Source organism: Melopsittacus undulatus, chromosome 1 (assembly GCF_012275295.1).
Source record: "Melopsittacus undulatus isolate bMelUnd1 chromosome 1, bMelUnd1.mat.Z, whole genome shotgun sequence".
Lineage (NCBI taxonomy): Eukaryota > Metazoa > Chordata > Aves > Psittaciformes > Psittaculidae > Melopsittacus > Melopsittacus undulatus.
Genome location: NC_047527.1, coordinates 26,127,710 through 26,271,888, shown reverse-complemented (window position 1 = coordinate 26,271,888; position 144,179 = coordinate 26,127,710). Strand labels below are relative to the sequence as shown.

General features: G+C 38.5%; 6 protein-coding genes across 11 annotated transcripts in view; 4 read left to right on the top strand and 2 right to left on the bottom strand.

The window, feature by feature from the left end:
• The window catches only part of RIPK2 (receptor interacting serine/threonine kinase 2), an 18,499-nt gene extending 11,647 nt beyond the window's left edge, over positions 1-6,852 (top strand). For both annotated transcript variants that reach the window (XM_005150848.3, XM_031050583.2), the window contains 5 exons: positions 2,129-2,214; positions 2,397-2,486; positions 3,080-3,185; positions 4,858-5,037; positions 6,250-6,852. In XM_005150848.3, the coding sequence (XP_005150905.1) occupies positions 2,129-2,214; positions 2,397-2,486; positions 3,080-3,185; positions 4,858-5,037; positions 6,250-6,575 (788 nt within the window). In that variant the 3' untranslated portion in view covers positions 6,576-6,852. The remainder of the gene's footprint in view (positions 1-2,128; positions 2,215-2,396; positions 2,487-3,079; positions 3,186-4,857; positions 5,038-6,249) is intronic.
• Positions 6,853-9,299: 2,447 nt separating this feature from the next.
• On the top strand, positions 9,300-34,925 carry LOC101868206 (Y+L amino acid transporter 2-like). The gene is made up of 10 exons (XM_005150849.3): positions 9,300-10,110; positions 20,768-21,285; positions 22,287-22,412; positions 25,053-25,197; positions 26,120-26,243; positions 26,986-27,089; positions 27,378-27,474; positions 28,516-28,665; positions 30,451-30,634; positions 32,419-34,925. Exons 2-10 carry the CDS (start codon positions 20,784-20,786, stop codon positions 32,502-32,504), a joined length of 1,518 nt encoding a protein of 505 aa, XP_005150906.1. The 5' UTR covers positions 9,300-10,110; positions 20,768-20,783; the 3' UTR covers positions 32,505-34,925.
• Positions 34,926-66,961: 32,036 nt separating this feature from the next.
• Positions 66,962-83,071, top strand: OSGIN2 (oxidative stress induced growth inhibitor family member 2). The gene is made up of 6 exons (XM_005150850.4): positions 66,962-67,124; positions 69,908-70,062; positions 74,646-74,782; positions 77,030-77,221; positions 77,857-77,948; positions 79,885-83,071. The coding sequence occupies exons 1-6, from the start codon at positions 67,081-67,083 to the stop codon at positions 80,930-80,932; spliced, it is 1,668 nt and encodes a 555-aa protein (XP_005150907.1). The 5' UTR covers positions 66,962-67,080; the 3' UTR covers positions 80,933-83,071.
• Positions 83,072-89,245: 6,174 nt separating this feature from the next.
• On the bottom strand, positions 89,246-115,573 carry NBN (nibrin). Of its 5 annotated transcripts, none has more exons than XM_034065940.1 (16): positions 115,296-115,573; positions 113,503-113,636; positions 111,888-112,033; positions 110,591-110,750; positions 110,064-110,167; positions 105,382-105,499; positions 104,896-105,086; positions 103,739-103,839; positions 101,360-101,501; positions 100,670-100,936; positions 99,935-100,400; positions 98,360-98,431; positions 96,153-96,308; positions 95,032-95,145; positions 94,061-94,110; positions 89,246-89,456 (listed from the first exon to the last, which is right to left on the bottom strand). In XM_034065940.1, the coding sequence occupies exons 1-16, from the start codon at positions 115,324-115,326 to the stop codon at positions 89,426-89,428; spliced, it is 2,283 nt and encodes a 760-aa protein (XP_033921831.1). In that variant the 5' UTR covers positions 115,327-115,573; the 3' UTR covers positions 89,246-89,425. The 5 variants fall into 5 exon arrangements, with proteins under 5 accessions (XP_033921831.1, XP_033921833.1, XP_030906438.1 ...); XM_034065942.1 differs by having other exon boundaries at positions 100,670-100,933; XM_031050578.2 differs by lacking the exon at positions 115,296-115,573 and adding an exon at positions 114,624-114,730.
• A 4,285-nt stretch (positions 115,574-119,858) lies between these two features.
• On the top strand, positions 119,859-133,730 carry DECR1 (2,4-dienoyl-CoA reductase 1). Its single transcript, XM_005150965.3, has 10 exons — positions 119,859-119,946; positions 123,378-123,580; positions 124,275-124,332; positions 124,474-124,560; positions 126,047-126,194; positions 129,366-129,465; positions 130,750-130,822; positions 132,927-133,073; positions 133,391-133,453; positions 133,539-133,730. Exons 1-10 carry the CDS (start codon positions 119,872-119,874, stop codon positions 133,596-133,598), a joined length of 1,014 nt encoding a protein of 337 aa, XP_005151022.2. The 5' UTR covers positions 119,859-119,871; the 3' UTR covers positions 133,599-133,730.
• A 7,625-nt stretch (positions 133,731-141,355) lies between these two features.
• Positions 141,356-144,179, bottom strand: part of CALB1 (calbindin 1) — a 16,168-nt gene continuing 13,344 nt past the window's right edge. Inside the window, exons 7-11 of the mRNA XM_034064653.1 lie at positions 142,347-142,402; positions 142,213-142,252; positions 142,072-142,125; positions 141,873-141,944; positions 141,356-141,469 (exon numbers count right to left, since the gene is read on the bottom strand). Of these exons, the coding sequence (XP_033920544.1) occupies positions 141,356-141,469; positions 141,873-141,944; positions 142,072-142,125; positions 142,213-142,252; positions 142,347-142,402 (336 nt within the window). The remainder of the gene's footprint in view (positions 141,470-141,872; positions 141,945-142,071; positions 142,126-142,212; positions 142,253-142,346; positions 142,403-144,179) is intronic.

Sequence of the window (144,179 nt, the reverse complement as noted above, 5' to 3'; positions counted from 1 at the left end):
GGCAAAAACATAGAATAAGAGAGTGACTGAATGTATGAAAAGGTAGAACAGTACAAACAGCTGTGGCTTAAACAATTCTATACTTTAAGTTTCTCAGTGCTTAAACTGAAAGTGCAATGACTCAGACCTCAAGTACATGGGGCTTTTTAGGTTTTTCTGGTGCTTTTGGGTTTTGTTTTGGTTTCCTGGGGAGTTTTGTAATGTTACAAATAGAGAGGTCCACAGTCTTAAATGTTTCATTGGTGAACAGACGTTCGTTTACTTGAAAGCCTTTATAGGCATACTTTGAGTTGGAAAGTGTTAGAAAATTGCTGTTCAGATAGCTTAGAAGGAAATGTTCATAACTTCAGCTTTTCACATCAGTTTGGGAAAGGACAAAAAGGGAGACATCCAAGTGCATGGAGTATCTTCATGTTCAACTCAGTCCAAAATTACGTGACCTTTTTTGAGAATTTTTATTAAGAATAATTTTTTATTAAGAATATTTTGAAATGTCAGTTTATGTTGGCTTGAGTCTGGTTTGTGTGATTTTAAATTGTGGATTTATTTCTTTATTTTCCCAAGCAAGGAAATACAGCAATTTATAATATTTCCTAAACTCAAAAAGAGCAGAGCGTGGTATTTCTTTATGTATTCTTATTTTCCTATGCCAGTTAAACAAAACAAAATAGCAATCAAAGTCTGCAGTCACAATGAAGGGATAATTGTCTGGGGTATGCTCTACATCATGAGCTAACTTTGGTTCTTTTATTAGTGCCAAATGTGTGTAAGATAGTCTTTGAAGAAAAAATGCTTTGCTTTTTCCTCTACCTTACTATTATGAAAAGAAAGTAGAAGTAGCAGAATTGTTGCAAAATTAAGGGAAGTAAAGCTCGCCGATTGGGAAATTTTGCAATTACCATAGCACAGGGGGGTGGGGAGGGAGGAGGGAGGGGGAAGAACAAAACAACCAAGCCCCATTTTTGTTAAGTAAACTTTAAACAGAAAATCTTGGTTCTGTTAACCTTGGTTCTGTTAAGGGGAACCTGTCCGCATTATAAATAAGGGATAAAGACTACTTATCACTATGTTTCTGCATGTACTTGGAATGTATGCTAACATTATTGATTATAATTGACAATGATCAACAGTGCTAATATTTCATTGTGGACAATGGAGTGACAAACCTTTAAAACTGTTTTAGCTGATGCAAGAACAATAAGAAACCCAGCATTGAGCATATGTCTTGAAGATGTTAGTGGAAAAAAGTTAATACGGAAGAACGGTGATAAAATTATAGTAAAAACTAGAAATATGTTAATAAGGATGTAGTGTGATAGATTTCTAATATGGTTAATGGACTTTGCTGAATCGGTGGAGTTCATAGAAATGCAGTGGAATTGTGGCATGCCATCATCCTTTCCAGAGGTTTTGCTGTATTTCGGCACAGTTTCAAAGAAACATTTTTACAATACATTCATCCGAAAATTTGAAATATTTAGTTTTGTAAAACTTTAAGCATTGGAAAGAAAAGATGCATAGCACAGGTTGACAGCTGATCTTTGAGCTGTCATGTCCCTCCCTATCTGAGCAGATGATTTTAGCTTCTCTTGATTTGCTGCCTATGCTGGGAATGAGAACAACATCGTTTGGATTTACTGGATGTGATAGGTCAGTGACTTGACTATCTCATCTTCTCTGGCCCTGCCTCACGGCATCTATTTTTGATATTGCTCTGATGGGAGGTTGTTGTTATTTTTCTCATATGAATCTTTAGCACATCTGCTGGAATTAAAGGACAGCTGTTTGGTCCCATTTAGCTAATCAATTAGGCTTGTTGGATCTATCTGGTAACATACTAAACTCACACATCTGTCCATTCCAGGAATGTGAGACTTGCAGTCTGCTACAGTCCTGGGTCTTTTTTGATACAGGGTTCCAAGGTGGCCAGATCAGGACAGGGTTTCTTCTGGTGATGTGAAAATGTTGCGACAGGTAAAAGGAAGAAACTTCTCTTTAGCAGCATAAGTGGTTTGATATGTATCAATAGACAAATTACATTTGTAAATATAAAAAAAAGTAGCTTTATCAAATTAAAAGCTTAATTTCCACTTTGAACCATTCATGAAAGTATTCTTTCTTTGTTTAGAATGTTTAATAGACCTTGAGCCAGTGCTTCGAACATTTGATGAAATAGCTATGCTGGAAGCAGTAATTCTATTGAAGAGATCAAAAGTAAGTGACTGTTGGTACAGTTATGATTTGGTCAGATAAGTCAGTAACTTCTGCTTGGTAAAAGAAATGTAACCTCCTTTGTCATTTATCTAGTCTTGTATCTGGCTGAAGCATATGTTTATACAGAGCTGTCATCTTGACTTATAGCAGAAATTTAATACAGGTAAATATGTCTTTTCCAGTCACTATATGAATCACAGTGTATTTACAAGAGTGGAAAGCAAGCAGATGCGGAGCAGATGTCACTAAATATACCTCTGAATCCCCACGAGGTAAATATTTTACATATTACATTTGGTATGTTGGCATCATTAAAGATCCTGAGAGCTTAAAATGGGGGTCAACTTAGGGAATTGTTCTGCAGTTTACTTTCCTGTGCAGTTAGGAAAGGCATAAAATGCATTAGTAGAGCTGGGTTGTAACAAATGCGTAGCCATATAGGTAAAGATAGCAAAGAAATAAGAAAGGCATGTTTGGTATGTCCTCTGAATGTGGGATAGCCATCCCCTTGAAGAGAAACGCAGTACACAAAGAATGCAACTTGAAAGAGATTGTCTTCTGCTCCCTTACACCCCTACACAGCTTGCTTATATAGGCTTATACAGATTTGCTTTTATATTTTGATTCTTAATGCTGCTGCTTTTGGTTCTTACTGATAGTTAAACTTGCATACAAAATTGCTGTCACCTTTGGAAAAACACAAATATTAGGATTACATAATTTCTTCTGGTTTACTGCATTTTATTTGTGCTGTCTGTTGATCACTTAGCACAGAAAACGCAGTGGTGAGAAAGTACTCTGTAAAAAATTGCAACTTTGTATTTATTTAATGTGCCTTTTCAATATACAACTGGAATCATTTCAGGAAACATATTCTGGCTCCATTCAATGTGATGCACTTCCCCTTCGAAGCATCTCTCCAGATATATCAAGACTCAAGTCTGTTCCCATGTGTAATATCCTCTCATCAGGTAGAGATACTCATTACTCTGTGTAAATTTAAGTTGCCATTGCAGCTTTACACTCCCACTGTGACGTTACATTTGCACAGTAGAAAGTTGGATCTCTGTTTATGTCAGAAAAGACATGTTTTGTAAACTTAGTGCTCTGGGTAAAAAACTAGAATATCTGAGCTCTGATTTTCTGTTCTTGTCACTTGAGAAAACCCCCCAGCTTCCAGCTTCAGTTTTCGTCTTCAGGGTTGTGAGTGCAAAGATAGCATTTACTTGCCCCTTCAAACTCTTTGACAGTTTAGTTAATAATTTGTGAACTACTTCTAAAGATAAAAAGGACCAAACATTTTGAGGCACTCTTAAAGCCAAGTAAACTGAAAGTTTCTAATGCAGCCAAACCTATCAATCTATCATTTTTAATTCACTAAACAAAACAGCTTTAATAAATAGATTGCCTTGCAAAAATATCTGCACAGACTTTTTGTAGCTGTCACCTTTTCTGATTAAAATTTGGAAAAATTCCAAGACAGAATTCAATTTTGAGGTTGTGACATCAGAAGCCAGAAAGAAGTGATGGGACCCAGGTGGAATAGCCATACATTGTGAAACTAAAACTGCATTTAAGTTTCTTCTTTCAAAAGAATGCAAACATATATTTCAAAAGAATGGAGTATCCTTTGGCTTCACAAAGGACCAGTGATGTGAAAGCAGACAAGACAATTGAGTTCTCTACTATAGAGTGGGGCATCAAAAAGCATGCTGAGGTGCTGCAAAAACTGGTGATAGTCTGGTAGAGGTAGGAGGGCACAGGCAATTTCTCTTCCAGTTCCTTTTTGAACACATCCACAATTCTGGGCTTGTATTCAGTGTACTAGAAAGATATAAATACAGCAGGAATTCCAGGGAAAATAAATTACAGGAGGCTTAAGGAATTTCAGTTAATGGAAAAATGGCAGAAAGCAAGTGTAATGTAGTTTGGCTGTACCTCAAACCAAGCATTTGTCTATACACATAGTATAAAATCTTAAAGGTTAAGAAAAACTTGAGGTGACCAAGCTTAATAGGAATGTTGTGATGAATTTGAGAAAATTCAATATTAGCTTGAATATGAGCATGGACTGTAGGTGTAATCAGATAAGATAATTATAAGCATCAGCCCTTCTTGCTCCTGGTTCCTGTTAAAGATTGTCATACCTGCCTGTGGAGGTTATTGGAGGTTATTAGTGAGACTGTGGTGGTACAATTAATCTGACTGATCAGTTGGTGGTCCTTTTATAGAGTCACTGCTTAGGCTTTGTTATATGTATGCATAGATACTGTAAAGCTTCTGAAAATATTCTACAAAACCCTACAACACCCAAAGTGTTTACAGCAGAAGTAAACTTTAAAAATATGAGGAATATCAGTCTTGCTTTCCATTGTAAAGCTACCTGATGCAGATATTGGCATCGGGTCTTTTAAAATAACACAAAACCTCCCAACCCATGGTCAAGCCCTAGCAAAAGATAAGGGACATAAATATACTGAGAACCTGAGTGTAAGGAATTTTTAAGTGAATTTGGGTTGTTTATGACTTGGTTTATGGAATTATTCTAAGTATTATTCTAAGTAGTCTCCAGTGGCTGTATTTTATTTGAACATAAAAGTAATACAGCTGGCTCTTTGGTTGTTTCTTATTTCCTTTTTTTAGGTGGAAGTTCTGGGGATCTACAGTCTCTCAGCAGTCAGAGCACGGATGAAAATATCTCTGTAACTCAGAGTGCCAAACTTCTTGTGCATCCATACAGTTATTCTCCTTCATCTGACAAGAGTATTTCAGATGCCAGAAATCCTGCATCATGTATGCTGCGGTCATCACCAGTTCCTTCAGGTACAGCAAACACTGATTTAATTCCAAATCCCACAATAACTGTCCTAGTATCAGATATATATGTGTATGAAATGGGAACTTTTAACTATAGTTCATCTGTAAAATGAAAACAAAGCATTCTACAAATTAACAATGCAAGTAATTCTGTCCTTTAGCCTTACATTACAAAGTAAAACCAATGTAAAATGTGACCAAGTACATGTACCTGTAGCTACTACCTTTTTTCATTCCTTTTAAGCAAATTTAATTCATGTTGCCATCAGTCTTCCTTATCACATTCCATTTCCTCATATTATTTCTCCTCTCTCCTACTACTGTAGCAATGATGCAGTCCAGCAGAACAGGAAAAAAAAAGTTAGTTTGAGCTTAAGTCATCTTGTTTCTTGTCACTTCTCATTTTTTAATCTTGTCAATCCTCCTCTTGATAATTATGGGGCAAAGAGAAACGAGAGCTGTGTCAGCATCATTCCTTTAATGATTTTCTGTTAGCTGACAGCCCATTGCATTATATTCCTATGCATCAAATAACTGTTAAAAGTGTGCTTCCAAAAAAAAATAACAAAAAGAAACTTTAGTGCATGATGAATTATTCAGAGATTAATTTTTTTAATGGGCCACACAACAGCATGCAACTTTATATATAAAGATTTGCCACATCATCTCTCTTCTAGAAACAACAGAACCTGATACCTTTTCACTATGTGAATGCTCAGCTTGAGGAAAATACACAGGAACTAAAAGGATGTTTTCAGTAAACTTCCATAAAAATCCCACTGCAAAGTGAAGTTTCCACCTTTCTCTTTTTAGTATCAGGCTGGGTTGAATATTGGAACAGGTTCCTACAGGGTGTGTAGAAGTCCCATCACTTGGGACTGGACAAAATTCAGCTGGACAAGGCACTGAGTAATCCTTGAAGTTATCCCCACTTTGATCAGGCCATTAGACCAGAAGACCTCCTTAAGGGTTCCTTCTGACCTAAGTTATTCTGTGATTCAGATAAAATAAATACTTCAACCACCAAATTTGAAAAAAAAATAACATTTTAAATGTGGATTATAATAGTCAAATGTTAAAAGCATGTTTAATAGGCTAGTGTATTTCTGACCAAAACCACAAGTGTTAAACAGTTTTTTCTCAGCTTTGTCTTGTTCTATGGCACTATTTATTGACAGACAGTTACAATATTTCTTTTTTAATCCTCTCCAATCTCAGCTTTTGTTTTGGAAACCATACAACAGAATGTAGCTCATCAATGGATCCAAAGTAAAAGAGAAGAAATTATTGATCAGATGACTGAAGCATGTTTGAATCAGTCGCTTGATGCTCTTCTAGCAAGATTTTTACTCATGAAAGAAGACTATGAACTTATAAGCACCAAACCTACAAGGACATCAAAAGTACGACAACTGCTTGATACCTCAGATAGCCAAGGAGAGGAATTTGCCAGAATTATAATACAAAAGTTGAAAGATAACAAACAGCTAGGACTTCAACCTTATCCAGATATTGTTCCCAATTCTCTAAGACTGCATCTTTAAATTTATTTTCTATATGAAACCATGTGAATATTTCTTACAACATTATTCTTGTTTCTATATAGTAGTTTTATATATGTACTGCTTTGTCTTTACTATGCCTTTGTAGAGTCTCAGAAATGACACTGAGTTCATCTAGACTGCATTTGATGGGTTACCAATTCATTAGTTGGAGTGCAGCCATAATGACAAACACTAGACACTTGTTGACTCAGTTCATAAAAGTATTTTGTTTACACATGACACAGGAAAAAAAACATTAAATTTTCCCTGGTTTACATATTTTCTGTTTATAGATATCCTTTCCTTTCATCTCGCAGCATTGAGATGACCCAACTCAACCTGGAGTATAGTTTTTTCTCCCTGCACCTTGTCTTTCCAATAGAGGAGGAAAAAAAACTGAGCTGCTGTGTTTCAGGGCTTGTATGCTGTGTGTAGAGTAAATTTTGTTTCAGCTGTATCAATTAGTCCTTCTGAGATACCAGAGCTGAGAGGAAGGTGGGAAGAAGATTACATTGCATTTTTACAGGTTTTTTTTATTGGTTTGGTTTGGTTTTCCCATTTTGTTGCCAGGGCAAGTGCTTCACACCACTGCCTCAGAAGGCCAGTCCGAAGAGGAGCCCAAGGGCATTGTGTTGATCATCTTTGTTCTGCTATGAACTGATATATTAGCAAGAATGCAGCTGTAACCTTTTACATTATCTGGTTATAATCACTTCAGTTCTTCTTGAAGACACAGTAGGATGAGATCCACATACATCTTATACAAAAGCACCCTTAGTTCATACCTCTTTTACATTTTCTTAGTTAATGCCTCCCTTATCTTTGTAAATATTTCTCATCTCATGTTGCTGAATCAAACTTCTAATTCAATTTTACTTTTAGGTTAATTATTTTAGGTAAATTATTTTAGGGAAATTACCCGTTCATTTGGGTATGTACAAAGATCAAGCATGCACTGCCCTGCCAGGCTGGAAGTGATGTGAATGGGTCTAACCTGCCTAACCTCTGGACAACATCTCTACCACCCATTTTTGCCTGAAAAATGGTGTTAACATGTTGATGCAGAAATGGGGCCACCTGAGAGGAAAAGGTAGGTGCTATTTATTCCAGGTCATTTCAGAAAGCTTTAGTGTCCTTTACCCAGGTGGCTTCAAAATAAGTTAAAAAAAAAAAAAGGAAAAAATCAAAAATGGGTTTTAGTTTGTCAGAACACAGCATAGGCAAAATATTTCTAGCCAAAGCCCACTCCTCCAAGGAAACCCTGAGGCCACTCAATAGAAGAACTCAGTCCAATCTCCTTCTTCTTTCCTTGGACCCTGAACCTCTCTCCACAGAGGAGCAGAATCCATAAACCTGACTTCTACAACATGTTAGGCACACGCATTTCTTCAGGAGTGAAATGGAGGAGGGGACAGCCATACTCAGGACTTGAAGAAGAGCACACACTCAGGCACAGAAGAAGAGGGGCAAGGAGGAAGCTTTGGGGTAGCCATGGGGTGAGGGCAGTGGAAACTGTGTGCCTGATCCACACAGGGTGTGTGAAGGGTGTGTGGAGCTGGCAGACATTTGAGCCAACACGTCAAAGTCTGATGCTTCTTCTGTTGTTTAACTCCAGTGCTATGAAAGAGGAACAGAGTTTCTGTGTAACTGGAACACTCAGCACTGGTTTTGACTGTGGCAGCAAGTCCAGGGTGAGCAAGGACAGTCAGGCACAGTCATGCAGTTCATGCACAACTCTGACAGGATGCCCAAACCTGGCATGTCTGCTGAAGTCATGCCAGTTCTGTGGATGTGGCAGATGGGACCCTGGTCTGTGAGAGGAAGGGTTGCAAGCACTTGGGAAGGCTAATCTTTGAAAAGCTGGTTGGTTTCACACACACACCTTCCAACACAAACAGTATTTTGTGCACTTGGGATTAATTGTAAGCGCATCTGTTATAGATGAGGACTGCAGGATCCTGTGCTGGCTGAGCTGTAAGATGCAGCCAGCAGTGGTAAGGAACAGGAGGCAGTGGAGGACTTGGCAGACATGCAGCTGAACTGTTTGCTGCATATGGAAAATGGTATGAATGAAGAGGGCTCTGGAAATAATTCAGGTACTCTCGTTTCCAGTGCAGAGTATTAGAAAAAACCTTCCTGAGCAGTTATGAAAGTATAAGCAATAAACCAGAAAATGTCACACGCTCATTCAGGCAAGCATACCTCAATTTGATGTTCCATAAGCAAATAAATTCCTGTTTGTGTAGCTGTAACACACTGAAGGATTGCTATGAGGAGTAAGCTGGCACAGGAGAATCTTCACTGCAGAAGTGCTAGCCAAGTTCTGCAAGACTAAAAATGAATGAGAAGCATATGTTATAAAGGAAGTCATATTCACTTCTTTACAGTATCCATCCTACATACGTAAAATGCAAGATAGATGTAATCAAGAAAGTTTTCATGCAGTCTGCATGCTTTGTGATTGCTCAGTGCTGAGTTATGTGCTCTTCTTGTAAATCTGTGGGAAATGTCAAGCAGGATATAACCACCAGGGTCAGACCAAAGTAGTATTAATGAAGAAAACATTTTGTTTCACCTTCCAACATGCAGCCTTTACAGAATTAAACAAAGGGCTGAGGCTGGCTCTGTAGAAGGGTATATCAAAAATATAAAAGTGCACTAAAGCTCTAAGAGGGAGCAAATGCCTGAGGACAGAATCAGCACAGAATAGCACACCATCAAAAAGCCCATTTCATGACCCAAGTTGGAAACAGCACAAATTCAAGTTTGAATTTCAGAGTGAAGGTAGTTTTACTTCCTTGAAAATATGCATTCTAGTTTTTAGAATATAGTTTCTTAACACTGCCCTGACCAAAGAAAAAAGGTTTTAAAATGGCAGAGTTCCTGATTAAGGAACATTGTTCTCAGCCTCTCTGTTCTTCCAGCAGAGACCAGCATCCCTGCAAAACAATTCTGTTGCCAAAATGTTCTTGATATATTATAAAGTATGTAACCACAGACTTGCTGGCAGCTGGAATTGTGCAGTCTTTATAGGCAGACTTAAAGAGCTCTCAGGAATAAATGACCATCTGTTACAGATAAAACTAAAGCAACTTGAAGCTAATTATTCAGAATAGTTGTCATACCTGTCTTTGAATAGTGTTTTTAAAAAGGGCAGCCATTTCTGTGTAAACATTAATTGCAGACCTGTCTCATTCTATGAAGGAAAGCGTGTTTTTACAAGATGTTACTTTAAAAGGAAGAAATAGGAGGAGCACTGACTTTCAGTAGAAAGACTTGGGCTGTTTCTATTATTCATTTGGGTCACTGAGGGTTACAGTATGGAACGCACAATATGATGCAACTTTCCTGCTTGTTTTCAAGTTGGATTACTGAGGCTGACTGGAGGGACATTTGTGCTTAATTCAGTTAGTTCACTTTCCTACGTGGATTAGTAGCCCATTCTAATGAAGTCCTGTTATCTGGTGCTTCTACTCAGTCCCGTGACTTAAGACTTGACTTGCTGGATCAGCAACTTCCAGATGCCCTTTGGCATGTAAGTACAAATTTTTGCCTTACTATTTAGCCTTGTCATTCATGGAAAATAAAAATCCCAGGTTAGTGCTCTTGAATTCATTAACTTTTTGCTCTGCCGAGAAAGCTTTATTTTCTGGAGGTTTACTTGTTTTGGAAATACTGTGCTGTATACCATACTGGCTTTCCAAAAGTACTTCATAGTAAGGGCAACACATTGTTTCAGAAGGCAAAGCTGATTGCGCTGAGTAAGTAATTTCTTTCTTTGTTTATTTTGATCATAAATATTATTTTGAAGTTTATTTATTTAAAATAAGATTTTTAACACCTGTTTTGTCTATTATTATGTCATAAATTAGAAAAGCCACAGATACATAATTCTCCAGTTCAGAAAAATAACTGAGTTGATAAATATTTAACAATAAGTAGATTAAATTTAAAAGAAAATGTATATTTTTTTAAAAGTAAACAAAAATATTTGGTTGTTTGAAATTAAATAGTACCTATGATTTTCAGTTAACTACTACTCTTTATTAGTCTCCCCACGTGAAAATCTTTTTGTTTTGTCCAATTGCACCACGAGAATAGACGTCTCTTTCTGTACAGTGTTAATAAGAAGTCTCGTGACTTTTTAAATTAATAAGGAATTAGACTGCATTTGTTTCACATTAACATCTAGGAAAATGCTCTAGGTTTCAGTGATGCATGGATGAAAGATATTTTTAAAAAAAATTCCTTTTGTCTTATTTCTATCACAACTTTCTAAGGAAGAGAGAGCAGCGGATATTTAAGCTGATGCTTCTGCCTGCTAATGACCTCAGTTGAGGCTGTTTGGAGAAATCACATTCCAGGAGAGTCTGGGATCTTCTTTCTTGAAAGCTCTCATTGATTTTAGTATTCATCCTACTGCAAGAAAAACAGCAACTAAAGGCAAGGCTAAACTGAAAGCGAGAGAAGAGGCTATTCATGTTAGTGTTAATCCACCCACCCACCCTGGTGAAACAAATGTGTGCTTATTTAGAGCAGCAGCTAGAGAGTCACTATTCAATTACAGTAGCCTTCCTGCTAAAGGAAGCAAGCATATCACCTACCCTCTGGTAAGCTGCTACCTTCTCTTTAAAATACTTTTCTTATATTTGGACTGCAGTAGCTTTTCTCTCAAATATCCTCTGTTTCTCCTAGGGGAAATCCATCCTCTGAGTGCAGTATTAAAATTGGAGCATGTGAAGCATTAATTCACTGAAAATTATTATAAACATAAAATTCAAAAACCAAAAGGAAATATGCTTGTTTCTTATTTAGTGGGATATGTTTTCTTCAGAGGAGATCAAAGTGGATTTTTTGGTGGTTTTATTATTGTTATTGCTAACAATTTATTATGCTGTTCCTTCATAAGGTATAATTTGATTTGTTTGCTTTATCTCTCTTATCACTGGAAAATGTTCAGCAGTATGATCTGCCACTTTAAGACTTGTTGGTGTTCATGCTCAGCATGTTTTGAAGACTACACATCATCTACACATTTTTGATAAACATAAATGTCCATGGTTGGAGAAGATTTTATTTTAAGTTAATCTGTTACATGTGGAGAGAATTACCCAGAGTGTACATAGAGAAAATAAGAGATTGCTCATGACTTTCAAAATAGCTCTCTACACATATATTGCTTTTTAATATACATAATTAAAATATGCCAGATTTTGGTTTTAAATGTCATCCTTATTGTCATTAATTTTCTAACTGAAACAAGAAAATATTGGGGCTCTACAGAATCACAGAATCAAATACTGGTTTGGGTTGGAAAGGACGTTAAGGTCATCAAGTTCCACCCCACTGCCATGGGCAGGGACACCTCACACTAAACCATGCCACCCAAGGCTCTGTCCAATCTGGCCTTGAACACTGCCAGGGATGGAGCATTCACAACTTAATCTTTTTGGGGGATCAGGGCTTGGCCTTTCTGCTGCATCAAGCAAACCTAGGGTTTTCTCAGCATCTGATCTCCCTGCACATCCCCTTTGCTTACCTGCAATCATGGCCTCCAGTTAGCACTTTTATTGTCTGTTTTGATTTGCTGTGTTCGTTGATGGCATAGCAGACTTTCATTAATAAACATTGTGTGGCAGTAGGCAATAATCACCTAAAGAAAAAGCCATGAAATTTTCTGAAATAATATTAAGGAGTACACTTGATGTCCAGCATGTTCCAAAAGAAGCGTGACCAGCAGGTCAAAGGAGGTGATCCTGCCCCTCTACTCTGCTCTCGTGAGAACTCACTTGGAGTATTGTGTGCAGTTCTGGTGTCCTCAACATCAAAAGGACATGGAACTGTTAGAACAAGTCCAGAGGAGGGCCACGAGGATGATCAGGGGACTGGAGCACCTCCCATATGAAGACAGGCTGAGAAAGTTGGGGCTGTTCAACCTGGAGAAGAGAAGGCTGCGTGGAGACCTCATAGCAGCCTTCCAGTATCTGAAGGGGACCTATGGGGATGCTGGTGAGGGACTCTTCATTAGGGACTGTAGTGATAGGACAAGGGGTACCTGGTTAAAACTTAAACAGCAGAGGTTTAGATTGGATATAAGGAAGAAGTTCTTTACTGTAAGGGTGGTGAGGTACTGGAATGGGTTGCCCAGGGAGGTAGTGAATGCTCCATCCCTGGCAGTGTTCAAGGCCAGGTTGGATGAAGCCTTGGGTGACATGGTTTAGTGTGAGGTGTCCCTGCCCATGGCAGGGCGGTTGGAACTAGATGATCTTAAGTCCTTTCCAACCCTAACTATTTTATGATACTATGATTCTATGACTTTTGAATGTCCTTGGTTTAGAAGGGAATCTGCTGAATGGAACAATATGTGGTATCTAAGAGAGATCCTCTGATTTATGTATCAGTTTTCTTGAATTAAAAGCTGAGAATATCACACTTCTGTAACTCCTGGCCAAGCCTTGTAGAAACATTTAGCAAAGGTTAATTGCCTCCTAAAGAAGGAGGCAAGCACTCATAAAGCTGTAAGTCCCTGAAGGATGGAAAGTGTCTGAATAATCCTGCCCTGACAAACCAGTCCTACACTAATTTATGGAAGAACTGGTTTTTGTTTCGGCTCTGGTTTTCAACTACTATTAAGCTGTCTCTATTCACTTTTATGTGTGATTTCTGGCAGTGGCTTGACTAAAAAATTAGTTATTGAGAATTACCTGTGCTTGGAGCAATTGTTTTCTTTAACTTCTCAGGTATCGGTCTGCAAGTTCCTTTCTGATGCTCTTTGTGCATACAGCTAAGAAGTAAACATAAGACTGCAAAGGATTTAGAGCCATTATGGCTGTTTGTGCTCTCAAGTCATTCTGTTTTCTCTCTAAACACTTTCCTGCATTAGTAAAAGGAATCCCTAAGGAAGTGCAGGACCTGAATGAAAACAAGGCTCTGAAGTTCTGTAGTAGAGAGCACTGGCTGACACAAGGCACAGGCAAGTGTTTGCAGCTGTTTTGTTTAGACTGCTGCAGGCTCTGAGGCACATCAGCATGATGATGCCCATCTGAATCCCTTATTTCCAGAAAGCAGTAGCTCTTTCTGCTTGCCTCAGGCTATGGAGACCAACAGAGCAGGGACCTTCCTTCATGTATGAAGCTTTTATGTCATTATCCTCAGACTTCATTCAGAAGAGCTACAAAATACCTGTACTTAATATTTTTGCTGCCATAAATTTTTCTTATTGCAGTAGAATTAGCCTCAAGGTACTCAAACACGCTAAAGCAGAATGCCAGGATGCAACAAACCTCCCTTTTTTAATTACTGCATGAATTAAGTTTTTCCATTCTCAGGAAGCCATTCTGCATTCCAGTCTGATAGAGGATTCACTGTAGGGATTTTTTACCTATCATAATACAGGATTTTCTAACTGAAAATGGCAACTCCCCTTTAAGAAGTGAATTTGTTACAGCTCTGATGGTTGTCCCAGCACATAAGCCTTCCCAGACCTTAGCTCATACTGGCTCTCATTTGGATTATGTGCACCCTCAAAATGTGACCTACAGAGATGTCCAAGTGACAGAAACAGAGTCATGCTTGAACAGCTAGGCTTCTTAGCTTAAGTTTTTTGGCAAACAAGCTCAAAGCAGAAGCAGCATTGATGGCCCCAGAAAGGGGAGGTGGTAGTATGAGGATGAAGTGACAGTGATGGCAGTAGGGCAGGACTATGGCCCAGGTTCAGTAGAACCAAAACAGCAAAATGAGGGAACCATAGTGACAGAGATTAGTCATATCCTCAAATTGTTTTCATCACTGCCTGGATTGTAACAGCAGTAAATTTCTTACACCTCACACAAAAAAATTCTCCTTTTGCTATTATACGGGAAGATCTGTAGAGGAGACTGTTTAATCATAGAATCATAAAATGGTTTGGGTTGGAAGGGACTTTTAAAGATCATCTTGTTCCAACACACCTGCCATGGGCAGGGACACCTTCCACTACACCAGGTTGCTCAAAGCCTAGTCCAACCTGGCCTTGAACACTGCCACAGATGGGACAGCCACAGCTTCTCTGGGCAACCTGTACCAGTGCCTCAATACCCCCATAGTAAAGAATTCCTTCCTAATATCCAATCTAAATCTCACCACTTCCAGTTTAAAGCCATTCCCCCATGTCTTGTCATTACATGCCCTTGTAAAAAGCCTCTCTCCAGCACTCTTTAGATAGACCTGTTTTAGGTAATGGAAGTTCCTATAAAGTTTCCCTGAAGCCTCTTCTCCAGTCTGAACATGCCCAAATCTCTCAGCCTGTTTTCACAGGAGAGGTACTCCAGTCCTCTGATTATTGCATGAAAACTTTGCTGAGAACTAGCATGATTCGTGCCTCAATCAAATCTTATTTATTTAAAGAAGACATAGTCCTGAATGAGGAAATTAATAAAAGCTTCAACATTGTGACTCCACTGAACAAAATCAGTTCATTGTCGAATCTAATGGGAATATTGCTATTAGCTTGGTGGAGGGAGGGGGGAAGGGGGCAGCGAAGGGACAGGCAGAAGCTGTTTGAAAGATTTTGTTCTCGGGTTGCTACTTTCTTGCATATTTTCAGCAGGTGTAAACTGGGATAACAAAACTACAGTAAGTTACACATCTTGGTTCTGAAAACTGAATCTCTTATACTTTGATTCTTAGGCTGTACCTATTCATTGACTTAATTCAGAGTTTGGTTAAAAGTTTTGCTAATGTGACATCTCTTTAAGTACAGAAGTTTTAACTGTTTTTTCTGCTACTTCTTTTTCTTTTTAAATGGTCTCATCCAGAGTCACTTATTTGTGAAAAACATTTCCTATGAAAGATCTGAAATAGAGAATAAAAAAATATGCAAAAGATGGTGTTACTTGAGAAAATAATTTGAACTTTATCTTTGTACTCTTACGAAAACTACAGACTGTGAAAGTTCTACTAGTCGTAAGTAGCATTGCCACTTTAAATGCTCAAATTCCCTTTAGCTACCAGGTTATCCATATTAGACATCAAAGTTCAGGTTGGATATCATGTATGTAAGTTACCTCTACAAGTTACAACCTGTCAATTGAGTTATATATTTTATGTATCCTACTTTACAGGAACATATATTTATCTCATTTGTCATTGAGACTCCATCTGAGGAAAAATGGTAGCCATTGGTTTTGATCATTACTGGCATAGCTTCGCATTCACGTTCCCTCCAGAACTGCTGCATTTTAAATTCTCACTCCCTTTGAGCAGTACCAACCTAAGTATTTGTGCATCCTGGCTCAGAGACAGAGCTCTGAATACCCACATTAAAAAGAGAATCATAGAATAGTTAGCGTTCGAAAGGACCATAAAGATCATCTAGTTCCAACCCCCCTGCCATGGGCAGGGACACCTCACACTAAACCATATCACCCAAGGATTCACCCAACCTAGCCTTGAACACTGCCAGGGATGGAGCATTCACAACCTCCCTGGCAACCCATGCCAGTGCCTCAACACCCTAACAGTAAAGAACTTCTTCCTTATATCCAATCTAAACCTCTGCTGTTTAAGTTTTAACCAGGTACCCCTTGTCCTATCACTACAGTCCCTAATGAAGAGTCCCTCACCAGCATCCCCATAGGTCCCCTTCAGATACTGGAAGGCTGCTACGAGGTCTCCATGCAGCCTTCTCTTCTCCAGGCTGAACAGCCCCAACATTCTCAGTCTGTCTTCATACAGGAGGTGCTCCAGGCCCCTGATCATCCTCGTGGCCTCCTCTGGAGTTGTTCCAACTGTTCCATGTCCTTTTGATGTTGAGGACACCAGAACTGCACACAATACTCCAAGTGAGTTCTCACGAGAGCAGAGTAGAGGGGCAGGATCACCTCCTTTGACCTTCTGGTCATGCTCCTTTTATGCTGCCCCTCATACAGTTGGCTTTCTGGGCTGCAAGAGCACACTGAAGCCAGCTCATGTTCATTTTCTCATTGACCCCCAAGTCCTTCTCTGCAGGGCTGCTCTGAATCTCTTCTCTGCCCAACCTGTAGCGTGCCTGGAATTGCTCTGACCCAGGTGTAGGACCTTGCACTTGTCATGGTTAAACTTCATGAGGTTGGCATCAGCCCACCTCACAAGCGTGTCAAGGTCCCTCTGGATGGCATTCCTTCCTTCCAGCATATCAACCGAACCACACAGCTTGGTGTCATTGGCAAACTTGCTGAGGGCATACTCAATCCCACTGTCCATGTCACTGACAAAGATGTTGAACAAGACCGGTCCCAACACCGATCCCTGAGGGACACCACTCATTACTGGTCTCCAGCCAAATACTGAGCCATTGACCACAACTCTTTTTTGCAGCCATCCAGCCAGTTTTTTATCCACTGAGTGGTCCACTTATCAAACTGATGTCTCTCCAATTTAGAGACAAGGATGTTGTGTAGGACAGTGTCGAAGGCTTTGCAAAAGTCGAGGTAAATTACATCACCTGCTAAAACAACTAAAACAACAACTAAATAAAAAATTTAAATATTGCAGATGAGGCACAAAAAGCATGAGTTAATTTTCAACTAGCCCTACTGCACAAGGAGTATTAATACAGAGTTCTGCCCAGGTTTCCAGCATGCTGCTGTCCTGATAGGCTCTCTGAACACCTAGAATCCCCAAAAGGTGTTTCTGCCAATATTTCACATAGCCATGAAAAGCAGAAACAGAGCCAGGAGGTTCTGAAAGTAGTAGCTCCTATAATTCCTTCCTCCCAGACCAAGGTGACATATTTTTTCTTTAAGGGACAAAGTGAGATGTAAAGGGAGCCACCTGTGTGTGGCATCCATCAGCAAACCATGGGGGACTCAGTAATCACGCTTGAACACCTATGGCAAATTAATATTTAACTTTAATACAATGTTCCCACAGTGCTCCTGTGGTTAGAGAAAGTGCCACTGGAATGAAAAAAGTGTTTAATCTTTAAAGATAGTTTGACATCTTTTAATCTTTAATCCTCATCACGCTTCCTTAGTTATTTGATCAACTAGGAAACTGAGTTGCCCCTAAAAAAGCTGGAAAAGAACACATGTAATTATAAATTATTCGGGATTGCTGAACCAGACTTGCTTTACAAAGGAAAGCAAACCTTTCAGAAAGTCTGGGGAGGGCAGGTTGTTCATTTCAAACTCACCATTGACGCATGTTTTAACAACATAAATTTGTGACCAGATGTTTTTTGATCAGTGTTGCGTGGAGGAGCTTTGATCTACTCAGAGAACTTGGCTTTAATTCATAGGATTTTGAGGGAGTTTTTTTGGAAGCATTTGGAGTGTATGTGGAGTTAGAGAAGGAAAGGAGAAATAAATTTCCTTTGAGATAGGCACTAGAAAAATTCACTGGTCTGAGTAAGCACCATTATGAGTCAGCAGGACCCAAGAGCCGAGACAGTCACTACAGTTGCGGCAGTCACATTTCCCTTCCCCATTCCTGAGCACCTCAGCCCCACAGACATGTCATGTGTGCACACTGCTGATTTATCCATGCAGCTAGGCAGTTACATTGTTTTTCCCAGCTCCAGCATATTTGGATCCTGCCATGCAAGCACCAGAGTGGGAAGCTTTTACGGTTGTGTTTGCAGGACTCTTACACAAAAGTGTTCCAAGGACAAGGTGTTCAAAACTCAATCCCTATGCATGCTAGTGGCTCCTACCCAGAGGTCAAGTGAGATTAATAATCAACATGCATCATTCACTGCAGCAGCAATCTCCTTTCTAGGAAAAGCTAAAGCTCTTTTCCTCATAGAGTCACAGAACTATAGCCCTAAAGGGCAGGGGAGCCCAAGACTGTTGGTTGATATTCAAGCATCGCTTGCTCCAAGCTCAGGAGTGTTGTGTCCCTGCTAGAAGGAACTGCAGCAGGAGGGCCAGGAGACCTCCTTGGATGGATGAGTTACTGAGGAAACTCAGAGGGAAAAAAAAGAGGCTTATAAAAGGTGGAAGCAAGGACAGGCGGCCTGGGAAGAATACAGGGATGTTGTCTGGGAAGTTAGGGACCAGGTTAGGAAAGCTAAGGCCCAGTTAGAATTAAACTTGACTAGGGATGTGAAATATAATGGGAAGGGATTCTATAGGTACATTGCAAATAAAAGACAGACTAGGGACATGAGTCCTCTACAGAAGCTATCAGGAGAACTGTCTGCCCTGGATTTGGGGAAGGCTGAGGTTCTTAATGACTTCTTTGTTAGCTGGATGGCCACATGCAAAGAGTTGTGGTTAATGGCTCAATGTCCAGCTGGAGACAAGTAACGAGTGGTGTCCCTCAGGGATCGGTGTTGGGACCAGTCTTTTTCAACATCTTTGTCAGTGACATGGACAGTGGGATTGAGTGCGCCCTCAGCAAGTTTGCCAATGACACCAAGCTGTGTGGTTCGGTTGATATGCTGGAAGGAAGGAATGCCATCCAGAGGGACCTTGACACGCTTGTGAGGTGGGCTGATGCCAACCTCATGAAGTTTAACCATGCCAAGTGCAAGGTTCTACACCTGGGTCAGAGCAGTTCCAGGCACAGCTACAGGTTGGGCAGAGAAGAGATTCAGAGCAGCCCTGCAGAGAAGGACTTGGGGGTGTTGGCTGATGAGAAAATGAACATGAGATGGCAGTGGACACTCCCAGCCCAGAAAGCCTGGGCTGCATCAAAAGGAGCGTGACTAGCAGGTCAAAGGAGGTGATCCTGCCCCTCTACTCTGCTCTCGTGAGACCTCACTTGGAGTATTGTGTGCAGTTCTGGTGTCCTCAACATCAAAAGGACATGGAACTGTTAGAACAAGTCCAGAGGAGGGCCACGAGAATGATCAGGGGCCTGGAGCACCTCCTGTATGAAGACAGGCTGAGAAAGTTGAGGCTGTTCAGCCTGGAGAAGAGAAGGCTGCGTGGAGACCTCATAGCAGCCTTCCATTATCTGAAGGGGGCCTATGGGGATGTTGAAGACAAACTATTCATTAGGGACTGCAGGGATAGTATAAGGGGTATCTGGTTAAAACTTAAACAGCAGAGGTTTAGATTGGATATAAGGAAGAAGTTCTTTACTGTAAGGGTGGTGAGGCACTGGCATGGGTTGCCCAGGGAGGTTGTGAATGCTCCATCCCTGGCAGTGTTCAAGGCCAGGTTGGATGAAGCCTTGGGTGACATGGTTTAGTGTGAGGTGTCCCTGCCTATGGCAGGGGGGTTGGAACTAGATGATCTTCAGGTCCTTTCCAATCCTAACTCTTCTATGATTCTACAGTTTGGGTTGGAAAGGACCTTACGATCACCAAGTTCCAACCCTCTGCCATGGGCAGGGATACCTCACAGTAGATGAGGTTGACCAAGGCTGTGTCCAAACTGGCCTTGAACACTGCCAGGGACGGAGCATTCTCCACTTCTTTGGGCAGCCTGTTCCAGTGCCTCACCACCCTCACAGTAAAGAACTTTTTCCTTACATTTCACCTGAACTTCCCTTGTTTAAGTTTAAACCCATTGCCCCTTGTTCTATCACTACAGTTCCTGTTGAAGAGCCCTCTCTGGCATCCCTGTAGGCTCCCTTCAGATACTGGAAGGCAGTGTATCAAGTGACCCACACAGCTTGACATTGGGAATTTCACCTGACTGCCATGATTTTTCAAATATGATAGACAGTGGCTCAGGAACTTCACCTGCCAGCTCCCTCAGGACCCGCAAATCGATTTCATCATTTTATCCTCATATTAACACTAACCTCCTGAGGCTAGAGCTCTTTAATACCTTTTTCTCTCTTTTCTCTTGTGTTCCTCAGCAGATAATTTTCAGATGGGTGTGGTTTGATGAAACAGATAATAATAAAATAAAGTTCTTCCTTGGATGAGAGGATGCCTGTAGGGGACACTCCAGCTGTATTAGAACACACTTCCAGGGGTACAGTGTCTCCTTATTCCCCAAGATAAAACTTCAGTGATGTAAGGTAGACTTACAATTCAAGGTAAACAGTGAAAGTGAACTTAGAGCTCATGAAAGCTTTAGGATCTATAATCAAGGACAATGGCCTCACATAAGCCTTTCAAAAGGTACAGAACAATGAAAGTTAAGTAAATTCACTAGTATGTGGTTCCTGGACTGCAAAATAAAAGCAGGTCAAACAGTTATTCTTTGTACTGTTTCTGCCTTGCAGGCTAATTATCTCATTCATGTGCACTACAAAAGATGTTTTCTCCTTTTCAGGTAATGATAGTTGAGGATGCCAGCCCCTTGGCAAATATGCTGCAATAAGAAATCCAAAACTAAGCATGGAGGAGCTGAAATGGACAGTATGGAAGAGACAAGTGAAAAAATGCAGATGAAAAAAGAAATCACATTGCTTAATGGAGTTTCTTTAATTGTAGGGAACATGATTGGCTCTGGGATATTTGTATCACCCAGAGGTGTTCTAATGTACAGTGCTTCCTATGGACTCTCTCTAGTCATCTGGGCGCTTGGTGGGATGTTTTCACTGTTCGGAGCTTTGTGTTACGCTGAATTGGGAACATCCATCATTAAATCTGGAGCCAGTTATGCCTATATTTTGGAAGCATTTGGTAGCTTTGTGGCCTTCATCAGACTCTGGTCTTCCTTACTAATTATTGAACCAACAACTCAGGCAGTGATAGCAATCACGTTTGCCAACTATATTGTTCAACCAATTTTCCCTCATTGTGAGCCACCATATGATGCAGTCAGGTTGATTGCAGCTGCTTGTATATGTAAGTAAAGTTATGATTCCTGCAAGTTAAGAGCTATAATTGTAGATATTCAGAGATATGGAGATTTTTCTGAATTTCTTTTCCTTCACCTGCTATTATGGAAAACAATTACTGCCTCTCTAAAACATGTTCCTAGGAACTAATAATCTTTTATTCAGACAGATTGTATTTGGGGCTATGATCACTAGAAGAGAGAGGAGAACTGCAACAATTTGGCTGGGTAAAACTATGACTGCTGATTAAAGATACATATATCTCTATGGATCACTGGCCTAATTGGCAGCCCACATTTGGTTCATGCTCTTTCTCCTATATTTCTTGCAAATCACAAAAAAAAAAAGAACAAAAAAATCATAGAATTCATATGGAATTAAAAATACTCTGCCTAATATGAGTGTTGCCTCTAGAGAAATTGTGTAGTTTAATCAGACACTCCACAAAGTTGACTTTATTGTGACTATATGATTTAGGTGAACAGAGGGATAAGTATTACAAATATATCCCCTAGTAGATGGACTGCATTCAAAGTATTTTCCTTATAAATATTGATTTGTCAAGCTAGGATATGAGTTCCTTTGAGGGTGTACTTAAAAATGGCTTAAACTGTACAACACAGCAAAAACTTCCTAAAGGGTAAGTAATTTTCCATGGAGGCAGTACTCCAGGTGGGGTCTCATGAAAGCAGAGTAGAGAGGCAGAATCACATCACTTGACCCACTGGTCACACTCCTTTTCATGTAGCCCAGGGTACACTGGCTTTCTAGGCTGTGAGTGTACATTTCTGGCTCATGTCCAGCTTCTCATCAACCACACTGGCTGTTGCAAATCAGCTCCCCATCCTTCATGTGCCTTAGCATAGCTTCTGGGAGGATCTGTTCCATGATCTCCCCAGGCACAGAGGAGAGTCTGACAGGTTAGTAGCTCCCAGGGTCCTTTACCTTCTTACCCTTTTCAGAATCGGGTGCATATGCTCCTCTCATGCATATTCTTTTTCTCCGCAGGTTCCTTAACATTTATTAATTGTGTCAATGTAAAGTGGGGTACCCGTGTACAAGATGTTTTCACTTACGCAAAAGTTATGGCCCTTTTCTTGGTGATATCTGTTGGCCTTTACAAAATTGGTAAAGGTAAGAATCATTTTAATTTACTTAAATTCTTAAAAATGAACTGTATACGAGTTTCAAAATCAGTGCAGGAAGATCAGACTCATTCACACGTAATGAAATGATAGGGATTTTTTTCTGAAAAAAAGAAAAAAACAAACCTAACCCTGCTTGTCACAGGAAGATTACAGAAATGTTCTCACTTGTTAAGCAACGGGATGTTAATTTTTATTCTATCCTTCGTGTGGATGGAAGACCACATACCTAGTTCTGTATTGCTCGAGTTGAATAGCAAATAGCAGCTGAATTAACATCAGTTTAGTGCTAAGCAGTTTAAAGTCAGCCTCAGTGTCTCTGATTCGTGCTGAGTAAAGGCTAGTGTTGCTACTTGCCCTATGACAGGAAAACACAGCAGAAGTTGCCAGACACATCCTTTCCATTGCTCCTCAGACCACAGCCCCTGGTGCACCCATGGCAGAGAGGCACTGCACCAGCCTGCCAGGGAAGAGCACAAGGAAGGGAGGCACATGTCCTTGCCTTTGTTGATGAAGAGATGTGCATGTTTCTAGAAACTAGGGAGAAGCCTGTGATATGAATCACTCTGGTATTGTAAGAGATCACAGGACAGATGAGCCACCTCCTATTAGCTGTAACTGCACTGAGCTGAATACACTGAAACACTTGAGAATAGTTTATTCCTGTGCTACCTCTGATCTTTGCATGACACTAGATTTGCTTTTATTGATTTGGGCCTCTGATACAGGGAAGTCTCTTTTAATTCTAGCTCTCTTGTTCAGCTACTAAGGTTGTTTCATTTTCCTTTCCCATGAAATTCCCAAATAGCCACTCTATTCAATTGAAATAAGGATGGTTCCCCTCTTCACATCAGGAATTGTCTTTTTCTACTGCTGAAACTAGCTTATAGAACTTTATAAGCATGCTTACTTTTCCATGTTTGCTGTCTTTCCTTTCCTTGGCTGCAGTTGCATTAGCTGTTACACTTTAATGCTTCAACAGCTTTTAAGACAGCTTTATTGTTTAGCCATTATCTGTGCATTTCGGTTGTCACCACTTTGTTCAAGTCTAAAGAAACCTAAACAAACGAACTCAGTCCTAAAGGCATGAAGATGCACCATTCCATGAAGGACTAGTTTTCCTCATGAAGCTGCTGCAGTTTTACAAAGGTGTGAGCCCATGATGTCCTGTCCCCACAGTCATAAATTTACCTATGCTTCCAAACTGTGTCCTTCAAAACTTCTAGCCTGCTTGCTGGCATGCAGCTGCCAGGATGCAGCTTGGCCAAGGGGCCATTCCCTCTGCTCCTGCCTCCATACAGCCCACACTAGTTCCTTTGCATTGCTTCATGGGATCAGAAAGGGTAAAGGCAGAGAGGAAACATTACTCTGAGGAACACAAAATGCTGAGGGTTTTTACTGGTAGTCAAGGTCTCATCTCTGCTTTCATTAAGCAGAACAGAACACTTAAATACAGAAAGGACTGGAAAGAGGAATGATGTAGACTTCTGGAGGAAGCTGTGATCAGGTCAATGCACTCTGAAACTCAGCAGCTTTTTTAAAGAAAAGAACCGTTACAACATTTTAGCCATGACATATCCTTTCTGCTGTGCTCAGTTACACCTCTTGTTTTAAAACACTGAATACTTATACTGAATAGATCTGATGTTGAATATGAACTGTCTGTAGTGAAGAAAAAGAAACAAAACCAGTTTTCTTGGTCCTCTTGGATTTTTCTTTTTTTTTTTTTCCTTCCAACCATTTTCTCCTGCAAAGTGTGTGTACATCTCATATACCTTCACCTTCCTCGGCTTGAACAGTCTCCTTGTAGTTACTGCTTTTCAAAGACTGAATTGCTTTCATGGTATCTATAACCTCCTTAGTTTAACCACAATGTGAAGTTGTTTCATTTTACAACAAAGACCTTACTTTCTTCCTTAATATATGTTTAAGCATGTATCTGTGTTTCTTAATATTTAACTCCCTTTCAGTTACATTAGATAGCTGATTTTCCTTCTTGCAAACTCAGTAAAGCCTTTCTTCCCCTTTCCAGAATCACAGTGAAGGCTCAGACAGATTCTTTGACATTTTGTCTATTTTGCAGCAGGTTTTCATCTCAAACAATTGAGCTAAACTAGAGGAGAATTTTGAAAGGAAGGCAAGTCTCCTCCCTTAATTTTAGAAGCACCTTTGTGGGACAGAGCATGCCACTGAGAACCATACCTCCAGGATATGAGCACAGATATGAGGAAGAAGTATGAGATAGATTCAGGAATTGAAACTGGGTTTCCAGGAGTGCCTCTGCCTGGCTGACAGGGCATAGCATGACTTCAGTATGGCTCCCTCCTTCTGTAGGCTAGACAGTGATGCCCACAAGATGAGCACACTGCGAGTTCTGGCAGAATTATCCAAATAATAAAACTTGAGAAAATATCTTCTGCTGTCTCCCTGTGTAAAGAGCAGCTGTCTGACCGTCTGACTGAAAGTTTCCTACATGTCAAGTGAAAATACAAGCTGTGCCCTTTTACAAATAGTCATGAAGCCTGAATGAAGTGGGCTTTTATTTCCTTTTGGTCAGCTGAGACTTCTACTGTAGCATCCTTCTATGTCATAATCCTTGAAATTTAAGAGGCACCTGTCATTTGCACAGGAGAAACAGAAAACCTGAGAGCCCCATTCGAGGGCTCGGCAACAAACCCAGGGATGATTGCTTTGGCTCTCCACTCTGCGCTCTTCTCCTACTCAGGATGGGACACACTCAACTACGTCACCGAGGAAATGCAGAATCCTCAGAGGTAAAAGCATGCCTTTCCTTTGTATTGCTGAAGTGTCCTGGTAAGACAGAGGAGATGGCAGGATCAGCTGCTCTCTATTTGTTTCCAAGTGGAAATTTCTCAAACTATTTTCTCTGTAAAAACCTTCTCCTTCTGAAAAGAAGTATGAGAACACTTTCTGATTACTTCCTCACTTACCAACTATACCACACTAATAAATCACTTGTCTGCATATACATATTTTACACCCTATACTTCAGATGGCAATTTTTAAAGAGAACAAAACCCTTTGAAAAACAGAAAAAATCATGTATCCATCCAGCCCCATGAAACTCCCTACTTTTTTTTTCAGTCAGACAGAAAAATTCTTCTTCCAGGACTGGTTTTGCCACCAACAGAGTAAGACTCTGTTGGTTTTATGTCTGTTTTACCATGTGATCTTCATCATTACTGTTTATGGGCAAAATGTTTAATTTTGCTCAATACAAAAGGTTAAGCAGAAAAGTTCACAAGTAGCACTGGAAATATCTCTGCCCCTCAAGTGTGCATTTAAATCTCATTGCTTAAGTGAGCTCTTAAATCGTTTCATATGCAATTTATAGGTATAAATGTACTTTTCTTTCTCTGAAACTTGTGACAGACCCACATCAGCCAACTATGTTGCTTATGGAATTGTTCCACATATGGCTGCATGTTATTTTGTAATCCCATGATTACAAACTTATGTAGTACAATGAAGCCTTGGGTGACATGGTTTAGTGTGAGGTGTCCCTGCCCATGGCAGGGGGGTTGGAACTAAATGATCTTTATGGTCCTTTCCAACCTTAACTATTCTATGATCCTATGATTCTATCCATTCACAAATGCTTGAATTTGGGAACAATTCTACTTAAATATTCTTTATTTAAAGAACAAGAAATAATTTATCACTTTCCTTTTGCAGGAATCTACCTCTTTCTATTGCAATTTCAATGCCTATTGTGACTGTTATTTATTTGTTGACTAACATAGCATACTATGTAGTGTTGGACATGTCGGCCCTCCTCACAAGTGATGCAGTGGCTGTGGTAAGTTGTATAAAATAATTAAGAAAGTTACTGTATGGATGACACTGCATGAAAACCTCAGGTAGCACGCTTTTTGGCAAAACTATTGAAATATTTCTATGCTGAAGATTATTGCTTTGTTTTAAACTTCATTTTCATGTAGGAGTACCAGTATATTGGCAGGTACATGTAAAGATAAATCTGCTCTTGTAAAAAAACTCTTGTATACTCTACAAATTCTGCTCCTAACAAGACTTCATTTTAGAAGATGTTTTCACTAAGGCCAGAGAGGGAAAGAGCTATGCAAAGTCTGGGTGGTTTTGCTATCATTCCAATGTATAGTGTGTGATGTTTCATGCTGCAAGATCACAGCAATATTTTCAACACAAAAAGGTGAAATAAAATGCTTTTTAAAACCTTACCAATATTTTATACAAAAGTACATTTATAACTCATGGATTACTATAGCCATTATTTGTCAGAATAGGTTAAAGCCAATACATTTTCTTCTATTACATCATTGACTTGATCTGGGCTTAGAAATGTTGGGGGGTTTAAATCCTTTTTTAATACATCTGCCATTTCTATTTTGATACTGATCAGGTTTTCCAAATTCTAATTTCCCAAGTCATTATCAGGTGTCATAAGAAAGGATGGACTATGACACAGTATTTGGTGGGGTGTATTTTCATAAGAATGTCTTAGAATTGTCCATATGCTTAATATGAGAAGCCTCACTATTGTTTCCTTTTTCTGTTTACAGACATTTGGTGGTGAAACCCTTAGTTATGCTAAGTGGATAATTCCTATAGCAGTGGCCATGTCTTGCTATAGTGGCTTAAACTCATCAATAATTGCAGCATCGAGGTATGAAATACAATATTTATTTTAACTAATTGGAAAGGAATAATTTATTATTAATCTGCATTCTTTACTACACAGTAAAGTGTAAAAGTAACAGTTAATGTTTGCTATGTCAAGTAGTTCATTTGTATGGAAGGATTGTTGCAATCTGATATGTCTTCTCATGGTCAGCACCAACTGATAAACTAAAGCCACTTGAGAAGAGGAGAGCATTTACAACAATTAATAAAAAAATTAATGCTGCCTTTGTCAGAAAGCAACACTGTCTGGTTAAGTTTTCTCTTTTCTTAGGCTATTTTATGTTGGAGCCAGAGAAGGACACCTCCCTGACAGTCTGAGCTTGATTCATGTAAAGTGTTTCACACCAGTCCCTGCTCTCCTCTTCAATGTAAGTGACAACCCAGACCTGTGCCTGGCTGAGGCAGCCAGGCATTCAGACACAGGGAGTATAACACCTCCTCTCTTCCTGGGCTTCTCATGCACTGGAGACACCTTCCTCAAATGCCCACAGTATCTAAATCTCACTGAGGGTGGTAACGGTGGTGGTATTTTATCTGGCAGGGTTTTTCCAGCGGAAAGGGCATGGGTTGATTTACATTCATATGCTCTCTGAACAAGATTAGTGAGGAGGAAGTACAATAGCATTACTTAGAAAACAGAGAATGGCTAAATATATAACAGTATACACATGAGTTGTATAAGCCTTTATGTGAGTTTTCAGCGTCTCTGGAAAAGAATATGACAGGAATATCTCTCAGACCCTGCCATAGGCTGGTTTTCTAGAACTCTTGTTACAACAGAAGTGACAATGTACTTAAAATTAAATTCCTGTTGTCAGATACATGTAGCCATATTGACATTTTTCCTGCTGTCGCTATACAATAAATTACACAAAATTGAGGAATAATAAGGCATAGAATTACTGCAAATTATTTTGATAAATGGTTCATAAATCTACCAGATTAAAATAAGGGGGATGATGTGTGCAAACAGAGAAGGTAGAATCATTCCAAATTATTTCACTGTTGTTTATTTGAACATATATATTATTTGGTGTCTTTCATTACCCTCTGTTACATATGGCTAATGAATACATTATCATACCAGTCCTATTTGACATCACGTAATTTACTAAAAGCTGCAATCTCATAGTCTGGGGCTCCTCATCCAGACTTCTTAGGAGGGTTTTCTGTTGGTGCTGAAACATAACAAACCTGACACCTCTTCAGCCACATGTAATGGCATCACTGCTGTGTTTTTTAAGGAAGAGATAACAGCACGTTTCACACAGAATATTTGCAGATTTCTGAGTTTTAAGTACAAGGACCTGATATCCTATGTCCTGAAAAATATGTTGGAAACAGCCCTTTAATAACTTTACTACCTCTTTATTTTCACATTAAAAAGTCTTTGCTTTTATTATCTCTAGGGCTTAATGACTTTGATTTATCTCCTTGTGGAAGATGTTTTCCTCCTCATTAATTACTACTGCTTCAACTACTGGCTTTTTGTGGGTCTGTCTATTGCAGGATTAATTTATTTGAGATACACTCAGCCACATCGACCCCGGCCTATCAAAGTAAGTAAACAAGAGAGGAAACAATCCCTAAAAGCCAGTTAATGCATGTGTTTATGTGATCTATAATACCACAACCATAACATTGCCAGTTCAATTACAGAGTATTTATCAGCCGTAGAAATCCTTTCAACATAGAAGGTAAGAAATGAAGGAGCAAATCCCACTTGTTTCCAGAAGAACATCTGTTCTGGTACTATTGCTGTGAGATTTAAATGATATTTGCCATTTCCTTTTCCTTTCATTCAAACTTACAAATATCTTTATGTCAAAATAAATAAGGCCTGGGGTTCTTAGCACCTCCTGAAATGACATTCTTTTGTATTGCTCATAGAGGAGCTCAGTAGAACTATTGATGTGGGCTCTAAAAAGGTTAACACTCTGATCAAAATTACATAACTTAACAAAGTTATCAAAATCCAAAGCTCATAAATGCTCAAATTTCTGCTCATGAAAAAGTTCAAAAGCTTGAATAGTCAAATATATTTTGATTGTTCCCTACCCCTGCATAGTGGTTATAGACAGTAAAATGCAAGTTTGACTGACTGTAGGAGAGCACCTGACACAGAAACAAAGTGTGCCTAAAACTTGTTTCTAGTTTTAATACAGTGATTGTCCAGGAAGCAGGGAGGGAAATGCACAACTTCCCCCAGGCACACAAAATCACATGCTGCCTTCCATTTCACTGCACTCTGTTGGTTCCATGACTTGCATTTTGACGCAGCAGTGATGCAGCAAAAACTATGAGAAATCCATATGCAATCTAAACATTTCTTCCTTGTCACTCTCACTTCCAAACCTTGGGAATCATTTTTACCAACCCATTTTTTTTCCATTTAAGTGTAGCATCCTGATTATAAAAAAACCACATGGTTCACAGGCATAAAATATCCTAAGCACCTACTGCTACAAGCTTCCAGTCTTCCAAAGCAGACCAAATTTTCCTGAAGCATGTTCATGTTTCATTTCCAAACTCTCCCCCAATATATGGTTAAGATAAAGGTTAACTCTTGCTTTACTGGCAGTTTTGCTACTGACTCTACTAAGGCAAGGATTACAGTCAGATTATAGGCAATGACTGTTTAATTCCTATCAGCATTTGCCAGCTTAGTCAATGTCCCAACTCCACATATACCTTTTGCTTTTCTGAAGCATAGCAGTTGGTTTTCATTGACTTACATTTTTTCACTTTTAAAAGGAAAAGGAGTTATTTATACCATTAAACACTCACGAGTTTCAGCTAGTGTTCAAATGTCAACTCCCGGACTCCTGAAAAGGCTCATTACTACAGGCAATGAAAAGTATTTTAGTGCAAAGCAAATCCATAGAGGTTATTGCAACTTTGCTTACTTGTGGTATGATATTTGTTAAGTGCCCAGGAGAAATGGCTGTAGCATCAACATGCCAACACTGATAAAACAAAACCCAATAAAAATTACAATTAAAAATTTGCAATTGAAGTTAGAGGGAAAACTACCCATTACTGCTCAGTTTTAAAGCACTGCTTTCAAAGATCAGTCTCTAATTGGAAAGAAATTCAGCTTGTGCAGGCCTGAAAGCAACAAAATAATCAGATACTCAGGTGTGTACCAAGTCAGAGGCTCTCAGCACCATACACATAAGCTAGCAAATTGTACTGACTGCAGGCAATAAAAAATCCAGTACATAATATAGTCAATAGCTATATTTTTATTATTGACATGTCTAATCTGCAAAACCTGATATTTTTACTGCATCTTTTAATGAATGTTGGATTATTTTTTTTTATTTCTTTTTTTGTCTCCACAGCTTAGCCTCTTCTTCCCTATAGTATACTGTTTATGTTCCCTTTTCCTGGTCATAGTTCCTCTCTACAGTGACACAGTCAGTTCCCTTATTGGCATTGGTATTGCCCTCTCAGGCATTCCTGCATATTATTTAGGAGTTTATCTGCCAGTTGAAAAACGACCTAAATGTCTACAGTGGCTCTCTGGTAAGCAACATAGAATCATAGCATGGTTTGGGTTGGGAGGGACCTTAAAGATCATCTAGTTCCAAACCCTTTGTGTCTAAGGACACCCTCCACTAGACCAGGTTACTCAAAGCCCCATCCAGCCTGGCCTTGAACACTGCCAGTGATGTGGCATCCACAGCTTCTCTGAGCAACCTGTGCCAGGGCCTCACCACCCTCACTAGGAAGAATTTCTTCATAATATCTAAATCTAAACACATGTTCTTTCAGTTTAAAGCCACCCCCCTTTTCTTATCCCTACATGCCCTTGCAAAAAGTCCCTCTGCAGATTTCTTGTAAGCCCCCCTCTAGGTACTGGAAGCTGCTATAAGGTTTCCCTGGAGCCTTCTCTTCTCCAGGCTGAACAAGCCCAGTTCTCTCAGCCTGTCTTCACAGGAGAGTGCTCCAGCCCTCTCATCATCTTCATCACCCTCCTCTGCACTCACTCAAATAGGTCCATGTCCCTCTTGTGCTGAGGACACCAGAACTCTACACAGTACTCCAGAGGATCTCTCAGGAGCAGAATAGAGGGGCAGGATCACCTCCTTCAACCTTCTGGTCATGCTCCCTTTAATGTAGCCCAGGACACAGTTGGCCTTCTGGGCTGCAAGTATACCTAATGGGTCAGGTTCAGTTTCTCATCAATGAACACCTTCAAGTCCTTTCCTCAAGGCTCCTCAATCCAGTCTCCTCCTGGGCTGTATTTGTGCTTGGGATTGCCCCAACCCAGATGCAGGACCTTGCATTTCACTTAGTTGAGCTTCTTCTCAAAGGCCCACTTCTCAAACCTCTCCATGTCCCTCTGGACGGCATTCCCTCCCTCCAGTGTGTTCACTGCACCACACTGCTTAGTGTCATCAGCAAACTTGCTGAGAGCGCACTCAATCCCACTGTTCATGTCGCTAACAAAGACATTGAACAGGACCAGTCCCAACACTGATCCCCGAAGGACACCACTTGTTACCCATCTCCAGTTGAACACTGCCTTTAACCACAACTCTTTGATGCAACCATCCAGCCAAGTCCTTGTCCACTCAGTGAATAACATCTTCTTGTCCTACTCAGTGTGCTGAGACTTTGAATGCTTGCTCAAAAGTAAGAAAGAATAGTGTTTCCTGGAATCCTTTTTCTTTATGAAGATTTGCTACACTTTTGTATATGACATGTCTGAGATTTTTTGATTTATCACATGGTCCTGAGAACAAAAGCATCCATACCTGCTCAAAACCATCCAATATGTGGATGTAATATGGTCATCTAATATTTGTGGTGTTGAGCCATTTCAACATGTTGGCTCGATAAAAGCCAGGTAGGATTATGAGTACTAAATGCATGCAGTTTGATACCCTGGTAGGCAGAAATACCAGAACACCACTTTACTTCCTGCCCAAGGAATGGAATATCTGCATCAGCGGAGTACGTGTATTTTTGTAAATTATGAAATAATGAATTGCTGGCCTGAAGGGTAATTTCCACACCTCAAATTTAGACAGCCTTGAGAAACAAAACTAACATTTTTATGCAGTTCAAACTCAGCTATCAATCCAACAGTTCAATGGAGATGTTGATGAAAGTCTGATTAAACACAACTTTTTGTTTAATTATTGAGCTTCTTTTACCTTTAGCTATTTATAGAGTGCTTTATCTAATTGATTAAGGTACTTTAAGATTTTCCTAATATTTGTGTAGTGCTTTCAAATCCTGAAAATACGTGTATTTGTCTAAGATACATTATAACTTTGTCTCACACATTTTTGCTATTACAGCTACAACAACAAAGTATGTTCAGATGCTCTTCTACTGTGCTCTGTCGGATATAGACATGGAACCTGCAACAGCTAAGAATAAATAGACCTGCCTTGACATTGAGAATTGTGCCTTGACATTTCTTATCTGGAGTAATCTTTATCTTCTGAAGGTCTCCCCATGTGTTCAGTTACACTAAAGCACTAACCACAGTACTATGCATCAGTTTGATGCCCATTAATTTGTGCTTGTTTTATAAATCACTCTGTTTTACAAGATGTTTTAAAAAACCCTGTTAATAGTGACTTACCATGTAATACTTTGAAACTATACAGCACTGTATGAACAAACATTTATCAGCAGATAAGTGCTAAATAGTACATTAATCGCAAAATCATATGAAAAAGTATGAGGTCTCATCACAATCCTAACAAATAAATATATAAATTTAACAAAAGACAGGCTATATATTTGCAAGATTCAAAACCTGAGTTAGGAAGTAGAAGCCACAGTGTACTTCTAAAGATATAATTAAATTCTGGAAAATGGAAAAATTTCATAATTTAAACTGGTAGACCTGCTTCAAGTCAACATATTATTAGTGTTAAACTACTCTAATGCATAATTCCTTACATGCAGAGTTTACCAAAAGGAGAAACCCAAAGTTTTTGGTCATTGAAATTCTGTGAGAAATTCTTGTTTAATGACATCCCACGTTCATTACCCTTTTGCAGAAGAGGCATTTTGAAGAAACAAATTAGATCACAGTAACTGAAGCACTTTTGCTTTCCAGCAGATCAACCTGTCTTGGAAAACTGACTGAATCATGTTCCAGCTAGTGCATATTCAGGGAAATCACCTTTTCATAGTGTCCACTGCTTGCCTAGAAGTATCAAAGGTGTGACTCCATGAATGTACTGATTTTTTACTGATTTTTTCCAGAGTGAAACTTATTGAAGGAATTCACAAAGCAAAATTAGAAACTATTGATGTTTACAAAATCCTTTGAGCCCCTGCCCAACCCTTTCAGGCCACACCAGCTCCTGCTGGCAAAGTAACCTGCAGGTCTCCTACTGAGCATGCAAAAAGCCACCAGCACTGGCTGCCAGGTCTTTTTGTCACCTAAGTGCCTGTTGCACAACACGCAGCCCAGGCATGTGCACTGGACAAGAGCACCCACCAGTGGATGCCATGGAAGAAAAAGGCAGTTAAAAACTAGGACTGATCTCTTGACCATTGAGTTTTTCAGTGTGGCACACAAGAATGTGTAATGAGTCCTAATTCTTAGTGCCCTGAAATGGAAGAGACAATAACTGTCATTTAAAAAAAACCATCAGCCCTGCAACCTAGACCATAAAAAAACAGCTGCTCCAGCTCTAATATGGTTTGCTGATATGTATTAGTGTTTGTTATCCTTGTTGTCAAGGTGTACATCCTTTCTGTAATTATATTTGAGTACAGCATACATTGTTTCTAATTTGAATTTCAACATTCCTACTCAATTAACACCACTTAATGTAATTTAATCTTATACAAGTCCCTGTAGCTTCTAGAATTATTGTCTTCTATTGATGTCTGCCCAGAAAAGGAGCAATGGAATAGGTAATCATTGCTACTTAAACCTCCCTGCATTTCTTCCCTATTTTGTGAAGTCATTTGCAGGATTGTAATTTCATGCATCTCCAACACAGTGGTTGCTGACAGGGCTCCTGTAAAGCCTTATATTTGCATTTCAATGTCATCTGCTGTAGCAGTTTCCTTTCAGTGGGGTTTTCTTTTGATACAAAAATGAACAATAAAAATGCACTAAATTGAGCTAAACACGAAGATACCAGAGAAGCATGCTTTACTTTTTGAAAGCCACCACTTTCAAGAGCTAAAATCACTTCAGTATCATAATCACAAAACAAAAAGAGGAAAGAAGAACATCCCCATGTACTCCACACACACACACCACATACCTTTTACAGTACAGCACCATTTTGACCCTGCTCTATGGCTGTACAGAAATACTGCCTTTTTGCCCCATCTCTCACAAAGCACTGGTTAACAACAGAGCCACAGTCCCAGACTGTATCAGGGCACAAATAGTACAAACCCTGCAAGTCAAAACTGAACATGCAAACTAAACATGACAGTCTTTGCTTCCACAGAGTTCAACCTCATGCTTGGGGCTGAGCTGTGTGTCACACCAAGACAGCACAGTATCATCCTCTGAAGTTCTTCCTTCCAGGACCAAAGTTCCTAAGTGATTAGTATAACAAGGGCTACAAAGACCATTTCCATAGAGAATTCTGAGCTCAGCAACTTCTTTGTTTCTGTTTTTTGCCAAAATCTGTTTTTGCATGGATCTGTTAACTCTCTAGGCATGATGCACAACTCATTCATTTTCTTTCTTTCTGGACAGGAGGAAAGTAGTGGTCAGATGCAAGGCTATAAATGTAAATAACTTTATTGAAATTCTCTATGGAATGAGAAATGTTACTGTGTTTGTTGATTTTTCCCTCCTTAGATATAATACCTGTAAGTTGTCAAATATCTAAAGCAAGTCATAGCTGCTGAAGTGTTTAAATAAATAAACATTTGATCCTACAAATGTTGTAGTTGTGTGGTTTTAAAACATAAAAACAGTGCTGTGAATGCAATTAGCCCTGCCTTACCTCTCTCAAGTTGGTTTGCCAGGAGAGGAATAAGAATATAACTAACTCTTATATTTATTCTCTATAACACAACAAAATAAGCATTTGTTGAAGGAAAAGTTTCTAGTTATTCCAGGTGGGACTCTTTCCCACTGCAGTTATGAGCAATTTTTTACCCAAACACTTTCTGTTTGGCTGAACACATTTTTTCACATTATTTATGGATGCTCAATCATGCAGTCAAACAATAAACAGTTTTACTTTTTCAGAGGCATTTTTGGCACCCATGCTAAGTATCTCATCATTACATAACAAAATGTTAGAGGAGGCTGTTAGAGGACACCTAGTTTGTCAGCTGGCATCTCCGTGGTGGAAGGGAGTGGGGTATGGATAACACTGGAAGCCTTTGGAAGACTGTGGAGGTACAGGCTGCGCTGCAATGTATAATGGGAGCCTGGTAGGAGGCAAGGACCAGAGACCATGGAGAACAGCCCACATGCAGAGTGCAGAGCTAGGGGAGGGTCTTTCAGGACCAAGAGCTGGGGCAATATAGTACTTGGTCTTAGCACTAGTTCTTCTTTAGGAATCAAGAAAATACAGGAGTCTTGATTTTTATGAAGAATCACAGTTCTTTGAATAAAAACCAAATAACTGATATCAGATTTCCATTTCTGTGTCAGTAAAGGAAAACAGAAACTGGCATTGAAAGAGGAAAGACTAGGAGCCACAGAAAATCTGAATCTGTCTGGGGTTTGTATGAGCCAGAAGAAACATAAGGGCTGTTTGTGCTCCCTGGCTACAGAGGTGAGGAAATGCTTTCACACACATGAGGAGGATACTGAAGTGTTGAAACAGCCCAAGAAATGCACAACCTGACACTGTGCCAGGTCACAGCTCTGCTACAGGACAAAGTGCCTTTGGCACACTTGTGACTTGAAACTGAATATACTTCCTAAATACTTTCTCTTGAAATTTACCTTCATCATTCAACAGGAACTTTAGAAGTATTATTGCACAGTCTTTGAATCTGTAGTACTAGATCTGTCAAGTCTGTGTTCTTTCAGCTGATAAGCTATCACATTTTGTAAATTTTTCCTTTTTTCTTTTTCTGCAGGATTGTTCTTTGACTCATGAGGAGTGGCAGCCAAGCAAGTATGTGAAGTACTACAAGTTTACAATGGCTCAAAAGCTCTAAAGTCAATTTATTTATTCATTTATTGCTAAAGGCAAATGAGGAAAATAAAATGCAAACCTAAAGAAGATGCCACACAGTAAAGGGAAAAGAACTTCTTTGTACATCAGGAGCCTGGGTTATAACCACAAGGAATTAGAAATACCTTTTTGGAAACACACATTTAATGTAACTGATGTCACTGAAAAACATGAAAGATGAGTGGGCTACCGAAATGTCTGTCTGTTAGCTACCTAGAAAGGTCCATATTAGAGGCAAAGGAAGGGAGAGGAATCTGGTTTACATCACCATGGTTTTAAAACAGGGGGAGTCAACATTAAAGCAAATGTTCATAAGTCAAGCCTCTTCTTACAGAAAGAATAAATGAGAATTAACCAGTTCATGCAGTAAAAAACAGAGTACAAATTAGTAGGTGTTTAAAGATCTGATCACCTAAAATGTGCTCCCTGTCAAGTGATGGAACTGAATACATTTCAACATACAAATAGAACAAAGATTAACTCAGCAATATATTTACATAGTGCTCAGAAATGTCCATTTTACCGAGCTAAAACCAACTGTGAGCCACACCTGGTGGAGGGAGAACAAAGAGAGTTTAAACTGGAAATAAACCTCCTTGGGGCTGTGTAAGAACCTACATGCAAAAACCAGAAAAAAAGAAAGGAACATGCGCTGCTTTAAAACTGTAATAAATCCTTCCTCTTTAGAGAGGAAGTGCAAAGAGTCAGTGAAATAGAAGAAACACAAATTTAATGGTAATGACCAGTATTTCAAGGACAAGCCCAGGTGAAAATATGCTCATTATGGTGATATTAACCTTATTTCTGATTAACCATTGCTTTTTCCCATACCACGCCATCACATGAGGACACCTGCATATGAAAGTTCCTTTCACTTGCTGTCTTAGGAGAAATGTCTTGTCTGTTTTAGCGAGTGTGCAACATGGAAACAGAATTCAACATTTCCGGTGGAATTACATTTGACACCACGAGAGGGAGAATGCCTTTGCTTGATGCTCTCAGGAAAGAAAGGCAGACAGCAGTTTTGTGACCTGCTCAGAACAGAATCAGAGTGGTATGTGTATTCTTGCCCAAACCAAAAGTCCTGAGAAGGACAGGCTTAGGTCCAGTGAAGGGTGGCAGCTGCATGTTCTGAATAATGCTTTAAAGCAGCCCACTGCAAATTCAAATGAAGTCACATTTCAAACATTTCTCTTTCCTTACAGGATTGCCCTCATATCTGTACCAGAAAACAGAGTTTATCATCCTGGCTGCTTCCAGTATGTAACAGCATATATGAGTACCTAAGTCAAAAGGATTATGAGCATCCTTTTCAGAACTTCCACATTAAGCATGAATAAAAAGCTAATAATATCTAATAGATAATAAATATGCTATTTTATGGCAATGAAAAAAAAAAGTTCCCCACCCTCATATTTCCCATTTTTCTTCTTTATTTTTTTTTTCTACGATAAAACTTGTGAAATCTCCATGTCCCTCTGATATTTGGTAGTGAAGAGCTACTTATAAAGACACCGTTTGGAAAATACAGTGCTTAGGTTAAATTAGTTGTCTGGTGACATCCTGCCAGTATGACGTAAGTACATGGGCAGCTATGATCTTTGTTCTATATATATATTTGTTATTTCTTCATATCACACTGTTGAATTCACTTCTGCTTTAACTGCCTCTTAGAGTAATCCCTTAGGTCTGCCCACTTAGTGTAATACCAGGCCATAGTTGCCTTTCATCTCAGCTTATGATATCCATCTGCTGCCAGTAATTCTCTTGACACATTAAGGTACTCTGATTTAGCTCCTGACAGTAATAGCTGCAAGTAATATCCACAGAGTAGACAAGATCTCTATAAGCAGTTGCCAGCAAAAGGTAGCAAGTGAAGAAAAGCATATAGCTTTCATATTCCTTTCTTCATTTTACATATCTTTTTCCCTCAGAACATGTGGATTTGTTGCAGTTCTTGCCACAAACCCAGAAAGTCAAGAGATGTATATTGGCCTTCTGACCTCCCTCCATATATCTCAGCCGTTCATTCTCCAAAATGTGTTAAGTAGTAGGAGACTTGACAGTTCCCACTTCCCATTCATGCCCTCCTTTGTCAGAGTACAGAAACTGAGCCCTGTTTGCCAAGTTTGCTAGGTTTGGCTAACAGCGTGGTGGCACTTGGGTCATGATAGTATCACCTTACACCCTTGCACTGCATGAGCTTTGCCTCTTCCTCCTTCTGTGGGACACACATTTAGCCAGGACTTTTGGGACCTGCTGCCATCTGAGGAAGAGGTTACAGATGCTGAAATATTCCAGTTGACCCAAAATATACCTCCTCACCTTCTGCATGATCTTAGCTACAAGCACATCAGCCCTGGCTTCAGATACTATATTGGCTCCTATTTAGCAACAGATGCCAGTGAGCAGGACTTATCCCTAACATCCATTGTAATTAATAGATCGAACTGAAGATACACTAAATATTGAATTGAGCCCTATGAGTCACTAAGGTGTTTTCTGCTTTTCTGGAACAGTGCAGATTACCAGACTTCATGTGTGTTACGGTGCAAAAGAAGTGATCAAACTTTCTAAAAGCTTTGATGTCTATATAATCCAGTTCTTGTTCCAGGTAAGAATTTGGCTGTACAGCAAACTTTCAGAGACCACTGGACCACTGTCTGAGTCTGACCAGCCTCAGATGTTGCTGTAAACCTCCTCTTTTGGTGGGTCTCAGGAGCAGCAAAGAATGAGGAAATAAAACCTCTCTAGATTAAAAAGAATATAAATTTTTATTCTGTTCAGCAAACAGCAGTTATTTTCTTTCACAATAAAATGTTGAAGCAAGAAAATCAACTGAGTGCCTTGCACACTCAAGGCATAGGTTTATTTCTCCAAAAGACAGGGCACTAGAAACCAGGTAAGACTGAATTGCCTAGCAGGAGTTCAGAGAAGTACAAGGAGAAATGTGGCCGTAATTTTTATCCCCTCTCCTCTGTTAAGGCTGACTTGTCCTCCTACAATTTATCATGGCAAACAAGGCAACATTTTGCCTTTGAATGCAGAAAACATTAACTTTCACAAACAGCTTCACAAGTAATCTAGCTACTGACTGAGGACTAGTCATGTAGTAAATGACTGCCGAAACTGGTTTAAAATGTTTAGGAGTGTGTGGCAGAGAAAAGGATCAGGAAACTTTCTTTTTGCTATAAGGCATTTCATGAGCTGATTACATGAAGTATCTGGTTTAGTGAGTAATTATGAGAAGTATAGTACTATAGTATTGAATGCAACCTGCAAATAAACAGCATAAAGACTGCTAAAAATCATGCTGGCTTTAACTGCAACTATTCCAGCCTTCAGTTATGCATACTCTCAGAGTAGCACTATTTTAGGTTAGGGGTGAACAGTGTTAACTGATCCTCATGTATCAATACGGCAAGGTTTGCTCAGACCAATTCACAGCGGATGAAAGGTATTACAGTCAGTGACTAGTAACTAACATTATCTGTGGAATTACCCATCTTTCATTTTTTATTTTACAAACAAAATGGTTTTTTTTCTGAAGTCTTTCTGTGTTTATTAACTTACTTTCTGATGGACAGTAATAAAAGGAGAGTGAACAGCCCAGCACCTCTCTCAGCGCTTGGGCTTTTGTTAGCTGGCTGAGAGACTGTCACTGGTCTGCCACTCTCCCCAGTGGCACAGTCCTACCACTACTTCTGTAGTGAAAGTGCTGGTGCTCTGTGACATGTCAAACATCTCAGAGGAGTGAACAGAGTGACACAGACACGCTCACTAGGAAATAATCAGCTGGAAATGATTTCTCTGTGTGAAGTAGGGTCAGGATATACATTTTTCCCCTTTAGTGCACTATAGAGGAAATGCTGTGCTCTGGCTAATCACAGGCACCAGAGCAGCCCTGCAGTGCTACAGCCATCCAAGCATAAACGGCTTGAGCACAGGGAAGATGATAGCTGGGTAGACCAGGCAGCAGCTGTGCCGAGGATATGAAGGTGGGCACAAGCAGCCTTCTGCACAAATCTGGCACTCAGCATCCTAGAGCCATAACAGGAATATCCACACTCTGACACCAGAATATAAATAATTCTAATTAAGTAACTCCTGCATTTGATAGACTGGAGGCTGACAGTCCTTAGGTGGTGTGAACTATGTGATTGGGCTGTCCAGCTCTAAGACAGTTGGCAGGGCTGGGCAGTGCACTGCGAGGGGAACAAGGAAGGACAGCAGTACTTTGTTACCAGCACTCTCTTAATTTATGGTTCAAAAGTCAGTAAACAGGGTCTCAAATTAATAAAACAAACCAAACCCATGAGATCTAAAAGAGCAGAGCAGTGTTGAATTCTTTTCTGTCAGGCCTTTTAGATTCTCTGTTTATACTTTAGTTGCATTTTAAACCTTCCTCTGCAATAATGGTGCATGGAAAGGGCATGTGTTTGGGGAGGTTTGTTCTTTTATTAGTTACTTTCTGGTTTTAAAAGGACAGAGTATTACAGAATCAAAAAATTTAAGTTATGATTTAACTGAAACCATGGAACAGTTTAAAGTGAGGAATACAATTAACAGATTTTAACAATTACATTCACTATGAAAGCCAGAAATGAGGGCAATCAGCATGCAGCTGTGGTCATGCTGCAGTTCCAGGTCTGGCTGATGTGCCAGTTCTGGCTGTACCTTCTCAGCACTACCCTTCATTCACCTCATTCAAATCCTTCCAAATGTCACAGGAGTGCAGAGAGCTGATGTGGAACCAGGGAAGAAACTGGAAATGGTTGTGTAAGGACAACATCAACCTTTCCATAGCAGCTAGCAGAAAACACAAAGATTTAAGAAAGCCATATACCTGGTTTTTCCCTTTTCCCTTCCTATACCAAAGATTTACTTCTTCTTTTCAAATTTTTCCCTTGCTTTTTCCCCTACTCTTCCTTTCTTTACCATTTCACTGCCATAAGTAGATGCACTTGAGAATGATTTTACATTATACAACAGTATGAACGACAGCAATTTCTTTTCATTGCCTCCTTTTTCCCCTCCTCCCTCTCAGAATTTGCTTTAATGACTTGTCCTAATTAAGTTTGAACAAATTCTTTATAATGTTTCCAGATTTTCTGTGGTGTGATCACTTAACCTGCAAGTTATAATTGCAGGTTTGGTACCCGTGCAGACTGATTATTATAATCAGTACCTGCTACTTCCTTTTTAGTTGTCATTATAGCTTCACACGCAAGGAAGGTAAGACAGTTCAATTTTAGGAATAAACAGGATGTGCTGTCCTAAAAGAACTCTGTCTTCCCAATGCCTATTGCTTTCATATAATGTCTTTACTTTTACAAAGAGAATCTGCTGAGTGTTATCTGGGTAAGTGTGGTGAGAATTAGACCACAGTCTGAAATAAAACCAATACTTCTGAACATATTAGGAATTAACCAAAAATAAAAATAATGTTTGTGGGGTCAAAATTATTTATTCTAGCTGAAAATTTGACTAAAGGTATTTTCAAGAGGCAGCTCTGCCTCACAATTCATTAGTAATTCTAGTCCTCTTCACTGAAAAGGTGGCACAGGCTTCTTTGCAGTAACTTAACATCCTTGCAGCATCTCTTTTAATGAAGAGAGCCATTTGAGACCTGCAAGACAGGTAAAATTTAAAACTAATTGATCTGAGTTTGCTGTAGGAAGGAAAGGGTGAGCAGAAAAGTGAAAGAAGGCTCTAGAACAGTCAAAATAGGCTCCAAAAGCTTGTGGGTTGTGCTTAGGAAAGTGTATAAACCCTGGATATATATGTGGGCTCCTCGTCCCTGCAAGGCTGGTTGACAAACACCATTGAAAACTGCTACTTCCTTTTCAGAAAGATCATGCTTCTGTAAAAGGTTTCAGACTTGAAAAATAAATCTAATATTCTTCACAGAACTTGGTTAAAGTTTTAATTGATGACCATTTAAATTCTTTCATTCATTCTGAACTCAGATAAAAGGGTAGAAGTTACTGAATTAGAAAATTATTTTAAGCTATGATATTTCTTAATTACCAGCACACCATAAATGATGGGTAAAATTAGAACCACATTTTCATTTGCTATTAATGGCATAAGTTAATACAAATTGACTCTGCTGTATTGCCACTTAATGGTCTGTATAACCAAGATACAAGGAAATAATTTATGATAGTTTTTATTTTTGTCTTTGCTTGCAGCATCTCTTCTGAATATAACATTTTGTTCCCAATAGCACATAGAAACCATCTTAAAGGCTTTAAAAGGTTATTGACTTAGTGTCTGCACCTGTAGTCCTTTATTGACCTAAGTCAATAGGAGATGTTTTGCTCTGATTTAATTCTGAACTTTTTGTTTTATCAGACCTGACATTTTGCTCTGCATTCTCATTCCTGAGAGTATTTCTGTGGTTTATATTTCTTTCTGAATTCAGAAAAATACAGCTCTCACCAACACATTGTTTCCAGCAGCAGGACTCTCTTACTTAGTTTGGTGCAGGATTTATTCAGATGGGGCTTTTCGTGCATACTGCTATTGAGAAATGCAGTTAATCCAACTGGTGAAACAGTTCCTGGTACCAGGACTAGCTCTGCTCTATGGCCATTTTATGTAGCATATTCCCAGGCTACTACAGCTTTCTCAGTGGAGTCATAGCAGGGACATTCTGCAACTCATCCAGCAGAGTCCAGCAAAGCAGTACTATTTTCTCCCTTCCACACTTCCTTTTCCCTTGCATCCTAGGGAGATTGCAAGAAAACTTCTCTACCTGTTTTCCCTTTTCTTTTAATTAGCAAACCCTTCATGGTTTGCTGATTGCTGCATGCTGCAGCCCTGATGATTGCCAGCTATCACACTATTCTCTCTCTTGCTGTACTTCAGCCTCCCTTCTCCCTTTCACCCAGTCTTTTTTATAAGCTCTGTGGTATGTGGAATTCTCCTGTTCGGTGGTTGCACAACGTATTGCACTTGTGATTGCTGGTGACTGTTGCAAGGCTATTGTTTATAATACATGCAGTCATCCTAAGATATTTGCAAGTTCAGAAGCTCCCTATTTTACTTTATAAACTTTCAGCTCTAGCTGACCGTTGCTGTGACCATGCCTTCACACCACAGAAATAACAAATCACCCCAATGGAGCAAACTGTTTCCACTGGTGATTTGCTAGTTTTAAAGGATAGAGACCCTGTTGCATCACAGAATATGTCTAGATCATCTAGATTAATTTAAAGCTGTAATGCTACAGCCATTGCCAACCCTTTCATAACATGTAACGTTAAAACAGTAAAAATCTGAGTAGGACGCAAGGTCTGCTGAAAAGTTTATTTTAGTTGTTGTTACCTAAGGGGCAGCCACATCCCAGGAACATCCCAGAAAACCTTCAGCAACACTGAGGAAGAGGCTTTCCCACAACCACTGGCACTGAGTGGAAAGTTCCCTTTGTAACCCAGGAGTGCCACTGCTGGAACCAGATGAAAGGCAAGCGATGGCAGCTTGGAGAGGACCGGGCAGGGAAAGCCCACCTGCCTGGGGCGAAGAAGACACTGGGCTAGCCACACAGCCACACCAGCCCTTGTGGGAAATAGATGCTGCCCCAGATGGGAAAAGCTGTGTTATTTACATGTTATCTACACCCCAATAAGAGCAATGTTATTTGAAATTAATTAAAATGCAAACGAATGAAGCCAAATTTGTGCCAATAAACGGTAAAAAATGGCTGAGAAAGGCCCAATATTCACATGTCCACAATACAGTTTCCTTCAGAAAGAAGTAGGCTGCTAGGTCATGGAGCTTAGTTTACTGATAATATTGACACTAGCTTACTCAACTAATTAAAATCCTCATTAGTGATCTTAACTGAAAACCTGCTATTTTCAGGTCAGACTTCTGCCTTCATTCATTTGTCAGGGTTAAAGCTCAGGGACTTGACGGCAGAAAATAGCTCTTCCCAGCTACCTCACCACTCCTGGTATGTCCTTGACAAGAGACATGATCTGTTTGACTTTCTTTGCCAGGTTGTAAATGTGAAGGCAAGAACTTCCCACTTGTCAGACACACAGATGCTCACTTCCTAGTATTAGAAAGATAAGGTGGCAGAGGAAAAGGGATTAGTTTTATTTATTCAGTCATTGACATTATTCTGAGCAGTTTGTGAGCATAAACAGGATGACTGGGTAAGTACCCGGATGACTTTGTGCTGCAACAGATTTTAAGCTGCATACACACAACTGATAAAAGTGCTCCAAAACCACATGACTGAGGTACCAGCAATAATACTGTTGTGTGCAGGCAGTACAGACTTGCTTGATCAAAAAGAGGAGGTGGAGGACTTGCACATGGAGGTGTACAGGACTGTACACAAATACCTTTAGAAGTCAAGTGCTGTATCATAATCTTCCTCTAACACACACTGATCAAATAAGTTTTCTTTGGCTTACTATGTCCTTAAAGGTCTGAACACCCTTGTGTTCTTCAGGTAGTCACAGAATCACAGAATCCCAAGGGTTGGAAGGGACCTTGAAAGATCATCTAGTCCAACCCCCCTGCAAGAGCAGGGTAACCTAGAGTACATCACACAGGAACTGGTCCAGGCGGGCCTTGAATATCTCCAATGTAGGAGACTGCACAACCTCCCTGGGCAACCTATTCTAGTGCTCTGTCACTCTTACTGTAAAGAAGTTCTTCCTGATGTTAACGTGGAACCTCTTATGCTCCAGTTTACACCCATTGCCCCTTGTCCTACCACTGGATATCACTGAAAAAAGCCTAGCTCCATCATCCCGACACCCACCCTTTACATATTTGTAAACACTGATGAGGTCTCCTCATAAGGGGGGTGTTCCACTCCCTTAATCATCTCTGTGGCTCTGCACTGGACTCTTTCAAGCAATTTGTGCTTCTGCAGTGCACTTTATGATTTCTGCCTTTAAAGAGCTTTTTCTGAGCCACGTATACTAAAAACAAATGCTAAGATCCATGCTGATTGAAATAGATAAATCTTCGTTAAATAATCTGAAAGTGCCTACTTAAACAGAAATGGCACATACGAGTTTATGCCATCTACCTCCTTCCCATTCTTTTATGAACAAAGTTTAAACTGAGTCTAAGAATATTTGGTAGATTTGTTTCTGTAGTGAAAACATTACCCTGTTATCTTGTTACCAAGGACACTTTGCAGTTTGTTTGACCTGTCTTTGAGTATATGTTATATACACAATCAACAAAATAGTAAAGAAATTTTCCCTTCTTTTTTAATTACTATACAGCTATAATGCATGACATCTCTTTAAATACTGCTGACTAACACTCCATTTGCTAATTCAGAATGGGTATAAATTCCCCCTTTTAATAAAGGGAAAGGGCTAGTGTAAATTGCACTTTTACAGTAAATAGCTTCTTAGCTGATTCTTTAAGAGAGAAGAACTGTGTAGTATTCTCAGCTAATAACAAAATTACATGTTTTCTATTGTTTTCTAAACATGGAAAAAAGGCTCTTTTCTAGATTACAACTCTGGATACTTTATAACCTTATGGGTTATCTGGAATTAAAAATCTTTATATAGATATCAGGTAGGCTATAGTCACCCAGACATATTCTGAATCGTAACTGTGGAGCCTAAAGAGGAATATGAGTCAGGGAGGAGATGGAAAAAAACCCTAAGTGAACAGAATATGTACTTTGTCACGAAGCTAAATGATACATTAGAAAAATTATTTGCAAAAGAAAAAGATGAAGCGTTTCTTCAGTCAAATGTTTGTATTTTTTATGTAATATTTCCAGAGTCCTAAGTGACAACATTAAATTCTAAAGGCTGTAAGGCAGCATTTAAAACGCCTATATTCTGTTTTATTCTCCCTACTGAGTATTTTCTACCCAGAAACCCCAGCTAAAAAACATCAGCATAGCTTCATACATAAACACAGGGATGTCAAAGAGGCCAAGTTCACGGTCAATGTAATTGTACCAGGCATTTCATTATATCATGGCACGATAAAGCCTCACCAGTGCAGCAGTGTTCTGGGATTCTACCACACGCCACAACTCCCAAGGGAAGCTATTCCTCCACTCTCAGCCAAACCCTCAGCAGGAACAGCCCTGTGTTGCCCTGGGAAGGGCTATCTCAAAGCTTTTGTCCAAGGTGGTGACTAAGGGGGCCAAACTGTACAGTGCATGTCCTGCACAAAGAAATGTGCCTACATCCTCCTGAGCATGCGTCACCTTCCACATCATCTGGGATATCTGTCGGGGCTGGGATCTGCCTGATATCTGAGCAACCCCCCACAGCATAAACCCAGGCCCCGAGCGTAAGGTCCTGTTCAAGGGGAAGGAGAGGATCCTTGAGGGTGTCGCCCTGGGACAGCCTCTGTAGCTATAACCATGGGGACTGCATTTTTCCAGAGACTTTGTCTTCCAAAAAGCACTAAGAATTAGTCTCATGTTATATTCTGTATTAAAGATACATCATTAGCTTTAAAAATGGCTTTTAACAATGTATATATTGGCATCTGGTAGAACCAGATGGAAAAATATAGGAAAAACTGTGGGAAGTTTTGTTGTGAAAGAAGACATAATTTTAAACCAAAATATTTCTGCTCAGTGTTTTGAAATCAGACAATAAAGCACAGGTCACAAGAGCTTTTATTCCTAAATGAGTATTCCCTAAATGCTGAGAACACCAGCACAAAACAATACCATTATTAAATACCTCAGGCTTTTCCATGTTTCTTGTGTTGCTGTAAAATGGAAAAAAAAAAGAAGGAAACACATTTTGGAAACATACTGTCCCACCTGGAGGTTCACGTTATGAATTGATTTAAGATGTGGATGACTTCTAGTAAGAAGGAAAGTTACACAACTTCAAGGTCAGGGAGCACTAGATTAAGAACTGCTGCAACTCCAGTGCTACATTTTTGGTATTTGATTTTATTTCACTTTATTTTATTTTCATTATTTTATTTTTATTTTACTGTGGAGAAATGGTATCTTCCCAAAGTCCATCTTTATCTTCCAAAATTGTCTAGATATTATTTCTCCTTACCATCCCTCAGTTCTTAGCCAACTAACCCTCGGAAAAAGTGCTGCTGAAATTTGGCTCTTTTCTCTGTGTTCCACTAATACAGCAGCTTTGGGAAAGTTCTCCTATGAGGCACAGTCATTCCCAAACCCCAAAGAATTACAAGGGCACCGTTTCAATAAATCTTCCAAGGTTTAATACTACATCATATTGTTAATATTAATCAGTTTAATAATGTAGTTACAAGAACCACAAAGGCAAACTACTCACCTGTACTGGGTACTCAGTGAAACTCTAAAGATTTCCCTCATGTGGAAAACTTGGTCATGTAAGGACAGAATATACATCTGGACATTCAGGGAGAATTTGAGGAAAACTTTTGCCTGAAAGAGTAGACATCATGGGACAGCTTTATGAGAAGCCACAGTGAACTGGATTATAAATAATTACCCAAACAGAAGAGATTTCTTGGAAAAGGCCAATGTACTATATACAGATGTCTGATTATTTAGATACAGATTGGATTTCCTACAGCAAACAGGACAGTGTAGGCTGTTCACTGAAATGGTGACACTGTATTTCAGCATTGCCAGTAGTCACCAAGAATGACCAGCTGTAGCAGAAGTGTGAAAGGTCAAGATGTAGATAAGGTTAACAAATGTTAGTGATGATCATACAGTGATGATAGTGTTGGGCTCCTAACTAAACAGAAAGATTTAGGGAGTAGGTTAAATGCAACACTATTAGCAAATCCTCCCCCACAGAGTGATTCAATCAGTTGCACAAATGTTGTTTTAACTATAGTGCAATCAACATACTTGACACATGGTGACGCAGACCATACAAAAGCTAACATTAGCATCATTTATCTTTTCTTGCTGCTAGGACATGGTTCTTAAAAGGCAAGGGCATGTTCTTTCTGTTTGCATTTATTAATAATACATTTTATCAGACTGACTGCCACACGTAAAACAGCAAGACAAACTGCTGGATACACACAGTGTTGAAATAGTGTAGTGGTAGCAGAGTATCATCAAGCTCTTACACATCCTTCCCATTTGCAATTTCATATGCTGGAATCTACACACACAGTTATTGAAAGGTTTATTAGAAGACAATCCTGGTCTGAAATAGGGCTTTCCAGAACCACCCCTCTAATTACATAGGCCCCAAACTCACTAAACCCGTTACAAGAAGCAAGCTGCCTGCGGCCAAAACAAACTGAATATATTTAGGCCCTTCCCAAGTACAAAATGTAACCAACTTCTCTCACAATAAATACCCCTTAACACAGAGCAATCAACTCATATGCCTGTACTTCTGGGGACATAACAAATTTCATCAAGTGCGTCAAGTGCTCTCAGGGTAACTATGCAGGTGAAACTAAGCAACTACTGTGTGTGTGAACAAACATATACAAGCTGTAAAGGACACAAGCGCACAGCTATCAAGGAAGGAACATTCTTAGAAAATAATCACTGCATTTTGAATGTCTTAGGCCTACATTTTCAAAAGAAAAATGAAGGAAGTCTACATTTTCCAAGGAAAAAAATGAGCACTTTCACAAATCTGCTGGATACCAAAACACTTCAACTCACAGATGGTGCTTTTGAGAGATTAAAATCTCTCACCACCAACCTGAAGACTCTCTCCCTCAGACTCCTCTTCCTCTCTTTGTCCTGTCCTCCAGCACCCTCTTTCCTTCAGAACATCAGGTACCTTGTCTTTGATATGGTCTGAGACACAGCTAGTGTCATAATTATAAGATAATGCTCCCAACTTGTACTTAGATTTCAAATCTACTGCTTCTATTTCAGACCTGAGAAAGGACTCACATGCCCCAAAACTTGTCTAATTTTGCCAGTGACACAAGCTGGTCTAATAAAAGATATTGCTTCCAAGAACAAAATCTGTCTTGATTATGTCTTTAGGCTGTCATAACAACAGCACTGCCGACATTATTCTTAATGTGACACAGTCAATCAGTAGATATTTTTTGTCTTTCCATACGTGATGCACAAAGCTAAAATAAACCAGGCACTGTTTGGAGTTTTTTTTAGATTGCTGGTTCAGAGAAAGAAGGAGAGCACTACAAACAGTACTTCAACCAACAGAGCTGTAATTCAGACAGAAAGTGTGTGTGGGCAGTGAAAGGGGCAGAGGTGAAGGAACTTGTGGTTTCAAAAGACACACACAAACACCTGAATCAAAAAATTAAATTCAGAACCAGACTAAAGTGATAACAGAGAAAGAAGTTCAACCAATGGCATCTAAATGTCAAATAAACTCATGAATTAAATAAGTTATTATTTGTGGGAAACAATATAATGTTGAATTAAACTGAATACTGTTCTTGATTGAACATTGAGGGTGTAAGGTTGAATACTTTCACTTTCAGGTTTCGTTTTACTTCTTTTAAAGGCTGACATCTGTCAGGAGTGTCTTTGAGGAGAAACAGAAGAGAAAACTCAGCTGTTACAAGAGGAGATATTTGTGAAACAAACACAGGGGAGAATACAAGCATAGAGTGAAAAAGGACTTAAGCAAAACAAAGCTGCCAAGAGAGGCAGCCTGTCAGGAGTGTCTGAATCAGTACACACTAGGGGAAAGGAAAAGGGAGGAAATAAAAGACATGCAAATATTTTGACTACATGTCCATAAAGACACAAAAAATGGTGACTCTTAGAAACATGATATAGGTCAAAAAGACCTGGTGAAGGAGATGGAGGGGAATGATACATGGCTTGATCAGCGAGAGAAGAAGATGATTGCTCTGGCAGTGTTGTAACCCCATTCAAGACCATAGAGCAAAGAAGAAACTGAAATAATGTCTTTATTAACTATGCACCAGGAACAGAAACTTAAGAAAGCTGATTTTTATGCACTATTTTCACATAGTTTCTGTTATGAAATGTTAAAATTTAATTTCAAGCTTCAGCTGATATTATAAACCTCAATGGCTTCTAGACCTGATGACTGTTTCACACAATCAGATTAGTTTATTAAATGAATGCTCTGCTAAAGGTAGTATCGGACTAACACATCACACTATCACATCAGACTTCTTTCATTGACTAATATAGTCTTTAATGAGTAACAGAGACTTGTTTCCCAAGTATCTATTTCCTTGAATCAGATGCCTATTTAAAGAGGCATGTGGGGTGATCTTCACACATATTTTCAGAGTTCCAGTTTGGATCCATCAGTTTTAGTCATACACTCATTCTTCAGCCTTCTTTAAAGGACACCCGTAACAACCAGAAAGCTGAATTCCAACATAAGCATGTATGTGTACTGAGCATCAATCTTCTACCCAGTTGCAGTTGTACTTGAGAGGAAAGGGAGAAGCAATTTCACAGCATTGTCAGTGTTATATAAAGAGGATTAGTCAAAAGGATCAAGAATCCCTGTGGCAGTGCTCCACTCCATAAAGACATGGAACTTAAAATACAAGCTTTGAGGAGTACATTACCTATTGTATTTGCGAGACTACTTTGCACTCTTCCTCAGGGTATTTGAGATATCAGTCATGAGCTCCCCGGCTCCATCTGAGCAGTGGGAAGGGGCATGTCTTGAAAAAGGCACCAAACTGACCAGTGCGAACACAGTATGATCACAAGATTTTCTGCATTAGTTTTCCTCCACAAAATAATTCCTCTCAGCTGTTTTGCACAGGTTTCTTTTCTCTGTTTCAGGTACAGTATTCCTTGCCTTTGATCTTGCTCCTGTTCACATATTGCTTTGAACTGCCAGGAGCTCATTTTCATTTCTCATTTATATTAGAATGGTATTATATTATAGAGTTTTACACATTCTACACACCCACGCTTGCATCTCCAGCATCCTGTAAAACAAAGAGAGAAAAAATTAAAACTACAGAATACCTGAGCCTTGATGTCACAAATCTAATTACTTCTGTTTTACCTCTCCAATTTTCACACCACCTACGAACATATGCAGTGCTTACCTCATTCTAAAACCTATGAGAGTTCCTTAAAACCTAAACTTTGTGTATGTGAAATTTTTAGAGTATGAAACTATGAATTTCACCCACAGTCTCAAATTATGAAACTTCAGCAGCCTCTATGACTAATGAGAATGAGTTTTATTCCCCCAGGGCATTGGATAATCATCAAGAGAGGGCCTGCTGAAACCTACTGCATGTAGAGTCATTCTTTCTGTGCTTACTAGTAAATCTCACACATCCCTACAGAGTACTGAGGTTACTATAGCAGTGTGTTAATATAAACTGCTCAGCTTTTTCTCGCGATGCTCAATAATTGTTAAAAATACTAGCATAATATAGAAAAATGTCTAATTTCCTAAAATCATAAAATTGCAGAATGGTTTGGGTTGGAAGGGACCTTAAAGATCATCTCATTCCAAACCCCCTACGACAGGCATGGACATCTTCCAATATACGGGGTTGCTCCAAGCCCCATCCAACCTGTCCTTGAACGCTGCCAGGGATGAGACATCCACAGCTTCTCTGGGCAACCTGTACCAGTGCCTCAGTACCCTCACAGGGAAGAATTTCTTCATAATATCTAAATCTAAACACATCTTCTTTCAATTTAAAGCCATTCCCCCTTATCTTATTCCTGCAGGCCTTTGTAAAAAGTCCCCCTGCAGATTTCTTGTAAGCCCCCTTTAGGTACTACTTCTAACGTCTCTCCTGAGCCCTCTCTTCTCCAGACTGAACAAGCCCAAATCTCTCAGCCTCTCTTCATATGAGAGGTGCTCCAGCCCTCTTATCATCTTCATCACCCTCCTCTGCACTCACTCAAGCAGGTCCACATCCCTCTTGTGTTGAGGGCACCAGAATTGCACACAGTACTCCAAGTGAGGTCTCACAAGAGCAGAGTAGAGGGGCAGGATCACCTCCTTTGACCTGCTGGTCACACTCCTTTTGAAGCAGCCCAGGACATGGGGTTTGCTTTATATATGTATATATAATATACATAATACATATGAGTATACATATATATTATGGAATCTTGCCTATTGATATATCTTATTACATTTAAGTAGTTTTTAAATTGCTTCATTAAACTCTTTTGAATGGTGTATTATTTGAATATACATATCCTTAGGTCATTTACACACTCCTCTCAAAACTATATGATGCCACAACAAAGCACATACAAAACCATAGCCTGCATGAGGTGTCCTCAGACATGTCTAAGCAAATAGAGGGTTCAGAGCAGAAGAAAAGTTCTTTAGGTACTTCTGAAAAGTTTGTCCTAAATCTCTTCTTTTTTTATGTTGAACAACTTTCATGCTGTACATTTTTAAAGGTTCCAAAGAAACTCAAGAAATCACATCTCTTGAAAGAGCTCATGCTTCCCCAAGGTCTAGAAAGTCAAAGCATGAAGAGAAAATATCTATATTGCCACAGAAGTGCATTAAAAAAAGCTTTGCTAAAGGCAGACTCCTGCTTTAAACCTCTATGGACTTGGTTTCAGTTTAGGAGGTGTCCCTAGGTAGCCCTTATTAGTGTCCCTAGGTAGCCTGTGCTGAACAAGACTACAGGCAGCAGAAGGACCTCTGCTGGCCTAAAGAATCTAACATCAAATCAATTTTATTGATTTTATTTCACCACCTTTAACACTGAAGAATGGCCAGAGCCAGTTTCTGGAAGTTTGGAGGGCAAAAAATATAAGTAATTATATTGTATTTAGCCAATGTATTGGTTGGTCTGTGAGAAGATTTGGCCTCCAGAAAACTCAAGGTGTTTTCATAAGAATTCCTGTTGGATTTTCTGGTCATCCTTTTCATTTTCTGTTCGTGTTAACATATTAACAAATTACTTGGATGGTGACCCTTATTCTAAAGAATGAAGTATCAACTGAATTCATTTGTAATCTGAAATACACCCACTTAGCAACCAAGCTTAAAATCATTCTGTATTAAAATACAAAATTCTTGTGCTCAAAATGACTTACAGAATTCAGCAATTGTGTCCACTTCTTCCAGTAACGGGAAGTCTGACTGCAAATGCATGATGTCAATTTAAAAGTATTTTGATAAATTTTGTATTAAAAAACAGCTAATATTAAACAATATTTCCATTATACTCTCAAAAAAGAAGCAAAATGCCAATTTTCCTTTTTAGCATTTCAAAGTTATGTTATTAATGCTGAACATCCGGAAGTTGAAGTCTTGTAATTTAATATTTATAGAAACAAATTAATAGTTCTGCCAATACAATAAACTTTTCATTGTGTAACTTTTATTTTGATGATCATTTAAACTGTGACATACAATCTAATTAGTTCAGGTCAGGCAACATGACAAAATTTAGCTCTCCTCTATTAGCTATAATCTGTTTACATATGAGCTCATTCTTGATTGACATGCATTAAAGCAATTGGCTTACATGAGAATTTCTCCTTGTTCACTGAACTGCACATCTGTAAAAGTTTGTTTTGTTATGAAGCTATAATTTACTAATAAGCTGTATTTGCATGTCCTATTTCTCCCATTGCCCTGTGCTCCAATTAGATATCTCTTTTCAGCCGATGTCATTTCTAGAAAACAACCAAATTCCAACTGTTTCCACCACAAGAATATCTGGATTCAAGGATAAAAAGTGCTAAACACCAGTTACTACCAGCTGCAGAGCTGGTGATTTAAGATCAACTCAGCTGACTTGTATGAAACAACAAAGTGACTTGCAGGCCAGAAAGGCTTCTCACAACTCTCTGCTCCCCAGCTGCCCAGTTAGCAACTGAAACAGGATCACTGGTTTGGTTTGTTTCTCCAGAGGAGAAAGAGCGAAGGAAAAGGAATGGCAATAGTTCCTAGCATAAGCCTACAAAAAAGAAAACAGATTTAACATAAAGAGGAGGAGGAGGAGGAGTTAGAGCAAAGTTTGCTACTATTTGTTTGTAAATTATTACAGACAATACCTATGTAATGTGAGCCCAGGTTTTATCTCAATGACTACACACTGAAAACAAAGGTATGCTGACAGACATCAGGGAACTGAAAGACTTACTAGTGTAAAACACTAGTACACCAAACAGACAAGGACGTATGCTCTGTAGCAGGACCTCCATTGCGGGTAAGATGCTTCAGTACATCCCCAGAAACTTTAAATGAAAAATAAAAGAATAAAAAGTCTCATCTGCTTAAAAATTATCTATTAATTTTGCAGTAAGTGTATGTTTTGGGGGTTTGATTTTGGTGTGGTTGGTTGTGGTTGGTTTTTTTTTTTTTTATCTGAAGAAACTAACTGAGCATTTACTCAAGTATGGGAAGTGTTAAATGCTATATTAAGAAAACTGCTTTTACTGTCAATTGTACTACTTTTCTTTTTCTGGGCTAAACACCACTTTACTTACAAGATGAAAGAGTGGTACTTGTGGACCAGTCAGTTGAAAAGCCCTATGATCATAAGACTATGAGATTTTCCAGTTATCTGAGTCACATTAATAACAGCTCAGCTAATTAGCAATTTTAAAAGGATCAACCCCCTAACAAATTAAGAGAAGTATCTGTATACAAAGAGAGATTGTTCTATTTGGCTCTGGTCTTGATAGTAATAAATAAAAGCATCCATTGTGTGAAAGCAGGGAAATGTCTCATCTGTAGTGATAGGGATTCATTTTGGAATGACACACTCGCAGTTTCTATTTTCTCAGTGTTTTGTGGGGTATGTTTTGGTTTCTGCTTATTGAGAGTGAAATTTAAGGTCAGAGGCTAAATGCTGTCAAAATGCCTTCCGATCATTTGATGTGACAAGGCAGCTGAGCTGTTCAGGATGCATCCCAAACACTACAAATGGCATTTAAGGGAATACTGTTGGGGACTTACTGTTTCTTTCTGCAGCTCATCTTTCAAAAATAAAGTCACCAATAAGGGCATATCTGAAAATATTGCCTCTAAAAGTGGAAATGCTTTTATTTTAACACAAAGATACTGCCACAGAAAAGTGATTCTAGAGGTACTGGCATGCTGCCCCATTGCCCCAAGCACTGTGATGTCTTTTATAGATGCTATGAAACATTTTAGTTTGCCTTGGATTAGAACACTGGCAGTACAGAGCATGTGATCCCAGCCTCAGCAAAGCATTCTTTTGCTTCGGGATACAGCTATGGAGTGATTTTTCCTAGGAGATTAAATGAATCTAGCCTGGGCATCTGCAATACTTTTTTCTCTCACATAATGGAAAGCTTTTAACCAGAAATGTGACACAAGCTAGTAACAGGAGCCCTCTTGATTTTCTCAAAGCAAAAAACAAAGAAATTAAACAAAATATAAACCCCTCCAAAGACCCTAAACTATTTCCCTAAATATGCAGCAGAGAATCTGTATAACTTGGGGGGAAAAAGCACCACATGTTCCAAAATGAGATTGCTACTGAACATTCAAAAATTATTCTAAAGGCAACCATGCAAGCTACTTGCTGGCATAACACCATCCTTGTATCACAGCTAAAAGCTTGTTAAAATAACTGGAGAATTGCTAGTCTGAAAATACCAGGAGTACTATGAGCACAGCACTCTGACTTCCATGAGGCTGGTGTCAGGCACTGTGGAAATAATAAATGGCCAAAGCCACTCTGTAAGCAATGCCAAGAAATTCTGAAGTCAGTAGGTTTTGTAAGTGAATGCCATAACATAGACTGTAGCTCAGCAATTTCCATGAGGTAGATTATAGAAATACATTGGTTTTCCTCTATTAAAATCTATGGAGATCTTTCTTTCGAAAAGCTTTGTCATTATCTGCCATTACCTTTCTGTCACTGTTTTATACTAAACACAATAACTCATTGCTGCCATCAGTAACACCACAGTAGAAAAGGGAAAATTTTGGCTGGTGGATCTCCAAGGATTGATTTTACTCCTTTCAGGAAGAGTCTAAGCACAAATGAAACAGGTCCTGTAGTCTTTCATTGTAGCTGAAATTATGTGTACAGTTATATTCTGCTAAGACAAAGAGAGAACATCCTAATGTGATTGTTTTGTTGTTATCAGTTGAAGTATTTCTTAATTGTACATTAGATAAATCATGATGAATAAAAGCAAATAAAGGAAAGGTATTAGCACAAATAAGAAGGAAGATGAAATCCTGTAGAGAAAGTAAGAGTTTAATAGAAATGACCTGAACACAGATGTTCACATACTGGTGGTCTGAGGGAAGAAGGGCTGGAAAAAAGGTTTGGAAAAATAAAAATAAAGAAAATGTTAAAGCAGAGAGGAGAAGGAAGAGAGTGTATCTGACATCTAAAATTAAAACAGTAAGTATCTTCAAGTATTTAAACCAAAGTCGTGAACAGCTGAGGCTGAGTGGAAACTATTTTTCATAGAGAACACAGATTATGAGTGAAAATATACTACTAGTCCATACCAGATAAAGCAGCTTCTGGCAAATAAAACTACAAACCGCATATAATCATACAATAACTATACAATCAACTAAATACAATGAAAAAAAAAATCTGCTTTTTATACTAAGAATTATCAAGATGAATACTTTTAATTGTAGCTGGTTATTCAAACTCAGGAAAAAAATTAAAATCACAAAGATTAAATTCAAAACAGATAAAACATTGCTCTTCTGATTTATTTTACACTAGTAAAATTCTACACTTTTTAAGTGTAGAATTTACAAGCATGAGCAGATCAGGGACCCAGAATGACTGCATGTACAAATAAAAAGACTCTACACTACTTACATGACAATTTGCTAAAAATCCTTTGCTAATTTGCCAGTATCTTTCCTACCCAAAAAAGCTGCATAAGGCAACACTGGATGGGAAAGATGATGTTTTTCATTAAACTAGCTGATAAAGCTGTGGCAAGCAAACCTGACCAGCGCCAGCTCCATTAATGCAGGCTGCACCTAAATCACCTAGAAACTATTCCTGATTCCAGTCCCAGGTGGGCTATACAAGTTACAGAGAGTCTTGTCTCTTCTTTAGTGTGCCAGATCAGTGCAAATTGAGCAAGCCTTAAATTCTGTCTAAGAGCCCCTAGAGTTACAGAAAATCTGAAACAATCTCTTCAGTTTCATCTGAATGTGTGAAAGCAAAACTGAAATGTATACAACATTCACTTTTCCAAAGATAAGGCTGCCAATATTGACTACAATGTGTATTTCTGCCAGTCTGTTGTGTGGGTGCATCAGGGGTATGTATTCAGATCCTGAATTGCCAAGTAGTTTGGTTTTATATGTACTGAAATGCTAAATGCTTACAATTGTTTGCTTGTAATATGCAGAGGCCAGTTGGCTGGCACGTAGAACAGTTAAGCTTCTATTGTTACTAGACTTAACATTTTCAGCAAGGTTGAATAAAGCTGTTATCAGTGAGACTTTCATCTGTTGTTTTGGTAATAAACCATGGGGCTTTTTAAGCAATGCAGAGACTTATGTATTACTGAGGCTGAGCCCAAAACAAAGTTGTACCAGAAACACTAAGCCACTTAAGAACGTGCAAAATTGAGAGCCTTGTCTGCTTCTATGCCGATTTTTCACAGTGACTCCCCATAGATTTTCATGCAATCCCACTGAGGAACTAGGTGACTTTATTTGCATCATGTGCTCATGAAAAATATTCTTTGAAGATGCAAATCAGTATATCTGGTCACCAGCAAATTGGACTACTGAGATAAAAATGGTCTGGGGGATATAACAGTATTTGTTTTTATCTTGTACTGAATGCTATTTATTCATTTAAAATATATCTTTGTATGGTAGTATTCCCCATGATACCACAATCCAGACTAACATATAACAACCAGATGCTGCAGAAACAAGGAAGAAAACATGACTTCTCCCTCAAAGTCTGTAGAATTCAATAAGGACAGAGTGATAAAGATCATCCTGTAAGCACTAAAAAAATGTGTGACATTTGTTGCTAGCATTTTTAAAGCATTATTATTAAATAGCCATTAGATTTTATTTGCCCCCTTTTTCAATCAAACCATTGCTATTGCTTTATTTCAGACATAGCTGTTAAGGTGAAGCAAGTCTTACTGTTGGGTGCCCTTTATGCTTCATGGTTCATTTTGACGATTATGATTTTTACTGAAATATACCATCACTGTGTTACTCATGCACATTTAATGTAAATATCAGATAGCCTGTTCAGGGTGGAATTTCTTCTCTCATTTTCCAAAGTGGTTTACACTTCCACAGTTGAAGACTCCCTAAAGCCATGCAAACTACATCACTGAAAACACAGGTTTGAGTCCCAAAACGCAAATAGGAGGTGGCCAAGTGTTTAACTGTGCTCTACAGGCTGATGAAAAAAAAAACAAAACCAAACCAACCAAAGATTTTCAGTGGTGAAACTGCTAATTTTGACAGACTGGAATGCTCTTCAAGGAAAGAATGCCCTTATATAATACCAACCTTAGTTTCTCATGAGCAGCTTTTCCCAGGTTTTCTTTCTGGAATTCATCACACCTACTGTAGGTGGTTTGTGTTGCGGTCAATCTTCTGTTTCAAAAATGTGAGCTTAGCAACTCTTTCCTACTATTCTATTTTTTGTCTTACGAATTTTCTAGTTTAGCTACATTTGCTATTCCTCATCTTTGCTATTAAATGCCCTTTGGTAAAAGAATATATAACAATACTGAATCGGGAAATTTACCTAGGTTTAACAGGCTATATAATGCCACTTTGAAATGTGAAGGCTTTACTGCAAATTAAAAATAACAATTAAACCCCCCCATATATATAACAAAACACATCAGATGTACTCATGACCTAAAAAATACGTAGGACTCTTCTTTTAGAAATTGTGATGGAAAATTATACAGTACAAAACTAAGGAGGGAACACAATAATATCTGGGTCCAAACTTCACTTTAAAATATAGCTCCTAAGGAGCAAAACTGCTTGAAAGAAATTGTGGCCCTTAGTATTTCACACGGAGAGGTCTGTGTTTACTCTCAGAATGTGACCTTGACATTGGAATATATTCTGCATTTTCTCTAACATGAAGTAAAGAGGAACAGCTGCATGGGAATTACATAAATACGGCACATTTTATGCAAACTGCCGCTGTATTTACAGCAATGAGAAAGGAATAATCACATATTCAGACAATCCTTCAGATCATGTAGGAGGAAATGAAAGAGAGACTCTATAAAAAAAAAAAAGAGAGAAACTGTACCTCAGTGGATTGTGGAATAATCTATTTATTTTCAGATAGGAAAACATATAGTCAGTACTCATTTATTTATGTGCCTTTAGCCACGTTTTCTCAAATTGGTCCTTAAAAATGCCCATCTAGTGCACTGCATACTTTCTTCAGAAAAACAAGCAAGCTATGAGTACAGTTATTACTGGCAAATGCCCCCAAAAATTTCGCCAAGTCACCACCCAAATCAAATCCCATTTTATCCTTAAACACATCTAAAACCAAGTGCAAGCTGCAGACCATGGCTGTGGCCTGAAAAACAAGACGGGCCACAAAACAAAAGACTGAGTTACAAAAGAGGAGAGTTATGATTAGGCAGGTTTATGAGAGGCTTCATAATATACTTGGTACAGAACAGAAAATCCCATTATTGTTTCGAAAGCTTTCTGCAACACTTGCTCATTGTCAGGTTTTTGGACTGGGTTTTGGGTTTTTTTTTAAGGACACCTATGTGTAATTAAAGCACAGGCACATGCACACAGACAATGTGAACTACTCTTTAGTTTCCTCTCCTGTAACCTGCAGCCTCTGCTTTCCACCCATTTATTCCACTACAGACTGGTCATACCTCTTACTTCACTGTTTAAATTCCAAGATCCTTGCAGTCTAATGCCTTTTACAGACATGAAGCAGTTAACAGAGGGGACAAATAAAACAGTGTGACTTAAAATAATAAGGCATGTTCATATACAACTGCAATGTGTGGCTAAAGTGGTGTTGCTATGGAGGTGCAGCTTTAACCAAACTGTGCTCTTGCAATTTAGAAATCTAACAATTAAAGGGATAAACCCCTTTGTATGGCTCTTTTTTTGTTTTCCTTGGGTAACAGAAGGTAACAGAAGGAAAGGCAGAAAGGTTGAGACAGGTATGTGCTGGGTACTGTAAAAAGTGATTTCCCCTAATTTTCAGCAATTACATCTCCCATTCTGTGACAAAGCTACAGGTCACTGGCAGTAGAGTTAAAAAAAAAACCAACCTATGCCTGCCACTTTTAATTATTATTGGTCATCTTTAGAAAATGAGAATGTCAGAATAAAATCACAGACTAACATTTTGATTGTCTTGCAACAGAATCAAAAAACTACAGACTCTCAACTGCACTAGATGTGAAAATGGCTGCCACGTAAGAGGTCACAAGGACCAGTGAAAGCCAAATCCCCAGTAACTGTACTTTTTACCAAAATATTTTGATTATTTAGTCTTGTGGTTCCCCCCCCACCCAGTTTGTCTTACAGCACAAGTTGAAAGGCCTAATCAGGACAGGGCTCCAGGACAGTAGTGCCCACCCAAACACACAAGCACACATAGCTCTCCTGAGAATGTAATCACAAATAAAATGCTATAAATAGCTGTGACAGGTGATAGGAAAAACAGGGGAAAAAACCCCACCCACCTATGATTCTAAGACCCTAAAAGTAATTACATTCCCCAGGTCAATGACTGAAAGCTTTTAATTTCCTTTTTAATTAAGTATCTGTAACAGTTATTCCTGAAGGCTCCATCTTTCACTACTTGATACCCTTGTTTTGATGTTTCTCTCCCACTCTCTTTTTCACTTCTGACTGGAACAACACAACAAAAGTGTGATTCAATGAAACATGTGAAAAAGCAAAAGCAATGGGGTATTTATGACAGCTGGATTTTGAATAGATTAAAGGAGGGAGGAATGCAAAAGCCACAGCAAAAAAAGTAGGCTGGAGTACAAAACACTGCAACCTATTGTGTGATAAATACATAAATGTATTGGCTTTCGCAAATCATAGGTGTGGTTATGTGGATATAACTGTACAAGTTTACAGTAACAAAAACAAATCTCGATACAGACACATGATTAGACAAGTTAAAAAAAAAGGGGGGGGTCAGAACTCTTGAGCAAAACGGAGTCACACAGTAGAAGAATCTGTAAAGGTAAAGAAAAGGGGGGGGGGGGGAGTGTGCTTGCTATAAGAAAAGCTAGTGCCTGGAAAATATAAAGTACTTTTAGCTTAACTTAGGTTGTAGAAAGAGAACAACCTTGTTGTTTTTAGTCTGGAATTTAGTAGCCCCACTAAACATGAGTTAATTGTTTCACACTAGTCTTCTAAAGTATCTTTAGCTTTAAAGAACAATGTTTGTGTTGTAAATCTGTGGTGAGATAACAAGATTTAGTGACCCCACTAAACATGAATGAGTTATTTCACACCATCCTTCTCCTTATCAGTTAGTTTAGAGACAGAGTCTCCCAAACATCTGCTAGCTTGGGATACTCCTTGTCTGCCTGTCCTGCAATAAATTTTGCAGGAAGGTCACACTGTTTAAAATCTTTGCTAGTTATCAGGATAATTACAGATATGGCTGGTTTTAGCCAGTTGTGTGATCACTGGGGCGTCCAACTGTGCCAAAGGTGAAAAGCACACTGTGAGGAAGACTGCTTACTTCATCTTGAAGACCCCTACTCACATGAGGAAGACTGCTTACTTCATCCTCAAGACCCCTGCCCACAGTCACTGGAGAGCAGTGCACAGATGCCAAGAGGAGACTTATGATAAGTTCCTGGACTTAGTTATAATGTTCCCTGCCTATACGCAGGCATTATGAATATGTATGTGAGTAATGCAATAATGAAAGTATATAAACCTGTAACAAATACTAATCACTTGCACCTCTGGCTATGGTCATGTGCCCAGCACTGTTTGCTTTTGCTTTATTGACTCTGTCCCTCAATAAAACCTTGTTACGTTGTTTAGAGGAGTGAATTCATATCTCACATATTGTAACTGAAGAATTTCAACTGTTTCAACCCCATTTTTTGCCCTTGTTTTGGAAACTATTGTTAATTGTTCTTTATATTATTCTTTAAATTCCTTGTGCCCTCATATAAGCCAGCCTTGACCAGTTTGCTTTGTACGCAAACCTCATCTCGCCCTTTTCAAGCATCCATGCAAGTACACACATCTTCCCCATGGATTTGTTACTATCCCTAAGAGATGCAACCTGACTTTTGTAACAGGAAGGCTCAGGAGTGACTGAGAACAATTGGTGTTTCATACCAGAACTCAGAAACACGAAATCCATGATGAATTCAACTGCAATTTTGGCATCTTTTAGAACTATGTTACTCTTTCCAGCGTCTCCTCTGAAAAACCTTGGTCCTCTACCCAGTGTGCACCACTGTCTCTGAGAAGGTAGCATGAAGTGGACACTGGATACTGGCAGGAACAAATTGTACATTCTTACACTTATATGAAAATGCTGTTTTCAGCATGGCATTATATCCAAAAGAAATTAGAACAACACAAAAGAGCTAGACTTAAGTATTTAACAAATTATGAATCAGACCTACAAAATATATGGAGTTGTAATTGATTAATATTTAAGGAGCTACTTTTGACAAAGTGTTTGCACAATCGGAAGTATGACTGAGATGTATTTTCCAGATTTTTCTGGGGAACAGAGGATTAGATGCAGCCTATATAATAATTTGTCTCTGGGAGCTGGACTTTAGTAAAATAATGAGTACAGAGAAAAATCTGGCAGTACTGGGGGAAAGTTCTACTATTTTTAAAAGTAGTTATTTATAAACAAAAATGTATTTCCTGAAAGCTTTATGTAGGAAAACCTCTGAGGTAACAGGAAGCCTTTCCTAAATGAAAATTGAAGAATTACTTCCCAAAAAGTGAAAGTGCATCTGGATGGTTATACAGGATATAAAGTAGCATGATCAGCTGTTAACATTATCAGTAAGCTTAGATTGGATTATTTATAGAATAAGACATTTCAAATAAGCAAGGTATCAATCACTAATTGTAAGTGGAAGAGATCTTTACAGGAATTTTGCCACAGGCTTGAAGCATGCTTTCATTTTGCTCAGGCTGGGTACTGAGCTCCAGTCATTCATGCCTTCACAGACTGGTATAGACACTGCCCCAGCACAGTGCTTTGATTGATTCATTGAGGGTAGTTTACAACACTGAAGGTGAAGTTTACTAAATACTTTTTTTTTCATGGACAATCTAATTTTTACAGAACAGCCATTCAGAAACATGTTGCTCTTAGAACCAATAAAACATTGTGCAAAAATACAAAGAAGGGTTATCTATCAAATAAGGAGCAAATACATGTTCTCTGTAATAGCTATTGGAAGAACACTACTGGAAATTTATCAGTAGAATGACACTGTAAGAGGCCTGCTTCACCATGCTTCAGTGGCCATGGTTTGTAATTCTGGCATGGTTTTAAACATGTTGTAAAGCTTGTTTGGCAGAAAATTGATTAAAAGCAAGTCATTGGTCCAATAACAGGATATCCACAACCACTTCTGCTCTGCTCTGTTGGTTTTGAATCTGTTCCTGCACTGCAGTATTTTGTGTTTCAGATCAGATACAGAATGTTTTTGAATAATTCATGTCTCTGTTCAGAATGTTTTGTCATTGCTATTTTTCCTTAACATAATACAGAAATAACCTCAAATAGAAATAGCAGATGTTCATCTGTGTAGATGAGCACTGGCATGCCTCTTAATTTTTATCTTGCAAACATTAAGTATCTTGTGCTTATTACCAAAGGCAACTCAAATTACAGCTACATCTAGGAAAGATTCAGAGCTGTCTGACTGCCTACCATAAACTGTGCGCTTGTATGTGCTATGTAGAATAACCCGGATGAGTATTTTCTATGACTTCCTTTTTAGACAACTAGGCCTAGTTTTATGTTAGAACTCTTAACATAATGGAAATATACCTAGGCAAAATAACTTGCATAAAAATAGAGGACAAACAAAGCTTATAACAAATTTATAAGAACAAAGCTAGATTTGCGTGAACTTATATTTTAGATTTAGAACATAGAATTGATCCTGGTCAAATACGTAAAATAGAGATGAAACATTATGCAACAAACTGACAGTGTCTTTTCATAAAGCAATTCAAAATAATTTTCATATATTTCCACTTATATTTTCCATAAATGCCTGTTGCTTTTATACAAGCAGGTAATGGTAACGGCTCCTTCAAAGGTCATACTAGAGAACTGCAGAACTGCAAAAGCAAACAAAATTTCCAGACTAACTGTATTTCCAAAAATATCATTTGCATATTTTACCTACAGTGTATTTATTATTATAATTAGAGGGGAGATAGCAATTTTGCTTAGAAACAGAAAATTATCTAAATAAAATCTTGTATTCGCTAAAGGCTGTAGTTAGTTAAATGTATACATTAACGACACAGCAGAACACAATATTTACTTCCCTGAGCTTACTCATACTCACATTACTTTACCATAGATAATTCTATATACAAACACCAGAGCAGTTCACAAATGCAAGTGTAAATACAAACTGTACAAAAGATTCACTTGTTCTACTACAGGGATTAAACTGAATTTACAGAACTGGGCTAGCATATAACATAGGATATATCCTCACCCACATACTTATTCTTGCAAACAGATCTATGGTAATTTATCAAAGGTAATATATGCCTTTTGCCTTACTCGGGAATATGTCATGAAGTTTGTTGCATGTCCTGCAGCATGCTGACTTCCACACATTTGTTGGAATCACCAAATTCTCCAGTTCCCAGAGTCTCTAACTTCTGGCCCTACCACTACCCAGTCTTTTAAGCACTGGAACTTTCCCAGTCTCACTGTCAATTAGACTCGGGCTAGCTATTCTTTCTCCCATCTTTCAAACACACCTGAGGTGTACTTCCCATTGTAGAAAAACAACAAAACCTTTGAATGCTTAAAGATTATCATTACCGTGTGGTAAGGATGTTATCACAGCTCTGCAGTTTGAGAGTTTTACCATTTTCCTGAGTCTCTCCCCATCCCATTGTGCCTGTGGGGGAATGAGTGAGTGGATGCGTGATGGCGTTTAGCTGCCTGCCAGGCTAAACCATCAGCAGAATTCTTCTTCTAGCATATCATCACAGAATTCTACACAAACTACTTTTGAGAGTCAGGCAAATCAATTTCTTAAGTGCAAAAGGCCCATGGAGACCCTCCCGTCAATCCTCCTATACTACCAAATAATTCTTTGATGCAGAACTTGGTGCATCTTTATTCTACAAGCAAGTATAACTTCATTAACACTCTCAAACATCTGAAGAAAACCATTTAAAAGAATTTTATTCAACAGGTGATGAAGGAACCTGACAGTCCTCCTCCTTTAGGCTTGTTTCGTAAGTGTCTTTAATTCATTCCTCTTGGCAAGTATCTTGGCTTTTTGTCAGGATCTTCTTGATTGCAATTTCTCTGTCTTTATCATACTTTTTCCTTTGCCAGGCAGAAAGTTGTTTTTCAGCTTACTTTCCTAATTGCCATCTTGCTTAACAGCATTGAGAGTAAATAACCTCAATCCTTCTTAATCTCTCCTGGCCTTTCTTCAGCACCTTATACTTCAAGCTGAGTGCCACAGGCTTGTGATAAACTTTCTGTTTGCTCATGTCAGAAGTTTCACTACACTGTCGCTCCCTGGGCCCTGCAGTTCATACATCTTTCAGAGCCATTTAATGTTACAGGGAAAAAGTTTGTTATTGATGAGACATCTGTTCTGAGTAAGCTCCAGTACTGAGATGCTGCATTATTTATCCAGAGTCAATCATATCCTTATAATGACATTTGAAGCCTTGCAGGTCTATTTTCTACTTAGTTTGTACTTTAATCTCATATTGCAGTGGGTTGAGGTATGGGCCTCTTACCAAAACACTGCAGTCATTTTCCTTGTTTTCCACACAGCATTACAGTGCGCAGGTTGTATTCAGCACACAGTTGTCATTCTTCAGTTATTCACTGGCCATGCCACTTCTACGGAAGAAGATGAAGCTTTTTTTTTAACATGCTGTGTATCATGGCTTGAGACCAACAGTCCCCTGCTCTCATGCTCTCAACTTACGTGTATACAAGATTTTCTGGAATTCTGCAGAGTCAAGCTGGTACTAAACGTATTTAGCTACCAGCTGGTTGGTCAGCAGAAAGATTATGCTACAAATGTTGTTAAAAATACCTTTGTGATAGCAAAAACCTGTGCGTTTCACAGGTGAAACCTGACGGGGCACAGCGGGAAGCTCGGGCCGCTTGTGGAGCTGGCTGATGGCCGCTACTGCCCCGTAGCCCGGTGTAGCTCCCCTCACGCACCGGAGCCCCCCCTCCCGGCACGACACGGAAAAGCACAGTCAAGGCCGCAGGTGTGCCTCGGCTGGCTACGGCAAGGCCTGTGCGACCGCGGCCCCCCGTTTCTCTGAGGTGTTTGTATGAGGGGGGCGAGGGCGGCCTGTCCTGCCATCGCCCCGCTCACCCCCTAACCAACGAGCTGTCTCCCAGCCGGCCGGTCGGTGCCAGTCCGGGGCTCCCTTTCTCTCCCGTCCCCGCCTTCTCCGGGGGAAGGCGGCGCACCCCATTCCCCGCTCTGGAGCCCTGCGCCGCTCTGCCTCCTCACACCGGCCTCCCGGCAGGAGGAAACAACACTATTCCCTCCTCACCCCGCCCTCCCTCGCTCGCTCGCTCCCGGTGCTGGCGTGGCTCCTCCTTCCGCGTGTGACCCGCTGCCGCATGTGAACGGGGAGGAGGGACGGCGCTGCGCGGGCCTCACTGTGGCGGCGGCAGCGGAGGAGGCGAGAGGAGGAGGAGAACCGGAATCCGCGGTGTGGCGTCTCCCCGCAGCCTCATCGCTGGGCCCCGCCGGCGCTCCCCATGCCCGTGTGGTGCTGCCGCTGCTCCTTGGCCGGTCACTTCAGGTGAGGCGGCGCTGAAGAGCGGTCTGTGGGACAGGTGTGGAGTAAGAGGACAGGGGGGGCGGTGCCGGGGAGGAAGGGGACACTAGCGGGCGCGGAGGGCAGGTACGGCCCCGGTGCTGCGGCCTCCGCGTGGCCGTTGCGTGGTGGTGGTGGTGGTGGTGGTGGTGGTGGTGGTGGTGGTGGCGGCGGCGGCGGCGGCGGCGGCAGCGGTGGTAGCCCCGGTCTCTACGCTGCGCCGGACAGGGCCGGTGGGTTATTGGCGCTGGGCCAGTGCGCAGAGGCGCTGGGTCGGTGGCGAGGGGATGGAGGTGTCGCTCGGGAAGGCGCGGTGTGACCTTGGGCAGCGCGGAGGCGCAGCGGGGAACGAGCCGACGCCTGGGGAAGCTCAGTTTTGCATCGGGGTTGGTAGCATTGCACCTCTGAGAGCCCGGTCCCCACGGGGCATTGCTTTTCTGCGTTACTTAAAACATCCCTAACAGCCTGACAGCTTTGCTTCCCAAACCGTCAACTTGAGAACAAATATAAATTCCTTTTATATAATGAGTTTCCTGTTAACGTGCTTAGAATCTAGGTGTTTGACAGAACATAGTCCTGGAGGTTATTTGGTATGACCAGCATAAGCTAAGCACTAGCTTCGGGACTGACTCATCTTTGTGCCCACTTGCATCTCTGCAGGACCAGAGCTGTAGTCATCTTTACCAAATCCCCACCACTGCAAAGCTGTCTACCCTGAGTTTTTATCAATATAGGAACTTATGGTATTTGGTGGCTTTCAGTGCTGTTCAGAGGCTAGGGAGATGGTGGCCCCTAACTTAAGATCTTCATGAGTTGTGGTATATTCTGCCTGCAAAGGAAGTATGTGCTGCTGACAGCAGTCCTTCATCTGCTTGGCATGCATAGTATGGGAAACTGTGTTGTATGTGGGTATTTCTATGCAAAATTAGATTCTGCCCAGAAACAGTTGGGTAGTTTGTGATACACCGTTTGAACTGCATAGAAGCAACATTTTTATTGTTAAAGATTATTTTGTAGCCTACAGCACTGTGCAGATATCCCATAAAAGAGGCTTTGAAATGTTTCTTTTGATTTGTATCTTCCAACTAGCACAGCAAGGCTACCCTGAAACAGACATACTTCCTTTAATCCTGTCTTTTGCAAAGCACAGGGTAGTTAACTTTGAGCAAATTCTGGAGAATAATGTAGCCTACTTGTGCCAACCTAAAAATGGAGGTGAAAAAAGCAGCGTTATAACTAGATATCCTCTCTCTGCCACCTTCTTGCCTTAATCTAACTCGCCCTGTTGTATTTTATGCGCCTCCAGGATCATGAAGTGCTAATGTGCAGCTGTACTCAAACAGTAAGCATGTAATTTGCAAACTTTCCTTGTTGTAGTACAAGGAATACACATACCAAGTTCTTGCTTTCTGAAAGAAATACAACCTTAGAATAGCTCTCCACCCTTTTTAATAAGGAAGTAACCGCCAGAGAGGTGTATAACAGTGTGTGCTAGTGCTGTTATTACCGTACAGTTTTGACTCTAGTTTACTTCCAACTTCCCCATTGAGGAAAAGCTCTTGAAATACATAGCAGAGCCTTCAGTGCTGTGGGAGTTGCAGCAGCACATAGTGTATGCGGCTTCTTGAAAGCAGTGGGAATTGGATTAGCATCATATGCTTTCAGTCCTGAGTAAAAAATAATTCCTAAAATACTAGAATAGCTTTAAGATACAGAGAGTCTTAGGTAACAAGTAAAAGTACTTTTATTTATTAATAATTAAAATTGTGTTTGTAAGAGGAAATTTAGATCAGTTGATTGGGGTACTTTTAATTAAAAAGTTAAGACTTTGTTTTGAAGACTCACTAAAATAACTGCTAGTTATAGATGATCTTTAATTCGCTTGTGCCTTTCTAGCTAAACTGATAGTGCATGCTTCTTCAATGACCTGGAAAAGCTTCAGAAAGGGCTCCTAAATAATTAAACAGGAAACAAGATAAAACAAGTCTTCCTAGTCTAGAAGCACATTTAGTTGGTGAAGAGTTGTGAGAGAAACCTAAGCAGATGCTGCGGAAAAATGACTGAGAAATCAAGGAAAATGACTTGGGGTGAAAGCAGTCTGCTGTGCAGTAGCTGACCTGGCTGCATGGCAGTTCCATTTAGATAAAGGGGGTTTTTAACAGTGGTAAAATTAGCTGCATCTAGGGCTTACAGGGATCACACTTTTCTCCATCTTCATGCCACTGCCAGCTTTAACAAGCCTTACTTCTACCCAGGCAGAAATTTGTTGAGGTGAGGTTCCTGTGTTGCTCAGTAGTAAGGAAGGGATGGGAGCAGCTGCTGTGCTGCCTTAGCTGCTCCTTCGGCCTTTGGCTGGCCTTAAGGATGTTAATTGGCTAGGTAGTGTGTATATCTCCTCTTCTGATAAGGATAATGAGGAATGAGCTCTGTGTGGGTGATCAAAATAATGCTTGTTGGTTATAATTTGGCTTTGTATAAACCAGAATTAGAAATCTGCATCTCTGCAGAGCCATCTGTGCCTTACTGTTATCCTTCTGTAGACTTCCTAGCAGAAAATAGACTTTTAAAAAAATCTTCTGTTAGAAAAACTGTGCTGAAAAGTAAAATTTTGTAGGTTGAATGGAAGCATATCTGTGTTGGTTTTGGTTTTGCCAATCCCATAACTCTTAAAGCAAAGCACCAGAAGCAACTTTATTTTTGAAAAGAATGTTCTGACAGCAGTTCAACTGTTTCATTTTCATTTCCTCCCATCTGTCCTTGTTAATTAGAAGCTACAGCAGCCCTGAAGCTGAAGGACAGCTTTTGAATTCCTTCACCCAGTATTTTGGTGACAGCCTCGGGAGGAAGATTAAAAGAATGCCTTTAATTGAAGAAACTGTTCTGCCTGGGGACTCCCTCCTTACTCTGCCTGTAGTGGTAATAGGTGAGTTTTTTCACTTTAAGATTCTCTGTCATTGCCTTTATAGACCTGTTGCATGAAGTAATTTATCATTAAATAGCTGATGTTTAGCATCCTTAGAGTGAAGACATTAGACTAATACAGTTGTTATGATTAACAGCCCTACCTAATAAAATGTTAAGGAACTTGCTGTTGGAGTATATTTGAATTCAAAATTATGCTTTGACAAAATGAGCTGCATTATTTGGCAGCAGATATGTGAGCCTTAACGGCAGAACTGCATTGATCACATTAGGGTTTCATGGATACAGTTTGTCTACTTCAGCTTGCGTGGAGATTGTTGATGGTGTACCAGTATACATTTTTGCACTGAGATGTAACAGTGAATGTAAAATGTGTGCTATGTGTTGGTTAGATGCTAACCTCTCTCATTGTCTTTTTCTTTGTTGCATCCATCACTAACATCTAATTATTGTCTCATCTTTTCCAGAATGAGTCCAAATCAATTCAACCTGTTTAGAACAGTAAATTGTAGTTTTGATTAAATAGTTAAAGGCTTGTACTTGTAAAATCTTACTGAATGACAGGATAGCAGAGGAAGCAAGCCCCTTGGGTATGCAGCTTAATCAAGAGTGCCAGGATGTTTTGTATTGGGCCAGGGTTTTTCGCTAACAGCTGGTCACCAGCTCCTTACTGCCATGACTTGATGAGGGGATAAAGAAAAGATCTGGAGTAAAAGAGGTTTTTAATAATCTAGTCCAAATCTGATGGGACTACAGCAATCCAACAGTTTTAACTATACCTGCAAACAAGCAGTGATTCCAAAAAATTATGTTTCAGGGTAATGTACTCACAGTAAGTCTCCACAGATTTGAAGGACTGGTATTTGTAAGTGGCTGTTCTCAAAAGCTCTCTCCATGATAGCTTAAAATAGTGCTCATGTAATAGGCTTGTGTGGATGTGACAGACGTGAATCATTGGCCGAGTTCTGCATCATAGTTGAAGAGCAACAGTTTCCTGGCATTTTGTCAACTTTAGTACAGGTTTGCCATATGGTTAATGACTCAGTTTTCACTGTTTAGTTTTGCAGATATGCATTATGCAAATACCTCTGCTTAATACTTCTTTTGTCTAGAGCACCATTCTGTGTGCTGACACCAAATACAGCTGCCATGACTATTTTTCCTTGAAAAATAGATAGGTTCCCCAGATGTTTTTTTTACACATACTTGAGACACTCCTTCACATGCTGATCTTCTACATTGACAGCCTGTTATCACTAAGACATTGGCTGTCTGAAGAGTCTTAAAAGGGATCTAAAATCACTCAATAATGTAGTAGAAGAATAGAAAAATAGTCATCCTCTCACACACTGTTTCTAGTCCACGTGATTCCTGTATAGCTGAAATTAAACATACTTCTAGCTTCCTAGTTCCCCATCTTCTCATTGCACTATTTTTTTAATCAGAAAGAAAAAGAGGGCACATATGTAAGCAGTTAACTTAGTGATGGAACAATAACTTATATTCCCCTTTCTTTACCATTCCCATTTACTTTATGTGATGCCTGCTTTAAGGTTTGATTCTAAGCTTGTGCTGCATATTGTACTGCAGTTCTGCATAGAGTCCTAAGCTAATGTGGTAATACTGAGTAACTTTTGTGCTGTACCTGCCTTCAAGAAATTGGGAAGAAATAGATACATTTATTTGAGTGGTTTGGAATTGAAGAATTTCATTCTGGAGCACTTAATCCTAGAGGATGTTCTGTGCTAAACTTTTTCATCTTCTGCACTAGTTTTGATCATTACTGTGTAAGTACAATGTTTTAAATTTTCATCCAGATAACAATGCTTAAATTTAGACATATATGTAAATATGATTGTACTCTAGTTTACTGTTGATAAGGAGAAGCTTCTGTTACTCTTCAAATAAAATGTTAACTGCTCCTTAAATGAACAGGGCCATGGAGCTTGGGGGTATATTGATTGTATATCTAAAGTTTGTATAATTTCACAGTATTGGAAGCAGGGTGTGTAAATAAAAAGCAAACTCCCCAGGTATAAAGTTCACACTTTGGACAGATTATTTCCTTATCCCCCTCCCCCCACAAGGATTTTCTGAGAAAATCATAGCAAATCTAATTGCAGACCTTGCAGCTGAACCTTCATATTGTGTGTCCTTGAGGGCATTATTGACAAGGGAATTTCTTTACTCTGCTTGAAGAATAGGAGCTGCATTTGGATCAGCTCTCTGGATGGTCCCAAGGAAGTGGTCAGTTACAGTAATTTTACTTTGACGTAATCCCATCCTCAGTAATTTTGCTGGCCTTTGTTTTGGCAACTTTTGTTACCCATTTGTCTCTTTTTAGTCTTATCCAGTAGGAATTATCTTTAGCACAGAATCCTTGGATATGTCACACATTTTTCTCTTTCTGTTGTGACTATCTCCCTTTGCACTGCAGAAGGAAAAAAAAATCCAGCTATGCACTTGTAAAAAGAAACAAAAGCTGAGATATAATTCTAAAAATAGTTAAGAATTTACTCAGTCCTGGGAATGTTTGTGAACTATAGGTATGATTAGAGTGTTTTCACAACTTCATGTGATTTTGCTACAGATGTTTTCAGTATATTGCTAGGCTTCTCTCTCACATCCATCTGATGGGGCAAGTGGGTGACAGGAGGGGCTTGTATCTGTTTTAAGTTTCAAATTCTTTGGCTGAAGTGTACCCAGACATCTCACACTGATCTCTTTGTAGGAGGGTAGAATAGTGAGAGCAAGGAAGAGCATTTTCACTGTCTGAAAGATTCTTTACAATTTTTTTTAGCAAATGGCAAAATAGGAATCCAGGTAATTTCTGGAATAATATAGGCAAGATCACCAGTATTTAAACCTGTAATTACAGAAGAAGGTCCCAATGACAGAAAGCCACGGCTTTCTAGAGAGTCTTTTTCCCATGCATTATGGCCCTTGGAGTACCCAGGTGCTCCAAAGCCTCTATTTTTCCTCCATATTTGGGTGCAAAAACTAGATTGTTTGGCAAGAGCCGTTCTCACATACTTACTTGGTTTATAGGCCTTCAGAGAAAATGTGCTTATTGAAGAATTCTTACAGCTTAGCAGTCTTAGCTTTTGAAGAACTCATCTGCAGTGAGCCTGCATGATGTTCTTGTAGCCCATGGCTGTGACCAGTCTATGTGCACAGTATTGTAATAAAGTATGAGATATACTGCCACTGGGGACCAGAGTAATGAGTGTAGCCTGGTAGAGGAAGAAAAAGAGATCTGAGGTATGAAGAGGCTGGGAATGAAGAGAGTCTCAGCAAACTAATGAAGGATTTAGACACTGGGAAATCAGAAAAGAGAGAAGAGATGGGCATTGGAAAAGTAGGATTGTTAACGAGGTGGTGGAAGTGGTGTGTGCTATGGTGATGAAGAAACAGGAAATTGACAGGTGAACACTTGAGATCAAAAGTTGAAACAGTAGGAGGTAAGAGCTATCAACCTAACAATGATTGCCACATAAAAACTGTGAATAAATTAGGAACTGTATCTTTAGCCCAGAATTTGAATGGTATGTGGTAAATACCATGTAAATGTCACTCTAGATGGAAAACAAAGCCAAAATACTCAATAGTACCTTATCAGGAGAACACTGTGCTTTCATTCAGTTAGAGGAAGAAGAGCTATATAAATAACAGTATATAGTCACGTGTTTAAATTCTGTATCACAGCACATACTTTTCTGACTTCAACTTTCCCTGGCTTTCAATATCTGACTTTGCAACATGAACATTATTTTTGTATTTGCATGTTACAAATGTGGTCCCCTGCTTTGTTTAATACTAGTCAAATAAATAGAAATAATTACCTTACAGTAATGCTTTTGTCCCATCCGTTTCACACCTTTAATAACATTCTGAAAATAAATTAGTCTATTAAAATTGCAATAATGCACATATATGAATTATAAAATTATAAAAGATGTTTGAATTGATATTGTTGCTGAATTATGAATATGGTCTCACATGAGTTTCTTGTACTTTACACTTATCTGCTCTGTCTTCACTCAGCTTTTATGGTGCTGTTGTGCTGTTTCTGTATCTTCCCTGACTTGCAGTCTTCAGCTTTCTGCTTCTCTTTTCTTTTTATTTTATGGGCAGACCTGAAGGGCATTTGCTCTAGGTTGTCTTTCTGTTCTGTGTTTTACAGTACTCAGTGTAAATGGGAATGCAAAGTTGTAAGATAGCAATAATATTCAGATATCACTGTGATTCACAGGTAGACCAGATCTTACCATCAGACCATTTTCACACGAGATTAATGAATTTGAGATACTAAGTTATGAAACTCCCATATATGCATTTTGTTTCATGGTGTAAACAGTACCATGTTTCTTGTTATCTGAAAGATTTTGCTTAGTTTATTTGGAGGAAATTCCAATTTTATTAAAATATTTAAAAATTTATTTTACTGTGAAGTTTGTAAGCTACTTTCAGTCAGGTAGTATAACGTTACACTACTTTAGTACGATTTTGTTGCAGCTTATTTACTGACATAAAAACTTAGTTTATTGATGTTTTTACTAAAGCAGTAACTTATTTCTTTAATAGGAAATGGACCTTCAGGAATTTGTCTTTCTTACCTGCTCTCTGGGTACAGGCCGTATTTATCTCCTGAAGCTATACACCCAAACCCTGTTCTACATACGAAATTAGAAGAAGCTCGACATCTTTCCATTGTGGATCAAGTAAGCTTTGGTTACCAACTTGTCTAACACATTTTTTTCTGCTAGCTGGATTATGAAACAGCAGACTTTGTTTAATGATCCTGTTTAAAGTGCTTTTACAACTTACATAAGTAGTGTCATAGATAAGAAAAAGCTTAATGTTCTCAACTCACAAAGAATTAGACCACAGTGAAGCTTGGTAACAGTATGACCTCAAAAAACTAGGTTTTTCTCTTGGCCCCTTTTTTTTCCTACTTGTAAAGTAAAGAGTGGTATATACCTTCTTCTGTGGCTTGTAACAAATTATATGTAGGGCACTTCAGGTGAAAAGCACTGCATTTTAGGAACTGCTTATCCCCCAAAATTCTGCAGATTGCATTTTGAAGACCCAGCCTACTTATCCAGTCTTATTTCTAGTGCATCAATAAGTTACTTTGTTATGTTGATAATTTAAAAAGAAGCAACTCATGACCATTAGATCCAGTCTTGTGGCATGTGGTTGTCTTTGTGGTTATTTTTGTGGCTCTTGAGGGCTCTGTTTGTGGTGTTTTTGTTTTACAAACTGCCCTTTGTTGGGTTCTCCTTACTTGCCAAAAGTGTCTAAAGCACCACTTGGTCACTGAGTAGCTGATGCAGGAATTCCAGCTTTCACATCCTAGGATGTTTGGGCTTCATCATCAAACAATACCTGCTGCTAACATAGTTTGAGTACACATACTTAAAGTTAAAATCTTCCTAAATAGTACAGTTCTCATTAAGACTTAATTATTAGTAACGTTAGGGCCATATACCCTCTATAAACACAATCTGTTTTTCTCTTCTGAACAGTCTGTATTCTTCCTGTTTGTGTTACAGCATGAGGCAATCGTGAGTGCATGTTACACTTGTATACATCCAATTTTTCTGTCTGATTTGATTAGTTCAGTCTTCTCCGATATTTTTATCCCCACATTTCCATTTGTTTGCCATGTTATCATTTTCTACTCACCTGACTATAGTCCTGACTGATTACTCACAGTGCTATCACTAACTATTGCCTGTGTGACTAATTAATTTGAAATACAGACATGCATATGTGTTGTAGTGGGGAAATAGGGGTTGGCTTTGTTTTGTTACAGTTTAGGTTTTGGGGTTTTTTTCTTTGGTTGATGGTGGGGTTTTTTGGTTTGGTTTGGCTTTTGTTTGTTTCAGTGCTGTGTTGTTTATGTGTAATGTTGACATTAAGTCTCAAAGTTTATTTTTTACTATGTGGGTGGTGAGGCACTGGCACAGGTTGCCCAGAGGAGCTGTGGCTGCGCCATCTCTGGCAGTGTTCAAGGCCAGGTTGAACGGGGCTTTGAGCTGCCTGGTCTAGTGGAAGGTATCCTTGCCCATGGCGGGGGTTTGGAACTGGATGATCTTTAAGGTCCCTTCCAACCCCAACCATTTTATAATTATTTGATTTAGTAGGAGAGTAAGTTGCCTAAGCTTTTGGCTACAGATGTTTTGTGTACTTCATCCTCTCCTGACCACTTGATATTGCCTGGGTTTTGGAAACAAAACATTTGTCAGCAAAAAGTGACTTTATGGCCAGTTCTTTCTTTTCTCTTCAGGTATTTGCTATTGCATTGTGGATTTTTTAGAACAGAGATGGTTAATAGATGCTTCAATGTGAACATTTTTATGAAGTTCCAGAAATTGTTCTCAACATCTACTGCTTTGTACAATAAGCCTATTTTTTTTATCAGTTTTTAAAAGTAATACTTACCTACATTGTTTCAAAATACATTAAAGTTACTGTTGGAACTACCTAAGAGCTGACAAAGGAGCTTTTACTACTAGATGTTTAAAACTAAATGTTTTTAGATACCAATTTTGCTTTATCAAAATGAGGCTCCTAGAATTATTAAGTCTTTTTTCAAAGAAGTGTGCTCTCTATAAGCATAAATGTTACTGAGTTGCTCTGATCTCCAAATATTTGTTCCTGTATTTCTTTTTGTACAATGAACTTCAAATACTGACTAGCCCTGGTATTACTGTGTAATTAACATGTAATTTTTCAATGAGTGAAAAGTATTATTTTAAGTTACAGAAGAACTGAATCATGACAGTTATTTCTGAAAAGTGTTTTGATTGAATCTCTACATTAAATACTTACCTCTACTTAAAATGCAACTTTAATTGTGGTTTTTGTTGAAATTCAACTTCTGGGCTTAAACCACATCATGTACATCAGAATAACATGAACAGTAGAAGTTGCATAAACATACCATTGTTTTTATACTGTAGGATTTGGAATACCTGTCTGAAGGTCTTGAAGGACGCTCTTCAAACCCAGTGGCAGTGCTTTTTGATACGTTGCTTCATCCTGATGCTGACTTTGGGTATGACTACCCACCTGTTTTGCACTGGAAGCTAGAACAACACAACTACATTCCCCACATAGTGCTTGGTAAAGGACCACCTGGAGGAGCTTGGCATGTGAGTAAAAGTCTCATATAACTTCTATGGTAACTTGGTAATTTTGTGGTTTGGGTTTTTTTCTTAATATCGAAGGCTGGTTTAGATGATAATGGCAATTGCAATTTCAACTGCTCAATTACTAAAGCCAAAATATGTTAGGGAGAGGAGAAGGGAAGGAAAAAGTTGTCCTTCATTGGAAATTTGTGACCATGACTGCTGTCTTATGTGGGGTTTTTTATTAGCTTAAACTTAATGAATTATAATGAAGAATATTTTTCTATGACTTTTTTCTCTTGTCTGTATTGTTTCCATGTGCTTTTACACAAAATATTAAATCTTAATGTGTTCATATGCTGTTGGTTTCACATTTTTTTTCTTCCTGTTTTGTATTTTAAATAACTTGGTTTTAGTTTCCCTTTTACTTGTTCTCTCTTCGCCTTCTGCTTTATTAGGTCGTGTAGGTGCTCGTTAAAATAGTACCTAACTGTAACATGAAAACAGTTAATCAGCACTTCATGTCATGTCCTGGTATTGTGTTATAGTCTGGTATTTTATTGCTGCAGATGAGTACAATGAGGTGAACTTCACTGTATTTTGCATAAATGTATCTGTTGAAATGTATCTGGTCATGCATCTTGGGTTTTTCTCCACAGTCCATGGAAGGCTCTATGCTAACAATCAGTTTTGGAGACTGGATGGAATTGCCTGGCCTCAGCTTTAAGGAGTGGGCAGCTAACAAACGCAGGTAAAGATACTGCATAATGTGTTTGGGAAATCTAGTTGCTCTAATAATCCAAATAGTGTTATTTTGAGAACTGGAACACATCTGCCCATGGCAGGGGGGTTGGATCTAGATGATTTTAAGGTTCTTTCCAACCCTAACTGTTCTGTGATTCTATGATTCAGACTTCATTGTTCACAAAAGAGCTTCTTGTTTTGTTTATTACATTGCCTGTTGGCACTGAAAATTATTCTGCTGTGTGTACTCCAATAGAAAAAAATGGACAATGGTCAGCCAGAGTAATTGTTTTGAGTGCATCCATATTTGCTTTTGAGTCAAACCCTACATACTAGAGGGCAGTGCACTGTTACTGTAAGCAGTTTTGGTCACAGCTGAGGGAAGATTGAGGAAAGAATTTAAAATCAACTGAAGTATTGAAAGTTCCTCTTTCAACATGTAGGCAACTTAAGCTGCTGTGCACAGTAGCTTTCTTATAATTTAGGAAGTTGTGTATTTCAGTATTTGCTTTTACAAATACTGAAAAGGCGAAGCGCAGCATCTGTAATGTTGCTGTCTATATTTTAAGAGTATAATTTGGTATTTCCCAATGTTATTTTCCAGTAGTAAGTTTACTGGAAAAAATACAGAGAACAAAAATTACTGCCTTGTACAAACTCACTGTTTTTACTTCACTTATACAATTAGTTCATAAAGGTCTGCCAGCAGATGAATTTAGGAATACTACATAAACTTTTCCTGAAATTTTAATTTTTCTGACTAGGTTCTAGCAGAATTAAAGGAAGTTGTTCTTGTACCATGTATGGCAAAAGAAGTAGAATTACTTGGGTGTATGTCTTTAATGGCAGACTGTTACCCATTTCAGGACACCACTTACAGTGAAGAAACCATACCTTGTTCTGTAACAGCTTTCTTGAGTAACCACAGTAATCTTGCCTCCTTATCAACTGAAATCCCATAAGCTGCTTATTATCTGAAGCCAATTTGTTTATATTACAGCTTTCAACAATACTAAACTCAGAAATGCTGCCTCATTATACTACAATTAAAAATGTATTTAAAAGTATTGAAGATAATTGAAAACTTCAAGTCACATGAAATAGTTTCCTAAATTTCATATTAACAGATGTGACACTGTCGCATTATCCTCTTCAATATAAACCTCATCAAGATTTTCATAGTAGTAACCCAAACATTTAAAAACATATAAACTTAGCTTTTTAAACTATGAAAATGTGTCACCCAATTTCCTGTAAATATGCAGTTAAGAGTAATTCAGTGGCAAACCTGAAGTTTCTTTTCCCTTCTTCCTAGAGCATACTTTTAAAGGCAAAATTCATGCACCTGTTCAAATAATTATATTTTCAGCTTCATTTATAAATGAGAATGCAGTAAATAGAAGTATAGATGTAATACCAGGACTGCAGTGCAAAAATGTTTTTTATCAGACATTTGGACGTCATAACCTTGTTTACGTAGTTACATTAAGGTTCTGTATCATACTTGCTTTGTTCATTCCTGTGACATGGAACTTAATTTGATACTCAGTGGCCTTACCTGTGTCCAAGGGGGAGGTCTTCTACAAAGTTTGATGAAGAATACTCGAGTATTGTATCGAATCTAGAGTTTGAAAGTTAGCACTCAACAATTACTATGATATTTAACTACTCGTGTCCTAAGTCAATGTATTCTGAGTACAAGTTTAGCACTTCACATTGTGAAGAATTACCGCTATTAAAAAAAAAAAAGGTTAGCTTGTCTTGTATATCAGGAGTCAAGACCACAAAGAAAATGAATACGTTTAAAGATACTAAGGTCAGTGTCAGTTACAGAGTAATCCTGTAATTAAATCCTCTTAATTTTGACTGTCTTGTGGCATGTCATATATGATATTTACTGATAAGGTCTGTATATTAACTGGAACCATTCAATTTTGTTTCAGAAATATAAAGAGTGATCGAGTAATGCCAGAGGAAATAGCTTGTTATTATAAGCACTATGTTAAAGTCATGGGCCTCCAAAAGAATTTCAGAGACAATGTTTACATAACATCAGTATCCCGGCTTTACCGAGGAAAGGATGATGAAGATAGAACTCAACTAAATGAAAATATTTCAACACAGCATTTGGAAATGGAAGATGGACAGAAATCACCGATTAAGAGAAACTGGGAAGTCAGAGGTTATCAGCGAGCAACAGATGGTTCTCATGTGCCCTTCTGCCTCTTTGCTGAGAATGTGGCCCTTGCCACAGGAACCTTTGATTCTCCTGGCCGACTACAAGTTGAAGGAGAAGACTTTCCTTTTGTGCTTCATTCTATGTCTGACTTTGGAGCTGCTATCAGCAAAGGAAAGCTACGTGGGAAGCCAGACCCTGTCCTAATTGTGGGTGCTGGACTTACAGCAGCTGATGCAGTACTGTGTGCCTACAACAACAACATCCCAGTAATCCATGTGTTTCGTAGAAGAGTTACTGACACAAGTCTAATTTTCAAACAGTTACCGAAAAAGCTTTACCCTGAATACCATAAGGTCTATCACATGATGTGTACTCAGTCCCATACTGTGGACTCTAATCTACATTCTGCTTATACTAGTTTTCCTGAACACAATGTACTTTCCTTCAAGCCTGAAATGAAGTGTGTTCTTCAGAGTGCCTGCGGACTGAAGAAAATTTTGAAGTTTTCTGTAGCCTTAGTCCTAATAGGTTCTCACCCAAATCTTTTCTTTCTTAAGGACCAAGGACATAGTATAGGTCACCACTCTAATCAGCCCATCACATGCAAGGGGAATCCTATAGAGATTGATCCATACACTTATGAATGCACTAAAGAAGCCAACCTCTTTGCATTAGGTCCTCTGGTGGGAGACAACTTCGTACGGTTTTTAAAAGGAGGTGCACTGGGCATTGCACGATGCTTGGCAATAAGGCAAAAGAAGAAGCATGAATTGATTGAAAGTAGGGATGGAGGAGGTGATGGGGTACCATAAATGAGATGTTAGAAACTCTCACATACAGAATTACAGACGTAGTCTAACAGAACACTCACTGGCAGCGAAAGTTGATAGCAGTCCCATTTCTGTTGTGTACAAGTAACCCACCTGCGCTTGTATTGCTTGGTAAAGGATGCTGATACTACAGTACTTCACCTTTTCAAAACACAAAAAATCGATCTGCTATTACAACTGATATCTACTCAACTGGAATTACTTCCAGATAAACAGAAAATGAGACTAATTTATATTGACCTGCCTGTCATCTCTTGCTCAGCTGAAAGAGCAGACTTCCTCTGGGAAAAGCAATGCCTACCAGAGTGGCTTTACACTTTAGTGTCAAATGTGACAAAATATTCCTACCGTGAAATAACTTCTAAAAGCAGAAAGCTTACTTAGTGCAAAGTGATTCTTGGTCCCAAAGCAAATTTGGAGACTTCTTCTTGAAACAAGGGTTTTATTTATTTTCCATAGTAACACAGTAATACTTGGAATGAGCACTTACTAAAATGGAGTTTACTATAAGAAGGATTTCTGTAAGCAAGGAGTATTCCTCAACAGTTATAAATTATCCTATTTGATAATTTGAGTAAATGAATAAGCATTCCCATTTAATCTTTAACACATGATTTTACACAGTCTGTTAATGGTTTTTTCACGTTATGCCTCGAGTTGGGTGAGTGCAGAAAGGCTAACATCAGATGTTCCTCTATGGTGGTGTGTACATTTCTGAGAATACTCATTAACATAAACAATAAAGAACTGACATAAGTGCTCTTATTACAGTGTCAATACAATGAATATATAGTGTACTACTGAAAAACTTAGAGAACTTCAGGCGTTTTTGCTTCCTAGCTCAGGAAGACTGAATGGGATCACTTGACCAGTGAAGGCTGGAAGGTTGGTGATAGATATTCTCATCTCCATTTGACCAAGTATTGGTTATTTCTTTTTTCTTTATTTTTTTAAGAGCAGCACATAACACTGAAGCTGTTCTAGCTTGCAGATTTTGAAACTTGAAATAGAGCTATATCTCACAGCCAACAAAAAGCAAACAAACCAAACCCAAAACAAACATGCTGTACTTCCTATAAATCTCAAGGCCTCTTATGAAAGACAAAGACTTGTACCTACCTCTGAATTGAAGTTTCACCTTTCCTCCATATTGCTCCATAATATTGCTCCATAATAATATAAGCCCTAGGTTTCATTTGCTGGGTTTTAGAGTAGTTAGTTTACCTAAACACACTCATGGGTCATTCACCATAGCAAAGTAAGCAACAGCTAGTTAGAAAAGTTATTTTCCAGAACTCTCACTAGACAAAGTTTTAACTGATTTATTAACATGTTTTAATTCAGATCTAATGTGATGGAAATAGGCATTATTTTTTTTGTTTGTTTGTTTGCTTGAGGTATTTTTGTGTTCAAAACAAGAATATCATGTTAGTTTAGGGTATTGTGTTTGCATGATTAAAATCTCCATGTTAGAACTTGAACAGATTTTAAAAAGGAAATCAGGCTTAGACTTTGTGAAACTGCTAGTGCTTGCTGGTTTCCCAGCTGTCTAATAAGTTGTGGATACCTTTATGCAATAAATGCCTGTTTTCTGTGCCTACTGAATTATGGGGTTCTGTAGCTACTGCAGACCTTTATGCACCTGAGTAAATTACTCATGCTTTGGATTTAGAAGCTGAAAAGGTAAAGTATGCAAGGATTAAAGTGACTCCATTTCCAATGGAAGTCCAAAGAAGTTTGTGAAATGATGCTACTGCTACTAATTAATTTTAGTTTAGAGCCAATTTAACAGCAGAAAAATTAACATGAAGGAATGTTCATATTAATTTCTTCATTACCTACATGGTTGAATTTAACCATGCATTGTTAATACTAGTTAAGATACTTTTTTATACTGGTACTTTAGCTGGCTTTAATTATTCTAAATTCTAGGCTTATTCATAATTGAATTGAGAGTCTATAATTTCCCTTCTTTGACAGAAACTGTGTATATATAAATATATCCTAAACCTGTAATACCTAATAATTTTAACTGAGAATCAGTGTTACAAGTGCTAAATACTTGATTATGGAGCTTTGTTGCAGTTAATATATTGGGAATACATCTGCGCTCTGATTAAATTCTTTCAGTTTTGTGTCAATATAAGTGTCCAAATACAACATGTCATGGCATGTTACTACTTTTTCATTTGTCGTGAAGTATTTAAAATACCAAGAAAACAGGAAGTGATTTACTTAACCACTTACTTTGCAAAAAGGAAAGTAGCTTCAGAAATCCAAATCTCTAGCCTCAGCTGTTGCAGCTGCTTACAAGCTGTGTGTGTTGTAGTGACAAATTGGTAGAAGAGGTTTTCATCCTATTACTATACAGGTATTTTTCAATGTGGTATTACAGCACCTTGAGGTTTAACTGCATTATTTTCTTCTATCAACCTTGCCAGTGTTTCTGAAATAAGAAATTGCATGTGAGACCCCTTCCTTGGGCAGAGACATTTTCTCAGAGGTCATGTTTATTAAGCCAGTATAAAAATACTGGTTTTCAACTAAAGCTTTATTAAAAAAAATCATCCCGTTTCTTGAAGGACCTGCTAGGCTTGAAGTTGTGGATGGATTTTCTCACTTTTGGGTTTCTGATTTTGAGAGAAATTTCTGTTTCTTGACTCTTTTGTTAATTTATGAGAAAAAGAAATGTAATAATCAAGCTTTGCCTTGGGATAGATTTACCTAAAGTATGGTATCATACTTACAGCAATACTGTGGATTTGGTGTTGGCACTGAATAGTTGTGTTTTGGGGAAGCACTTTTGTATCTCAGATTTAAAAAACCCACCAAAAACAATAAAACATTTGAATTTCCTGTATGATACAAAAGTTTTCAGAAGAGAAACTTTGCTCCTTTCAGCTCTTCTTTCAGTGAGAAAGATAAGCTTTTAAACATCATGAATTTAAAAAGTATGCTTACTACTAAAGCTCTGTTACTAAAATACAGACAAGAATATAATTTTTAGCAAAAGGAATTTAATGTGGATTTATAGAATTTGTAAAGGTATGTCAACACATACCGTGTATTTTCTAATAGACTAGTGGTAGGTAGCTCTAACAGGTAGTGTTAGAACAAGTCCAGAGGAGGGCCATGAAGATTGAAAGGCTGGAGCCCCTCTCCTATGAAGACAGGATGAGAGAGTTAGGTTTGTTCAGCCTGGAGAAGAGGAGGCTCTGGGGAGACCTTAGAGCAGCTTCCAGTACCTAAAGGGGGCCTACAGGAAACCTACAGAGAGATGCTTTACAAGGGCATGAGGGTTAGGACATGGAGGAATGGCTTTAAGCTGACAGAGAGGAGATTTAGATTGGATATTAGGAAGAAATCCTTCCCTGTGAGGGTGGTGAGGCACTGGCACAGGGTGCCCAGAGAAGCTGTGGCTGCCCCATCCCTGGCAGTGTTCAAGGCCAGACTGGACGGGAATTTGAGCAACCTGCTCTACTGCAAGGTGTCCCTGCCCGTGGCAGGCAGGTTGGAACTGGATGAGCTTTAAGGTCCCTTCCAGTCTGATTTTATGAAAATGTCTCTTACAATTGTGTTTGGTTCTTAATGCTGAATGTGTCTCCTAGCTAAATTACTGCTAAGATTATTCGAAGTAGTATCCAGCTGCTGAACTGGGACTAAGATTTGTTGTAGTAGATTTCCCAACAGTCTGCCTCATATGTGATTATTTGACTGTAGGTGCTTGTTAATGAAGGCAAGAAATAGCACAGCCTTTCTTTTTTAGTTTCAAGTAGATGACTGACTTCCACTTAAAATATCATCCACAAAAAGTGAGGCTAAATTTCATCCTGGTGAGTAAACACAGAAATCCTTTCTGCAAGTAATCCAGAGAGTGATGACAATAACATTAAATTCTTCTCTCTCAGAAAAATGCATTGTCTTGGGCCTCGCTTGTCAGTGGAAGCATGGAAAGAGGATAGCTCCCAGGAGCAGCACCTGTGCATTGAGTAAGGTACAGCAAAGTGCATCCCACAGCTGTAGGTCCCTAGTCCACAGCACTCAGGGAACTGCAGGGGTACACTGTATCTTCTTTCTAGCCTGGTGAGTGGAGACACCTTTTTTAATGATGAATTCAATAGAGGGATGGTTGCATAATAAAAAATACTAATTTTGTAGAAGGAGGTGGCAGTAGCTTCTTTCTCTGCAGAGCTCAAGAACTGTGACAACAAGGCTAGGGCCAGAAATTCAGAGTACTTATTCAAAACATGAGGAAATTAAATTAAGACCCAAACTGAGGCAGAGCTGACCTGGCATATCCATCCATTTGAAAGGAAGAAAAAGCCGGTTTTAGGCCAACTGCTCTGGAGATAGAAAGAGTGTCAAATTTACAAACTTCTAGTGAGTCCTCACTGATAACCAGTGAGGAGCAATGAGGGAGAAAGCAGTAAAGAATGTGAGCAGTGTCAACTACAGACCTGTAGGGCTGAAGTGAATCCATGCAGTGTTGATGGGCTTGTGGTCTCCCATGCTCTTGTGTCAACATCTGTACACTGAACCTTCAGAGCTGTGTGTTGGAGCAGTTACTCTTAACAGGTTGCCATATATTTTTAACTGACTATTAACTGAAGTTACATGGAAGTGCAACATGCATATGGGCTAGAAGCAACTTTAGTTGCTCCAGAAGCTGTAGGACTGGGTCAGTAAGGTGGACCTCCCAGAGGAGAGATCTGATTGCTCTGGTATCATATTTTCTACTGAGAAAGCAAGCAGATATTTCCATGTAATAGTGAAATGTGTGCTGTAACTACTACTTTCCAAATATTTCTAAACAGCAAGAGGTAGCGCAGGTATGCCTTAAGGGCAGCTGATTATTCAATTTTATTATCATCCATATAGTGATGATTAAATTTTGAAGAATTTATGAAACAAAAAATAGAGGTTTATACTGTTACATTTTAATTTAGATAATATTTTAAAACCTTACAATAACAATGTTCTGTCATAATTTTGGATTGTTTTTTGAGGTGAGAACAAGATATGAGCATGGTACCTCAGCTGATGTGAGAGATTTTTGGAGATCTACTTCCCCCTTTTTCCCTTGCCCAACCCGAAAGAATAGTCATGCTTTGTCCAAAATGACCATAATAACTGATTCTTTTTAGCAGAAAGAATGTAAACTTCAACATTCCCTGACAGAGAAAGTAAGGTTTTGACATTAGGTACAAATTTGAAGTGAGGATATTGAATATTTTTTACTGAAAAAGATCATATTTGAGGGGTATGGCACACCTCAGTTGTTCAGCTTAGCTAATTTTTGAAGCTTGAATTACACAAGGAACTGTGAGGTCAAAGATGAATTTGGTGTAAGGAACAAGGTGGGAGAGCCATTTATAGTATAATACAGTAATTATAGTGAAGCTAAGCACTGTTTTAAGGATGGTTTTGTCTTTGCAGACAATAGAACATTTCATCTCAAGCAAATCCTGACCCTGAGCTTGCATTACACCTGACTGCATGATAGCTTATTTTCCAACAATGACAATATGGTAATTACAGGTCACATAAAGCCAAGTCTTAAAACTTTGTGGTCATCAGTAGTCATCAAAACCAGGAAGAAAATACTCTTCACCTTCTTAGCTTTCCTGTCATTTTGAAATTACTTGCTCTGGAGACAAAGGTAATCTAATTTGCACTTTCCTCCTCCATCCCTTTATACTGAGATGACTGGCAATGTGTAAGTATCAGCCTACACTGCCTACAGTGGATGACCCAGTAAACTAAAATTCAGCTTTGTGTTCCTGAACACCCTCTGTAGACTTACATACCAGCATAAAGAAAATGAACAACTAGATTTGTTGTATATTTACAAAATATTACAGACTCCTGGCATTTTAAAGTTCTTTTTTAACTCAGTGTATGAAGAAAAAATAGTTGTCCACAAATATGAAGACAGAGTCAAGGCAGTCCAAGAGATGTGATACAATTCCAGAGGGTACTCTGGGGAAGCAAATGGTTCATTTTTCATCAGAGTAGATTCTAGGACCATCTTCTGTGTGAATGCTGAGTTATTGCTGATCAAGAATTGATGCTGCCACATTACATCTACCTAACACAATTTGGGAAGTCAATGCTATGACCTTGTCATTTTCTTTGTTAGGCTTGGTATGCTGGTTGTGGCATTCAAGTTCTAAATGAGATAAAGGATTATATTAATCCACCTGTATGCTTGTTCAGACATGATACACCCAGACTTGGAACTATGTAAATGTCATTTCCTTATGTCTCAATTTCCTGCTTTTGCTAGAGTACACTTGGGTCATACCTTTTTATTTTTAAGTGATCAATGTCAACATGTACATAGCAGCTGCTATAGGCTGAAATTATTCTCCTGAGCTGCAAGCAACTTGTGAGCAAAACCTCAGCTTTGGTTAGGTTAAACCTGTAACTGAGGTTTGCATGCTAAGCTTGAAAACTGGTAGCAACCGAAAGCTGAATATTAACTACATGATCTCCAGAGGTCTCTTCCAACAGTTCTGTGAATTTAAAGTGTTTCACCTAGAAGCCAATTATTTTGGTTTGCATACGTGGGGAACCCTTAAGTCAGTTAAAAAACAAGCTGGGAAGGAAAAGGCATTCAGAAGGATGTAGTGATCGGTTAAGAGGGAAAAGGTGGTGTTTTGCATAGAAATGGTGCTACAGCCAGTGCTCAAGATAGATTCTGATAGTCAAAGCTGGGGCAGAGAGCTATGAGCAGAGTGCTAAAGCAAGTGGCAGGGAAAGAGGGAGGTCTGATTTTGCCTACCGGTTTTAGAAGTAACTTGCTGAAATGTGGTGGGTATGAAAATATTGTAAGAGGAAGAGTGAAGAGTAAGAAAGATAGTTCAGGTTCTGTCACATCTGGCTTAAGTTCCAAGGAGATATCACAACACAATTAGAATCTGTGAATCAAACACCAGATGTGGCCAAATGTGAGTGAGGATAGATTTAATAAATGGAACAGAGCAAGAGAAAAGCTAGTTTGATGGGGGAGAGGAAAGGAAAAACAGGAAGGTAAGGACTGAGAAATCATCTGTACAAAATGAACTAATAGGAGAGATGGGAGAGACTTCAGCTACTGTCTCAGTTAGGAACTGATGTTTGGTGGTAAATGCATGGAATAGATTTATCAGGAGTGGAGGTAATGAGCCTCCCCAGCTGATGCAGGAAAAATGGGAAGTCAACCGAAACTGATGTGTTTAACTGAAAATTAAGCTTGTTCCCACAGCACCCATCTTCTATTTAGTGGTGCATGGAGTACTTCAATCTGCTTTAAACTGTTCAGCTAAGCTGCTGAATGCAAGACTGTATTTTAAAAGCCTTGCTAATAAAAAGTACATTTAGTTTATATATTGTGTGACTCTCCTTCCTGTAAGCCACGTGTAACAGATAACCTGCTATAAAAGCAATCCCAACAAAACCACAAACTTTGTGTTACACAGAAAAATGCAAACACGAGATCTGAAGCTTCTGAGACCTCTAAGCTTCTGCTTTGATGTATTTTTAGGTGAAGAACATAATTTTGTCAGAGAGGTGGGTGTGCTTGCAGGCTGTGGTCTGAGGCAGATGAGAGAAGCCTTAGAGGCCGTGTCAGAGTTACTGAACTTTTTTTAACCTTCTAAAGAAAATTGGTACACAAGTTCTCCCAGAAAGCTGGTGAACCAAACATTAAAACCATAGGGCACAAGCACCCAATCAAAATGGAGCATGCAGCAGAAGTTCTGCAGAATGCAGTTAATTGCCCTTGCTTGTGCTCACAGCTTTTGCCTTGCCTATAAAACAGTCTTTATCTCAACCCCTGAGTTTTCCCACTTTCACCCTTCTGATTCTCTTACTCCATCCTGCTGAGCAGAGCGAGTGGCTACCTGGTGAGCCCACAACAGTATGTTTCAGAAAATAAAGGAAACATCAGGTCAAGCTAATGTACTAGTTCCAGGAGTAAGGCAAATACTGATGTAATTAACTGGATGTTCAGACTCCCAGGACTTGGATCTTGCAATCATGTCCTTTATCACCTACCTCAGATACTTCATGTTGGAAAAGCAGAAGGATGAGGTTCACTCATCTACAGGCCTCTCATCAACCAGACAGCAGACGTAACCTAATTAGAAGCCAAATTATCACCCACTGCACACCCTCAAGGTGGACCCAAACCAGGAACGTATACTGGATGTATGTTCAGCCAAGTGCCAATACTCCCTTTCTTTGTCCCCAGTACTACTGTGGAAAATCCCCGCAATGCCCTCCCCTCTCAAGAGGAAACAGACAATCCATAAGTAGCAAGCAGTGAAAGAAACTTTTATTTTTCTTTAATAAAGGGAAGACTTAAAAACAAGACTTGGAGTAACACATAGTTCAGATGGTCACACATAGGTATGTATTACATTGTGTAACCAGCAAACCTAAGGAGCAGAAAGCTGATTTTGCTAGAGAATCATTGTAAATTCGGGTCACAATTTATCTTCGCCTTTTCACATTAGGATCGTATCTGCAAGAAAAAAAACAAATTTGTCACAAAGAAGTAAAACTTCATAATATTCAAAGTTAACAATGGGATGTAAATAGCTTTGTTATATATGCAGAACAAAGGATTGGTCACTGTTCAGGCCTCCCCCTGACTACACTTCTAGAATTAACTACTGTCACTACGATTTGATTGAAGGATGTGTAACCTGGGCATGAACTAGAGGTAACCTTTACTAAAATTTTCACCAACTTCCTAGATACTTAAAATCCTTAAATCTGATGTATGAGTTTCTCTAAGCTCTTAATGTCCCAACATAAAGTTTCTTAAATAAAGGGGGGGGAGGGTATATATTCACATGTGAATGTATATCCACAGGAATGTACAACATTTGGCCACAACTCATTCAGACAAAACCCTTTTTGCTGCTTCCTACTCCTGCATAAATCCATTCCTTGTCTTACCTTCCCCTTTATACAGCATCTTACCAACTGTTAGTAATTTAGATCTACTTTCTGGATATACTAAATGGTTAGCTGATTTACTCCAATATGCTTACAGTTTGATTCTGCTTGACACTGCTATCCCTTGGCTTTCTCTTTCACTCCATTTGTGCTTCATCTCCCCATATCCTGTGCCACTTCTTTGAAATTCTGATGTGTTTTGTATTCATGCATGGTTAAGTTATGGACACAACTGAATGATGATGAAGTTTTACTTCCACTAATTCTGCTTTCATTCATCAAGACTATTTTTGCTTACACAGGAAAATGTGACAACTTGTGAGCCAAATTACATCACCACATAACTAGAAAGGTATTAGAAGTCACTGCTGTTGTTATACAACTCAGATTTCTGGCACAAAGGAAATGTGTGCCCTCGGAAAGAAATGCTCTCATTTAATATCTTTGTCGCTGATATGGACAACTGAATTGGGTGTGCCCTCAGCAAGTTTGCCAATGACACCAAGCTGTGTGGTTCTGTTGATATGCTAGAGGGAAGGAATGCCATCTAGAGGGACCTTGACACACTTGTGAGGTGGGCTGATGCCAACCTCATGAAGTTTAACCATGACAAGTGCAAGGTCCTACACCTGGGTCGGAGCAATCCCAGGCACAGCTACAGGTTGGACAAAAAGGAAATTCATGTTAGTCCTGCGGAGAAGGACTTGGGGGTGTTAGTCAATGAGAAAATGAACATGAGCCAGCAGTGTGCACTCACAGTCCAGAAAGCCAACCGTATCCTGGGCTGCATTAAAGGAGCGTGACCAGCAGGTCGAAGGAGGTGATCCTGCCCCTCTACTCTGCTCTCGTGATACCTCACTTGGAGTACTGTGTGCAGTTCTGGTGTCCTCAACATCAAAAGGACATAGTACTGTTGGAACAAGTCCAGAGGAGGGCCACAAGGATGATCAGGGGACTGGAGCACCTCCCATACGAAGCTAAGCTGAGAAAGTTGGAGCTGTTCAGCCTGGAGAAGAGAAGGCTGCGTGGAGACCTCATAGCAGCCTTCCAGTATCTGAAGGGGGCCTCCAGGGATGCTGGGGAAGGACTATTCATTAGGGACTGTAGTGACAGGACAAGGGGTAACGGGTTGAAACTTAAACAGGAGAAGTTTAGATTGGATATAAGGAAGAAGTTCTTTACTGTAAGGGTGGTGAGGTACTGGAATGGGTTGCCCAGGGAGGTAGTGAATGCTCCATCCCTGGCAGTGTTCAAGACCAGGTTGGATGAAGCCTTGGGTGTTATGGTTTAGTGTGAGGTGTCCCTGCCTGTCGTGGTTTAAAGTCCACACACTCCTTTGTTTCCCACCGCCCCCCCCCCCCCCACCTTCCCACTCCCGGAGGGATGGGAAGGAGAGCCAGAGGAATACAACTCCCATGAATTGAGGTAAAATCAGTCCAGCAATCAAGGTATAACACAAAATCACCACTGCCACCACCAACAAATCAATGTTAGAGGAAATAAACAGGGAGAGAGAATACGATACCACCCACCGTCACGAGCCCAGCCCGGAAGAGAGGAGCTAACCCCTCCCCTCCTGGCCAGCTTCCAGTCCCCTCCCCGAGCAGGACGTGCTGTGGTATGGAATACCTCCCCGACTAGCCCAGACCAGGCGCCCTATCTCTCCCTCCTCCCTGGCAGAGCATGAGCTACTGCTGAACCCATGACACTGTCCATGGCAGGGGGGTTGGAACTAGATGATCTTGAGGTCCTTTCCAATCCTAACTATTCTATGATTCTATGATTAACTGTTAATTGACAGAGCAATAAGGTTTTCTGAATGGCTTTACATGTTGATATGCAGCATCATTTTTTCTTTGATAGAGATTTTGACAAAAAACACCCTCATCATACACATTTTTCTACCTAAAAGCTCAATTTTTAATGTTAGTCAAAAACATGGCAGGTAAGAAGTCAAACAGTGATCGATTGTTTCTTCACATAAAAAATAATGAAATCTTTGCTAAACAAAATGAGATCTCCACATTAAATCTTAAAGCATTTCTTTGAATTAATTGCTATAGCATTTTAACACATTAGCTTGAACATTTAAGTATGTCCTGGGCACCAAATCCTGTTTTGGGAGGCAGGAGGCAGGGAAAAAGAAGGGAGGAAGATAAGCAGATAGGAGAAGAGCATGATGCAGGATGAAAACCTGCCATCAGGACACCACCAGCTTCAACCCTGTCTGTGACTGTCTATGGAGATGCTGACACTGACGCCTCACCTCTAGCCATCTTCCATGTCAAATGAAGCCTGGATAATGTTTTCCAGAGAAAAAGAAACCAAAGGGCATAACCAGAGAAAAGAAACTGTACAGTGCTTGTGGTCTGAAATAGAAAAAGGACTCCAGAGATTCCACTACTGAATGCACAAAGAAACAAAAGACCCTGCTGGGAACAGGGATTGAAGAATACAAAGGGCTATTACTGAACATAATACATTTATCTGTAGTCTTACTAGACAGTAAAATAACACTTTTCCTTCCTCCTCTCTCTCTACTCAAGAGCAGCAGCTGAGGGCACAGCTTCTCTTTCTGGCTTATCTTTACTTGGAATACTGCATGAATCTTTCTAACATCATCTTCAAATGCAGTTTTCATGGGAAATTTCAGCTGTCATTATTAGCATTATGCCATGTCGTTTGACTCAGAATTAAGGAGAAAATTAGAAGAAGGTTACAAACTGCTGAACATTAAATTGTGTGGTCTAATATTTTTGACTGTGGAAACTTCTGTAAATACAACTATCCTAAACTGACTGGAGATGAGGTTAAAACTTTTAAGCATGAATGCATGCAAATTATCTAATTTTCCACTGCTGTGTTCTGAAAGGCTAAAATTAGTTCAGATATTTGGGCCAGATATTGTGAACATAGCAATCAAGCTGCACCACATTTTTATAACTGTCTTCATAACTGACAGATATTTAAAGGCTCTATTGCAGATATAGAACTTGGCTTAGAACTTTTTTAATTAGAAATGGGTCATAAATAATTAAATTAGGATTACAGTCGAAGTAACCGGACAGGAACTCAACTGAATAGGATTATTCACTCTTTCAAAAGAGAGATTAGGGAAAGCAGTAGACAACTGAACTGAGGGTTACTGAAATGAGACTGCTGAAACAGACTTTTGGAGGCAAATGTAACAAGTTTGGATGAAGCCTTGGGTGATATGGTCTAGTGTGAGGTGTCCTGGCCCATGGCTTGGGGGTTGGAACTAGATGATCTTAAGGTCCTTTCCAACCCTAACTACTCTATGATTCTATGATTCTAAGTTATGGCAAGAAGTAATAGCAAACATTAAAGTGAACCTGGACCTCCCAAAGAAATCTCTCAAACTCCTGTGAGATAAGCACTGATTAAGACAGAATTAATGACTCTACTACTCTGTCAAGAGCATAGATGATTGGTGTAAAAGTACCTTTTCTCCTCTAGTCTGAAAACCAGGCAGATGTTAAGGCACTGAGGGAGTTTCTAAGGTAGGAGCTTTTTCATTGTGAATGTATTTGAAAGCAGCTGAAGGATCTCAAACATAAGGGACACAGAGAGGCCAACCGAAGGATTCATTTAGGGGCTGTATTGAGGTTTTGTTTTAAATTCTGTAAATTATTACTTCAAAGATTAAAAAAAAAAATAGCCCTGCCCATCACTTGTTCACACACCTAATGTTCTGTTGCTTTAGCTCCCTCAAGTGACTGAGCATAGGGATGGGCAAGTGCCATGGCCAGAATGAAAAAGTGGCAGACCCTGTCAGTTCACATGACTGACTTAATCGTAAGACCAAAACACATTAGGCTCTAGCGAACACTAATGGCAGAAAGTCTGACCCTGGAATCTCTCTCAGCCTTTGTGAACCATCAAGCTTGTGCACATGAGCCAGGAAGTAGCAACATTTTTGCTTCAGAATGCTATTAAAAATTTGTAGCAAGTCTGAACGAAATTGAAAGTTTAAGGCATAAAAAGAATTTGAGAGAAGTCAAATCATTTGGATATATTCCATAGATGGGAACCCATGGAATTTTGAAAATAACAGTCAAAGCAGTCTTCTACAAAATCAGAATTTGCCCAACAACAAATACAGAAAAAATACACATTTTCTAAGTACAAACATAACACTCTTACCTAAAGAGATCATCAGCGAGTGATTCTTCTCTTGCATGTCGGTTCTGTTCCTGAGAAAATAAATTTATTCAATATTTGATGTTAAAGTTTAAACTAATAAACAATACAGAAAAAGATACATTACTAGACTAACAGTTTTTCCTGAAGAAATAAGTTTATGTATTTATATTATATTTTATATTTCTCTACGTAGTGAATATTCATATTAGGTAAAGTATTTCACTACTCAAGTTTGGCTACCACTACCAACTTATGGAATGTAGTAGCTTGTACAAGATAGCATTTTGGGCCAAAAATATGTTTTGGGGTTTTAAGCATGTATGTAGAAATAGCGGATTTTTTAATCTGAGTATTGGTTCATAAAGGGAATTTTAATTAGTGTTATCTATAACCAGGGATTAAAAAAAAGAGGGGCTGGGGGGGGATAATCAGAAAGTGTTGATGTGATGGGATCTTAATTGGGCTTTGGAAACAGCATATGATTTATCATCAAGTATTTATAAAGAAACTATTGGAAAATCAAAGTTCCAGAGAACTGCAATGACAAAATTTATTTACAACTACTACATAAAAAAGGTGAAGATTTTTGCAATAGAAAAAATATTATTTATTCTTATCTCTTCAGTATACTCCAACTGAATTTTACTCAGGTATATTTCTGTTCCATTATTAGCAAAGTATCAGCTGTACTTTATAACAATTTGAACACAGCTAACCACAGAGGAGTTTTTCCAGCTCCCTGTCACATTTTTAGAAGTCATAAGTTTCCATACTGCTTTTCTTATTTAAAATAAAAACCAAACAAAAAACAAACAGATAATTCTCTCTTAGGTTACTGATTTTGCTTTAAATCAGTATTTTTGATTTTATGACTGTTGCATGTAAAGTATTTCAGTAATGACCAGAGGCTGGCACAAGCACTTACACATGACAAGTTTTCATTTTACCATGTTCAAGAATTACTTCCTTACCTCCATTTCTTCCCTTAACCACTCTTCTAGCTCTGAATTCTTTTTAGCCTGGTGAGCAATCAAATCTGACCTTCCAATAATGTATGGAAGTTGTCCGGCCCCTGGATAAGCTACCTGTCAATAAGGCAACCCACACTGCAAGTAAAAGGTCTGTTTTAACAAATTCAGAAAGTCTATTCAGATATCACAGAACGAAGGCAGTCCTCCTTTGAATAACATTTATCAGAGACCAAATTTAAAAGAGCTTGAAGCGAAAGAATTTACAGAAAGCTATTAACTCCTTCCTTTTACCGAAAGAAAAAAAATAGCTGACAAGTTACAAATGCTAAATAAGTCATAGTACATTAAATGGAGTTTGAAAACATTCTAAACTGATTTTCACTGATAGATTCTATTTTACCATAGAATGCATAAACATCTCTTGCAAAATGGTGGAAAAGAAAATACTATTAGAAATTGAAAATGTTATCTAAAAAATGAGAGCATACTCCCAGAAAGCTGGAAGTTGTATTGTGTGACTCTCACTCTCTACACAGTATTTTACTGAAATGCATTTCTAATAATCTTATGCCTTTTTTATGTATTATTTTTCAGTATGAGCTGAAGTAGTATTTTTACACTAAACACTAAGACTCTAAATTATCCTCAGAATCCAACCAAGCAATAGATCTTACTGTTGCAAGATATTAGATTTAGTTCCATTTAAAATCCAAGATTTAATGGATAAAATGCAAGATTCTGAAACATGTTAAAGCATATGTTATGCTTTATACACAGCATATGTATAAACATATGTATTTTAACATATGGCATTTGGAGAAGTCAGCTTGCTAGCTTTTGGGAGATGGTAGCCATCAGTTAACACCTTATTCCAAGTAACAGCTTGGAATAGAGTACAACTCTCTAAATAATCTAGCATGAAGTAAGTCTCTGTCAGCCTGGTACTTCTTCAGTCACTTAGAAAAATATTTGTTAACAGTATAATATGGTAAATTATTTCTTTCTGCAGTTACTATCAATTTAAGAAAACCCCAAACTTTCCTATTTCTACAACCTTAAGGCAAACCTTTCTAGTACTTTTAAATAGTGCCATCTTGTGACCATTTCAAATACACACCAACCTTTTTAAACAGTTTGAAGTTCTTCTTTCCCCCACAGCTGGTATTTCCAGTAAGCTGACTGTTCTGTCTTGGACGGGTGACAACCAATGACCTAAACTCAGTCAACAGAAGTCTGCTAGGAAGATTGCTGGAGTCATCTTGCACTTTGTTGTGGTTCTTAGGTGGGAAGAAAAGGAAAAAGCATTTCAAGCGTATAAAGGGACATGCAGCGTATCTAGCAGTATAAACTTTAGAGAAAGATATAATCATGAGCACAGCTGAGGCAAAAGTTAGGATTACAAAAGGGCAAGGGGAAGATGCAGTAGTGCTAAAAGCCAAGAAGACGGATTTACTTCTCAGTCTCCTCATATACCACCAATAGAGCTGGGAGCTCAGTAAATTTCTCTTGTATTTACACCTGTTTAAATGACTGGATCACTGAGAATTGCAGTAATAATAATGAAGTCAGTGTATCTCACTGCACTAAGATTTTACTTCCAGATAAAACTTCAAGTAAGGATTTTTTTTGTTTATTTTTATTTATCTAGTATCTAAGAATAACTTCTTTCCTCCTCTCCACCTTGCCTCTTATCTGGACTAACCAAGTATGCTTACTCTAATGGAAAATCCAGCTAGCTCCACGGACGACAAAGCTGAACATCTTCATTTCAGTTCTAGCCTATGGATTTACCATTTAGGCCAATGTCATGGTTTAAGCCCAGCTGCTAACTCAGACCCACGCAGCCGTTTGCACACTCTCTCCCTTCTTCCCTCCCTCCCTGCTCCCAGAGGGATGGGGAGAAGAATCGAAAGAATGTAACTCCCACAGACTGATATAAGAACAGTCCAGTAACTAAGGTATAATGCAAAACTACCACTGCTACCACCAATAATAATAGTGATAAGGGGAGTAACAAGGGAGGAGAATACAAAACTAAAAGGGGGAAAGAAAACAATAAACACAAGTGATGCACAATACAATTGCTCAACACCCACTGACCGATACCCAGCCTGACCTGAGCAGTGATATAGCTCTTATGGGTAACTCCCCCTAGTTTATATACTGCGCATGACATGCTATGGTATCAAATACCCCTTTGGTTAGTTTAGGTCAGGTGTCCTCTCTCTGCTTCTTCTCGGCTTTCTGTCCCCTCCTCACTGGCAGAGCATGAGACTGAAAAGTCCTTGACTGGAGTAAACATTACTTAACAAGAACTAAAACCATTGGTGTGTTATCCACATTGATCTCAGGCTAAAGTAAAAAACACAGCACTGCACCAGCTACTAAGAAGGAGAAAAATGACTGCTACTGCTGAACCCAGGAGAGCCAACTTTAGAGCTGTAAGCTTGATCTGATCAATGAAGCAACTTTTTTTTGTACATGAGAAAACCTTGTATGCCAGCAAGTTTGCATGCACACTTTCATGCCTGGAGCTAGATCTATGTCGATTATAAAGGAAATCTGAGTAGAGGACAAATTAAAAAATACTGTTAAACCATCTCCATAGACAGCTCCAGCCCAGCTATTTTATAGCAAAGTATAAACTAAAAGTCTCTTAATGTGAGCTGATCCTGCACTTTGGTACACCTGCACAGCATTCCCTCTTCTTGGGCTGATTTCTTGTATGTACATGAAAAGGTGTGATCCTGCCACTTGCTCAGTGGCTACACTCAACCTTATTTATCTCTTCAGAATCTTTCAATTTCAGTTTCATTTAGTCTCCCTCCCCTCTGCCTCAGTGCCATCCCCAACAATTCTCCCCTTCATTTATCTCACCTCTAACAAAGCTAGCACACTATTTACTGTTAATCAGTGTATATTACATCTATTTTTTTCAGTAGTTCATCTCCTTAGAGCAAACAAAATTACATTCTTGTCTGGTCTTTAAGCTGTAAACTAACAAAAAGATCAGTACAAGTATTAACCACATTGAAGGGTTAATACAATTAAATTAGGTTTCTATAGTTTCAGTCACCTTAAGTATCCATACAAACGCCATTACACAAGTGTGTAGATGAACTACACTTCGCTCTGTCCCTTCACATCCAATAATATAGACTGTACTATTCAAATTTACATGATTATTCTCAGGAGTACAATCCTCAGAACCTCCTTTACTCTGAAAGAGAATAAACAAATGCTATGCTCTTAAAAGCAAAATCTTGATCCATTTTCTTAATGCTTCTCAAAGTCTGCTGTTCAAACTTACAATGACCTGGTTTCTTACCAAGACCGGTGACTGCTCTTTGAATTCACTTTTCATTTCTGGAGTTAGAACTGATCCAAGTACCTCTTCTTTCTATTTGATTAGAATACAAATTTAATTATATAAAATTGTTTTCTGCTCTATGCAGTAGAATAAGCATTTTCAGATAAATACATTTATACAGAAAAGAAACTACACTTTAAATTTTTATGATTTTATGTACACCGTAACAATTGTGGGGTTTTCTTAATTTTTTCTCACATCTTTTTCTTATAAAAGTAGCAAGTTTTGTCCATGTGTACAATCTTCAAAGTCCTGCCAGGCTGTGGAAAAGACTGCAAAACCTTTTAAAAAGTAGCATTTTCAATTTCACATGTTAAGCGTACATGTGTGCAGAAAGGACATTTCATTACTAGGACAGGAAAGCATTCTGCAGATTCCTCACACAGTTTAAAACCAGATCTGACCTCATAAATTATTTTCAGTGGTTGAAAAAGTCAGATCAGCTTCACGCTGATAGTATGGGAAGCTTTAATATTTACATATTTTTTAAATAAGCAAAACTTAAACCTACTCCTTGTCTCCCAGGGGTGTTGTGGAGTCTCCTACATTGGAGATATTCAAGGCCCACCTGGACAAGTTCCTGTGTGATGTACTCTAAGTTACCCTTAAGTAACCTAAGTTCTTGCAGGGGGGTTGGACTAGATGATCTTTCGAGGTCCCTTCTAACCCTTGGGACTCTGTGATTCTTATTCCCTTCTGCATTGTTAACAGTCTGCTCTGCAACAGCTCTCCACATTGTTTTCCTCTACAAACCTGCTTTTGTTTTTTTCCATGGGGATTGGAGCTAGATGATCTTAAGGTCCTTTCCAACCCTAACTATTCTATGATTCTATAATTCTATGAAGTGGGTACTGTTAACTCAAAATCCACTCTTTTCTTTGTTTCTCTTCAAAAATAGCCTTATTTTCAAAACCAGAGAAATAATCAAGAAAGCGAATTACAAGTTGTGTTTTGGTTTTGTTTTCTTCTTTTGTTGGTGGTGGTTTTTTTAAGAGGATATTAGTGATTTGAATCAACTTATACAGGAATTTTAATAATCTTTCACATGACATCTAGAGATTATGACTTGAAAGACATTGGACACTTCTTCAGTAACTCAACAGGTCAACTGATGTTTTCTTCAGAAAATCCATTACATAAAAGTAATATAATTATTATTTTTGTATAAATATCAATGTTAACAACAACATACAGGAACTTTTTCTTGGACCAGTGATATATTCTGTTGTTCTACCCACAGTACTTCAAGCAAAAATAGATGAAAAACATCACAATATAAGCAGCTTTCAATTCACATAGAAACAATGTCCTGAAGAATGAAAACGTATTTCTTATTCCAGATAGGTGTTACACTGCGACCTTCACATGTAATAGATACATTGTGGCGATTTTTAGTTCAGAGTGATTTGACGGGTTTAAGCAAATGAACTTTACAAAGCCACTTCCTGTTTGCCAAGCAGCCTCATCCTTAAAGGATCTATCTGCATCCTTCCAACACAGTTCAAGATTAGTCACAAGAAGAATGTAACTTACCAATATTTTATTCTCCTCTCTCTGCTTTACATTTACTTCTTGAATTCTGCTTCTTTTGGTTTCCAAACATCTTTTCTTTCTCTGAGCTTCCTGGTCATGATCTGCCATTTGACCTTCCCAGTCTAGGTCTCCGCTTCCAAACACAATTTCTAGTGTCTCTGTATCTTCAGATAAGTCGTCTAACTCCTTTCTCTTCTTTGATGCATGCTTTTCACTAGAAGCAGTTTTAGTGTTGGTTTTATCACATGTTAGTTTGGCACTTTCTCTCACAAGCTTTATACCTGTGTCATCTAATGCAAAGTTTGGGCTTAGGTCCGGGATGTTATTTTCCTTCTGATAGCTCTCTGCTTCACTGTTCTGCACTGATGAAGCTGCGGGTTCAGTGAACTTGGGAACAGGCAATGACCTTTCCTCCAGTTTTGCTAGTTTGGCTACAGATGTTTCTTCTCCTTCTTCAGCTCTTTCCCTTAACCAGAAAGTATTTACAAAAGAAGGAAATTACAAAAACATTTGTGAATATAACTAGCTGCATTTGCAACATAACAGCTTCCCGCAGTTTTAGTGACTGCATTATGAGATTTGAACATAAATACCCTTGAGGGTATTCAATGTCATTTTAGAAAGCTGATCAAAAATTACCTCTTTATTTTGAATATACACCCCTTGAATAAAAATTATTAACCAAAACAGCACCAATATAATAAGGGAAATGATGTCCAGAACATTTCAACATACCTTTTCCCAGCTACTTGGAAGTAATTCAGAATGGAGTTATACTGGTGATGTGAAGCACACTCCCTAGGTTTAACAGCTTCTGAACTTTTAGATGGTGAGACAGGATGACTTTTTTGACTAAACCCAGATGTTCTGTTCATTCTACATGTTGATGTTCCTGCGTTTAAGCTGCCACTGGTGCTAGGGTTTTTCTTTATGGTGGCTATATCCTGGAAAGCCATCTTTCCTTGTCTGTCCATCTGGGGAGTATTCTCTATCTCCATACTACTTCAAAGAGAAAAAAGCATTAAGTGAACACATAAGAAGATACCACAGAGATACACTGCAGAATATCATTTAAAAGAAAAAAAGCTGTACCTGCGCTTTTAACATACTTGTAAAAAATGCAGGTGTGCTAAAAACAAATTGTAAAATCCATCATGATAAATATATTTTTATAATTGTGAAATGGCTTGAAAATTTCTAAGACTGTCAAATCAGGTAAGCAGCACCTACGTTTGTATCCGAGTCATGTAAGTCTTACTTTTTCTGCAGAAATTATCTCACTGCAAACAAATGGAAGCTATTTAGTTAAGTGCCATTTCTGACACCGTATATCTTTGTCCATTGGCAATGATACAGTTCCTCTGTCACAAAAGATTGCTTTATTTGCAAGTATTAGCTTAGAAACTGTTTCCAAAAATACTTTACCATGTCTGCTCTTCTATTTCTGTATCAGCCACATATGCTGTGCTGTCATTTGAAGCAGCTGCTATTAGGGTTTCATCCACAACTAAACTCTGAGAAACATGTTGCCCTACAACAGCTGATGCACAGGTACTTTCAGTTACAACTGCAAGATCAACACAAGAGAAGAATTAAAAGGTCAGTTTCAACTTGGTGTTTCTTTGTATGTGTTATCATGCATCCGTAATTGATTTGGTGAGATTTTTGTAAAATGATCTTGAAGCAATTTTAATAAAATAATTAAGCAGATCTATTAATTAAAAAGAAAACACAACTGAAAAAAAAAACCCAGATCTAAAGGACTATATTATGGGATTCAGGTTTAGTCAATTATTCCACTGAATGAAGTAATGTATTTTTTTCTTAAATGAAAATGAACCACAATGGGAAATCACGATTAATATGGATAAAACATAATAAGTCATGTAATATATATTTTATACTCAACTTTCAGAGCACAAAACTCCTTATCTTTAACATGTGATTAATATATTTGAGATTATTTCTACTAATGTAGAACCAGTATTTGCTGTCAAAACAATTTAGGATAACTGTCTTCTATGGACAGCTTCTCATAATCCCTATAGTAAGGGGATTATCTTAAAACATCATTTGCTGTTCTCATTATTTCTCTGTATAACATAAATAAGAGTACACTTAACATCTTTTATATTATCTTCTGTTTCATATGCCCTTGTCTTCATATACTTAACGTCTTCTCCAAGTCAAAGGATACTAACATTTACTATTTTAGCATGTCCCATTGTGCTTCTAGTTACATTTTTAATTGCTACTCATCTCTTAGCCCTCTACATTCTTTCCGCATCTCTTTCTGATCAAGACGATGATGTATTATAACTTCAGGTAATCCATTCTCTACACATTCATTTGTTAATTTTTTAGAATTGTAGTGTAGTTAGGGTTGGAAATGACCTTAAGATAATCTAGTTCCAACCCCCCTGCCATGGACAGGTTTTCCTAGTGTTGTAACCTATAGAGGAATAAATCACCTATAGATACATGTCTCCTCCTTGAGCAACTACATGTTACTGTATGTTATTTGTTCTGAGACAAGAACTGAGGAAGAAGTCTTGTTTACAATCCCTTTGATTTGAAACACATACATGGAAGTTGTAACTCCCAAGTGCCAGCATTTGTTTCCTCTTAACAAATAAACTGTAAACACAGCCACCTTTAAATGCCTGATATTCAATATTTTTACACAATTTACTCAGACAGCTTTTATCTGTCCTATAATTCAGACTACAAACAAGAATCAGCATTTCTGATTATTTCAGATATCTGTAGCCTCAGTATCTTTAAAAATTTAATCTGAGAATTAATTTATTTTGTTTTGCTTTCTAAACTAAATGGATAGACAATCATATACACATTATTTATACAAGGTTACCATCAACCAAACTATTTTTCAGAGCTCTCTGTTTACCGCGTGTATCTTTCTCTACTCACAATACACTTTCAAGTAAATAATATTCCTATATGTAAAGACAAATCTATAGGTTTTGTTATTTTATTTCATTTTTAACTGTAGTATTTGTTACCTGTTGCAAACTTTGAAGAACAGAATAAGAACAATTTTACTGAAACAAACTAGAGAGTAACAATTTTGGAAGAAGCAGGAAAAGAGCATTAAACAAATAAAATCCTCCTTTTGTGTCTTAGAGATTTTTATTACTATTGTATTAGTAAATATGTTTAAGTTTCAAGGCATGACTTGGAATGTCCACCCTCAAACTATTACTTTAGTAAATACGGCAATCATTTCTCATTGTTTTTACTTCTTATGCCAAAATTGTGTTTGGTTTTACTGGGTAGGGGTGGTTGAATTTTCCTGAAGCAAATTCCTTTCTGTGGAGGGGGAGGAGGAGAAGGGAAAAAAAAAATGTTTACAAATTAATTCTGTCCTCTCCATTTCTAACACTCATCTTTTATTTCCTATTACCCCACTATTTTCATGAAAGACAATAGCATGGAATCTAAACTATCACATATATATTGGTTCAGTGGCCATTAAGAACATGAACTTCAGAAGATTGTTTTAAAGTATCTTTCCTTTAAAGATCAATGTACAATGTGTCTGCTTTTTATGCTAATTTTAGATCTGCTACTTTTTTATTTAAAGAGTCATATGATAGTCATTGCAGTTTACGGCAAGACCATTAAAAACCAATTACCTCTTCAGATCTGTGCACATTTTTCACAATGTCATTCTATTTTAGTGATCTTGCAAAACAAAAGAACATTACCAGTTGATGCCCTGGTACAAAAAGAAATACTACCTCTTTAACATTGTTAAAATATTACTACCCTTTGTCCAATTACCTTTATTACCAAGCTGCTTTTGAGGGTTGCAGAATTTTTCGGTAGACATGAAGAGAACTGCCAATCCAATTTCTGCCTCCGGAATAGCCCTGAGATCCTTGCTGTTAATATACAAATAAAATAAAGACAGAAAAAAACCCCAACCCTGTTTCTCAATAGAGATTCAAAAATGAATTGGCAAATGGGAATAGATACGACAAAGTACAAGATGTTCCACTCTTCCTGTCAAAAAACAGCAGTCTCACTACAATTTTTCATGATACAGTACGTCAGCATAATTATCCATCATTATACCCATGTCCTATACATATGAACTTCCAGCTGCTGCTGTAGTCACTGTCTAGTTTTAGTAATTTTTGATGCTCAGCATCTAACCAAATGTGCCCTACATTTCTGAGCATCTAACCAAATGTGCTCTACCTTTGATTCAAAAATGTGTGTGAATGTGAAAGTGACTTGAAAGATACGATCATCTGTTATAAGTCAGTCAGGCACACACCCCCACCTCTTTTGTATTATAGCCATGAGAAGAGCTTGAGTACAGCTTTCTCTTAATCAGCAAGAAAATTCAAGGGAACTAGGTTTATGTATTAAGTACTGGGTTCTTGTTTTCTTTCATTGTTTTAATAAAATGGCCTGCCTTCTCTAACAAAATTTACCACAAGAAGAAAAACTAATTTTCGTTAAACAGAAGCTGCTCTTCAGGAACACTGTATGCAAATAATTAGACAGCAACAAACCACATGACCTCAAGGTGCCATTTCATGTTTTCCATGAAATAAGTATGTATATTTATAAAAAAAACCAGATAACCTATTTTTCCATTCTTAAAACACATATTTTAACTTATTTTAGATAGTAGAAGAAAACCCACTTGCTGTCTGTAATTTCAAAGCAGCTTCATTACAATTAATTTTTTATAGAACTGGATCCTCCAGACAAGGAAAAACAAAACAAAACCAAACATCAACACAAAAAACCTACAAAAAGCTTATTAAATCCTAAAAAACCTGCCAAGTCCTTTGTTTCCTGCATGAAGAAATTTTAGTTACTATGCTAAATACTTAAAGCAATGAAAAAAATGCCCACTTTATGTAAGCAAACACAACAACTAAATCTCTGCAGAAATTCTGAAGTACAGGAGAACAATGCTGCACCTTTGTAAGACAGTCAGAACAGAATCAGTCCAGTTTCTCATGGAGTCAGATCCTGGGATCTGAGAGTTTGTCAACATCACATCAACAACACAAACATCAGGAGAAACCAGTAAAGATGTTTCATTTCTTCCTTCTGTCATTAACTTTGCTTCCCCACCTCCAAGAATAACTGCTGGACCCAGTTTCTTGTGCTAAAAAGGGAATGCAAATACAAATATAAAACCTTGAAATACAGTCAATTTAAAAGTATCAGCATAATGAACTATCTGCATAATGCTTATCACAGATGAACTAATGCAGAAATTATGTGTTCTGTTTCTCCCACTGTATTTCATCTTGCTTAGGCCATTGTACTGCAAGAAGATAAATACATAGAAATCCTTCTTCCCTGATGAACCCAGAAACAGTGTAAATTCACAGAGAACAGAATCAAGTCTGTGCTTAGCTACCCCTGCAACACTTTTCTGCAATGTAAAGCCCCATTACCTGCTTGGCAGTTAGAAATACAAAAGTTTTTCCACTGAATATTTTTTTCCTTTCTTGACGCTCAGACAAATCCAGTTTTTCAGTGCCAATGGAAGGCTCATCAACTGGAGGATAAAAACTGCAAGAACAGAAAATTAAAGTTACAAAATTCAGATTTACCTATCTGCACCAATTCATAGCCCTTTTTGTTTTACAGTAAGGCTCCAAAGTAAAAATACTTGCTGTGTTAAAACTATTTATACAAATATTTTTCTTCCAAGAGAATGTTAAGAAGAAACAGAGCCTCTAATTTCTCATTATCTAAGCTAAAACCAAGACTTTCCACTTTAGCAACTGAGAGGAAAACACTTTTAGGAACATATTCAACCTATCCACTTTAAGTATCTGTTGTACACATATCCATATTTTCCACTAACAATACTAACAAATAAGACTGCAATCTCATTCTGCACTTATTCTAGCTAATATTGAAACTTCACACAAAATCAGCTATCCTGCTTGTTCTACTCTTCAAGTAGGAATGGCCACCCCCCTCCCCTTCTACTGGATCAAGAAATCAACCAGAGTGAATAACATCCTACTAATCTAACAGAAAAGAAGTATACTTCTCTGGCTGGTGGGATAGAGAACTAAACTGGTTCACCCTGAAGACTCTCAATTGTTTTGTCTAATAAAAAGAAAAGTGACCATGATTTCTGCTGTGGAACTTATTAGGCACAAGTGAAATTCTACCCTGAAACTCTCATTTTTGTCACAGCCTGTGATGTCAGCTCCAGTTAACGACGGCATGCCCACAACATAAAGCCTCTAGGGTTAAGACAAGCACCTAATTGATAATTTCAGAATAGTAATTTACAGGGTATTTGAGCCACATATTCCCTACTACAGCAGTTCTGACAGATCAAGATGAAGGCACACAATAGAAAAAAGGGAAACTATAGGTCAATTTTAATCATACTGCACTAATGTCTGTACCAAATCAGAACTACTTATCTTTATTCTGACTGCTGATTTTACATAGAAACATAGAAAAGTTAGGGTTGGAAAGGATCTTAAGACCATCTAATTCCAAACCCCTGCCATGGGCAAGGACACCTCACACTAAACCATGTCACACAAGGCTCTGTCCAACCTGGCCCTGAACACAGCCAGGGATGGAGCATTCACTACCTCCCTGGGCAACCCATTTCAGTGCCTCAACACCCTCACAGTAAAGAATTTCTTTCTTATAGCCAATCTAAACTTCCACTGTTTAAGTTTTAACCCGTTACCCCTTGTCCTATCACTACAGTCCCTAATGAAGAGTCCCTCCCAGCACCCCTATAGGCCCCCTTTAGATACTGGAAGGCTGCTATGAGATCTCCACGCAGCCTTCTCCAGGCTGAACAGCCCCCAGTTGCTCAGCCTGTCTTCATATGGGAGGTGCTCCAGTCCCCTGATCATGTTCGTGGCCCTCCTCTGGACTTGTTCCAACAGTTCCATGTCATTTTTATATTGAGGACACCAGAGCTGCACACAATACTCTAAGTGAGGTCTCACAAGAGCAGCGTAGAGGGGCAGGATCACCTCCTTCAACCTGCTGGTCACACTCCTTTTGATGTAGCCCGGGACACGACGTTCATTTTCTCATCAATCAACACATCCTTTTTGTAATACTATGGGGGGGGGGGGGGGGACGGAAGCTAAAACACAGTCCCAAAATCTGTTTTAACAGCACAATAAATTACATTTATACAGGTTTACATACATAAACATACATATCTTTCTTCTTTCCCAATTTATGCAAAGATTAGCAGGTTCTAAGGCAGAAACATACTCCATGAAATGCTGAAATGTTTAAATTTCTGAAAAAATGCACCATTTGTAAACATATAAACATTCTTCAGACACTGAATAGTTACCTTATAGCTGAACACAAGAATAAATATGTAAATTTACTACTGCATCCAAGTACATAATTCAATTATGATAGTCTAAAATGTACTAATTAGTTAATTTTAAGTAATCTTTGTTCTTTTGTTTTTCACAATCAATTCCTGAAGCTTTACATACATAATGGAAATAAACCAGCCTGAAACTCTCAAGTTTTGAAACATTAGTATTTGATAAGTCTCAGTAACCTGTTCAAGTCGTTTATAAAAATACTGTTGCACTGAAATAGATCTGGTAAGTGTACCAATCACAAGAAACAGGGCAACTCAGATTTTAGATACCAGGCCAGACTTTTGAGTCCTGCAGAGACAGTTACTAACTTAAGATAAATACAGGGAATAAAGTAATATTTAAAGAACAAAGGATGAATAAAAAAAGGGAGCAACAGCAGTTTCCATTAATTTGGAACTTGACTGTAGCTCCCCTATAAATACATTTCAAACCTGTTTTTTAATTTTAGCAGAAAACTTCAACTGATCATCTCCTCAAAGAAATGTTTGATTTTCCTTTGAAACTCTTATCTAATTCTGATATAAGCTCAAAAGGCAACATAATCTATTTCCATTTAGGATTCTGAAGCACTTCTACTCTCTCTCCATAAGCTTTGAGCAGTAACACAGTTACTCAGAAAAGACCTTCAACAGTCTTAAATCTTTCAGTAAGTAGATTTTGAGTCTTGGTGAGTTAAAGGCTTAATTACTTTCCTACTTTTTCAAAGCCTTGCACTATTTACACTGGTCTGCTGTAATAAAATACATCATTTCATACAGGGCTGCACTTATGCAGCCATTAGCAAAGTCTTCAGTTATTGTTCTTTGTTACATAAGTTATTGAAAACTACCAGAGGACTGGGGTAATACACTTCACCATAAAAAGTCTCAAGTAAGAAGGCTCACACTGACATGAGAACTGCAGGTTTGCAATTCTGTGAAGTCTGATTATTTTTGAGCTTTAAGATTATACTGCCCTTAGATTGTTGAGATCAGATCTACAGTAGTAATCAAGATTTAATTAACAGTGTCACCCTGCATTACCACATCAATACACCTTTCTTATTTCATATCCAAACTGGTACTGCCCCAAGTTGTTTGTTCAGTATCTTGTGGGTATGGAAGCTCAGGTCAGCTCTAGCTACAGTGCAAAATGTAGAGATTCCCTGTGAAAGTTTAAAGTATTTTTGAAAATAGAATGCAAAGAGCTGCTAAAACAACGTTCAGTATCTTCCCACCAGCTACATCTTAAAAAAGTATCACCTGTTTAAAATACTACAATTATTTTAAATATAGATCTGTGTATAACACCAGCTGCCTCATTTAGTTTGATTCAGAACTCTCTCTTGGAAAGCTACGTAATGGATATACTGCTAGTGTCACTAATATTTAGTCAACCCAATTCCTCTAAAGGTCTTAACAGTTAGCAAAAATATCTAAGAAAGGGAAACATATCCATCCAGTTCTATTTTATGGAGCCCTTTTCCATGTCACCCTGGTTCTTCAAACTATTCTAGTATTGGCTATCATCAAACCTACTAAAGAAAATAAACTGCTATGCCCTAACACATATTTATGCGTGTATATCCATACATATGTAAAACCAACAGTGTTCTATGCTTCAGCACTCATTTTCCCCAACTCAAATGTCTGGAGTCCAGCATTCAACTGGTTAAACAACAGACCTAGAAAAGTCATAGTATCTTGAAAGCAGTTAAATGATTTTCACAGAATTTTCTCCCTGTTAACGGACATTAAAAGTTCAACATGTTAATTTTTAAATGCCAAGTACTTTTACAATGCCCATTCATTATGTATTTCATTTCACAGTATCTTCCAAAGCATGCAAAGAATAGAAGCGATTAAAAAAACCCAAAAAACAACACAGAACAACAACAAACACCCCACACCCAAAAAAAAACCCCACAAAAAATCAAAACCAACAAAATAAACACCTACCAATGCAGTTTACCTCTTAAAAATACACAATGGAAACTTCTCACCAACTGTGTTCATACAAAACAAACCAACCCAAAACATAACTGCCTCCCTTTTCAAGGTAAAAATAGTAGCAATACAGGCTCAGATGAAATTCTTACACACCTTAACAGGATTATTTTACACTTTTCTACCCAGAGAAAATAACCAAAAGGGAATATTCTGCAATACTTACTCCAAAGTAAGAATTCCAAGTTAATTTAACCATGGAAACAATGAGTATTTTATTCTCATACAGTGAAGACCAAGGCACATTAGTCTTACTTCATCTCGTAACAGACAACTAAAACCCCCTGCTATTCCAGGGAAGTCGATGACCTGGCTAACTCTTAACCAAAGTTTACAGTAAACTGAGTAACTGTGTACAGGAATATTACGTCTACATAACAAAATAAGCTTGACATAATTTCTTTTATAAAAATATAATTTTCTTTACGTTACTGTATCACCAAGATATACCTTGTGTCATTTAAACACCCAAGAGTTTAAATGCTGCTTCGAATATATCAACAAAACAAGTTCCTATTTAGAGCTAGTAACATCTCTAAGCATAGTTAATTCCAAGAGCTTGCTCTATATACTCTAGGAATAAGAGCAAGAAAGTTGCCTGAATATTAAAATATGTGTTATATTAAGCATTCTTTCACAAGTAAAGTTACTGTAAATCACATATTCTATCAAACAGCATCAGATAAATGTGTAGTAACTTGACAATCTACATCACGTAAATTTAATCTGTGACACTGAAATCATGATACTTGCCTTTTATGATTCGGCAACTGTTGTCTGGACTGAATAGCTTTGACTAATTCAACAAAAAACTCTGGTTTTATAATTGGCCGACCACAAATCAGAGCACATATAGTCTGAAAAGACAGAAAACATATCATTACTGTATGTAAAAAGTTCAGCTAGAATACGGTTCAACGGATATTAGGTTTTTAAGATCTTAGATATGGAAACGCCACACAAGCAGATAGAACAATACTGATCTTTGCTAGTGAAAACCAAGATAGATTAGTTTCTAACAGCGTAGCTTTTAATTGCTATCTTGACCAAAACTATGAAAATGTAGAAGGCAACTAATGAAAATCATTAAAGGTCTTCAAAATTTGCTTGTTTGATTTTCTTCCCCTCCAACCTTTCATTAACCTACCCTCTTTTTAAATGTGAAAGAGCTGATTTTGTAGCTTTGTAGGGGTAAATCTTGAACAGGTCTAGAATTTAATTTGCATCTGTGGGAACATGACAAAGCAATGCCATCAATATGTAAAAGCTGCTCAACATACCTTAACAGTAACTTTTACCGATATCATTACAAGGTGAGTACAGTCTTTTGTCCATTCATTCACAACAAGGCCTCCAAGCTGCTGGATGGCTTGATTTAAAGCAGTTTTCTGAGCTACATCTAAACATGAGGAGCAGACAACCAAAGGTTCATACTCTACCCTGCAAAAAACAAGAGAAAATTGCTGTAGTTATTTCAGCCAATCATGAACAAAGCTGATTTAACTATTATGTTTGTGTCTCAGGGAAATCTGAATGGGTGAAAAAGGGTCCCAACCACAAAAAAATACAAGCCACAGCCCTTTCCCCCTCCCCCCATACTCTTACTTAAAATTTCCCAAAGAAACTAAACACTGATCCTTATTCAGGAAACAGAACAATTTGACTGAAATATTTCTTAAGACTTCCGAATCTTTCACAGACATCACATACGATTACTGCTTCAACAATACTGCAAGGTCAGGGAATATTAGAAGAAATTGAGCATGTGCTTCCAAAGGCAAAAGTATGCTCAACAAAATAGTCCACAAATAGATTAGTATTAAAAAAAAAATCTAAGTGTTGTAGAAGCTCAAGTTCAAAAACTCAAAAACAATTTATTGTAATAAATGGAGGGGAATTTCTATCAAATAATGCCAGCAGCAGTGAAAAAAATGAGTCAAATTTCAAGGAACAAAGACAATTTCTGGTTGCTTTAATGCTGATTTTACTGATCATTAGATTTTGTTCTGTTTACCTGCCATTTCAAGGACTGCTTCATAGATTTAAACAGATAGCACTGGCTCCCATGTTAAACTCGAAAAATTAACAAGTTGGATTCACTAAAGAGAATGCAGGCATACATCACAGCAACAAGTATTTAATGGCTAGTGCTGCACAAAGCACCCTACAGTTATGTCAGTTCTTTTCTCATTACGTTATCAGCAGCTAACAAGGGCTCTGACAAGCTGTCTCCCTACGCTAAATTTTCATCTCTTCTTTAGAATCGATTATAGGATTTTGTTCTTTACCTAAAATAGCCTGAAAATACTCACTGCATGTGATATATCATCTTCTAAATTACCAGTGCTTTATTATGAAACATTTAACATCTTAAGTGTCAAAATAAATTATATTATAGAAATATGTAATAGAAAACTGTTGCAAAAGGAGGTGTGGAACACAGGCAAAATACTACTCATCTCCTTTGCTTTCTAAATTCATCACTGTTGCATCACTTGCTGAGTTGTATGATGTGCTAAAATACTCTTTTCAAAAACTGCAATTTTCTGTTTGATATTTTAGAATCAAAGCACTTACCTAAACTTGCTCTCAAGAACTCCAAAGTTGATTCTGTCACCAGACTGCAAAGACACTGAACGGCCACTGAGTTTTGATCCATTAACAAAGGTACCATACTTAGATGTATCCGTTACCGTTAATACAGGGACTGAGAGAGACTGGCTCTGAAAATAAAAACACAAATAAACTGTTATAGTTTATCAGAATGAGACAGTTTTATCATAAAGAGGTTATTACCATTATGGATCAAAGCAGTAGATGAGTAACAAAAAGCCTACAAAACACCATCCTAAAGAAAGACTCTGGACAATGAGGCTGCCTACCTCATTACACATCTTCTTGTTTTCACAGTGAAGGAATGAGAGAAAATACACACATTTTTAGCTTCACAAGTTCTGTGCTTCTCACACTGAGTTGTTCTGTAAGCTGTGCAAGCCAATCATTTGCCAGGGGAAAGCCTATGCTACTGTGGATTAGCAAGGCTCTGAGATTTATTATTGACAATTTTACCTACCATTCAGCCCTGGCATAGCTGCCCAAGTCAACTTTCCTGACTCCCATCCTTGAGCACTGCTAGTCTTCCACAAGCGGCAAGGGATGCTGACACCAGCATAGCTCAAGAAGAGGTAAGACACTGTCATATTTCCCAGATGATTTAACAAGTACTATCAGCTTGTTTTTATGGAAATTTTGACAAGTAGTTATACATTATTTGGAATATTAAAATGACAAATTTTATGTATTTAACTTCAAACTCTATGTATGGTTACATAAATTAAGTTCCTGCTGACTGGTTCCAAAATGTCCATAAATATTACAGCACACAGAATCTCAGAATCATAGAATAGTCAGGGTTGGAAAGGACCCCAAGATCATCCAGTTGCATTCCCCTGCCATGGGCAGGGACACCTCACACTAAACCATGTCACACAAGGCTCTGTCCAACCTGGCCTTGAACACTGCCAGGGATGGAGCATTCACAACTTCCTTGGGCAACCCATTCCAGTGCCTCACCACCCTTACAGTAAAGAACTTCCTCCTTATATCCAATCTAAACTTCCCCTGTTTAAGTTTGAACCTCTTGCCCCTTGTCCTGTCACTACAGTCCCTAAGGAGGAGTCCCTCCCCAGCATCCTTGTAGGCCCCCTTCAGATACTGGAGGGATGCTTTGAGCTCTCCACACAGCCTTTTCTTCTCCATGAGTAATAGTAAATCACTAAGTGCCCTTTGGAAATTTTTTTCAGTCCCCTAATCAAATACAGAATGGAATGAAATAAGAACTAAGCCTGCAGTAAGGTAACTGAAGCACTTTTCAGAATTAAGACCAAAAAATTAACTATGTAATAAATTTAATAGCATAATTTTCCTGCTATGATTATTTTAATACAATTTCCTACTGAATCTTCACTCTGGAATAAAAGGGAGCTTAAATCAGTAGAATTATGCCACTAAATTTCTCAACATAGGCAAGCAACCCTGAGGAAAAGAAAAAACAAACCCAAAAGACTGATGATCAGTGGTTCTACTCCAAGCATAAGACACCAGTGAGATTGTAATGACAGTATGTATGGCCACAGCAGACTGAATTATCCACACAGCATACTGATAGTGCAGTAAAATACTGGCTACTTACAGTGGTTGTTTCAGGATGTCTTACTGTCAGAACTGCATGACTTCGACTGATGGACATATCATGCTGAATTAAAATTGCACAGTTTTTGCGTCCAACAACATATTCTGTGCCACTCAAAAGCCGGTATGGCTCTCCTAAAAATAAACAGGAGACAGAAGAATATTAATGTAGAAAAAAAAAACAAAACCAAAATACCCTAAGTACTTAGTAAACATTCAAAAGTTTATGCATGTTGCGTATAGGTCGTATATGTGAAACTCAACTTTGTCACACACCATGTATTAGGCTGACTTAAATTACTCAGTTTGTAGACAAAATCTCTTCTCCTCTCTCTTGCTTTGCCCATTATAAAATGTTACATTTTATAATAAACAAATCAGTTAAAGTGTCAGCACAAATTTAAGAACGTTTCTATTTTTTACTCTGCTGCTTAACTTTTCTCTTGTATTACTTCTTGAAGATTACATGTTACACCTAGAAGTGCTACACAAAGAAGAAAAAAAAATTACTATGTAAGATAGCTTTTCCAAAACACAAGTTTTAAGTGTATAAAATTTTTTGAGGGTACATAATTTATTTACATGGCATATTGAGAGGTTCAGAGGAAAATATCCTCTTAATGAATGTAAAAAGATCTGCAATGTAAATCAAACTGACACTTAGAAAGTTGAGTATCTGACCTATGCTTTAGCTCATTCTTGGTATCCATCATCTAGACCACATGGTGGCTTTCAGTGACAACATCCAAAAGGTGTGTGTTACCTACTCATCAAAATCAGAAATATTTATTGATGAAAATTAATTAATAACTACAGATTAAGTTCTACTTAACAATCTTGGGCAAGTAACTTTCCAAATGTGAACTGCACAGAAATGATTGTCCTGAACATAATGACAATCTCACTGTTTTGGCTCTTCCTCAAGAGTTTTACAGGCAGTAAGAGATAACTCAGTTCATTTCAATGTGATTAGGTACTACTCCACTAGGAGTTAAACCAAACATCCAAAATTCACTTCCAATGAAACAAGAAATAAAGAGCAGATGAAGTTGTGATAGGATTACTTGTTATACAGACAAGAAAACATTTAAGTCAAGAAGAAAACTGAATACTATATGATACCTATTGTCAAAGTTATCAATGTATCAAAGCTTCGGTGGATAAGGGAACAGATGAAAAAAGGCATAGTGGCAATTCAGCTTCAGAACTCGGCATCCAAGAAACAACATGACGTCTTAAGTTCAATGCTTGGTCCTTGCAGCATCAACATATTTAGACAACTTCTCTAAAAGGGAAGCTGTCAACCTCAGACTCCTGAGGTTGACTTCTGCCTCAGAGATCAACTCCTCAGGTATTTTAAAGCAGTGCTCTGTCACCTCCTACACTGGCTGCAGCAAAACTTGAAGACAACCTGCATGGATTGGCCGACCAAAAACCCTGTTAAATTTAACAGGAGCTGCCATCTGCAGCTCCCAAGTGAATATCAGAGGCTCAGCCCTGGACGAGCGCCCGGAGGAGAGGACTTCTGCCACCGCCGGCCCACACCGGGCCAACACAGCTCTGCCCGAGGAGCACGCACAAGGAAGCCCGACTGCAGACTACCATGGAAGCCGAACCACAGGCTCCCGGTTCCGGCACTACCGAAAGGCAGCTTCCGGCCTCACGGGCCGCCGCGGAATGCAAACGTGAGGCCGGGACCGCCCTCAGGCCGAGGACCCGCACATGCACAGGCTGAGGAAGGGTCGGCGCCAGCGGTGCCCGGGCCCAGCCCGCCGCTCTCTGCCGTTCCCTCACCTGTTCCTGCGGCGGGCACCAGCTTCCACATCCTGGACAGCGGGCCCGGGAAGCCTCAGCGCACCGGGGGGAGCTCCGCTCAATGTCCCCAGCGTGCCGCGGCGACGCAGCCACAGGAAGAGAAACCCTCTCTCGCTACTGCAGGGACCACTGCGACCCGCCCACGTACTGTCCTGTCCTGTCCTGTCCCGTCCCGTCCCGTCCCGTCCCTGCGAGGGAGGCTGCGACTACGCAGCAGGACTGAGGGGATGGGAAGGGAAAGGATAGAACACCGGCAGCTCCTGGCGGGAGGACTCGTAGCGCATGCGCGGTGATGGTGCAGGGGTTGCGGCCGATGGGTGGTTCGTCACTTGCGTCCCTCTGGTGTCCGCTGTTCTCCCCCGTTCAGTCCCCTGGAGCCGGCGGTCCCCCCTGCCAGGTGACAGATTAGGTCGGCACCGACAGCCCCGGGCTGAACTGAGGCTGGGCGCCTGGGCCCTGAGGGCTAGGCTCTGGTTGGAACCCGGGTGAGAGCATGCAAGGGACAGTGAGGCCTGAGGGGACCACCACCTTGGCACCTGTGTCCCTCTGACCTACCCTTCATGGTGCTGTAACATCCTTAACAAAATGCAACAGGAAATACTATAGAGACTCTTCTCTTTGCGGAAATAAACTTTTGGATAAAAGAAATAAACTTAGCTAAAATTTTAAGTAAAGATAAAATTAAGCCCCTGGAAGTCTGAAGGCCAACTGGCAAGTTCACAAAATTGCAGAATCCCATGGGTTGGAAGGGACCTCAAAAGATCATCTAGTCCAACCCCCCTGCAAGAGCAGGGTAACCTAGAGTACATCACACAGGAACTTGTCACCAAAGACTTGTTAAAAAGTTAACAAAGTTTATTCTGTTACACTGAATTTTCTGGAAAGGCACAGTAGAGGACAGGTACAGAGAAGCCATCCCTGCATGACTCCAGGGCCATCGAGGTATGGCTCCAAGCACCCATTTCTCTTCTTTCTATGCAGGTCACAGCAGCAGGGTGTCAAAGCTCTGATGTTCATGATGTTCACACCAGCCAGCAAGTGGAGAGCAGTTTTCTTCCTACTGGGCAATGGTATTGTTTCTCAAGTGATCAATCTTGGTAGACTGATTGTACTTTTATCTTTGCAAAACAGGGAAAGCTTTTGGGGGTATGTTCACAGTTAGTTAAAAAGTTTTAGCATAAGAAAACCCATGCAGTTAAAATAGGGGGACTCGCAATAATACTTTTCTAATATGAAAGGATTAAAACATGCAGAAATGTAAATACAATCTGTCAGAAACGTTGCTTCTGGAGAATCATAATCCATTAAATCTTCATGTGTTACAGCTTTGGGTATCCTTTTTCCATAAATGTTCACTTTGATACCTTTTTATATTTTTGTTCCTGTGTTTTGTAGATGAATGGCTGCTGTCTCCTTAATTTTCTTGTGGGGTTTCTTCATCTTTGCTTGGTTTTTTTTAGTCCCTCATTATTTTGCAGTTTCAGTCAGTTTTGTGTTAAAGTGACCAGAAATACAGACCTAAATTCCTAAATGAAACTATTTCTCAGCTTTATATAGCAGTCCCTACATATTCTCTGTATTGTCATTATTCCATATCTTATTTATCATATTAGCTTCTGTCATCACAACCTCGTATAACAAATCATCATCATAAGAAACAGTATGAATCCTCTAAACCCCATTATAGTGTTCATACTTCCTATTTCAATGCATTTATCCAATTTTATAGTCTGCTACCATGTTTTCCTACTCATTTACCTTCTTGCAGTATCTCTGATCCTGACTGAACTGTCTTCTAATATCTGTTTATTTTGTTCCTTTTGTTCCTTTTTTTTTAGTTCATAAATAAATGATTCATGTGAGTCCAAACCTCAGAGACTATCAGAACAGAAAGAGGCATTTCAGATATTTATATGGACTGCAGAGTTAACTTGCACGTAACTGGTGAAATAGTACCACAGTTGACTAACCCCAAGAAACTATATCCAAACAGAATATTGAGCTACCATTAAACTTGTATTGAGCTGACCTATCATTAAACTTTTCCCCTTAACAGAAATACAGGTGATATCCCTCATCTAAAATTTTTTCTTTTTTTTTTTTTTTTTCCTTTTAGAAGCCTTTTGTGTCAAAAGCCTCTTCAACTATCTTTAAACATCAGGTGCTGTGAATTTCTTCCGACAAGGTAGTTTGAGTGGCAGGAACAGCATTGGCATGCAAGTTTACAAGGAGGACTCAGGTTTCTGGTGAGCTCTACATTATGCCACTAGGCCAGACACTTGAAAGTCTAAGTCATGCCTGCCAGTTCTTATATACTCATCCTTAGGCATTTCTGTAAGAGATCACTGAGATATAATTTATCTTTAGAATCATAGAATAGTTAGGGTTGGAAAGGACCTTGTTAGTTAAGACACTTTCAGATCATCCTTTTTTAGATTTTACAATTTTTAGTTATGTTTTCCCTACATATGTCAGATTTACAGTCCTATCATTTCTCTAAAAGATTCTTAAAAAAAACTGTATTTTCTGCATTTTAAGCCTCCTGACATACTTTAAAGTAGAGATTGGATGCTTTCATATTTCGTTTAAGCTATTCTTAAACTCTTCCTGAACTTGTAGATAAGCGTCACCCAAACTGGAGGAGGATTTTATAACGTGGAGAAATAGCCTATTAGGCAAAGTTATTTTCATTGCAAAATGCAGGTAGTCTGCCTTCAATTACATTGCTTGATTATGAGCAGTTTTTTTCTAATGAATCTGCTTCCTAGTCTTGATGACTTTCTATTATCACCTGAAAATAACAGGTCTGGTATAGGAATTAAACCTCATTGATGAAAGCTACTGAAAAACATTTTGTGAAATTTTGTTTGTTCATATCTTCTCGATCACTTACCATGACAATATGATTCTTTCAGAGATAGCTGTTTGGCACATGTGCATCTTCCAATGTGTAAAAGGTTTGCTGTAGTAGCTGGTTTCCTCTTAACTTAATTTCAGTGAAACTTTCCAAATTCTGTAGTAACTGTTAATTTTAAAACATCTCTTGAACTATATTCACTCCCTTTCTCCAACTTTATTTTTGTTTGGGGACTACGTATCTCTTGAGATTTAGTGTGTTTTGAGATAACTGATTTTAATGAAATGTTGCTACCTAAAACTTACAGTGACTCTTTTAATGCCTGCCAGATGTTTGTCATACAGCTTCAATTATAGTATGGCAAGTACTGCTTAGTGGTGTGGCTCTATTTCTTCAGTAGCTGCTAGATGGTATGCAGGACTAATAATGATATTACATACTGTAGAACTTACTGTACCATCAGAGATTAGGGGTTTTATTTTTGTCTGTATGTTGAACATTGAGCTGCTTGACCCTTTTTATACAGATCACTGATGACTAAGTGTAGGATTTTAATTCTGATGCCTCTGAACTCCCATAGCAGTCAGTGTCTATTCAGTTTGCCTGGAATCCCTTATTTAAAAGTTGGTAATATAGACCCCCTGACAAGTTTGTTGTCCTTCATGCCAAGTTTTACAAGCGCATAGTTTCATCGGTGTTGTCTCTTATCAAAACCTCCAGCTTTACTGAATCCACAGGTTCCCACAGCTACTGTGCTACTCCAGGACCCCCTTGCCCTGCCTTACGGCCAGATATAATGCTGCAGGCTTCTCTGCTTTGTTACCCAGGCTGTACAAAAGGCTGGATATCAGTCAACTGTTACCTTTCTGCATAGCTAGTCTATGTGCGCATCACAGATAAATGTTTTGTTAACTCAAAGTAATCCCTTTTAGGTTAGCATAGTTTAATGTTCACTGGTCAGGCCTTTTCTGAACACTACTGACAGTGCTAAATTTGAAATGAGGAATCTTTTGTCATTCTGGTAAACTTTATTTTACAGAAGTCAAAGGAGGTGGTGGTGTGTGCAATCTCCATGCTGCTTCTGTCAGGGAGTCACCTGTAAATGCAATCAGCACAATGTCACTCCAAATCACAGCCTGGTTTGGGCTGGAAAGGACCTTAAGATCATCCAGTTCCAACCTCCTGCCATGGGCAGGGACACCTCACACTAAACCAGATTGCTCTAAGCCCCATGCAACCTGCTCTTTGAACACTCCCAGGGATGAGAAATCCAGGACTTCTCTGGGCAACCTGTGCCAGTGCCTCAGCACCCTCACAGTGAAGAACTTCCCAATATCTAATCTACATCTACTTTCTTCCAGGCCGTGTTGCCTAGCCCGTTTGAAATCCCAGTTAACAGGTTGCTGTGCCACCACTTTTCCATGTTTCTTAAATAATGACCCCTTTCCCCCACAAAACACATGCCAAGAACTAGCAGAACCCCTTGAAAAGGGCTATGCTACACGTATGGAGAGCATATCAATTCCTGGGGTTAGGTCCCACATAAGAAATAACAAGTTAGTTACTTAGTCTCCTTCAAATAGTGGATAATTCGCCAAATACACAACCCAGTGAGGCAGCACGCTCGGGAGGCCAGTCCCAGCGCGGCGCTGCCTACGGAGCAGGCGCACAGCCCGGCCCGGCCCCCGGCACGGGAAGATGGCGGTGGTGCTGCGACAAGGGTGGCGCGGTGCCCGTGGCTGTGCTGCAACCTGCTTCTCTGGTACCGCGCGGGTAAGGCGCTCCCTGCCCTGATCTGCTATGCTCGGGATGAGGGCAGGCGGCCGGCGCCGCGGGGGCGCTCTGCGACCTCCGCCCCGGCCATGCCCGGTCGCCCTTGTCCCGTGAGGGGCACGGCGGATCTCCGTAGCGCCGCCAACCGCCTCACGGGCTCCTTACCGCAGCCGCGGGGAAAGCGGCATCAAGGGGCGGCCCTGGCTTGAGGAATGCTCCATTGCTGGGGTTGGGGAAGCAGTTTAGCAGTGCCCCGAGGGCAGGGACACCCTGCTGATTGTCGTCAACTCTAGGGGCGATCCCTGCCGGCCTTGTCCCCCACGGAGGTGCGGCCTGTGCAACCCGGGACGCGGCCCCTGCCTACCCCAGGGGTTTCTTTCCTATTGCCGTACAGGCCGTGGAAGAATTGGTATCGCCCCTTGATCCCAGTAGCAAAATTGTGCAGTGCGATATAGGTCAAGTGGTTTGAGTGCTGCTGTCCAAGCAATGACATGGATTATTTCTGTGAGTGGGTGTTTCTCGAGGCCGTTTATACTGAGTTCAGCCCAGGCGTGATGCTTCTTGCCAGCGGTGATCTGTGTGCTGCTGAGATGGTTTTCTGCAATAGTTTCATGATTCACTTCCACTCCCTGGGTGAGGGTGTTGTTTTGGTTTTTTTTTCCGATCCCCTTTCCCCCCCTTCTCTCCCCTTTTTCTTAAGCCCTTTAGTGGCTTCTTTTTATTTGCTTACACCTGAGGTTTAATTTAAAACCTTGACCTTAAAGAGTGGAATGATCAAATTAAGTGAATTTTGTCACAGAAGCCGCATGTGCATGCTAGTAATGAGATGATAGCAGTCTTGGGAAAAGATTGCTGAATTATACCAACTTTACTGGCTGCTTAGTGTCACTACAGTACTTTATTAGTCTCCGTGCAGTCTTCCTGCCTGCCTCTGCTGTGGCCGGCTTCCTCCCCTGAGTAGGAGGAAAAATGCTTGCATGGTTTCTCTGGTGGTGAGCAAGTGAAGTGGGCTGTGTCCACCACTAACAGACCACTTGATCAAGGTGACTCAGGACTGTAAGGATTGTCTCTAGTTATCTCTTTATACTGGAGGAAGAGGGAGTCCAAATGTTGCCTTGATTTGCAGTCTCTGCCATGAGCTCCCTCTCCAGCGGAAGCCCCTCTCTCTCCCTGCATACCTGAAGAGAGATGAGATGAGTGGGGGAACTACAGAGGAAGACCTTAAAGAGAATCTTCACACTCCCCTTTCCTGAAGGCTTAGTAGTGCCCTAGTACTCCATGAAAACATGCAAATTTAATTTTCACTGGGAGAATTGGAAAAAAAACCTCACTATTTTACAGACATTTGAGGCAGATCTGATCTGCAGAATTTTGTAGTTCCAGAAAGATATGACATTCTTTGGATTTTCCATTTGGTCTGGTTGTGTTAGAACCACCTTTGGCTTATTTTTCTCGTCCTGAGAAGCCATTGCACATACCTGAAGAGTCCCAAGTTCCAGAAGGAATCCCTGAAGTACATGCTCAATATAAATTCTATGATAATTTGTGACAATTCTAGTGTTAGTTTGAGCTTTACTTTCTTGATTTTGTTCTCCATAGTGTCCACAACTCTTCTTCACTCTCAGTTTTTGCTTCATCATGTCTTTGGAACATGAGCTCCATTAAGTTGGTGGTGTAATTACATGTTTATTCTGTTTTCACCTGTTCCTCATATGCAGTTGTGTTATAACGCAAGAAGCTTCACATGCACACTTTCTCAGGCCAGCTATAAGGTCTGTGAAAGCTCCATCCCTGTGCTTTATAGCTGTGGCATGTACAAATGATTCAGCTGCCATTAAAAATGTTTCTTAATTTTAGTGTTGGAAATGTGAGTTAGCAAATAAAATTATAGAACAGTTTGGGTTGGAAGGGACTTTCAGAGGTCATCTAGTGCAGCCCCCTCCAATGAGCTGGGAGGTCTTCAACTAGATCAGGTTGCCCAGAATCACACCCAGCCTGGCCTTGAATATTTCCAGGAATGCAGCTCTGAACAATCTGTGCCAGGGTTCTACCAGCCTCACTGCAATAATTTTCTTTCCTCATGTTCAGCCTGAATCTCCCCTCTTAAATTGTAATATTTGTTACTATTTTAAAATAACCTTTTTTTTTCATGCTATTATTAACACCACCATACAAGAGTAACCAGTTGGTATTCTTTCCTGTTTGTTTTTTTTTTTTATTCAAATACATTAAAGGCCCAAGGACAAATTAGTACTAGAGAAAATAAACGTAACTTAGAGTATTTTAATTGAATGAGCCTAGTTTTGTCATGTTTGGAACAATTTGTAGCTTCAGGTGAAGTTAACTTTTGTATTCTAAATAAAGTGGGAATTATTACTGTAGTGCTGCCATCCCAAAGCACTTAATTAAGTATTTAGGTTAGGGCTTGAGTTAGTTTAGTGCCTTAGGATGCTAAAAATCCCCTCTTGGCTATTTTTGCTATGACTTCCTTGATGACACCACAAACTTCTCATTGCATTAGTGGTATGTTTTCTTAGTGATGTAGATCACTAGATGTAATACTGATTTTTATTTGTTTCTCTTTTCATGCATGTTTTTAAACATTTCTTTTTGCATCAAGGGCTAATTTTCTGTATTTCTGCTGGGACAAAGTGTGATGTGGGTCATAGAATTATAGAATGGTTTGGGCTGGAAAGGACCTTAAGATGGTCTTGAGCACTGCCGGTGATGGAGCATTCACACCTTCTCTCGGCAGCCTGTTCCAGGGCTATGAGATCTCCACACAGTCTTCTCCAGGCTGAACAGACCCAACTGTCTTAGCCTCATAAGCAAATCTTGACCAGTTTTGTCTGGGAGGTGGCATTGGTTTGCTTAGCAGCAGTAACGTTTGGGTTAGGTCTCATGGAATTTGATTCTGCCCTATTCTCCAGTGAGCAAGAATGTTTTATTAATTACAGTAATAAAGAATCAAAGCCTTGAAGCTACTATTGAAGGTTTTGAATCTGTAAATATATATACTTGTAGTGTCAAAATCATGGATTTGTTAGGACTAAACTCTATGCATCCTAGTACATATATGAATCTGAAAGCTAGATCCTGCTGGGAGTCTTAATTAGTTGGTAGGTAATATTTTTCTATGTATATTAGTAAGAGTGACAGACGTAAGACAGACCAACTTTCAAAATTACAAAAATCGTTATTACAGCATTTTTTTCAGTAGATGGCTGGAAAGTCTAAAAATAGCTTCTAGTATGGTATTAGCACTTGCATGAAGGCCTGTTTTAGTGTAATACAATTGAATCATTCTTACCTTCACTTTATAATAAGGCAGTCATGGTTTCCTCCACTGTCATAAGAAAATCTAATCTCATGTAACAGTCCTGTATGCAAAAATGAGAAAAAAAATGTAACCTTCTTTTTCTTTTTTTCAGTTTTTCAGCTGTGGGCCGAATGTGCTGCATCAAGGCAGCAGTGCACCACAAGCTGCATTCTTTTCACCTCTTCAGAAAGTGATGTTGCCACCAAATACCTTTCAAGGGAAAGTGGCCTTTGTAACTGGTGGAGGTACGGGGATTGGCAAAGGGATGACAACGACTTTGTCCAGTTTAGGTGCCACATGTGTTATAGCAAGCAGGTAAGCATTAATGAAGGTAGTTTAGAGCTTTTATTTAGTACTGAATGATTAATATATCTGTTTTCCTCATAATGGATCTTGCTGCTTTCTTCAGAAACTGGATAGATGTATTGTATTTACTCTATTTCAGTATGCTTTTAAATTATGTCCTATTGTAAATACCAGACATTTGCAGATATGACTAATGGTGTAACCAGCAGTAGGAAGAAATAAGCTAAATGCATTTCTGTGACGTGTGGCAGCAAAATAAACAACCCAGAATATTAGATTTTAATTCAACCAAAGCCTAAAAGAGAAAAAAAAAATTGAAATAGCCATTATTGAACATTTTGAATGTATTATTGCAGGTGTCATTGATACAGATTTGAATTGCAGTAAAGAATTACAGCCATTCCTCTTAATTATTTTGACTTCAAAATCAGCCCTGATTTTTCCTTAAAATGTTTTCTGAGTTATCACATTTGATTAAGTTAACGGTCTCTTACTGAAGTATCACTAATGAGAAATTGTTTGGATTTAATCTTGTTTCAGAAAGTTAGTGACCAAACATAGTTTCAGGAAAATCAGCAACACACAAATGTGCACGTTATAAGTTTTAGCTCATTTGCTCAGAAAAAATAATACTCAGATTTTATGAATCTGAATTCTGATTGCATTTAATTGCCATTTAGTGATGTTGTGTACTTGTTTCTAGGAAGCTTGATGTTTTGAAAGCAACAGCAGAAGAAATTTCTTCTAAAACAGGGAATAAGGTAAATCTTTACAGTTTTGCAAATGTTATTATACTTTAAATGATTATAGGATTTTTATGCATTATGTGCTTCTGTGGGCATGTTGAATTTATGAGTGACGTAGTTTTGAAGTTTTACAACTGTCTTTCAATTGTTACATAGGTTCATGCTGTCCAGTGTGATGTGAGAGATCCAGTTTCAGTTAAGAATGCTGTTGCCGAAGTAATCCAAGTGGCAGGACATCCTGCTGTAAGTGTTCTAAGTGAAAGAGCTTCAGTCTGCATTACTGAAAATACTCTGCATAGTAGGTATGAAGCAAATGACCATGATAGGAAGTTAATGGTATATAAAGAGACACTAGGCAGAAAGTGGCAGTATTTAAACATTCACAGTTAAGACTCATTACTCTGTGCCTGTGATTTTTAAAATTCTTAGTGTCCAAATAGACAAAACGTTGATGTCCTTATTCTGAAGACTTAACATTTTCTTTGTAAACAGTGAAACAATTATGATGTGATTCTTTGAATTAAGTAAACCGAATATAGTTGCCGTATAATCTTCCTGAAAAGGTGCCTTACCTGTGTTGGTATCAAATTACACTTGTTGCCTGTTAACAGTATGTCTCACAAATTTGAAATGGAAATAATCATTAAAGTCATCTTTGGTCCTGGCTTAGCTTATGAAAATGCACAAAGAAGGTTCCAACTTGAAGACTTAAGTTCTCATAAAATCAAGAAAAAAATATTCAGTCAAGCTAAGCATGTGTTTTTACTAGTTTGGCACAAAGCACAGAGCTCTTCACATCAGACTGTTGCTTTGGGAAGGGTGGTCTGGTGTAGTCTGAACAATTATAGGCACCAAATTCTGATTTGATCATGAGGGAAATAACTCAGATTCTGCTAGCTGATAGTGTGATGAGGATGTTAACATCAATGTAAAGGATAGTCAGTGTGTTTTAAAACTTTTAAAAACTGTCGTGTAGACATATGTATTGTAGACACTGTATTCACCAGTAGCTTCCTATAAACATGTAGTAGAACCTCCTGAATTATAAATTTGGTAAGAAGTGGAGAAACTTTTTCTCACAGCTGTATGCTATGAAATATGGTAGCTCACTGTCCTGATTTGTAGACAGGATACTCTGTTTATTATTTTGACTGTGCATAATTATTGTTTGTAGGAAGGCAACAAATGATGGATATACATCTATTAAAAAAAGTTCTGTACTAGTTGCTTGCAGTTCACTAGATGATAATATTCTGTTTTGTCATGACTGGTTAGACTTTCTGTTTTGCAACAGTCAGCTAATCCAGACTTTAGACATCAGGTTGCCTGAACTTCTTTTGCTTTTATTTCCATACATCTGTTACAGTAAATATGATGCGTGACCTTGGAACTTGGTGGGGACAAACTGTTTTGTTAGGATGAACTTGAGACTGTGGAAAATAGCGACTTAAGTCACCCTCTGCAGTTCCTCAGTACTATACTAGTAACTGCAGCAGTTTGGAGATAAAGCTCATTTGCATTTTCTGTTACTGATATATATACATGCTACAGATGTTAAAATTTCTAATTAATTATTCTTCCCTGCTTCCTTCCCCCCACCCCCCCCCCCCCCCATTTGGTGGGGCTTTTTAACTTTTCTAGCTGTAAGCCTTAAGAAGTTCCCTCCTTGCTTTTCTCTCAGGGAAAATTGTTTCTGGTTAACTCTTAGGTTTTCCTTCATGTGTTTCAGGTTGTGATAAACAATGCAGCTGGAAACTTTATTTCCCCTTCTGAGCGGCTTTCTGCTAATGCATGGAGAACAATAACTGATATTGTGCTTAATGGTACTGCTTTTGTAACTCTGGAAGTCGGAAAGGAGCTCATAAAAGTACAGAAAGGTATCTTAAGATAAATGCTAACTAAGCATGTTCTATTATACAGTATTATTACTTGCGTTCCTTGCCTTATTATATATTTTAAGAGTTTTAAGCAAAATTTTTAACATTATACATAATTTCTAGAAGGAAACTTAATTTATAGTAAAGCCATAACTTAAGTATCACACATAAAAACTCGCTAGCAATTGCTTCATTCTAGAATCTGCCCTTAAAATTAAATCCGGAAGCCATGAAATTGAATATAAAAATCTGATTTTAGAGTTCGTACTAGTTGTAAACTTTTTAAAGTTTGAAAAATAAGGCTTTGTTTAAAACGTATGATATTACTTCTCTTGAGTCTTCTGTATCTGTGTTGGTTTTATTGAGCAACTGAGCATGTGGCATTTATTTAAATGAGCAGCAAGTCAGGATACCACATTTTCGTCCTATGCTTAAATAAATTCACAGCTGTGGTATTTGACTAATAGCACTAGAGAATATTACCTTTGAGATAGAATACTACCTTTGAAAAAGAATTTCAAAAATGACATCAGTATTAGCTTTTATTTTCCCAGGTATAATTCCTAGTTCTAGACTACCAAGGGGTTTAATCCAATGTTTTAGCTTTACCATAAAAATATGATTATTCTTTGATATACTATTTAGGCAAAGGTTTATATAACCAGATTGTCTTTGAGGGAAAACTAATATATGGCCTTTTATGTTATGTCATACATTATATAGAAATAATTGTTTTCATTTTACATTATTTTACACTTATGAATTGAAAAACATTGGGCCTATTTTTGTATCAGAATTGCATAAGCTTAAATAACATTTAAAAGTAGTGAGGTATATTGTGATTTTCCCTGTGCCTTCCCTTATGAATCCCGTTTTCTAGGTACGGATACTGTGCTGAAATAATCCTTTTGTATTTCTCTGCATTGTATTTCTAATACCTCTGCATTAGTTAAATTTCTTCAAAGCTCTTCTCCAAAATGGGCTGTGGGTTCATACTATTTAATTTAATATATTAATACTATATTAATATATTAATATAATATATTTAATATATTATTTAATATAAAGTTAAGGTTGTTTCAGTAAGTCTGTAACAGTTTTGGTCAGTTGACAAGGTATTTCCCACATATTTTTTAGCAGCACATGAAAAAATTATTTCCACCATTCTAGTGCTGATATTCCTACATTGAAACTCCAACCCCAACTCTGACTTACATCATTATAGCAAACTGTTTTAACAGTTTGCTTTATGGGCTTCCTGATGCATGCAGTGTCTCTCTGTAGTAATGTGGAATACAGCTTTAAAAACATGTATGTCTTTGCTGCTGTTGAATGAAAAACTACTTTCCTTGTTTCCAACCTCAAATTTGCCAAAGTCCAGAAGTCATTCACCTTCCTTTCCAGTCACTCTTCCTTTCACTTCTAATCTTCTAAAATACATGACTTTCTTTTGCTATTGTTTGCATACCTTCTTTCTAGGGGATTCTGTAAGACTGTTTATGTAAGGTTTTCTTTAAGACACGTTTTTGTAAGTAAATCAAGTGTACCTATTAGTCCGTTCATTTTCTACCTTCCATTTCGTTTTTATGTGCTTGGTTTCTTAAGTCTGAGCAGAGTCCTTAGTTTCTGAAGTGATGTTACCCCATGCAGGTATTTTATAACAGTCTGTGAGGATGCTATGCATCTGACAGTTACTAAAACACTGGCATGTCCCTTAGGTCTACAGTGTGACCTATGTTAAACCTAATTTAGTAAACAAAGTGCTCTGCTCTTAGACTCTTATGTTTATACTGGTATTTAAAAGAGATTTGTAATTTGAGAGTGCGTTATTTATGCAATAAAGTTTTACAGAATGAGAGGAGTTAATTGGTTAGATACTGTCCATTTCATTAGTATAAGCTTTATACATAAAAATTGAATGTGAACTGGGGAGTGCCAACTTCAGAGCTGTAAATTGTCGTTCTTCCCTCTGTGTTAGGTTCACCCAACTCACTTCTATTTAACCCGTATTTTCAAATTTCAGTGGTTTAATTCTGCAAAATGTATAATTAACAATGAACTCTAGATAACTTCAGAACTGTTCTGTGTTTTTTTCCCTATGTTGATTTTTCTATACAAAGTAGCTTGCTGTGCCCTACTTTTTATAAATAGGGCCCACGGTCTCTGGGTATGTGCTGGCATTTCTGTCCGTGCTTGTTTATGGTTCCCTTTAGTTTCTCTTGTGTAACATTATTGTAGTATTTTAACCAAGTCTCTACTTCGTCACATACATTCTATCAGCAACGTATATTGTTTCAGAAATATCCCTTGAGTAGCTCTTCTAATTAAATTATTTTTAAAATACAGTAAGTAGAGCAGTTATTTTAGCTACTGTGGCGTAAGCGGTGAATTGTCATTCCTTCTCCAATTTCCCAGTAAAAGTGAGTTCATGCTAGTAATTGATCAGACAAATAGAGTTCACAGGCTTCCACAAAATATTAAATAGTTGCAGTGTCCATAATGTTTTTGCTAAATCCCTTACAAAATATAACATACAAAAGAAAGTGGCCTTTTTCTAATGCAGTTTGTTGTGATAACAATAGGAAAAAGTTGTGCAGATTAGTTTCTCATAAACTCTACTGCAGAAAAAGCTTCTGAAAATTTCTTCTTTTTTTTCTTTTTATGCATATTCATTACTCAAGTCCTAAACTGTGTCATTTTAAGATTATGCCTGTTAATGTTGATTTTTTTTTTCTTTCCAACCAGGTATTGATGAAATTGGGGCAAATTACCGGTTTAGTAACTACTAGACTAGACAGCTTCTAAAAAGACACTAACATCTTAGACCTTTACTCCAGTTAGACTGCTGTGCACATGTAAATTCATTATCAGAAGAAGTCTGAGGGTATAGGATAGGCCCTTGGAGCCTGATCAGTAGCTATTTACACTTACATGGAGCAACTCTTAACACTGATGGAATAGAGAGGGAACTGAAATAAAAAGGCTTGAAAGCAAAGCTTCCAAGACCAGATATTTAAAGTGCCTTTTTACAACCCAGAATGAAATGTTGTCCCTAGCATTTCAGCCGCAAACTTCTGTACCACTGAGGTTGCTTTTACTTTAACTTCAGAATTTGATTTTCATGTATTTGTGTGGTGTGGGGTTTTTTAAAATGTGTGTTGAAAATTGCAGGAGCGGCATTTCTGGCTATTACAACAATTTATGCAGAGAGTGGTTCAGGATTTGTGTTGCCGAGCGCCTCTGCCAAAGCTGGTGTAGAAGCAATGAGCAAGTGAGTAATACAGCAAAATGTGTGTTCTGCTTTTCACATCCTTGCCATAGGATAATTGGTCTGTAAAAATGAAGCTAGTTGGTGTAGTTCTCCTATTACATTGTATCATAAGACAACCTTCCAGTCTCCAGTATCCTGGCAAAGAAAATAGTATGCTGACAGCTTCTTACAGAAGGAAGTATTAACTGCTAGTATTATGATGATTTTTATCACAAGGATAAGTGGATGATTTTTTTGACAAGGACAAGGTAAGAGCAAGTGGAACTACTTCTTTTGGCAATAGCAAGTTCTAAAGTTTCAATTACAGTTTTGATAATCAGATTCTCTTGCATTCTGGTGGGTGAACCAGCACTTAAAGGTAGTTATTAGGGGAACTGTTTTGAGGTCTATAGTGCCTTCCCCTTTTCTTTTGTCTTGGGGAAAGATGTGGTTGTATTTGGGGAGAGTACACTGTTGCTTCACCTTTCTAGTTTCATAAAGAAATTTATTACCTTTCACTATTTTAAATTAATGTCTGTGGCCATAGTTAATTCAGAACAGTATCGTGATGTGTCCATGTTTCTCAACAAACAAAAGGATTTCTATTGTTATTAACTACATGGCATACCTTCATAGTGAATAGATTCTCCTCTGCACTTTGGCAGAAGGAATCTAACAGTTTGGCAACCTTTTGTTAACTAAAATTCTTCATCCAGAAAAACATGAGGGAATGAGTGATGGTCTTGATTTGTGTCTGTAGAGTTGTAACTGAAGTGTGTACTTCTCAGAAACTTTATGAGCCAGCTAATTCATTCACAGTAGTAGCTAGATCTATCTGGAGTACTGCTTATGCAGAGAAAATGTTGCCATAAAGCAGGATTATTTTGCTGGTCCCATTTTAGAATGTAACCTCTGATGTGGGTTATTTCAAAACATCTGAGAGCTATGTTGAGTATCATGTGGGATAGTCTAAATTACCAGAGAGAGATGCTGGCTTAACAGTTGCTTTTCAAGGAATTTAGGTGCCAAAGTCATCTGTATGATTCGTGAGGGAAGAATTACTCTTTCACATCACTTTATCTACGATGCGTCTATTAAATCAATGCTCCTCTGTTTGTGAATGTGATTTTTTTCTTCTTTGAAGTGTTAATAGTAATATAAAAACCCTAACCTCAAGTAGAAATGCCTGTTTCAGGAAAACTGTAGTATTTACACATTTGATTCAGTTTAAAATTTTTTTTTCTAAATAGCATTATTAAAGTACTGTGTTTAAAATATTGATGCATTCTGTTAATGCATTTTTAGGTCTCTTGCAGCTGAATGGGGTAGATATGGCATGAGATTCAATGTGATTCAACCAGGTCCAATAAAAACAAAGGTACATAGCATGAAGTGAAACACAGCCTTGAATATTCTTTATAGTACACTTTATGCTTTGTAGTTAACTTAAAAATAATGTAACCTTTTCTGTAACTGTTAAAATATGATTTCTTTGGTATTCAAGACTGTGCTGGAATATTGAACACACTGCATCCCAGTCCTTTTGTTAAACAGAATTTCTGGAACTTGTGAAGCCTGCTACTGCCCCTTTACTACACTAATATAAACAAACCCTTTTTTAGGGTTTGAAAGAAATTAAATATTGAAATACCTAATTTGATTCTTCTCAACTGTACATATGTAGTTTGTCAACTTATACTCGGTGGAGTAAGAGTGCCTATTTCTGTCTGAATTCCTATTTTTTAAACAAAACATCAATTCCAAAATGTCAGAATCTGTTTTAGGTATATAAGAACAGAATGTCACTAGGTTTGTTGGAAAACACAAAACTAGAAAGAGAAAAACGTAAATCAGCAAGGAAATGTGAAGCTTTGTTATAAGTGAAAAGGAGGACTGGAGGGTTTCAAGGAAGTAATGCATACCAGCTGGAACAGGAAGGAAAAAAGAAAGCAGTCCTTCGAGAGGAGAAAGGAAGATTGATTTTGCATTGAGCCAAACTATTACAATTATGAGCAGTAACAGCTAATAATGGTATTACTATTACCTCTAAAATGAGTCACCGTTGTTTTTGCTGTTATTTTGGGGGAAGGGGGGAAGGGTTGCATGCTTTTTTAATTCTGTTTTTAGCTTTTTCCTCTTGTCAGTATTAGATGCTACACTGGGCAACTCAGTTTTACTTTTTTTGACTGTGAAGAAAGATAAGTGGAGCCACCAGCGGGTTGTAAGAATGTTGGAATAACATTACAGTATCAGACCAAAAGTCTTCCAGGCCTTGTACCTGGTGGATTTTTAGGCTACAAGAAAAACATTAAGTGACATTTCTCCTTTCTGTACAGGGAGTTTGATACACTTGGTATCTCTTCATGTTATAATCATCTTGATGGATTCATTTATTCCACGAGTTTGTCCTGTTCCTTTTTGAATCTGCATAAACATTTGGTATCCACTATATCATGTGGCTAGATAACTTTGAATTATAGATTCTCTTAATTTTCAGCAAGTTAACTGCTTTAAGGGTCAGTATTGCTACCTCCTGGTAATGTTTGTGATTTAAACTAGTAGTGTATATCCCACTGGAGATACTGTGTGTTCTTAATAAAGTACTGCATTTGTCGTATTGGTTCCAAGTTAAAATAGCCCTGAAAGCATAAAAAGGCAGACCAGCCTTAAAACAGCATTTGCAAAATCAAGGCTTTCAGCCTTAGGGGCTGTATCCGTGTCTTAAAAACCACTGTTTTAAGTCGTGAAAGGAAAAGAAAAAAGTGTGCAAGTGCAGTACTGTTAATCTTATAAATTGACATCTAAAAACATGACTACAGGAGACTTAAGTGGCGTGAGTACTGCCATGATTACAAAATTAGAGTGTGCTGTAACTCATTAACTACAGTAACTTAACAAAAATATTACTAATACATTTCTGATTTTACATGAGGAGGTTGTTTCCTTCTGGAGGAACCAGGAAGAACAAAATCCTCCTCTATTTCCCATGCCATTCTAAACTATTCAAATACCAAAACTTCCAGTGACTTGGTTTAGTTCTAGCCATTGCTGCAATGTAACTGAATTTGAGTTTTTTTCCCTTTTCAGTTTTACTTACTCCATGTTGTGTATCATTTATTTCTGTTGCTTTTCTGCTCCTCCCCTTGTTCCTCTCCACTGCCTATACAGCAATTCTGAGTCTTGCTTATACCCTCAGATGTTTACTGGGGCTGACTGGGAAACAAAGATTATTAACCCCTGTTGTTTTTCGTAGTGGGTGACTGTCCCACTTCTTAAATTCTAGTTTATCATCCTCAGTAGATGTGTATCAGTGCAAGAGGAATGAATTGTTTTGTTTCCTAACTTTCTTCTTTTTCATCCTACTGACAAAGAGGGTGTAGACAGTTTAGTGACATATTGTTACGTGCAGTCAAATAGCTGTTAGATTTTAATTTCTGATGTAGTTATAACTTTGCCCCCAAAATGTTTCTCTCAATTTTCAGGGTGCTTTTAGCCGCCTTGACCCAACAGGTTCATTTGAGAAGAAAATTATTGAGAGGATTCCCTGTGGTCGTCTGGGAACTGTAGAAGAAATTGCAAATCTTGCTGCCTATTTTTGCAGTGACTATGCAAGCTGGGTTAATGGAGCAGTGAGTTTGCATTGATCTTGTTTACACAGTTTAACCTGATGATGGTCTGAGTTTTGCTGATACTTTCTATAAAGCCCTGGTTTCAGAAATGAAACAAATTGTTACTCTAGAATTCTTTGCAAGCATTATTAACCTTTTAATTGTAATACATGGTAGTTAGTGCCTTTAAAAAGAACTTCTAAAAGCAATTGAATTACGTTATTTAAAGCATGTTTTTTTCTTATCCAAATCAATAAAAATCAACTTTCATAGTTCATAACAAGGAAATTCTGTAGAAACCCCACTACTATTAAATACACTGCTTATGCTTTCTCTAGGTTATAAGAATGGATGGTGGAGAATATGTTTCTATGGCAGGAGAATTCAATGATCTGAAGACGGTATTAATTCCTTTCTTATTCAAACAAAAATTAGATGTATAATTGTTATGTGTAATTCCAGTAAAACGCTTTTTTCTTTTATTAGGTTACCAAAGAGCAGTGGGATATGATGGAAGCAATGATTAGAAAAACAAAAAGCTCTTGAAGCATGTAACTGTATGGTGGAGATACTTGGAAATGAACTGCTGCTTTTTCATTAATACTTAGAATTAATCAATTGAGGAATAGCCTTCAAAAATTTTTGTATGCAAATTTCAATAAAATATTTTGAAATTGGCATGTTTTGGGTATGTATATTTTTGCCATCTATAATCTGTTGCCAATAGTGAGCAACAGTTGTTCATTGAAATTTTATCGGTTTTGATTATGTCTTGTAAAGCCATGACATAGTTACAGTTTTTTGTAACTATGTTACAAAACATAGTTTTGTATATTTTAGTTGTGTTTCTTTTATAATTCAGAGCATCATTTGTTTCTCAGATGCATGCAGGTGTCTCGACAGTGTAATTCCAGTGGCATTTCAGGAATATTGTAATAGTTTTTTTTTCAGACTAACAGTTACATTCAGTTAAATCTTAAATCTTCACACTTCAGTGCGAAGTCTTAAACTTGCAACTAACAACATTTGAGATAGGATATAACTCATGGTTACAAAATCTTGAAATATGTGATCATTTTGGTCTCATCTTTTGCTGACATTTTCAGTCTGTTCATTATCTTATGCTGAACTTTAAAAATGACATTTAAGGACTAGCAATGCCTTTCCAAGGAGCTCACTCTGTCATGATTAAGTTAATGTTCTTGAAAATGAGAAACTAAAAATCATTTGCTCTTCGTATATGTGTGTGAGTAGGGCTAGAGTCTCTCCATGAAACTGTTTACTTAAGATGAGTAAATCTGGACTGAAAGTGTTGAAACCCTACTGGTTGGTTGAGATTTACAGAAGTCCCTAGGTTTCATTTGCGTTCATGGTCTGGTACTAAGTAAGTTTTATGATGGCATTATCTCTGAATCTAGTTAGTTTATCCACCCCAAATATGCAGGTGATTTAAAATAAATAAATAAACCCCCAAACACCCAAGCAAATTTTTTGCTGCCCCTCTTTCAGTAGTATTGCATTTTCCATATTAGGGAGGTACTAGTTGTTTCCCCTGTTTCAAACAATGGATGGAATTCTTCAAAAAAAGTAACAGCCTGAAATCTGTGCCTTGGTTTTTTAACTGCTTAACCTGAGCTCCAGACACACGACATATACAAGCATGGACATAGCTGTTATTTTATTATTTTTCCAATTATTTTAGCAGTAGGTACCTCAGTGTCTAGATGTAATGTCTCCTGACATCATAAATACCAGAAATCCATGATGTGACTGAACACACAGACCCATCATGCTTTTGCTCAACCCCCACTAAAGTATATCTTTTCCTGGGTATGTTCTTTGTTTAGAAAGTAAACTTCAGAGCTCAGTTCAGAAATATTTCTTTTCCACAACAAAAGGCATTGTGTCCCTGTTCAGAGTATGTAAAGGATTTCAAGTGCTTTGCAGTTTAATACTGCTTCTGGACATGAAAATAAAAAGATTTAAAAAATATATTAAAGGCTTTCCTTCATTGCTTTACTCATCATTCAGGCCAGCTTTGCATCTAGGAGGAACTCAGTTGAATTTACAATGAACCTTTCAGGGACCAAAGCTTTTTTCTGTACCATCAGAGTTACTGGAATGTCTCCTTCAACAGTGGCATTTTCGCTTCGTTTGATAAGGTGAGAATATCAAAGAGAGGCTACTTAAAGCCTGTCTTGCAAGTACATCCTGGTTATTCATTCAAAACCAGAACATTTATCACTTGCAGAAACAGGTATTACTTCCGAAGGCATCTTCTTCTACCTGTTCACTGTAGCTAAATGAATTATCAGTTGTAAAGTGACAGCAAAACATTTTGTAGATGTAAAGCATTCTGGTTCAGTGACAAACAAAAAGCACAGTTTAAATTTTAATGAGTATCTATAATAAGAATATTTTATCTTGCTTGTACCAGTGACATCCAATTCAAACTGTGCAAGGTAGTTGCTTTCAGATTCAGAACATCCTGTCTTGACAAGACACCCGATGCGTTGGTGCAGGGTTTAGAAATGACATATGTTTTAAAGGGTTATATGTTTGATAGTGGGATTGAGTGCACCCTCAGCAAGTTTGCCAATGACACCAAGCTGTGTGGTTCAGTTGATACGCTGGAAGGAAGAAATGCCATCCAGAGGGGCCTTGACACGCTTGTGAGGTGGGCTGATGCCAACCTCATGAAGTTTAACCATGACAAATGCAAGGTCCTACACCTGAGTCAGTGTAATCCCAGGCACAGCTACAGGTTGGGCAGAGAAGAAATTCAGAGCAGCCCTGTGGAGAAGGAATTGAGAGTGTTGGTCAATGAGAAAATGAACATGAGCTGGCTTCAGTGTGCACCTGTAGCCCAGAAAGCCAGCCATGTGGCTGCATTAAAGGAGCGTGACCAGCAGGTCGAAGGAGGTGATCCTGCCCCTCTACTCTGCTCTCGTGACACCTCACCTGGAGTATTGTGTGCAGTTCTGGTGTCCTCAACATAAATAGGACATGAAACTGTTGGAACAAGTCCAGAGGAGGGCCATGAGGATGGTCAGGGGACTGGAGCACCTCCTGTATGGGAAAGTTGGAGCTGTTCAGCCTGGAGAAGAGAAGGCTGCGTGGAGACCTCATAGCAGCCTTCCAGTATCTGAAGGGGGCCTACAAGTCTGCTAGGGAGGGACTGTAGTGATAGGACAAGGGGTAATGGGTTAAAACTTAAACAGGAGAAGTTTAGATTGGATATAAGGAAGAAGTTCTTTACTGTAAGGGTGGTGAGGCACTGGAATGGGTTGCCCAAGGAAGTTGTGAATGCTCTATCCCTGGCGGTGTTCAGGGTCAGGTTGGACAGAGCCTTGTGTGACATGGTTTAGTGTGAGGTGTCCCTGCCTATGGCAGGGGAGTTGGAAGTAGGTGATCTTAAGGTCCTTTCCAACCCTAACTATTCTAAGATTCTATGAATCTGTGATATTCTACTTGATAGTTTATAAAATATTTTGTAATGTATAGACTTAATTAAGTGAAAAAACTTAACTTTGATGTAGCCATCCGCTTTTGCAGGAGAATGGAATAGTTTCGTTTGGATTAATTTTGTTCTTTAGAATTGTTGTTATACTTGTTAGGGACAGTAAAGGAACATTTCTTTGAAGAGATAAATCTTGAGCATCTCAAGTGCTATTTAATTGTTACTAAAGGAGCAACACATGACATGTCAACTCAGGAAAAGGACAATAGAAAGTACCTTTATTGCAGTAATATGGCCTGGCTTGGGACCTGTTCTAGATGCCCACAAGGATGATACTGTCCTGAAAGAGTCATGAAATATCCTTAATTCCCAAGATGTGCCCAATCCATAAGCATGTTTCACAGCCGTGTATCTTGCACTCTTATCACAGACATAAAGCATGGGCATCACAGCTGCTTTATTCCAAACATAGCAAAAATGGGTAAGAGACTATCCACATTAAGCACACTGTTCTTTGCTGACATAATTTGTCTTCAGCTGGTTACCTCCTGACCCTACCTCAGATTCCTAGCGAGCTAAGATACAAAGGGGAGTGTGAAAAAGGTATTGCTTTGCTGCATAATAATTTTATGGAGAAGGAAGGGATAAGAAAGTGGAGGAATCGGTCAGAAAAGGTGACGTGTTGCAGAGGCAGTTTGATTTTAATGGATCATATGGAAAGCTTTGCTAGAATCTAAATGCTTCTTTTTAAATTACTTTTGCATGACCAATCAGTCAAAGGTGTTGTCACTTCTATGAACTCGACTTGGAGACATACATAAAGGAGGATTTGTTGTCTGTTTTCAACTGCGAAGTACATCTTGTCTGCTTGATTAAATCTTGAAATTACCCTTTTTATTTCAGCTGACAATTTACTGTCTTTGAACTTGTCTTAAAATTTCTTAGATTAATTCAGCACTATAAAAGTGGTATTGTATTATAGTAGCAGCTTATAAGCAAGTTATGAAAATCATTCGATGAAAGAGATCAGTTGTCAGTATCAGTATTGCCTTTTCACTATGATACTAGAACTGCTGTCAATCTTTGGTTCTATTTCTGGGAATTCCCTCCCTCCTTTTGAATATTTCAGTCACTGTTGAGCATATTGCTGTTGTTTACCAATGCAAGAATCTGCTTTACAACCAGATGATGACACTGTCTGAGGGAACTGTGAGTTTCCACCTGTCCATACTGGCTTCCAAGTTGATTGGCACATGAACTACTCATTTATCTTTACTTTTTTTCATGTGCTGGTAACACATAAGTAAAGACAGTGAGTTGGAAGGAAACCTGTACCTTTGTCTAACTCCATGGAGCAGCTAGTGTTATAACTGCTAAACACATAACTCCTCTTTAACCAAGGTAAAAGCCCTAGTCTTTTTTGTTATAATTTAATATACAGTAAAATAAAATTATCTTTGTGATTTTGGTGCATTCACCTTCTTTTAATTGGTGCAGAACAACTTCAGTTGATTTCAGAAGGATTTGGAGGTGCTCAGCACTTCAGAAAATCAGGCCACGTATGTTTGGTTGCCTAAATACAGATTCTGAGCCTCCTCGTAGACACAGCAAGTAGGTGTGAGTCTCAGTATGCCTCCACACAAGTGACTAGATCAATGATTATGATGAGGGCTTAGTATAAATGCACAAGATGCTGAATGGAACTTAATCAGAAGAAGCTGATGTCTAATGAAACAAAGACTTAATTCCAGTTTAAGTGGAGCATGTCTGCATTTAGTGAGACAAGGTTCATTTTACATAACAGCGCCGCTGACTGTCAGCATCCTCATCTGTATTTGACATTTGCATGTAGAATATGCTGCTTAGAAATTTCCTAAGCTTATGTGGGTAAGCTTTTCAAAGGTGTGTAACTGAGTTGTAAGCAGGCAGGGTTAGGCTGGTGCTGTGATACTGTTCAGGGTACAACACTGCAGCAGAGAGCGAAAGCCAGATCACCTGCTTCAAGAGCTGTGTGCAATCCTGATTAAATGGTCAGTGAAAATTAGCATGATACTCTCCATAATGGGTGGTGGTTTATGTCACAGCTGCCAGTGGGCCAGCATTAGTGGCTGCTAATCAGGCAAGCCCCCAGGTGCAGTGATAGGCTGTGTTGTGACACATCTGGAAACAGGTACTCACTGTCTGAGTAGGACAGTAGTATTAGAGTATTAGCTTGGGTCCTTATTTGAGTGTTTATTTTAATAAAATATATATTTTTAGACAGTAAAATGGTTAACAGTTTCAGTAAGGTGGATCCCATGAAGTACATGTCAGTCAGCTTCTCTGTTAGCATGAATATGACTGGAGTACCTGTTCTACCTGATGAAACTGATTTTTGTTCATGCTATGATTTTACTTTCAATCCTATTTTTGGTCACCAGATTTCTGCCAGAAGAAAGAAAATTGCAGTCTTTGTCATCACCTCTCTTACTGTTCCAAGCCTTGTTCTGCTCCAACTCTGACAATTTTTAAGAGTTCTGCCCACGAGTATTTTAGAGGTTTTAAATCCTGGAGTTTTTGCAGCAGTTTTGACTTACCCATATTTGCTACTTTGCTTTGCACTGGCATAGCAGACACCTGTGCTAGAACTGGGGTTTAGAATTGCTGTCTTTTAGTCCAAGTTTTATTTATGAGAAATAACTGCAGGAAACATTCTGCCTGTGGGTGACTGGGACCTGCCTTCTGTGTCGTGCTCCTCAGCAGAGCCAGCTGGTAGGCAGAAGCAGTTGTAGAAGGGTGGCTTCAGAACAGATCAGTGACAGGTAACTTTATACATACTCAGGAAGGCAGATTCCAGTTTCTGTGATGATTTTTTGTCAAAACACTTTAAACACTTAATCTTCCACTGTAACACTTTTAGCAGACAATCCCATCATATTTTTACATACAAGTTTTTTTGGTCCTTTTTTTTTACCTTTACACTTTTAAAATGTTAAAATAACGCAAAATCCAGGGTTTCAAGTGCACGGTATGAACAATATCAATCATTTATTGTACTTACAGGCAGATTCACTGTTCCTTCACTTAACAAACACAACTGTATTTCACATTGCATAGAGAAAAGAGAACAAGCAGGTGAGAAATTAAATCACTGTGCATGGAGTGGTGAGAATGAGCTAGCTTAATCTTACTTTATGTTTTTGTGGCTTTTTTCAGCAAGATCGCATCCCATACCACCAGCTCCTTAACTTTCCAAGGCTCAGACTGGAGAAAACTCAGAGCTTAAGGCCATTTCTGAAATGGTATTTAGTTGCCTGAGTTCACCTGAGGAATTCAAGGATTTATTAAGGTGGGAGTTCAGTGACTGTAATCTTGGAGGATATGAGCCTCATTGAGACACATTTCAGATAAAACGCATTTGCTTCTGCTTGTTAAATAAGACACAGAGATGCATCTGAGAAGTTGTTCCCTGCTCATCTGTTAACCTGGAATAGCTTCTGAAACAGTTGTCCTTGGATAAGCCACAGGTTTATTGGCTTTAGCAGACAGCCCAGTCTCCTTTCTACACCAGTACATACCGGAAGCAAGGGCCTGGACATTCGTGGAGTTGTCTGGCATAGAACTGGTGTAAAGTATAAAAGGAGCCAGGCCAAAAAAATGAAGGTTCAGGAAGACAGGGCTGTTTCCATAGTATAGTTCCCATTTAAAAAATACCTTTCTAGCATAATTAAAAGCAGAGACCACCATGTAAACTAAATTACTAAATTGGTATCAAGTCTTTTGCTTTTGTTTAGTGTTTAATTTTAATATTATTATTATAGATTAGTAATTCAGTGTAAGATCCAAGGAGGCACATCATTTTTTAAAATTGGTTTGTCCTTTAAATGTTACAGAAAAAAGAATCCAGGAGATAGACAAGCTAGACGCCAACAGTCTTAGGATATTAAATTTAATTAGAGATTACACAGAATATGATGTAAAAACAGCAATTTACTAGAATTATAACCTGCAAAATGTGAAAATAGTTTAGAAAATGGATTGTCATATTCTCTGACACAGCAATAGTCATGAAAGGTACACTTATAATATCATATGTTAATCTGTGTATTAGCTATACTACCTGTCATTTAGCCAGGATTCCAAGACAGATTAAAGGCATTTATTTCTGAAGTGCCTATGTTTAAATTCAGTAAAGTTAAACATCTAGATTGAAAACACTATATTTTCATCAGCTACTGCATGGAGATCTATCCCAGATAAATGCTTTGTCTATATGCCATGAGTTCATAATGAGAAGAGTAATTGAAAAGCACAGACCTGTAAGTGGGTGGTTTGACAACTGAAATACTTCTTTAGTACCTTGTTAAATTTTGGAAATCAGACATGCCAATGTCTCTTTTCTGTTTCAGATTTAGATCGTATTTAATCTGAATTGATGTTGCTGAAGCAACATTTAGTTGTAATGGGAAAAGATATCTGCAGACCTGTTATGTAGTTCAACAAGAAATGTTGCAAGTGTCAAAGGATATGAAGACCACAGCAATGTCAGCAGGTTTAATTTGTTTTCCAGCCGTGTTTATGAAAGAAAAAACACAAGCAAAAACAAAAAACAAATCCAACCCCGACATATTTTAGTTTCTTTTTGAATATACAGACTGGCCCAAACATAGACATTCTCTTTATCAATCTTATTGTTACAAAAACTGTACATTACAAACAGTATAGAAACAAACTGAAAGGAATGTGCCACACATCCTGGCTAATTTTCTATATGCAGTTTAAAAATACAGCCTACTCCCTTATAGTGCACAGTTATTGTGTAGATAGAGTACATCACTAGTTAAGTGGACATGATAGGAGAGTTCTAGTTTTCTTCAGCACAGAGAATAAGAGCCAGTTCTGCTCGGTAAAGCTTTCCTCCGTCAGACAAGGCCATGATGTTTTTCTTGTATGTTGCAAGGTTGTTAATGTCTAATTCCTATTTAAAGAACAGATAATGCTTTATTATCCTGTTTAGTTACAAGTATGAACAATGCTGGTAAATGGCAGGAAATGAGAAAACAAAAGGGTATTCTCAGCCTATCCAGCAGTAATACACTGCAAAGGTTGTTCATGTATTCGTATGTTATCCATATTATAGCCATATGTTAGATTGCGAATAGCTAATGTCTCAGAAGCAAACTTTGAGAGTGTTGTTATACAATCATAACTCTCTCCTAGTTCAGGATTTACACTGCTATGATTTCTGCAAAGATTTTTAGTTGTGCTTTGACTTCAGGAATTATGATTTAGCAGTTCTATATTTATCTTAATAGGGTGGATTAAAGTGTCCTTAAAATCTAAATTAATTTCTAAGGGGAAAAAAAGCCCTCTAGGATTACCTTTTTATTCTTTTCACAGAGATCCTTCAGTAGTGCATCAAGTTCATTTTCATCTATATATCCATTGCCATCCTGAAAATTAACATTAATTTTATTAAATATTTATTTTTCATTTTGAAGATTATGGTTACTTTTCCACAAATTCAGAAAACAAGTGCCTTCAAACTACGCAACTAATAAAGTTTTTTTAAAGACTTACTTGATCATACATCTCAAAGGCTTTATTGAATTCTTTTGCACACATTTTGACACCCTATATGCCAAAAGAAAAACAAACAAATCAATGACACCAGTAATGTGTGATGGTTATAGGTTACCTTAAGAATGAGAATATTCATACCTGAAATTTAATAAGAAAATTTTCCTGTACAGGGAGTAGTCTTTGGAGAGAAAAAAACAAAGGTCAAAATATTTAACTGCTTCCATAACAACAATGGTACATGGTATTTGTTGTGAAAAAGACAGAAGACATACCTGGCCAGTTCAGTAAGCTCCAACTTTCCATCATTGTTTGCATCAAACATTCTGAGCTGAAAGAATGTATAGTTTTACGTTAATAACCAAAAGAAATCAACTTAATGAAGAAAACACTTTTTGAAAAACTTCAGTGAAATTTAGCCTTTATTTCATGCTGACATGTTAGCTCCAGGTTTTAATCTGTCACATTTGCTGTGTGACACATTTATTTAAAATGCTAAGTAATTTTAGTAATTAATTCTACTGCAAAAGCATGATAAGAATCCAGATGAACAATTGTGATTAACCTACTGTAAGGTAGGTCTTAATCTGCCTACACTGATGAATGTCCCACATGAGAAATACACATGTAATTATTTATAAATGAGTGTTGACATGATAACATTTTACTTTTGAATTCATGTCATGATTTGATAATAGCTTCATTATTCTCTATTCATAAAGGTGAAACAACAGTTGGGTAAAGTTCAATTGAATCCAAAACATTCAATTCCTTAGACAGAAAATAATAGACTTTTCATTCAATTGGCTGCAAGATCTAAATATTTAAGTAAAGATCATGTTCTGTTTCTGTGATATATTTCAAGAAAAGCGCGAGCAGATGCTGTAGATAACATTTTATTAATGTTATGAAAATGGGATATTAAATCTCTCAAAATAATTATAATTAAATTATAGGAATGAATGTATTATTGTAATTTGACAAAATAAGTGAATACTATTTCTAATGATTTTAATAACTGTATTGTATTAAAGTGTTTTCCTTTGAGGCCTTGAAATGATGAGCTCCTGCTGCTTGAGAGGCACAGCTTATATTCATTATTAGAAGTAGATGGAGATATTGCACCTGCGTAGGAAGTCCTCTCTAGTTTTTGTGTCTATATAGCTCCATTTTTCTACTTTCAAGTATTATTTTGTCTTTGCTGTATAAAAGAGTCACAAAAGCAGCAAACCATACAAAACATTTTTAGACATTGTACTGAAAACACCGCCACCCACACTCCATCCCATCACTTTCAATCACAGTAATTTTAGATGTAATTTTTAGATAAGAGGAAAAGCGACATCCTGTACTTAGATAAGTGTATATCCTTTTAAAGATAGAATTAATGCCATGAAAAAAAACCTAATTTCACTGGGTTAATGCACAATGAATGGCAAAGGAGAATAGAAAAGAGACCAGTTCTATAAACATTTATTTCTACATAACACCCTGGTTCCTTTTAACGTTTCCTTTCCTTGTATAAAAGCATCTGTCTTTCATGCATTTCCCATGAAAAGAGATTTGCATTTGGGGGAGGTAAGCAGTGGCAGCTGTGAAGTAAACATATTTTGGATTTTGATGGGTTGTTAGTAGCTGGCTGTGCCTGCCTGCAGCTGCTCAGGACTGTATGTTTTTGATTAGTTTTCTAGTTTCTGAGGAGATTATGGGATAGCTGGAGAAGGACTTCTTGTAACAGAAAGTAGTGATAGGACAGGGGGAATGGCTTTAAACTGGCAGAAGGCAGATTTAGACATTAGGAAAAAGTTCTTTACTGTGAGGGTGCTGAGGCACTGGCACAGGTTGCCCAGAGAAGCTGCAGCTGCCCCATCCCTGGCAGTGTTTAAGGCCAGGTTGGATGGAGCTTTGAGCAATCTGGTCCTAGTGTGAGGCATCCCTGCTCATGGCAAGGGATTGGAACTAGATGAGGTTCTCTTTGATTCTATGATTCTGACAAGTAAAGTTTTCCTCCTATGAACTGTGAAGATCTCAATTTTACAACTAATGGCACAGGGAAACAGGACAGGGAAAAATGCTATAGTATGGACCAGTATCAAATAAATAACATG

Coding starts and splice junctions, on each gene's coding strand:
- LOC101868206 (XM_005150849.3), top strand. CDS start 20,784: ATGCCAGCCCCTTGGCAAATATGCTGCAATAAGAAATCCAAAACTAAG. Junction 27,090..27,377: donor TCAATAATTGCAGCATCGAG/GTATGAAATACA, acceptor CTCTTTTCTTAG/GCTATTTTATGTTGGAGCCA. Junction 28,666..30,450: donor ATCGACCCCGGCCTATCAAA/GTAAGTAAACAA, acceptor TTGTCTCCACAG/CTTAGCCTCTTCTTCCCTAT.
- OSGIN2 (XM_005150850.4), top strand. CDS start 67,081: ATGCCCGTGTGGTGCTGCCGCTGCTCCTTGGCCGGTCACTTCAG. Junction 77,222..77,856: donor CACCTGGAGGAGCTTGGCAT/GTGAGTAAAAGT, acceptor TTTTCTCCACAG/TCCATGGAAGGCTCTATGCT. Junction 77,949..79,884: donor TGGGCAGCTAACAAACGCAG/GTAAAGATACTG, acceptor ATTTTGTTTCAG/AAATATAAAGAGTGATCGAG.
- NBN (XM_031050578.2), bottom strand. CDS start 114,687: ATGCCTTTTTTCATCTGTTCCCTTATCCACCGAAGCTTTGATACATTG. Junction 103,840..104,895: donor GTTCTGACTGTCTTACAAAG/GTGCAGCATTGT, acceptor GTATATTAACAG/CAAGGATCTCAGGGCTATTC. Junction 100,401..100,669: donor TTCCAAGTAGCTGGGAAAAG/GTATGTTGAAAT, acceptor TTTCTGGTTAAG/GGAAAGAGCTGAAGAAGGAG.
- DECR1 (XM_005150965.3), top strand. CDS start 119,872: ATGGCGGTGGTGCTGCGACAAGGGTGGCGCGGTGCCCGTGGCTGTGCT. Junction 124,561..126,046: donor AAGTGGCAGGACATCCTGCT/GTAAGTGTTCTA, acceptor CATGTGTTTCAG/GTTGTGATAAACAATGCAGC. Junction 129,466..130,749: donor GGTGTAGAAGCAATGAGCAA/GTGAGTAATACA, acceptor ATGCATTTTTAG/GTCTCTTGCAGCTGAATGGG.